This window comes from Protomyctophum parallelum, assembly GCF_964188405.1.
Source record: "Protomyctophum parallelum genome assembly, chromosome: 12".
Taxonomy (NCBI): Eukaryota; Metazoa; Chordata; class Actinopteri; order Myctophiformes; family Myctophidae; genus Protomyctophum; species Protomyctophum parallelum.
Window position 1 is genome coordinate 27,036,434 of NC_139712.1, and position 144,179 is coordinate 27,180,612.

The window sequence follows — 144,179 nt, forward strand, 5'->3', positions numbered from 1 at the left end:
GCTGTGGGTTTGACATACTATACTGATGAAGACAGCATGTTAGCATAACGATGAAGACATTGATGAAGAATTTTCGATGCGGCGAGTTGGTAAACTGGCGAGTTCTCCGGTATCCTCACAACTCAGTCACATTTTCATCATGTTGTGAGCTTGTAGGTCGGCTACTTTTGCTATGCTTTTATGCACATTAATGTATGCAAAAAATAATTATGGGAGACTTATTGAATATTGACATTTGGTCCATAGCATAGATGTCATTAGTGGCTTATTTTGATCATGTATGTTGTTGTCACTCTTTTCAATTGTATAGGCTCCATAGTACGTATTATGTGGCCTTATATATTGACATCTCATAGACCCCATCATTATTCGTTGCTGGTGGCTTTTTTGAGGGGTGCTAGGCCCTTCTATGTCCAGATTTTAGTGTGTGTGCGCACAAACTTTGTCCTACACAAACCCAATTCCCATTGACAATGAATGGACAATTTTAAGTCATAGTGTAAACAAACATTGTGTAACACAAACATTGATATGTTGTACTAGGAGGCTTTCAACTCTCAACTGTCAATAAGAGGTCTGCGATGATGATATACGATAAGAGCGCACCCCACTTCACATGGTTGTGTTTTTTTTTTTTCACCTATAGCGTAGATTTTTGTCGTAACACAAACATTAAATGCCATTGACAATGAATGCAGAATTTACGATAATAAGAGCGCCTCTCACTTCACACGGGTGTGATTTTTCTGATTATTACTAATATTTTAAGCTACAGGAAAATCTGACCACCCAGACTCCACCACCCAGACTCCCCATTACATGTGGCCCGTCTGTGACCGGTAGGTCACCTTAACTACAGTGTGGGAGCCTCTCACACCTCTTTCCTCTCACGTTGTTTGACTTAACCCGACTGCAAACAATGGAGGTGACACCACGCTTCCGCCCTAGCTGACCCGCAGGACACTGGTCCATATCAGACACTGATAACCATTGTCCCCATCAAAGAGCTTCAGTCAGACCTGCTGGGAATTTTTTGTTTTTCTCGTGTAAGGTGGACCTGGCTTTAGTGGATTGCCTGTGTTTGTGTGTGAGGGAGGAGATATTAGAGGAGATATTAAGAGTCATTACTGGCTATAGATCACTTAGCCATCATTGCACTCTGTATGCTAAAGTCAACTGGCCGTCCCTAGTGACTGCCCGTCGGCTGCCTCACTAGTACACCTTGATCTATGAATCAGTTATTGGTAAGCTCCCTTTTTTCCTTGGTTTAGGGCTGCAACTATTAATTATGTTCTCATAGTGATTAAGTTATTCATTACTATTTTTGATCAAACAAAATTAATATAATTGAATTGGGGGGTTGCTTTCATAGCATTTCAATTTGCTCTTTGTTTTTGTGTCTTCTGTCTGATTTTGTGGTTCTACAATGATCATTTGAACCCTCTGTGTTTCCCTAGATGACCTTTCAGTTCAGCCTGTGGGACAAGTTCAAAGAGCTGGACAATCTTTCTAGCAGCACCTTCAGTAACCTGGTCCATCTGGTTACTCACGTCCTACAGAGCAAGGCCCTGTCCATCTCCATCCTCAAAGTGCGTGGCAGGACATCTATGCTTAATATGAGGATTGAGGACGGTTGCAGTCTGGCAGTGGTGTCCATTTCGATGTCATGAATTGCACTGAACGAGTTGGTGATGTTTCTCTCTGTGTTTGTCTGTGCAGGCAATTGAGTTTGGAGAACTAGATAAGCCCAAGGTGCGTTTCTTGCGTCAAGTGTTAAGCAAGCTACTAAAAGAGAATGAGCCTGAGGAACTGGTCATCATATTTGGAAAGTGAGTGTCATCATATTCTGTGTACATATTGAGCCATACTTCAAATCAATCAATCAATCAATGATATCTATTTAAATTGAAAAATGATTCCTGTTGACCATGGCTATGACGCCATCCTATATGTCTAAACCAGGAGTCCCTTTGCGACGCATTGTGAGCTTGAGTGGCTATTTTCAAATTTCTGAAGTGGTTTTGTAATAATAATCAAAATCTGCAAAGTAACTAGTTACTTTAAATAATTAGTGGAGTAAAAATACAATAAATATTGTACTTTTACTTGAGATTAGTAGTTAATCAAATTAATGAAATTTGAAAAATTAAGTGAATGTACTCTGTTACTTTCCACCACTGCAAACCACTGTGTGAAAGTCTGAATCAATGTCCCCCGTTGTTGTCCATCCTCCAGGATTTCGGGCATTCCCAAGCTCGGAATGCTGCGAGAGGGCTTGAAGCTTTTCATCAGCCACTTCCTGCTGAAGAATGCCCAGACCCAGGGACCAGCTGAGCAAGCAGCTCTGCTGTCGGAGCGCGCCCAGGTCGCCACCCGAGCCATGGAGGCGAGAGAGGCCAAGCTCAAACTGTAAAACACGCGCGTGTAGCCGTGTACACGCACACACACACATAGCAGATATATTGACCCATGAAGACCTGGGGTTGATTCTACAAATGCCTGCTAAATCAGTTTTCTATAAAACATATGTTGCTATATCAGTGGTGCTCAATACTTTTTCATGTCAAGGTCGCGGACCCCCCATTTCAAATTTCAATTCATTTTCACGATTTAAAGAACATAGCAGATCTATAAGCTCATAGTGTGGTGCCAAGGCTGATATGAGCTTGTATATTTTCTATTATTGAATCGACAAAGTATAAAAGTGTTAAAATGATTTTGAAACACATGCTTTCCCAGTTTTAACATATACACCAGCACCGCAATACAGTATACGATATGTATATCTTTTTCCCCAGAAAAGGGCTTACATTTGCAAAGAAAGACATTCAAATTAGTATTTGGATATACTTAACAATCTTTTTCATGTGGTGTGGTCCTATATAAATTCATCATGGATTTAGTAACAAAACATGCCTTCAACAATGTACCCCTTTCACTTCAATTTGTAATATTTTCCTTTTGGTGGGGGTTAAACAACAGTGCACATTGCTCCCACACACATTATTGTTGCAACAATTTATCATAATTGACAGAGTGATAAGCTATATCATAGATGTTTTTTTCAATAATCTATTATGTTGTGTGTATATTTGTACATAACCTGGTCATCAAATGGTTTGTTTTGACATTTATGCTATATGCAGATTCTTGAGTGTAAAAAATAATAAACAGCCTACGAGTGAGCAGTGTTCCGCTCAACACAATTCATCACTGATTAATGTTTGTACTGTAAATTTGGTTAATTTCCATCATTTGATCATCAACAGAGTTTATATAACACAGTGAGGTTATATCTTCTGTGAGTTTGATGTAAACAAGGCAACTGAAACTGGTGTACATACATGCTCATTAATGAAACACTGTTTACACATCCCCCATGACCCAGGCCAGGGCTTTGATTCCAGGCTGTCCTTGTTGACTAGTTGACACAGTTGCCGCCTGCATGGTTAGCATAGCAGAGTCATTCTGTTACATTTGATGAGGCTACTATTAATTAGCTCCATTTGCAATTTTGCATGTCCTGCATCAATCTAAGGGGGAGTGCGGTCAGAGGGTAAGAATCGGCCAGTGAGGGGAAATGTCCCTGCCTAATCATTAAAACGCTACAGTAGCCTCCTGAAGGGAGTGGGTTGAAGTACATGTTACCAAGTAACTTATTTCAGAACCTGAATCCTGAGGATTCATAATTCAAGTGTATCCACCAAATACAAGGAACTCAACAATTTCCAAAGACATAAAATAAGGCTTAATATTTGTTTAAAATGTAAATGTTTTCAAATGTCTCCTATAATGTCCTATAATTGAAAAGCAGGGTTAGCTGTAGTAAGCATTTGATGTTTTCACTGCGGTTATAATACACTAATCTGAGTTCCCAGACATTCTCACATAAAAACAGGAGGGATTCACTAACGAAAAGAGAATGGAGAACTTTGTCACTAAGAAGTCTATACACTGGCTTTTGTTTATATAGTATGTGAGACATGCAGGTGACATCAATGTTACCTGCATGTCTGGTTGGGCTTGACCCTCGGGTGAACTTTGAGTGTAAGCTAAAACAAACAGCAAGATAAGGACTACTAGGGTCACTGAGTGAGCAGCCTAATTATTGTTTCTAATGACATATAGCCTATAGGTTAATCAGTCTGTGTTGATTACTGTGGGAAATTAGATAGCCTAAGTGATTGAGCCACATATGTCTTAGCATTTAAGTTTTTGTTTTGTTTTGTTTAGTTTTTCACTTTTTGGGAGTGGACTGCTGAATTAAAATAGCCTACCCGTATATGATATATAGCCTATACTTGGGTATAGAGCAGACGTAGAATACGCACATCGACAGGCTGGACTAAATAAACTTCAGTAGGTATTGGATGGAGCCCGCACACCACAGGTATAAGAAAGACGTTCTTTATTGAAATACTGAAGTTTGTACTTTTATACTAAGGGAGTGCCCCCATTAACCAATCAAAACACCACATTTTGGTGCCCCTACCATCACTGCAGGTGTGACACGTCAACCCTGAGTGAGTAGGTGGGGACCCAGACATATTGATGTAAATATAGTCTGTTCAGAAATGTTAGTGCACTAACATTTCAAATAACAAACTTTTGTGTATGTTCACGTGACCTGATGAAGATCAAATAGATCGAAACGTTGTCAGTATTTCAATAAAGAACGTCTTTCTTATACCTGTGGTGTGCGGGCTCCATCCAAATAAATACATGGGTATAACCATGACCTTTGTTTTCAAATCTGCTTATGAGTCCTGCATTAGACACAGTGGATCACTTAAATGTGTGTGTGTGTGTGTGTGTGTGTGTGTGTGTGTGTGTGTGTGTGTGTGTGTGTGTGTGTGTGTGTGTGTGTGCGTGCGTGTGCATAATAGATGAATGACTTGTAGAAAAATGCAAGACGATGAAAGGAAACTAAACTTAGGTGGTGGTGCTCTGGCTCTGCCTTATGCACGATTGACACTTGTATTAGAAACAAGGATTTTCCATAGAAATAAAACAACTTACAGTAAACCGTAAACGTTTAAATAACTCAGTATGGCAACTGATTTTAATCCCGAAAAGGTGCTTGTACTAGCAGACAAGTGGTTGATTAACGGCCCATTATTTCAATGGTGTATTATTAGCAGCCCATTGCTACACTGGTGTGAAATGTTTCTCTCGTCTGAGTGACTGCCGACTTGTGTTTGCTCTCGCTGCACGTTTGCACAGATCCCAACGACAGCGCTATTAACAGTAATTCCCATGACCCGAGCTGTCAAAGTCAGGAGAAAAACAGCACGTCGCGGTGAACTGGAAAAGCTATTTTCTATTTCCTGTTACAAGTTCGAGGTGGACCTCGCAATCGAGCGAGAAATGTCAATAAGAAATGTGATAGCGTTGTAATATAAAACAATTTTATTTCACATTGTCTGCACCAATAGAGACGCTAAACAATAATTTAGCATGCAAATCGGTATAACCATTTATAAATACAATATAGAAAAATAAACATAACATTTTTTCCTGCATATGACACAAATACTAAATATATAACACCACGAAAGAGTCCAACATCATAATACGACAAAATGCAGCAGAGGTCTATTTATAGTGGATATTATGGTCATATAGGCTATTAGGCTATACTTAAAATATTTTTGACGATGACAAATATCACAGTGGAGTAGAGTAGTAGGGTTGCAGTGTCCTAGCCAGGTTACAGCAGCATAAATTGCACATAAACCATGCAAGGTCACAGATACTGCCAAAATAATGCTCGATAAATGTCCGTTTATGTAAAACTTCAACCTCTCGGCATTAGGCCTATTGCTCGTTTATGAGGATGATGATACAATAGAAGAGTGGGCTCCAAGGGAAAAGTGGGCACCTCGATGTAAAATTGGCTATTTTGTGCAAAAAAAGATAGACCGTAGCCTGTATACATTTACGCCTCAACTATGTTCAAAATGACTCGTTTTGTGGCAATTGTATAAATATTAAATGTCAAATGCTCAATCATGTTCTATGTTAGGCTGTACGCTGTATAACATTAGGCTACTTTGAGACAATTTTCCAAATATTTTAGGCTATTTTGGACCAAATAGGCCATTTTACATCGGGGTGCCCAACTGCCCATACACTCTTCATAAAAGTGCCCACTCTTCCTTCCTGTACCGGGGCGGGATCAGACAGCATCCATCCAGCTGACCTATATATTTTTTTAATCCTTTTTTTATTTTATTATTATTATTATTACAAAACAAAACAAAAAAAAATCCAGGTAGGTGATTAGAGGTTGGGTTACATGCAGCTGCAACGTGGGTGACAATCCCCACACAGTCACCTTTTCATGGAGAATGTCCCTTTTCCTTTGACTTCCCCCTCGGTGCAAGCACAGGTCTCAAGGTTGTGGGCTTATATTGCTGCTCGTGTGGTGATTTCTCTCGTCGTCCGACGAGCAGTCTGACGAGTTGTACAGGAAGCTGTCGCCCTCGTCGTCGTCACTGTCCCTGAAGTCTCTTATTCTGCCGTTTTTTGAGTCCGTCTTGCTGCTGTGATAATCCGCCGATGAGTCGAGTCCATCAGATGATTTGTCCTTGTCCTTGTTGCTCTTTTTATTCTCGGCCTCCTGGGCGGCCTGCTCTTTAGCCTTCTTGCTTCGCTTCCACTTCATGCGTCTGTTCTGGAACCAGATTTTAACCTGAGAAGAACAAGTTGGTGATAGGGATTTATTCATTTATTAAAAGTATAGCTATATAGCTACAAGGACGAATGAACGCTCGAACGGGTGACAGGTCACACGCACACCAGGTGGCCAAAAGGTTATGCGTAACCTGCCGTGCGTAAAGGTCATTTTGTAAGATTGCCTGGCGAATAATGAATACAGTGTCGGCTCCAGCCGTAGCACCACTATAGGCTGTTGTTTTTAACAATAATAATAATGATAATAGTAAAACAAATAATAATAATGCAAAAATGGATGAAGCCTGTTCAAACCTATATTACCTGGGTTTCTGTCAGCATTAGAGACGTAGCCACCTCAAAGCGCTTTGGTCGAGACAGATACTTGTTCAGCTTGAACTGATGCTCCAGTTCCAGCAGCTGTTGGCTTGTGAAGGCTGTTCGGGGTCTTCTGCACTTCCCCAGTAGGTTGGACTGGGCCTGAGCTGAAAAAATAAATAAATAAACATAAATTCCTAATTCGCAAATTGTTTGCGATGTGAGTGACAATAACATATAGTATTCGACTTGTGTTTACATTTTTCGAATCAGAAAGCTAATTTTTGAGTTAGCCTATTACAAAGCATGCCCTCTGCTGCTAACGTTTATGTGAAATGCTTTAGAGAATTAGCCTGCCTATAGCTGTGCACACACTGACACACATGTCCAGAGTGCTATTTGCCACTTCGTTTGGAACAAATCTGTTAAAACGAACAGAAACAAGACAGGCAGTATCTGGGTGAGCAAATAGTGTGTCGACTGTGGGTTTCACACTCCTCTGTCATTTTCCCACTGTCCATTATCTGTCCATTTGAGTTCCTTTCAGAAAGAGGAAAAAATAATCGCCCAAAGCCTTTTCATTATAGGCTACTATAGAGCACATCACAATTATGGACTGGAGTTAACCTATATATTGTCAGCACCTCTAAATAAAAAATATAATAATAATATAATGACTAACATAAACAGTCTTAATAATAATATCAGTAGCCTATCTGTAGATCAAGCAAAGCAAAGATAACTCACAGCTAAAATCGGACATTTTGGGTAGCATCATTCCAGCTGTTGAGACCCGCAGCCAGTGGTCCAGTTGGAAGGTGCTCGCCGTGAGCTTGAGGGAGTCGCTGGGATGGTGGTGGTGATGATGGGAGCCATGTGGGTAGGAATAGGACAGGGCCGGGTGTTGTCCCAGGGCCGCCGCGGAGTACGTGTACATCGGGTGGCCGTAGAGAGCCTGCGGGGGGATCCCCACCGTGCTCTGCGGATGTAATCCAACCATGCTGTGCGGATGGCTAGTCAAGAAACCCGGTTTGGGAATCAGACCGCAGGAGGAAATCCTCGGCGGAGACGGCGTCTCGGTGCGTAAAGAGTCGGCGCTGGTGTTCAGCTCCGAGGCTGTGACACTTCCGGACGACGAGATCGAGGAGGAGGACAGAGAAGTCACCAGGGCCAGCGGGGACGTCTGCACCTTGGGCGTATCGACTGCTAGCAGCGCGTCGATGCGAAAGTTTTTTGATTTCTCCATTTGGCCGAGTGTGTCCCTTCTTTGCAGCGTCGTTATCGTGTCTCTAAACGAAGAGGGGAATGTTGCCTTTCCACCTCTCAAAAGTTATGGTCTCGGCAGAAGTGTGAGCGGAGAACTCAACGTGACACTTAATCCTTATTCGATGAAGGCGATTGGTGCTCCGTGTGACAGGGGGCTGTACCATTCGGACGTGTTTGGGACTTTACTGCCGTTGCGCTCCGACCCATCTGGCCAGGATTGTGAGGGCAGGTTTAAGCAATAATGTTGTTCAACTTTAGAGAATGAAAATCTGAAAACAATTATTGCCTACTTTGCTCGAGTGAATATTGGAAAGTGAATAAGGAACCGAATAAGTGAAAATGGGCAGCAGCTAACAAATGCAAATCGTTAATGTATAGGCCACACACACACACACACACACACACACACACACACACACACACACACACACACACACACACACACACACACACACATCCCATATATATATATATATATATATATATATATATATATATATATATATATATATATTATATAGGCCTATACATTACATTCATAAATAAAAAGAGATCTGAATTCAAGTTAACAAAGAATGCGCCTTTTGTTAAAGGTTTTGATTATTGATTGAATGAATACTGTAGTGTATTAACAGTTTGCAAATAGTACAGAGGTACAATTGTACAATGATTGTTAAAAGGATAACACCAAAATCCCAAAGGGCTTGTTTCCATTGTGGTCCTGTGTATTCACAGTACCACAATTCACAGGAAGGCACGTGCGAAACCATTACGAAATGGCGTTATTATCTGCTAATTTAATTTACTAGAGTAAAATTACTTGACAAATATTCTATTTAAAAATAACTATATATCTGCGTACCGGTATGTTGTTGAGAGAAAAAGTCGCTGAAGGCCACATAAATGAATGAACAATATGACCTCAGTTCTCAGCATCCAAGGCCAACAGGGAAATTTCACTAAAAGCACCTTCTGTCAGTCATCTCCAAATCAAGTGGCGAGTAGTAACTGCAACTCTGTTATCAACAAATCAACTCCAAACGAGGTCTTTTCAGCTTCGAGACATGTTGGTGTTGATGCATAGCCCATATTTGAAAAATATCGCGGATAAATTATATTGAGTTATAGCTATATTCTTGGCTATAGCCTAACAAATTTCTCCTATTGAAATGCTTTGGCAATGTAAACGTATGTTTTCTCATGCCAATAAAGCTCCTTTGAATTGAATTGAAATGAAACGTTAACATTTTAAATTGTATTGCGAACTTAACTTATTAAAATATCTTTAATTCAATGAAATGCAAGTATGCAACAGCCCGTGAGGCGAGTAGGCCTATGCGCTCAATATAACATTTCTGCACTTACAAGCCACTTTAGAATTCATTGCCAAGCAAAAGAGGACAACTAACCACGACAAATTTTCTGTAATTGAAAGCGCTGAGTGTGATGAAGAAAAAGATGTAGCCTAATAGAGCGGTGACTCGGGGGGTGGCTTTGGTCTAATAAGCCACTTAAAGTTAATGGAAGAGGGGGGTCAAAATGAGAATTATTGACACCCTGTTGCCCTTAACCTGTCTACCAATAAAGCTGATTAGTTTTTTGTCAATTCATCAGCAAACCGCGCTCACATGGGAGCGGACGGACAGTTTATTTGCTCGGGGGAAATCAACAAGTCACCACGTATAGTTTGAAGTAAAGGATCACCGTTTAATTGGAAACCTTGATGATCAAGACCGATTACGGAATGATAACCATGAAGAGATTGATGTGAGCAAAACATGGGAGGCTCTCCCTCGCAGAACTAGGCTATATCCCCTCGCTCGCGCGCGCACGCGCGCACGCACGCACGCACGCACGCACACACACACACACACACACACACACACACACACACACACACACACACACACACACACACACACACACACACACACACACACATACATTTACAAAAACACATACAGAAGCTATGATAAAAATTATTATGCACATGCAGGGGAACATAAATAGTTCACCTTTGAACATAGCCATAAGCTATAACTCAAACGATTCCCGAAAGGCGCGCATATTGCCTCATCAAATAAAATGTATCATGCTTTTTGCATGATCAAAAACCTCCCGCTGGGCCTAAAATGTGCTAGGTTTTGAATCGTGCATGGTGCATCCCACACGCCCGAACGGAGCTTTGTCCCTTTCGACTGGTTTAATTTCATTAAGGGCCGCATGAATATTTCTATTAGAGCCCCATGAAATATGGAGCCATTTAGTATTGGCCTGCACCAATCACCCAGATTTATTGCTCCTTTTCATCACATCTAGGGGAGAGAAAATTAATACGGCCCCGTAGATGGAAACGGACCCTAAAACCTCGGTCTTTCCTGAAAGCTGTTAATTTGCTCCGTAATTACTTTCACAATTAACTAAAATACAAATCAAAGTGACAAATCGGGATAGTTTATATATTAATTACCCCCGGTAAATGTGTTCATTATGAAAAGGCAATTTAAAGGGACCCGCACTGTCTCTTTTATTGCAATAAATACATTCGATTATACTGGCACAAACGCCCGCTGCTGTGAAATGTATAGGCCTATAGGCTACTGCTTTTAAAAACATTTGTGGCTCATGATCATTTCATGCGTTTAATCTGTTTAAAGACTTATCGCCGAGGCCGCCTAATTTCTGGAAGAAAAATAAGTTGAGCATTGCACTTCAATGTGTGCAATGTGCATCAATATTGCTGCATGGTTGTCGTAGCCTGGTGGGCTAGCTCTTCACTTTAGTAGGCTATAGGCTAATGTAATAGCCTATATTGGTCCAATCAGTCACTTATTGATGAAACTATTTTGCAGTAGGCTTATAAACTCTATACTGTAAAGCCTTTATTTGTTCATGCAAATCAAAGAGTCGCCTTGTGGAATCAGAGGAGACGACTGCAGCGGCTAATATTATTGGTTATTGATTTGATATAAGCAATGCTTTGCGTTTTTCAACAAAATAATACGGTTTTAAATTAAACAGCAATCTTCTTTGTCATCATTTATGTTGAAATGTGGACTCATTATATATTTTTATTTATTTATACCCTGCAATTTGGGTCGGCTATATAGTTTTTATTTTATTTATTTATATTCAGAGCTTTTTACATGCTTATTTCAAACATTTTACACCACGTCCACTTCATGCTATGTATAATTTATCAATAAATCATATCTTAGCCTGTATAAGCTACGTTGTTGACTTTGACTTTCATTATCTGAAATTAACTCCCCGAGTCGTATAGGTTTTTATACCAGAGCCAGAAGTGCTCGGTTTGCAATGCCACTCAAGTCTAATTATATATATGTCAAACAAATAGTTGCCTGCAGTTATGCTGACCTTACTTGTCAAATTTAAAAATAACAAGACATAGGCCTATACTAATTTCCACTTTGACATCATTTTTAAACTGGTATAGTTAAACTCCTTAATTGCGTCAACACCGCAAGTTAATTGAATAACTTCAAGTTGCATAAAGTAGGCCTACACAGAAATGTCACAGCATTTGAGCATGCAAGTATTAGGAAATGTATACGCCAGACATGTGTCCACTGGTACAAATTGGCCAATATAGCAATCCCAATATATATTTAGAATGAATGTGAGGTACAAAAGAGTATAAGAAAAAAGCCTACTGCGAGTTGTTGCAGCTCATTTGATACAAGCAGCATTATGGCTAAAGCTGGGCTCCTCTTAGCTAATTGCACAAAATATACTGGTTACTTTCATCTGTAATAAATCTTAAAATACAATAGTGGTCACATATGTAAATGCCTCGTGCATTTGGTTTACATTTGTACAAGCATATGGTATAGGTCTTATAGCGAGGAGGCCATTTAATCTAATTGCAATTGTGTCCAGTTTTGGGGAGAGACTATGCATTTGTTTTAATTATCACACACATCTCTGATCATTTGCACTGGTTGGGTTAACACAGGCTGCAGAGAGCTTCCAGTGAGGCGATAATGTAATGTACTATATTGTATGGGCTACTGCTAGGCTACATGATGAAAAAAATAAAAAATAAAATAATACAAAATCTAAATAATTTGAACATGTTCTGTCATACACTATTGTAAAGTGCACCCATATTTATGTAACCAGTAATTTATTAATTAATTATTATCATTATTATTGTTGTTGTGGTGGACTGGTGGTGGTGCACATTGGTGGTTATTGTTTCATAAAGGTAAGGTACAACATATGATGATGATGATGACGCACGCACGCACGCACGCACGCACGCACACACACACACACACACACACACACACACACACACACACACACACACACACACACACACACACACACACACACACACACACACACACACACACACACACACACACACACACACACAATTGTTACATGTAGGTAGGCTATTTTTTCCTAGCAACCGTGCTTTCCTTCCTTCATTCATTCATACTCAAGTTGTCCAGTAAGTATACATGCAGCAGTACACACGCACAACCACTGAACCACAGAGCACAACCACGGACACAGACAGAGAACGGCGAGGGAGGGAGCCACAATTTATTGACATTACGTTGGTCCAATCAGCTTCCTTGCCTTACAGGAAGCGGATATAGGTAATAGCTGTTCTCTGTTGTGTGTTGTTGATGATAGATTTTGTAGAGAGAGAAGAGGAAAAAGAAGACAGACAATTCTGTGCAATTGTCGCTAGTAGAGTTTTCGTTCTTCCCTCCTTATTCAGTATTCAAAGGTAAAAAGACAAAACAATTTAATAGAACATTTACACGTTCATCTCAATTGTGTGTCTCGAAGCAGGAGAAATGTCAAAGAGGGCATTCATTGCGGGCAGGAGGAAAATGAATCCCCCCGTGATGATAAGTTAGCATGGCTCAATCAACGCTAGCTGCTGCTAGGCAGCTAATATGCTAATGTCAACAAAATCATGTTCCGTATACACGACTGACATACAGGACAACAAAGCACCGGTCAGTCCTCCGGAGGCTGGAGGCTTGAGCCCGGTGCTCACACCGATGAGATGTACATGGGTGGCGGCGTTTACAAGCTGACAGCTGCTGAGTCATTATTAGCAAACATACACATAGCGAGCTAGCTGTTGTTGTTAGCCAAGCTAACTTGGTTTCATAACGTCCAGTTTATAGTTTGCTTCTTGGCTTTGCCATTTCCAAGCTTCGCACTTATAGTGGTTAAAACAGCCACACGGAGAAGCGATGATGGACAGTGACATGCTATTAACGCTCTTGTTTACTTGTTCGTTTGTAATGTGACTATGACTAGAGACAGAAACAACCAGGAGACTCATTCTCAAATGTGTTTTCTTTGTTGTTTTTAAATTCAGATAGCAGCGACAACTTCTGACTAAAGTTGTCAGTCAATGGAAATATTGTAACAATGTTCAGCTTTGAAGGAGATTTCAAAACGAGACCCAAGGTATCACTTGGAGGAGCAAGTAGAAAGGTAACATGCTTGTTTGATTTGATGAGAAAGGTGAACTTTCAAGATGGCAATAATCAATTATACATAATATGTAAACATATAGTCTCTGGTTAGTGTTGACTTATTATGTGTTAATTCATAGTGTCTGAGTGTGTTGGACTAGCTTGTCATTGCCAAGATTTCATGTTTTCCAGGAGGAAAAAGCATCTTTGTTGCACCGCACTCAAGAAGAACGAAGAAAAAGAGAGGTATTAAGTCAACAGTGTACAGTGTAGTCAATGTGTTAGCACATGTGCAAAACTAGTTCATTGATTCATTAGTGGCTCAATTGTTGATTATTATTATTAAGTAATGTTGTCCAATGTCTATACTCATTTAATGGATTTTAAGGATGAAGAATACAGTTCATGCAATGTGTAATATGTGTGTAAAATATGCTCTAGTCCATATATGTCAAACTCAAGGCCCGGGGGCCAAATCAGGCCCGTGAATGAATTATCTTTGGCCCGCGGGATGATATTTAATTAGTATTAGAACTGGCCTTCTGGTATATTGCCATAACAACCATAATACTACAAGTCCTGCTTTGTGAGGATCATAGAACAGGAAACTGAGCTTAATAATAATGCATTTTCAGTTTTAAATGCATTTACTTTTTTGCTATTTGCCTGGGACGTCCGTGTGTTGAAACACAAAATAAATAAATTGGTAGAAGTCAAGGGCCAGACTGGGCCCTTGACTTCTACCAATTTATTTATTTTGGCCCACCGTGTATTTGAGTTTGACATCCCTGCTCTAGTCTATCGAGCACCAAAGAACTACCTGGGGGTGGTTCATGTTTCCCCCCATTCTGAATTCCCATAGACGTGTTTAATATCGCTTCATATAAGAACAAAGAGGGGTGAAAAAAGAGCCAGGCGGTTTGTATGGATATGAAGAATCAACTGACGGCGAGAAAACAAAACGCTGCCGAACTAATACAATTTTCGCCAGACACATACTGTATCAAATATGAGTGACTATCGTAAACGATACAGAGCCACCTGCCTGACAATATCGCCAGGACATTTATTTATTCTTATTTGAGACAATTATAAGGTGACCTAATATGTTATTTTCCATAGAGAAATACTTCCGTTACCCAGGGAGTAAGCGAGTAACGCCAGGACTTCTCTATTCTATATGCATACAGGCATGATGTCCAAAATCAGGCCCAGTACAGAATGTTAAATTATTTAGTTCTGCAAGTGTTCTTTAACAAGTATCATTCTGTTACGGTCAGGATGAAAGGAGAAGACTGAAGAATGCCATTATCATCCAGTCCTATATACGTGGCTATCAGGATCGCATGCGGCAAGTAAGTCTGCAGCCATTTGCAACTTCTCAAAGGCCTTGTTTCAGTTTCACGATCACATCATGTCCTCATCACTTTCCATTCACTTTATTATTGATCCATCACCACCCATCTTCTCCAAACACACCCATACAGATCAGTTACATATTCTCCTAACACCTCACTGAAAACAAAACAATCTAAAAGCATTCTCTCTCTCTCTCTCTCTCTCTCTCTCTCTCTCTCTCTCTCTCTCTCTCTCTGTTTGACCTCTGGCATTTTATTTTCCAGTATGCCATTCAGAGGACCAAGTTTGATGAGTGTGTGAGCCAGACACAGTCAAGGGGGCCGGTGGACAGTGGAAGTCTAACTCTCCTATCAAGACAACTAATTTTTTTCTACAGACAGTGTGTGGATGCACATCGATTGGTGAGTAAATGATGTGCTCTTCAATTAAATCTATCTCAACAGATTTAACCACTTCAGCCATTTAAAAATAAATCCATTCACTTTGTTGTTGGGTTTTTTCAGAAGCATTCAAGGTACATAAACATAGACATTGTATAAGTCATAAATTACACAAAAGAAATGGCATTCACCCCTTTACATTTTGATCATAAAAGGGTGTACATATAAAAATATCTGGACCATTTTCACCTAAAATGACATACCCAAAAGATGGACGGTAGTTGAAAGGGGTTAAGAACAGACGTTGCCTGATGCTTATGTTTTGTCCCATTGGCTTTTCCGTTGTAGATATGGATGTGTCAGAACCTGGTGAAACACAACAGTCAGTTTGTGCAGCTGTTGGCGGGTCCAGAGAGCCAGACTTGTGTGTTTCAGATCAAGAGGATCCTGGGCTTTTGCTGCAGGTACAGTACTAGGGCATCGATACTGGCTCCTGTTGGGAGTCAGAACAGTTGAATAAACAAAAATATTTGTAGTAGCCAGAGTTACATCATGCGCTGGTTCCACTCTCATACTCCCCAGACTTCTGCAGAAATCTGATGACGACAGTTTGAATGTTGCCGTTCCCATGAGGATGCTGGAGATCTTTTCTTCAGAGAGAACTTATCTTCCGATTCTTCTAGACGCTAACTCTTTAGTATCATTAATCGAGCAGATTTTGCACTCTATGGTCCAGAAAGGTACGTTATTTTATTTCATTTTTATATGTTATACTTTTATTCAGGTGCTAGTACAAGACTCTCTCTCTCTCTCTGTCTCACTCTCTCTCCCTCAGGATACTACAGATCGCTGTACATTCTAGTGAACCACAGGCTGCCTGCCAGTCTGGAGTACACTGATGCTCCCTCTGTCCCTATGGCAAGCACACTGTTGGATCACATACTCAAACCCCTGCACTTTACGTACTCCTCCTGCACAACAGGCGCAAGGTATGGAACTCACACAAAAATATAGGTGTTTTATCCGAATGGGTGCGGTTTAGCACACGTCTGAAGTTGAACAACAAGGCAGCACTGATAGCGAGGCCTTGAGGTTCAAGAGGTTCACCCAAGTGAGTCGCTAGGCGAGCGATTGCCTGTGCCGAGCAGCCGATGGCCTCGCGCATAGATGGGCGCTGTTGCTTACTGATGGGGTCACTGTGGGAATCAGTTAAAATTACATGTATTGGATTATTTTTTTCCAAAGGGGGAAAAAAATAGGTTTTGCATTTAGTACATATATATTTTTTGTTCAGAAACATTTGCATTCAACTATTAGCTTAATGTAGCTAAACCACTAAGACGCCTGAGGGTGAGGTCGCATGCACTGGCCATTTATGGAGCGTGTCTTGAGTGTACAGAGTTTGATGAGGTCAGATCAACATACAGTATGTGAGAACAGGTCGTCTAGAGTCTAAATGGACAGGTATCAGTCAAAAGGGAGACATCGAAGAGGAAGGATGGATGGCGGAGGAATCAACATATGGAATGTTAGAACCATATACTAATATTGATGACTTCATGGATGATGTCACGACTCACGAGACCTGGGCACCATAAATGGGGGCTTTCCCCATGTATGGGGATTTTGAGTGATACACTGACTGACTGACTGACGAGAAATGCACAATTCCATAGTTAACTCTGATCTTCTGTCGCAACAAGACCACCCAATGTTGAGCCGTCAGGAATGTTCATCAGCCAGAAATCACTGTGGTGCAGCCAGGAAGTCCCCGCCATGAGCACCAGCAGTAGCATCACACTCCCCCTCTGAACATGTGGCATGTGATCTCATTTTGTTAAAAGTAGAGTTAAGGTCCTCCTTGCAGAGTATACTACTGCGTTTTTTCGGTAATAGGGGAGAAACGACGCTGGAAAGTTAAAAAAAAAAACTGCAGTCTAAGGACTTTAAGCAGTGACTCCAGAACAGAGCCAGATTTTTTGATGATAAGCTCTAAAATCTCTACCTTATGTGGCAGAATAAAGTTGGCACAAAAACTAAAAATGTTTTCACTTTGTTCAGTTTTTGTCACAGTTTTTGGTAGGACACATAATACGTATTATATTATTGTTTTGACAATTTTATCATTGATTTTCTGTGCTTTAGAATTTAATACGTACCCATTATGTGATAATCGGTTGTTAACCAATATTTGTGTGCAATTTGTTTGGTGGCCTGGTCATATGAACTGGTCAGTGGTCAAGGATGAGGATTCTTATTAATCATCAGAAGCTCTAATGATTAGTAGGGCATGAGGACACATTTCTTTCCATAATACACAAACTTATCAACACTTACCAAGTTATTGCCTGGGGATTGTGACAGGAGGAGAACATTAAGAAGACGGGAGAAGAATGTCTTTGTCTGTGGTGTATACTGTTAAAATCATCCACTAAACCCATCACGCCAACCAAGGCAGTAATTACTTCACAGACCAATTTACAACATGCAATAAAATGCCCTTAGACTCGCTTACTCGCCAGAGTGCAGAATATCAACTGTTTGCCCTCAATTTGAGACAGTCTTAATGACAAACGACAAGAGGAGTCCTTTTCTTCTTTGAAGAAAAGCAGGGTGGCAGTGAGAGAAACTTGTGTACACACAGACTGTAACAGCTAATTATCTGACCGGGCCCACCAGATGTGTGACTGAGCCATACAAAGCAGCTCTGTTTGACGAGAAAATATTGGAACACTCGCAAAGCTGAAAGGACAGGACAACACTGGAGGAACAAGCCCACTCTGTTAAAACATTTTGTTCTTTGTTATGAACTGATTTGAGTTTTTCACATTCCATAACGGCGTGTTTTAGACAATGCCTCGGCATTACTTTGGCCCTGTCTCCTGTGTGTTTTCCCTGACCTGTGATATAGTTAAGGTGGCCAGTCAGGCCAGACATTGTGACATTGCATATCTCCTTACAAAGCTTCTTTGAGCTTCTTTGAACGCTTAACGGTGCATAGTATCCAAATTTAGTTAAACAGTCTTTCTGGAAATTAGTTCCACTGCCGTGTGGTTTGACAGAGATGTCTCTTTATCAGCTATAGTTTCAGATCAAAGTCTTTGGTTTTAAAACGAAAATGAAAAGTACCTGGATTTCATATGTAAAATATGTGTTGCTTGTTTCAATGTTAACATTAAATCTTTGGTGGCAGCCAGCAAGATTGGATATTTGATAGTTGATACGTATGGTGTTATGAATGCAACAGAATGGATGGTGTTTATGATAGTAGGGGGATACGTAAAGTATTTCTTCTACCCATTTAACCCATTCAAAAGAGGTACCTGAGGCTGATTCTAATCATGTCTTCTAAATCCTAAGAGTTTTCCGAAAAACATATGTTTCTATGTTGGTGGTTCTCAAACATTTTCATGTCCCCCAAATGTATATGTATTTGCCTGCGGACCCCCCCCCCCCCATCTCAAAATATTTATTTCCAGAGACCCACAGGAGCAAGGATTTGAGTTAAAAAAAAAAAAAAAACGAAATGTAATAGTATAAAATAATACTATCTCAACTCTAAAATGACACGCATGCTTCTTGCTTCCTTTCTTTCAGGCAGTTTGTGTTTGCGGCCTTCACTGAGGAGTTCATCTCAGCCCCTTTCACAGAGCAGATCTTTCACTTCTTTATACCCGCACTGTCCGACGTGAGTCTCTTGTTCCCTTTCGAGGCCTTCCTGGATTCCCTGCAGACCACCGTGGTGTCCTCCTCGGCAGCACAGAGCCAGGCCCCCTGGCTGTTTTACTTTGTCCTCTCAGCGGGAGAGAACTGCCTAGGTATGTGGCTCACTGGCCTAAATGACACGTTGTGTGCTCTTATGTACAGACAACCTGTGTATGTTGTCTGTATGTGCCTTGATGTACTCTGTGTGGTGTGTGGCGGTTGTGTGTGTGTGCATGTGGGGCTGTGGCTTACGTCCTCCTGGTCTGGGCTCCTCAGGTGAGTCGGTAGGATACAACAGCAGTGACAACACAGAAATGTGTGTGGGGAGGAATTAATTGGCATAACAACTAAATTGGGGAGAAATAAATAAAATAAATGTGTGTGCGTGCATGGTGAAATGAATGAAAGGCATGTGTGTGCATGTGCCACGCCCTGTGTGCGTGCGTGTGTGTGAGCGTGCACGCCAGGGTTAGGCAGCATTGTTTACCAGAGGGCTACACTAACTTTGATAAAGTGAGCGACTGCACACATTGGCCTATTGAATTGAACTTGGAACACATTGCAGTGCTGAATTATATTAAAATGGCATGAATCTGAACAGATTGCTTTACAATAATCTATTTGTCAGGCCAGAAGGCCTGGCTCCTTGATTCATAACACAAGAATTTTATGTTACTAAATGTTGACCTTTTCTTTTACAGTAGTATGTCATTCTGGTGTACTCTGAGGTTACAATGAAAAGATTACGTACATAAAATAATCCACCTTAATTCAGTATCAACATTTGCCACTTGTTTGATATGCTCAACCTGATAGGTCTATGGTGAAATACATAAATATTTGTTATAAATATGGATTCAAAGCAGACTATTTAACCATTACAAATGTTACTATTTTAGTGAATATCTTGGAATGCCGCTTTGTGCTCAAATTATACATATTATGAAATTGGAATTGAGTTTTAGAAAATATGCACGTGACATCAAACCCGGAAGTTGTGCAGGAAAAATAATACTTTCTGGCTTTGACAGCTTTGACAGCCCATACATCCAAACAGAAAAGTCCTATCTGATTGCATTAAACAATGTTAAACTCACTTTGCCTCTCACTTTGCCACTCGATTTGCCATTCACTTTATGCATGCGCATACCCTCTGTGTGTGGTGTACAGTATATGTTGGTAACCGGAATGCTCGTCTCAAAACACCCTCACCCTAATGTTTTTCTGTCGACCGGCCGCTCGGTGGGGCGGTTCTTGTATTCTTGTATTTGAGGATAAGGTTTGAAATTAGTTTAGGGTTATTACTAGGCACCGAGGTTAAGGTTTGGAATGAGGTTAGGTTTAGGCATAGTTTACTGAGCTTACGTTTAGGAATACCAAGTAGAGACCGTTCCCAGAATTTCACCTCGGGCGACTGTGTTTTGAACCGTGCGTTCTGGTATTCTATATGTTTATATACACTGTGTGGGGCTTTATGAGGTGCAAATATGACTCAGTTGCAGTATAAACTCCAGCAGAGACAGATTTATAGAGAGGCACCAGATGATTCAGTATCTAAAGGATATAACTATGTCTGCCAGTCAAATGCTGGTATTTTTGTTATTATCTTCTCCCAACAGCCACTGCGGCTGGTAACTGTATTTATTTTGAACGTAACGGGACGTATTGTACATTAACACTCATTCAGTGCCACATGACGCCTTTGGACACCTATCCCGTGACGCCCTCGTTGCTATGGGCGCCTTTGGACGCCTTTCCAGTTTCCACTAGCGACCTAGTGGAAATGTTTTCATCATTGGCTGCCTATCTAAGCCAATCAGTGTTGGTTGGCTAAACGTCATAGAGCGGCTAGACTCAATCCGTGCTATAATAAAATGCATTAAAATGCTGGCCTCCGGCCAGGTGGCACAGGAGTAAAGTACCTGCCCACCACCGTGGAGACTGGGGTTTTGATTCCTCCATGGGGCCTATAGCTTGGCAAGGCACTATAACAAACTCATTTTGGCCGTGATTCCGGGGAAGGTAATTAGACCTAAATTATTTTATGCCACGGGGGAAATTCAGTTTTCAGCTTCATCCAGCTGAGTGCTCCTCAAGTGGGGGACGGGACGGGTGCAGGACCGGGGTCATAAAAGTTCTTGCTCAGAGACACCGTGACACATTGTGGGGCTGAGAATTGAACCTGGGACCTTCTGCTTCCCAGGGTGAGTTCAGTCCCTGCAGTAGCCACTCTTATAGTTCAGCATGGAGTGGAGCTATGAGGAATAGTGTGTTCCTCTGCTCGTTTTACATACTCCTAGTGAAACTCCTCACTGTCAGGTGAAAAGAAGTGGCGACCCAGACCAAACGGCAAGGCTTGACAGTGACAGGGATTATATACAGTACATGAGGAGGTATTGGCTTTATTAAGGCATAATGAAGAACTATGACGAAAAATAAAGTTCACTGTGTTGGATTACTTAAACTATCTCGAGCAAGGTTAAAGTCTCTGCAAGTTGATTTTCTTACCGTACCGTGAATGGAATGCAGTGGCTTCGTTGAAAACACATTATGCTGTAGAAAATGTGTGAATAATGTCTTTTCACATGAAAGATATCAATGTTTGTTGCGGTGAAAGATGCCCTATTTTACCAGCCACTGTGGCCTGGAGCCAAAAGAGGTGGTTTCCTGCCCCGAGTCTGAGTGATGGTCCATCTACTCACATTGAATGACATCTTCCTTCTCTCCTTCTAACATAATTAAGTCCCTATTTAAACCTCTTAGTCCCTATCATTCATTTGAAGTAACAAAATCTCAAAACCTAGATTTAGAACCAAGTAACCAACCGAATTTCTTCAGATTCACAGTTCTCATTATTCAGAAATGCCCTGAACACTTGAACACTGAACACTGTTCAACTTTCAGGTTTGGGGGTTAGAATCGAGTTCAGAGTGGAGGGTGGTGGTGGGGGGGTGGGTTGAAATAATCGTGCTATTAATTTGAAGTCATATCTACCCCGGCCCTAACGTGAACTACATAATGTGAGTCAAAGCTGTGCTTTTTGTCAGGTTCGCTATCAGAGGAGGGTCTCCTGTTGTACTTGCGGGCCCTGCAAACCCTGCTGCCCCTGCTGCCAGTGTCAGACAGCAGCAACAGACTTGAGGTCATGAGTGACTCAGAGGATGAAGATGATGGCGGCATCCATCCTCTGCCCATGCAGGTAGAGACACAACAACACACATTCTTACACGCACGCATGCAGGAACACACACACACGCACCGCAGACCCCTATCTAAAGAAAAAGTGCCAGGGACTTCCGCACAACATTTGTGTTGTTAATGTTTTAGGCAACAAAGTCTTATGCACACCTGTATGCTCTGAGACGGGTGCGTAGGCAGGGCTCAATGTATTCAGGAAAATGCACATAAAGTGCACAAAGACCCGCACACCGTCTGCACTTGCAAAACTAACTTTATTGGCAACGTTTCGGTCAAAGACCTTCTTCAGGCATCTGCTCATAATAGGTAGCCACCTGTTTTGAAATTGTTCAAGGTTTTTTTTTTTGAGAACCACTGATCTAGCAACATAGGTTTTTCAGAAAACTGAAAAATGAAGACGAGTTTTTGAGCTCTCTCTCGCCTCCGATCCCCGCCAGGACGACAGGATCTCTCTCCAGCTCATCACCGAGGAGTGTGTCCACAAGCTGGACACCAAGGAGCAGACCAACGCCCTGCTCAACCTGGTGTGGAGGGACTCGGCCAGCGAGGAGGTCTTCACCAAGATGGCCTCCATCTGTCACACGCTCATGGTGCAGCATCGTCTCATGGTGCCCAAAGTCAGGTCAGTCCAACACTAAATAAATATGTATTTGCCCCGCGGACCCTCATCTGAAAAGACTTTGTGCCAGTGACACATAAAATGATTTGTGTTAAAATGTTTAATTATTTTTTACCAATTTCTCTATAATTCTTTGAAAATAGCTTGTAGACAAATTTTGCTGTGGACTCCCATTTTGAGAAGCTCTGGTTTAATAAATGCATCAACTTGGATTCAGCTCTGAAATGCTTTTCTATGGAATGGGTTTGTTAGAAAGCGTGTGTGTGTGTGTGTGTGTGTGTGTGTGTGTGTGTGTGTGTGTGTGCGCGTGTGTGTACAACATGCATGTGTTACTGTTCTGACCAGTGAATGCATGTCTGCGAATGAAGTCTTTTGTGTACCAGGTGATTATTAATACGTCACCAGGATGGATGTTTGACACTCGACAGGGTCTGTGCCACACGCGTGGGTCAGCTGCTCAGTTCAACGTTGTTGGTGGCACAACTCTTGTAAAGGTGGCATAATTTGTTTAGTTTTTTAACGAAATGCTACCATGTACTAAATGTCCTTTGTCAAAGCGTAGGGCTAAATCCTCATAATTATGCCTTTTGTCTTTTGGAGCCAGAAAAAGAAAACGATTATGTTTTTTTTGCATTGCATTGCGGAAACATCCGCAGCACAAAAACAGCGGTCAACTGAACATTACTCTTATATGTCACACGGATGCTTGAGGGATCAGCTCCTGCGTTAGAGAGTGAGGATGTTAATTACAGGCCCATCGTGATTGAGAGGGAAACTGTGGCTTTATGTGTTTTCTGTGCTGTAAGCAGCAGTGTAAATAACAGTGAAGGGAGGCAGGCGGTTATCTGTGGTCCTCACCCGCTGACATTTTACAACCGGCAGAGGAAGCAGGGATGTCAGGGAATCTGTCAGTCTTGGGATGAGGGCAATTTACCCCCCTTCTCTCTCTCTCTGGCTGATTACATTAGGACCAGGATGTCAGAATTGGGGGTGGTGGGGCTGTTCTGACTGACAGAGGGTGATCTAAGCTGAGAGCTTCATGGAAGATCACCTCCCCTGGTTAATGATTACTGGAGCCAAACCAGGAAGCTAACCGTTGATGTGCGAGTATATCAGCACGCTTCTTTGTGTGTGTGTGTGTGTGTGTGTGTGTGTGTGTGTGTGTGTGTGTGTGTGTGTGTGTGTGTGTGTGTGTGTGTGTGTGTGTGTGTGTGTGTGTGTGTGTGTGTGTGTGTGTGTGTGTGTGTGTGTGTGTGTGTGTGTGTGTGTGTGTGTGTGTGTGTGTGTGTGTGTGTGTGTGTGAGAGAGACAGGTTGACGGCCACGTCGGGAGTAAACATGTGCCTTTGCTGGACACTTTTTGAGGATGCACAATATTGGAATTTTGGTCGATATTGCAGTACAAGCTTCCAATTCCAATAGAGTTTACCTTACACAGTAACAGTAACATAACAGTAAGTTATTCTCGGTGCAGATGCAGACTTCTAAAAAACAGAGGGCTTTTACCTGATTTATTGGGCCTATTGATGCACAAATGAATGCAACACACAATGTAAAATATAGTACTTTGACGTAACCATTTTTCAAACTTGTTGATCCTATGGGAACTCATTGATTAAATCGGCAGATAATGTCGTCCTGTTAAAAATAGACAAATCCCTGTCCATACGACCAAACTTTCTCTGTACACATGTAGGACTGTCACAATTACAAATTGAAGTTGAAGATTAAATGTCACACTAATAATTGAGATTAACAATTTAATTGTGTTTTTGGCATTGAACATATAAATAAAGAAATCACACCTGTGTGAAGTGAGGGGCGCTCTTATCACCATATATCATCTCATTCTGGCCAATCACAATTTGCATCCTCACCTTCGTCATCAATGTTTGTGTTACGCAATGTTTGTTTACACAAACACTCAAAATTGTCCATTCATTGTCAATGGGATTTTAATGTTTATGTAGGACAAAGTTTGTGCACACACACCAAAAGCTGGACATAGGAGGGGCTAAACATACTTTTCTTTTTACTTTTTATCATAATAAAAAATTGCACGGGAAAATAACTGAAATACACATAAATGTATTAATGTTTGTTATAACAAAAAGGTACAAATAACAGAAATAGCTGATCTACAAGCTTGCAACGCGTCACATAATGGTGCTTTGTAAGCTTGTGGATCAGCTATTTCATATTCTCATTTTTGATGAACATTTTTCAACGTGGAAACAATTTAGATGATTATGAGAAATGAATGACGATTATGTAATATTTGTGACAGACCTACAAATGCAGAAACGCATTGAACACGGGAGTGAATTCCCGATCAGAGGCGTTAAGGAATGCTCATCAGTTAAATTTGGCACAAGCTGTTATTATAACCTTTTGTTTCACTGACACAACTGTTCTTAAACAGCGCTAAACAAACAATCGGATAGATATCCACCATCATTGTAGTATCCAGGCGCAAGCAACAATGGCTATTTACAAATTGAGCTGTGCCATCATCGTTTATCATACACTCTTTACAACAGATATTTTGGAAAATCCCCTCATTTTTATCTGTTTACAAAAACCACAGTTTTAGCATCCGAAAATACTGTGTTCGTGTAGCTGAGAACGTACAGAAAATGTCACGGTACGTGTAGCCCAGGCCTTCCTCACAAAAGGCTTTTTCCACTTTACTTTCAACAACTACAAACATGGCTAAATCGATACATTATTTTGACATAATTTCAATACCGATATTGCATTTTTAAGGTCAATATTGCTTTGAAGAAGATTTATAAGATTTACAAGCTCACAATGCTTTGCATCCCGTCATGCCAAAATTATGGAGGGACAACAGGTAGAAAGTGGTTAGAAATCAGGACACAATTGGCAGATACAGATACAAAAAAGTCCAATAATGGCCGAGATATCGGCTGACCTTTAGAGAAAACGATTCAGATGTTGCTACAGTGTTCCTTACAAATTCCTTCCACAGAGTTTAGAGATTCCTCCTCTTCCTCTGCATTTTCATCCCCTTCATTTTTTTTACGGCTTCCTCCGTCCCGCCGCTTTTACCATAAATCCTGCCCTTCGTCCTCCATCATTATCGGATATCTGTACAAAATAATTAGCTCACTGAGAAAGATTAATCACTGCAGGAGTGGACGGGATAGCTTTACAAGAGGCTAAGGGGAGCAAATTGCATCCCAGGCTTGATTTACTGCTTTTAAAAAAGAGAGAGAGGAAAGCAGACCATTTGGTCAGCTGGTCCTCAACCCGGCCAAGCCGGTAGTACCCTTTTTTATAAATATGTGCAGAAACTGAAAGCTGACCCCGACCTCTCGGATACTTAAAGGCAAAAAGATGCCCAGTGATTCAAGCCTGGTGGTGGTGTTTGAATATTCTGATTTAATGGAAGTGCCATGTTGCACCTAGCCTGCGTGTTTGTCTTTTTAGTCGGGTACAGTGTAATCTACATTTGATTGTTCTGTGTTGGGTGTTTGGTGTAATCTCACTTTGATTGTTTAGCCTTGGCTAACGTAGCACTCTGCCGCTAACGGGCATCTGTCTGATGAAAGTGAACCCCAGATGAGCTTTGAACGGTTGACAAGTTACTTTTGGAGTTGACATGAGATAATGGCGCTAAATTATGTGAACACACAGGAGTCTTTTTATAGATTGAAGGGGGAAATGTTACCCTCGCTCAGCATTCTTAAATATATATATTTCTAATGGTGGAAACTGGAAAATGTCACCCAAACACCAGTGGCTTATTTTCTGCCGAAATGCAAATTATTTTCATTACTTTCAAAATGCAATGATCCGGGTGAGATTCATCAAGCTGCCCAACATGTGTGCACGCATGCAAATGCACACACGCGCGCGCGCGCACACACGCACAAAACACAACCCCCATTTGATGCCCCCTACTTTGTTTATTAGCGGTTCATTCCGTGATTGAAATGGAGGTTTGGGTTTTCTAGCAGGTTGTAAATCAGCGTGTCAGCCGGCATTTAGTGCTTTGTTTCCCATTTCAATCAAACACCCGCATCACTGTTAAGAACCCGGAGCACTACGCCTGACTCCTCGCTGCTCTCCTGAGCCTTGTAGTAACTTGACAGACGACGGGGGCTCGCCTCCAACCATTTCTCAAGCCTTATTAAAGGGCGGCTGTCACTCTCCCTCATTTCCATACTCCATTCCGAAATGATTTTGCGTGCTGCTCGACAGTAAGGGATTGGACCCTGGCCCTGACATTGACATGAGTGTAGTTCTGCATGAGGTCTTTTTTTCTCCACTATTTTCCTGTCCCTCCCCTCGATTTTGTCTCCTTCGCTCCCATCCCCCCCCCCCCCCCCCCCCCCCCCTGCCCGTTTTGACCTTTCCTCCTATCTACCGTGTGTCGTGAATGGGAGATGTGCCCATTAAAGACAGGCATGCTTATAGGTGCCAGAGCACTTGTGCTCGACTCCCAGACAGAGACCCCATTATATGCAAGGGGGCACTTTATTTAGCTTGTCAGCTTACTTACCACATTATTGTCACCTGTTGTTAACCCTCGGTGTGAAAAGGCACTACAATCCCCAGTCGGAGCATAATAGACACACACAACACACTTGAACAAAGATCAGCTTCACACCTGGGTGCTGTGGCCTGTTGAGTACCAGGCCAGTACTGGGAGGTATGTGGAGTACACCCCCCTCCCTTCTGTTATCATGTAATTCAGTGTGAGTGTGGAAGCATGCTGATGCTCCGGGGTCACGTCGAGGGCCACCCCCCTCCCACTTGTCCTCCCCCCATACTCCATTGTCTCCCTCTGTGACCATTAAGTTAAATGGGGCTCCAGCAGGAAGCCAGAATGGCTGTTTATGACCCGGGCCCGATACCCTTGCTAACAACTAGTTTACTAATGGAAGGTGCCTTGCCTAAATAAAGCTTAATGGCTCATTTAATCCATTTTCAGAGCTCGCTAGGTATATGGGGGGAGAGAATAGGTCCAAGAAAATTCCTTGGGGGAAATACTGGTTAACAGCGGTATTTACCTTTCCCCTGTTTTTTTATGTGTGTCTTCTGGTTAATTGGGCAAAGTTAACAATCCAAGCTTCGAGACGGAAAGATGGAAAGCCACTCTACACTTTACACACTGACTGTGTCGGCTACCCATCGATCTGAGGCCCATTCTGAATGCCTTCTTAATCAGTCCTTCTCACACTTCTCAAATGTGTTCAAAAATAGCAGATATACAAGCTGGCTGAGCTTGTACATCTGCTATTTTTGAATAGCCGACGCAAAAATCTAAACGGCCGTGGATGCTTTCCCAGTTTTAATGGGTTAATATCTCCATATTTCCTCTTTTCTCCTTTTTGTTGAAGAGGTCGATATGAGGAAAAATAAGTAAACAATAAAAACATCAGATGTGAGACGAATCAATCTCTGTCTTCTCCTTCACTCCCTACAGACTTCTGTACAGTTTAGCCTTCAATGCACGTTTCCTGAGGCATCTGTGGCACTTGATAACATCAATGACGACCAAAATGATCACTGGGTGAGTCCATTCAACGTTGTCAAAATGTTGGCTAACGGGCGTGCATGTGTTTACCTGTGGTTGTGTGCATGCAAGTGTAAATGGTATATTATCAGTCCCATATTTCACGGGACATTTTTGCGTGTTTTTTGCGACCAAAATTGACTACTAAAATGTGCACTGCAATCGAGATATTTTTGTCAAATTTTATCAGGAATGATTGAAAATGGCAAGAACCTACTGAACAGGAGAAATTAAAATTAAAATGGCCTTATAGCCCCCAAAAATATAGATAATCCGCAAATCCCCATGGTGTACCTCCTTGGCAGACAGACCATGCCGGGTGCACTGACTGACAACGGATACAACTGATATTGCGTAGCCGGGTTGAGCGTGCATTCCCAATGTGCTTCATTCCCGACTTGCACTTTACAGACCTGCATGGTCCTCTAATAGTATAGTTTTGAAACATTTTGCAAATGTGTGCATGTCAGTAACATGCCCACGATACCAGGTTGAAAGTGCTTAATACCTGTGATGGCAGAATCCCAGAGGGACTGGTGTGTGTGTATGTATGTATATATATACCGTATATATATATATATATATATATATATATATAAATGCATCATGGGTGGTGTTTTGGTGCTTCAACTCTGAACCCATTCCTTCCTACAACTGGTTCTGCAGCTCCATGGTGCCTCTGCTGCAGGTGATCTCCAGAGGTTCTCCCATGACCCTGGACGACTCCAACCGCATCATCCCCATCTTCTATCTCTTCAGCTCTCTCTTCAGCCACTCGCTCATCTCCGTGCACGACAGCGAGTTCTTTGGACACGAACTGGAAGGTATATATACTGTATTCCGCCCTATTTAAAAAAAATCACACCCGTGTGAACTGAGTGGTGCAACCCCCCCCCCCCCCCCCTCATTAGCAGGCAACAGTGCAGCACTCTCTCTCTCTCTGTTTCTGGCACAACAACAGCGCCCCTACTGGTGCTAATAGTCATACTTGTGCTCACAGTCACATAGGTGGGTGGGTTAACGTCACATAGGCGGACACGGACATTGCTGTTCCTTGGAGTGGTTGCACCACTCAAAAATAAAAATCTAAACTGTCAGAACAATTCGAAGACTGCTGATTTGTAAGCTCACAATGCATTGAGACTTGTAGTGTGAGCTGCTATTGTTTTTTTATGTTGGCCTTTAATAATAATTATGCCCCAACAAGTAGTAATACCACTCTTACTGAAATTTGCATTTCTGTAAATATCCTTCATTGTTGAGTTTTAAACATTGGATGCGAGGGTATACTTCAGTTTAAATTTTTAACATAGTTAACATTGCTCTATATTTTAGATAGTTTTTAGTAATATACAACATAAACATTACAGAGACTGTAGTTGTCACTGTACAATACTTTAAAACAGTTGTCATGTTGCACACATGCCTAAAATTGCTGTTATTTGCGCCGCCCAGCTTGTCACACTCCAGGCTGCATGAACAGTGCTCAGGCGCTGTTTTCTGCCCCCTCAATGTCCCAAAGTTCTCTGTTGTACTTCAATGGCTAGTTGGCTACAACGGTAGCTTTGCGGTAGTCAAAACTTAAGCGAGTGACAGCGAGACAAGATTAACACAACATGTCGACCGTATGAATGCAGAGACCTACTTGGCATTATTAAATCGGAGGGAGAACGTTTACAGCCGCCGCCGCTTCCTCCTCCAGTCCTCCTCCAATCCGTCTCCCCACACTGGCACGGCTTACGGCTATCAAGTTAGCCATGTGCTATCGATGTTTGAGGGTTTTCTCGTCAGCGAAAAGTCAACATCCGGAACACAGTGACATGCATGCTGATCTTCCTTAATAATAATAAAAAAGGCTTAGCCCATGCGTCCAGTGGCTTTATAGGTATAGGCTGCTCAGATCTGGACTTATTGTCTCCACCAGCCGAAGGCATGGGGAGAGTATGTTTTGCACTCCGTCCGTGTGTCCGTGTGTCCGTGTGTCCGTGTGTCCGTGTGTCCGTCCGTGACCAGCTAATCTCAGCCACCGTTAACCCGGTCGATGCCAAATTTTGCACACACACTCCCTGGATGCCAACCATGAACCTCTGCCCCAAACTTTCCAGAACGGCCTGTTATAGCGCCACCAGGAGGCCGCTTTGTGCAAAACAAGTTTTTGCACAGTACACCTACAGATTTTGTCCAAACATCACGCAAATTGGTACACAGTCTCTCTAGAGCCATTCAACCAAACCGCTCTTTCAGATTTCTCAGACTCCATCCTGATTGGTTAAGATTGGCTTCCAAAGTTCACAGGAGTGCTCAGTTTCAAACAAAATGCTGCAAATCATGAACACATCGCGAGATTTCCGTGAAATTGTGCACCCACATTCCCACTAGGCCGAGGACGAAATGCCACATGAACAATTTCAACTCAGCCTCAAGGTGGCGCTATAACTGGCCCAAAAGTGTTTTTACCTCTAACTGCACGGATCTGTGGATAACTTTCTATGCCAACTCCCTAGAGGCCAAGGAAAAACCTTTGCCTGGAATTCTTCACATCTGCTCATCCTGGTGGAGACCTGTGCCCAGTAGGGCACTTTTTCTAGTTTATGTTTTGCTTTTGGACTAGAAGATGCAGATGCATGCAGATGCGATGCGTTGTTTATTGATGATTAAGCCTACAACAATTAATTTATATTGTTAAATGTTGCTTTTTAGTTTTAGTTTTAAAAAGGAGCATAAATAAATGTATACCATTCGTCTACCAACTTTAATTATGTAGCCTATACATGCATATTACAGCCTATTAAAAAAATAAAGAAAAAAACATCCCTAATTCAGTATACATTTATAAATACATCTCATTATCAATATCCTGTATGTCTGGGTGGGATGCAAACACGCCAGTTTGTCTACTGGTTATACTCTCTATACTAAAATCCAAACATTCCAAAGTGTTAATGTGTTATGTTAAAGTTACTGAAGAATTGTCAGTAAAATAGAGAACCGGGCTAATGACGACCCCACCCTCGTCTAACTTTGCAGGCCAGAGCCAGTCGTCCATGATGCCCTTTACTCTGGTGGAGCTGGTTACACTTTCCCGCTGCCTGAGAGACGCCTGTCTGGGCATTATCAAGCTGGCCTACCCGGAGACCAAGACAGAGCACCGTGAGGAGTACATGGCCGCCTTCCGCAGCGTGGGCGTCAAGACCAACGCAGAGGTCCAGAAGCGCATTCTAGCTGAGCAAAAACGCTGGGTCCAGCTCTTCAAGGTGAGAACAGTAACTGGAAGGCTCTCCCCAAAGTACGCTCACCCCCATTGTTCTTGAATTTTTGTATTTGTTTAACTGAGGATAAGGCTAGGAATCGGTTTAAGTTTACGAAGGTTTATTTATGTAACTGGGCACGCTTCGTTGTTTTCCTATTGATATACTTTATACTATAAAGTATAGTATGTCATACATTATTATAATATAAAATATCAACAACAGGGACTCCTTAGGGGTGTCTCAAATAAAAATGTAAGGTCTGAAAACACATGTGAACATGAATCTAACCTATTATTAGCAAAGTTAAAGTGTAAACAAACAAAACATTACATTTACACAATACTGATGATCATAGTGCTGTCAAACAAATCCCTGCTTGCCTTCATTTCTCTCTCAGCTAGGAGGGGCATCGGCCTGTAAAAACGTGAAGACCCCTGCTTTAGAGCAGTGGTTTTCAACCCTTTTCATATGAAGGACCATTATTTATTCGGCATTTGAGCCACGGACCACCATTTGATGACATTTAGCCTCTCAGACCCAAAACTAAAGAATATTTTGTTGTCGTTGGATAAGATTGTGTCCACAATTACATGCCCTATTGATGTGGTGATCAAAATAACAATTCTTCTCTTCTACAATCTCTAATTGTGTCGACTTCTTGTACATTAAGTAATGCAGATGTTTAACAATAATGTAACTCTTGAGCGTACGGGTCCATTTGGTTTCATTTTACGCTCTCAAGAGTTAAAGATCTATTAGGGTCCATGCATTAGGTTAGTAACTCTCCATAATTTAGCTGGGGACCACCTGGAACCACCTCAAGGACCACTGGTGGTCCCCGGACCACTGGTTGAAAACCACTGCTTTAGAGCATTAGCCATAATATGTGACTAATAGTTGGCTTAATTGTGATAAAGCCTGCCTGTGCACTGGAGCTAACCACCCCTGTGTGTTTGCGTTTACCAGAGGGAACTCAAGCATGTGTGTACATGAGCAGGCAATGGATGAAGGACAGAGCAGCCGCTGAGGACATCCATTGCTTATTTACCAAGAGGAAATGAGGCTGGTGGCAAGTTGGCAACATTAGCGTTGTTCCTCGTTAGCCCCCTCTCTCGTTCCGCGCCTCCCTCTTGCTTTTCCTCTCCTCTCGCCGCCTTCCCCCTCCGTCCTCCATCACGGAAGCGGCAATTACACAACTTTGTTCCTTTGCTCTTCGGCCGTGGATTTGAAAGCTCACCGGGAGCAGCTGGCAGGAAAGGTGGCAAATCTCGTGCAGAACGCGTCAGGAATTTTCATAAAAGATCCGCTCGGAGGCCTCCTGTCAGCTAAAACGACCCATTAAAGAAGTGGGGAGCAGGAGAAATGCATTTTCCAAATTGAACGGTGGGATTTACAGTCGGTCTAACGCCACTGACCCCTAACACGCTAATGTTTGGTTCGTGTCATCAGGCGTCCCTCCCCATCTTTTATCACCTCCATTGTCGAGCTATCTATTTAATTGAAAGAAGTTAATTGAATGAAAATGATCAACTAAGCTTGTATTAATATTGCTAATGGAACTTTCTTCTTGGCCATGTTTGGAGAGCGATGTCACACAGGAGTTTGGGAAAGGCCCATTACGGCTTGCACTTAACCCGATGGGCTAATTAAGGAATGCTTATTCATTCCCCGAGTCAGGGGGTAGGCTCGCTCCAAACCCATCGTCACACGTCTTTTACAGCATTTTGCACTCGCCATTATTGCCGACTCCGGTCGACTCCCCGCGCTTTCCAGAGATTGATTGTCATCTTATGAAAATGACGCGCTTTAGAGAAGGAACGTTTCGATTTGAAACAATCTTGCTTGGTTATTATATGGAAATGGAATCGCAGTAACTGTTATTGTAGGGGAAATGACTCCTCCTTATTGAATGACGCGCGGCTGGGTGACTGGGAGCGACGAGTCAGAGCCACAACAGCACATTTTATTACTCTGAATCATCAAAACTGCTCTGTTTCAGATGGCAGAAGCAGACCCACTAATGATTTTTTCTTTACAACATTAACGTGAGTGGAGTGTTTGACTTCCTAATTGGCCTAGAGATTTGTAGTCTACAAAGTGGTCAGTCCTCTGAAATTCCATTCTTAAAAAAAGAAAGAAAAAAAATAATACACAGAGCACAGGCTGGATGACGTTGTCTAGGAAGTATGTGGAACACAATTGAAGTGAAACAAGGTTAAGAGTTGATTCGCTGTACAAATGTACACAGGCCAAAAAAAGTGAAAACGTTCTATTTCCAATTAATCCAAAATGTCGCAACTCGCTTGGTCTTCAACCAGCCAAAATTCTCACATGTATCCCCCTTCTCCGCTCCCTTCGATCGTACAAAACTCTGATGCTGGTATTCAAAGCAACCAAAGGTATGGCACCTCCATATCTTGCAAGTCTGACCCTACAAACCCGCTCAGATTAGTTTATGTATGATTCATGATGACTATTTCTATGTATATGATGTATTACCATGTTTTTTTTGTCTTGCTTACTGTAAATCGCTCTGGATTACGAGTGTCTGCTAAATGTCTAAAATGTTATCAAAATGAAATGCATCGCTTTAGAATGACGCTCGCGCCACTCGCCAACAGAGCCACAGCGGTCCCTGTGGTGCTGTGAAGGGGAAGCGATGGTGCTGCTGAATCCTTGCCTCTGTGTCTCAGGGCTGATGTCAGCAGAGCTCGACCAGTAATTAACAGGCGTAGACGTTGAGGGACGGCGCAGGTCGTTTTTCTTTTATACTGCCCATAAATGGCGCACTAATGGCTGAACTCTCAAATTGCTTTTTTTCCCCCCTTGTTTCTCTTTCTTTCTTTTTTTTAAGAGAAAGCACATCGTTGAACGATTTACACATGAAAAGCCTCCGTTTAGCTGTGTAGTTCCTATTCTCCATTCTGATGATGGGCATGCCAAGGTGCTGTCTGGCCATGTTGTATTGTACTTCTGCATGTGTTGCTCCTAATAAGAGTAGTTTTGTTTAATAATTGTATGATCTACTCCTCAGGTTATCACCAACCTGGTGAAGATGATAAAGGCTCGTGACATAAGACGGCCCTTCTGTCCTAGAGGTCATTGGCTCTCTGCTGAAGTCAACATCCGTGCAGATAAGGTATCATCTTGTGAAAATAGACAACCCCCCCCCCACACACACAAGCACGGACACTCCATTCACTAGTGTGTAGAATTTGGCTGAAGGTCTCTTGTTTCTCCAGGTCACCCAGCTGTATGTCCCCTCTGCTAGACATGTGTGGAGAACAAGGAGGATGGGTCGCATCGGGCCACTTCAGTCTACACTCGACGGTAGAGTTTAAATAATCCATATATTAAGAAAATGCTGTAAAGACAAATGCATACAGTAGCCACTTAAGTTATAAATCATAAAAAAGTGTACATTGAAATGTTAGTACTTGGCGGCAATCTGATGACTTGATTGCATTACTATAGGCTTGGTGATTTTTCATATGAAACTGATAACGTGATAGAAACTCAGTTTTTTACCATAACCGTCAACCATAGTGTTTTATCTGTAAAGGTATAACAAGATTGTAATGAAAGTAGTTTCAGCAGTTTTTTAAATTTTTTAATCTTGACTAATCGCTGAAATTGAAGGTCTACTTATAGAACTATTATTTTGTTGTTACTTCATAACCATAACATTTTTAAGCGATGAGTCGCTTTTCACTGTTGTAGTTTTCCCACCTAAAACTGGAGGCACTGGTTTATGATATTAGTTGAACTTGATACAGAAACTAGACAAACTTGGTCCAGTAAATAGTAGTTTCAGCTGTTCTTCATACTTCACTCAATTTAAAAACTTTGTTGTTCAATGTTGAGTCAGGGTTTGTGAACATGAACAACCATGAAGGTAGAAACCAAGACTCAGTGAAGTAGTCACACCAATGTTTGATGATTCTCGGGCTTTATGGACTCATAGAATGCTTGTCTCAATGCTCAAACTTCACCTTCAAATTATTTAAGTTGTGGAATTCTGTTGATCTGGGCGTTAATAAACATTACAGATTAGGAGACGGCCAAAACATTCCTCACTTATGACTAACTCTGAGAGTTATACATGTTAGGTAACACCAACTGAAATTACCTTGTTGAGGTGGGGACTGCAATATTTTGGGGTGGAAACCGAGTAGCATTCATTCACCCTTCATCAAAGCCGTAATAAAAGACACAGCGATTAATGGGCATTGAATACTCATCATGTCTCATTAAATGCATCAAATGTATACATTTTTGTTACAAAAACCAGTGCCACGCCATTCTTTGCCTTGGCCAGTTAGAGGCGGTTTGTGTCAGGAGGACACAGACATTGCAGCAGGCAGCCGTTTTCCTGGCTCACTGTGAGCTTGCGGGGCTGCTGTGAAGTGCGGTGTGAAAACAAGCAGATAACAATGTGTGTATGATCTGTCTAATGCCACTCACAGGCTCTATGGGATAAATTCAATTAGTGTGAAAGTACCTGATGAACTCAGCCACATCTGGTCCTTGTGTTTGTCTGGCCTTTTCTCATTTCCTTAAATGGACAGGCCCGTGGCTGATGAATGAGAAATGTATTGACCACTCCGGGGGCCATATTTCTCCTCAAAGATGGAAACCTGATGGGGAAATGCAGATCAGGTTGACTAATTGAGCAGAATAATTGAGCCGCAGTGGAAGGAAAGTGAGCTGGTGAATGGCTTTTTTAGCTGCTGTGGCAGTTTTCCATAGGCTAAACGGTCGAAACCCCAAGTTTAATGCAAAACAAACGTCTGCTTAATGGATCCAGCCAGGCAGGTGGATGGGCAGCTCACAGTTGAGTTAATTAAAAGTGTGTATTAGTGTAGGATGGTGAAGGGAGGATTGAGCCTTCTTTAATGGCCTGCCTGTAAGCGGGCGGCAGCAAGGTGAACAGGGTCTTAACTAAGTAGTATTGTGCGTGGCCTATACAATCGTCAAGAAGAGTGGGTAACAATTCTGTAATGACGGATGAGCAAGATTTTGCATCCGTTAGGCATCAGTGAAGACATTTTATTTTGTGTTTAACTCTATAGTAAAAACCTGCGTTGCATTGTCTGTACTTGATGCGTTCTTTTTTTATTCACACCAAATCTCTTCGACAAAAATAACAGATCTGGCCCAGGCCGTAGCGTAACGGTCTGGGCACCGGACTGGTGATCCAGTCGCGGTGTGCCGCGGGTTCGACTCCCGGACCCGACACGGCCTTTACCGCATGTCATCCCCCCATCTCTCTCCCGTTTCCTGTCAGCCTACTTTCTATCCCTTAAAAAATCAATAAAGGCGTAAGCCGCAAAAAAATATCTTAAAAAAAATAAATAACAGATCTACAAGCTCACAACACGTTGCGACACATTGTCCCCAGAATAGAGATGCTAGTGTTGTTGAAGTGGTTAAGAAACAGTTTTTTGAAGCACACATTTTAAATCAAATTTAAATTGTAAGACCGGTTCTGTGTAGAATATTACATTCACAGTTCAAGTGTGAAATGCTGGGCCTGGAGCAAAGTGTCCAGGGCTCCAGCGTGCGACCTATTAGGTCGCATATGCGACCTATTAGGTCGCATATGCGCCTTAATTTCTTAATGTGCGAGTTAAATTTGAACGAGGTCGCACCGGTGCTACTTATTGCTTTCACTCCCAGCCTCAACCATGAAGCACCGGCATTAGTGCGATAATAAAATATTACTTTATTCTCGCTCATTCCGCGCCTCCTCTCTCTCTTTCTCGCTCCCTCTCTCTCTCTCTGCCTGTCTGTCTGTCTGCACCGGTCTGCACACGACACGTGTGAGTTCAACAGCGGCGGCGTGCTCACTGATCAACCCCGAAAAAAACGAAACTTATTTCAGCATCTGCTGTACATAAGTTTCCCTGGAGCGCACACTTTTTTTTACTACTGGGATGATGACGCATGCTGTGCATTGCTGTCGCTGAATCCACGGAGACAGCAGACACAACATATGCGCCTCGTCCCCGACCCCAAACACTGTAAACTTGTTGTTGAAAAATAGCTTCCAATAGCTTGTTATTTTGCGTCGAGTAGCGCTGTGTGCAGGCCATAGACTGTATGCAGGCCAGGCTACATACATTCTCGCCTCGAACAAAATACATCTCCCACGTGAAACCTGGTATATTCTTCGTCGTACGACGTGGTGTTGCATGCTGAAAATAGCAGATTTACAAGCTCACAACGCGTCGCGTCCACCACACGTTGTGGGCTTGTAGATCAGCACATGGAAATATGGAGGCTGAGACGTTTAGAAACTTTCCCCTTCACAATAAAAGCACATCAGCTTTCACATGTTCATTCCATATAAAGAAAAGACAGGAGGAAAGTGGGCAAGGATTATGAATTCGGTGGCATTTCACATTGCAAAAGGGTGCAGGAAGAGTGGGCAGTGGGCGCCTCAGTGTTAAATATCCTTATTGGCCATTAGGTTGAACATGCCCATGCAGAAGGTAAGGGGTGTGTCTCAAGTCATTTCTGTTTCATATACAGTAGCCAAATGATAACGATATGGAAAAATGCACTATAGGTTAGGTAGGTCATTATAATAATTTCCTATAGAATGTGTGAGTGAGAAATGTTATGTGCTTCATTTAAGGCATTTATGCTTCAGCCAAGAAAACCTTTGCTAGCCTTGGTGATAAGGTCATGTATTAATACAGTGCTGCGGCGCTATACAAAAGAAAGACAGAGAACAGTTTGAACAAAGTCTTCATTCTACAATGACAGAAGAAGTGTCCTGCCTAACAATTATGACTGGAGAGAAATGACATGTTCAAAAGCATCTAAAATATGTGTTTTGTTTGTTTGTAGTTGGAATGGAGCCCCCGCAGCTCTCTGTGTCTGAGGAGAGACACCTGGCCATCCTGACAGAGCTCCCCTTTGTGGTTCCATTCGAGGAGCGAGTCAAGGTACCACACCCATGCTCATACACCCATACACACAATAGACCCATACACCCATACACAACAATAGAGCTGCTGAAACGATCCATTATTTTCTTACCAATCATTCTGTCAAATACTGTCTCAATGAATAGAATCAATTATCGCAGCAGAGCAGTGTTGTGCACAAAATGTGAAAATACCAGATGTCCAAGCTCACTTAGACAAAATTTAATTTCTTTAATGACAGGTCACAGTGACAGTTCAACATGTGGCACATCAGCTCGTGCTCATTGCTAGGGCTGATAATGGTGTATCACCCTGTCAGTCCTTTTATCAGTCCCCTCACCCAGGGCAAGTAATGACTCAATGTGTAACATTGAATACACAATTCCATCAGAAAAATATCCATATGCAGAACCTCCTCTTAAATATTGAATTAATTTAGACAATTTGTATCAGAAGATCTGCCCAGGTACTTCAAACTAATTCATGATCGTTTTTTTTTCTTTTTCTTATTGGTCTGTTTGTTTTAGCTCAAATTTGATAACGATAACTTGGAATAACTTTCCGTGGTAGTTTTACTATTGACCCATCCTCGGGGCTTCACACTTCTCCCGTAGATCTTCCAGAGATTGATCTACGCAGACAAACAGGATGTGCAGGGGGACGGCCCGTTCCTAGACTGCATCAACGTTACCATCCGACGGAACTACATCTACGAAGACGCCTATGACAAGCTCTCTCCAGAAAACGGTACCAGCACCAGTGGTGGAAAGTAATTAAGTGCATTTACTCAAGTACTGTACTACTCAAGTACACATTTGAGGGATTTTTACTTGAGTATTTTAAAATGTCAGTACATTTGGCAAATGTTATACTTTGAACTTTTTACAATTATTTTAAAACTTTAGTTACTTTGTACATGTGTATTATTACATGCATTAACCAATCCATCCCTATATACGTTGGCTATTTTCAAAAGACTTTTATACATTTGAACCTGTGGCACCACACGTCTGAGATCTGTGCTCATCTCCATGGCATCACGGAAAGGGAAACTGCAAAAGCTGGGTTGTAAACGCAGAAGTAAGTCGGTGACGTATCACAGCCACAAAGCACAGGCATGAACAGTGCTTCCGCATTATGTAACGGTCTATGACTTGGCCATCCGAACCGCGGACAAAGCTGTGCACGCACAAACTATGCTCTTCTCATTTGTATGTATAGATGAGTATTTTAGCTTTTGGTATTTTAAGTACAGTTTTATGCCAATACTTTTACTCAAGTACATTTTGCATAGAGGACTTTTTATTTTCTTGTAGGAGTATTTCTACATTGTGGTATTGATGCTTTTACTTAACAGTAAGAGGTGCTGGTCAGTAACCACTGACCAGCACCTCTTAAAAGTAAAACAAAAAGCTATAGTACTGTCATTTCATTCCTGTGCTCGCTTCTCAATAATTTTTCAATGGACGTGAGCTAGAATTGTTGTTGTTGTTTTACCATGATGGAACCATGGGAGCCATGGTTATATCCTCCGAGAGCAGAGTAAGCGTGGCCACAGTGGATTTTAACACGGCTGTTGAAAGTCTCTTTGCGTCCTATAAAATCACCATGCCGGGGTTCAAGGCTCCGGATAACATTAAAGTTGAAGGTGAGCGCACTCGTCATTCAGACTATTGAATTTCGGTAAAGCATAATTGTGATTCTGATTATTCTAATGGATCACATAAAAGCAGGGAATCAATTATTTTAAGTCACCTCTTTTTGTGTTTGAATTTGAAAGGGCACTTTTGTGGGGGCAGCATGATTAAAAAGAGTAGCAAGAGGGCTTGAAGACGTGATCTATATCATTTATGTGTCTATAAGTTATAGCTGCCGTGATTTACCGCCACACATTAATTACGCTGAAACGTGACCTTTTTATATGCTTTGATTTGAATATTCTGTGGATTGAGGGGAATGCTTTCTTACAAGATGTATCTGCTCAAAATGGACATGACAGGTCGCTGTCCTTTTTATTTATCTTAAGATCTTTCACTTTCTGTAAGCAAAATCATCTTAAACGATTTGCTACATTGAATCTCACACGGAAGACACTCCTGAGGAAGTATGATGTATTAGTCTGCTTCTGTATAGGTAAGTACCTGTGTAGGTAAAGCATTGAGGCAGTAACAAGAGGTATCAAATGTTGTTAAAATGGCTTACAACCTATGAAAACATTGTCGTATAGTTGATGGCCAGATAGGAGAATACACATAACTAGAAAGGGGCGTATGCCATATATCTCGGCCAGGCAGGGTTGCCAAGCCAGGGCTGCGTAGGTTGTGGGGAGTTGCATCATGATCCACGGAATAAAAGGAAAGAACGCTTTGATTGTACAACCTATGGGCCAAGAGTCATAGGCCAAAACGTAACGCAACCTTGTATAGCTCCAGGGTGTTTTTGTTGGCCTATTGGTAGTGCACTAAATGTTTGACACTGATTGGGTCCAGTGTTTTGTTTTGATTAGCTTCAGACTCACCCACAAACACGCAGTTTTCAGGCCGCGATCCCCCCAAAATAATCATATTTGGACTTGGATTGGGGACCCCCCACCCTGGCAAGCACTTGGAATGTAGGAGTTGAGGCATTCAATTTTGTATGACTCTGTTCCGTATATAAATATTGTGAAATTAGCCGATCTATAAGATCACAACACCTCACATTGTGAGCTTGTAGATCTGCTATTTTCAGAATGTTTGCCTCTTTTCTTATATCATTTGACAATGTTTATTTTGATTTGTTGATTACTTTTGATGCAGTAATGGTCTTTTTTCGAGGTATTAAAAAGCTCTTACAAGTCTTAACATTGTCACTTCACAGGCCTTCTGGCCTGGTGGAGATGATAATTACAGATACTACACCATCATTGGGCTCTGTGGATAGCTGTTATTCAGGAGGCCTCAGTAATAGCCAGGAACTAGTCACATTTAAATGATTGAGGACTCGATGGAAAACTACAGAATTAAGAAGGTTAATGCCGGGCATAATTTCGCCTCAGCACAAACTTTGCCAGGATGTTTTATCGGCTCATCAAAAAATACTGTAAATTGCAGTGGAGAATTCGGCAGCGTTTTTTTAGAACCTGAGATCATGCTGCTCACAGTGATTCTCAAGCAGTCAGACTCAACTTTATAATTTTAACAGTATTTCTTGACAGAATGGAGGATGACCACGAGTCCTGTCTTGTTCACACAAAGCTACATTATCATTTGCCCATTTGTAGGACATTCTGCTAGCCTGGATTCCGGCCTGATTCGCTAGCGTTCCACGGATCAGAAAATGTCACTGCGCTAATCGGTCTGGACATAGGCTGCTTGACTCGCATTTCATAACGTCAACTGCTACGTAGCCACGTTGTTGCTGATACGTCATAAGCCAGCCAGTGTTGTTTTTGGCGGCAAATTTTGATTTGAGTTTTAGTCGTAGTCTCTTGAATTGTTTTCATTTAGTTTCAGTCACGTTTTAGTCACCTGGAATGTCTTAGTTTTAGTCGACTAAATGTCATAAGATTTTAGTCTACTAAATCTACATCTACTAAAATGTATTTTGTTGGGCCTTGATGCCATCGTAATTTTTTTACATTTGCTGAAAATTGCCGATCTTTGTTGACAAAATTGTCAGTACATTTAGTCATAGTTTTAGTCATCGTAGCTTAGTTTTCATGTAGTTTCCGTTTAGTTTTCATCAGTGAAAGAAGGTAGTCGACGAACATTTTTTGTCTTAGTCAACACTGTAGCCAGCGCCACTCTGTCCATGCTTCTCACTGTGGAAAAAAATAGCGCTGTTCGAGACTTGAGAGTAAAAACCTACAGTAAAAAGTTAACGATTCATAAGTAGTACACTGTCAGATTCAGTAGTACAAAAGAATTACGGCTGTGTGGGGTGAGTTTAGTGAATGATAAGGGGACGTTGCAGGACAACATCAGTAGCTGTGTGGGGTGAGTTTAGTGTATGATAAGGGGACGTTGCAGGACAACAGCAGTAGCTGTGTGGGGTGAGTTTAGTGTATGATAAGGGGACGTTGCAGGACAACATCAGTAGCTGTGTGGGGTGAGTTTAGTGAATGATAAGGGGACATTGCAGGACAACATCAGTAGCTGTGTGGGGTGAGTTTAGTGAATGATAAGGGGACGTTGCAGGACAACATCAGTAGCTGCGCATTGATATGTCAAACTGGTGTTTTTCCTCAAACCGCACCACAGACCAATCAGAGGCCACGGTTCCATTTCAACCTTCATATGTCCCGCCTACCTGTGGAGAATAGGAGACTGTCCAGACTGAGTAGCGCAGTGACATTTTCAGATCCGCGGATCAGGCTGGAACCCAGGCTAACATTCTGCAGTCAATACATGTCATTGTCTATTCATAACTTTGGACATATATTGTTCCTTTCGGCGATTTATCAGACGGTAGCTGGCTCCTAAGTAGGAGACTTTGAACCTGGCGTCTGAGATCCTCAATCTCGGCTTGATAGGCGAGTTCCCTATCAGTGAGCAGCACCTTGGTGTCATCGATGTGGCCTATCACGCTGTCTAGAATTGAGGTGTTATCAGGTGAGGAGGCACAATCTCCTTCATCGTGGAGTTCAATTTTGACCTTGCCCAGGGGAGGGGTGAAACCTGGGCGGGGCAAGCCATCTTTGCCCCCACCCGGAGACGAAGTGCCGCCGGTTGGGGATAATTCTTCTTTGGGTGAGCCTGAAGTCATGATCAACCGCTGCGACCAAATCGGATTATACTGTAAGGGTTGTGAATGTTCTGCGGTCACAAGAGCGGAAGTGCTGACTCCAAGCAGAGTATAGTCTTGACTAAAGGCTTGCCGAGTAGATTAGATCTCGGGTTTAAAGATGGACAAGTTAAAGATAAGCTTAATTTTAAGGCTTAGGTTTATATTCTTATACGGACTTGACTGTAGTTTAAAATCCGACAGAGAATGGTTCTGGCAAGATGCCGTATAAATTGAGGAGGTGACGTAACGACTAGGTAGTCGTGACGTCAACCCTGACAGCATTCTCATGTGGCTCCTGAGATCCAAATACGTGTGAACAGGGACTAATATTTGACACGTATTCATTGTGCTTTTACATCCTCTCTCCAGAGACAGACCTGAAGAAGAGGATTCGAGTGCACCTGCTGAACGCTCACGGTCTGGACGAGGCGGGGATAGACGGCGGTGGAATCTTCCGGGAGTTCCTCAATGAGCTGCTCAAGTCGGGCTTCAATCCCAACCAGGGCTTCTTCAAGACCACCAACGACAGCCTGCTATACCCCAACCCCGCCGCAGAGACGCTGATTGGTGACTCCTATACAAGGCACTACTACTTCCTGGGCAGGATCCTAGGAAAGGTAACCAGCTGTAATAATTAGGGATGCACCGAAAGAGAAATTCTTGGCCGAAACCGAATATAGGAAACAGTTGGCCGAATACCGAATATCTGAATATGATTAATATTATATTTTTTTTCCCCTACCATTGCTGTCATGGCCGTACCTTAAAGCTACCTGATTTATGGCAAAATAAATGGTTATGGCAAAACTTAACTTAAATAATTCACTATTATGGGTCCATAAAACATTTATTCAGCTCTTTTGAATGCATTAATTGCATACACTATTCTGTGATATATTTTCTGCCTATTCGGGCCGAAACCGAATACGCCGAAAATGCATTTTTTGCCATTTTCTGCCGAATATTTTCTGCGGCCGAATATTCGGTGCATCACTAGTAATAATACATACCGGTATATACTGTATGTCTACCAGATGCTTTCACAATTTTTGGGTCTGAAATTCCCAAAACGTTCCCTATGCTGGGTATGCATAATAAGCAAACATTTTGTGAAAATAGGTGTGCATTCAGCAATAAATGGCACATTTACAAGCTCACAAAGCGTAGGTTGGTTATATAAAGAGATTTGGTGTAGAGCAGGGGTCTGCAAACTTTTTGAAATGAAGAGCCATGTTTTTATTTTATAGTCAACTGTACCATATCAACTCAACATCAAGTTGAATTATGACTCCACATCATCAGATTTTGATTGTCCATAAATATAACCTTTTCCCCCCCTTTTGATTATTGTCTTTCACATCAGGACATTGTAATGATCATTAGACATTAGAGCAATAACCCACCCAATCTCCCAGTCTCTGTATGATAATTGAATGTAGAATTATGTGCAGGATGTAACTTGCAGACAGATTAATAATTTAATTGACATTTAAAAAAACCCAAAAAAAACATTATTTAAACCAAAAATCCTCTCTCTCAAACCACGCCACAGTGCCGGACAGCGATTACCCTCCTCCCCTGTGCCATTGTTCGGCCCCTGCGCCTTCGGTTGCCTACCCCTGGTGTAGAGGGAATGAAGGAGGGGACAAACGTAGTACAGACCCCTGGGGACCTCAGTCAATGAAGTATATTGGGTCTTAAGTGGTTAAGAAAGTCACTGTGGCCATCAAACTCAGGCTTTCTGTGTGTCACGACTCACGGGGCAGCAAAGAGAGTGTATAAAAAGAAACGATAGGCTTGGCCAGAGGCTGCATTGATTTATTGGTCAATAGATGAATTTGGATCAGTCTGTCGCTGCAGTGAATATGCATGGCTGCACTGTGCATTACAGTCAATGTTGAGGCTGCCCTCTGGCAGTGTCCATGGAAATTGAGCAGTTGGCTGTCCTTTAGAAATAGCAAGAAGCCTTTGGTGATTGTTCAAGAAACTGACAATGTTTATGAAGATTGCAGTCCGTTGTGGTTTCCCCAAACAGGCAAGTACTGCAGTGCAAAGGCAAAGAAGCTTGAACCTGTGCCTCGGACAAGGAACAGCACTTGTTAATTAGCCCATTGCGTAATCTGTTGATGGCATTGTTTTTCTGTCACCTCCCTTCCTTGATGGCACTATTTATTAGAGCCTAATGTTTTTAAATCTTCCTTAATGCATGTGCTGGTGATTGTTTATCGGGATGCCTTTCCCCAGTGGGGGGGGGGGGGGGTCATCTCAGCCAGAGGAAGAATTACCTCATGACAAGTGGTCGCCTCTCAATTAGGCCTTCCATTAGCCGATGATTCTTGCCTCTTGTTTGTGTAGTGATTGCATTTGGCCGGCGTTAAATCAGCTAGCCCGCGCAGACAGGACATAAATAAGCGGTCAAAGCATGTGGTAATAGCGTTTTGATCTGTTTTACAGTCCGGAGCATCTAAGTCTCTCTCACTCTCCCCTGAGATGGTCCGGTCTACTTATCAGAGCACCATAACTCCTCCCTCTTCTGTATGTTCCACCAACGGTGAGAAATGACCAGTCAGTGGCCAACAAGAGCCCACCCCACCCTCCCACTCCCTCAACTATGCTCTCTGCGGCTAATGGTTCAGGCAATTAGGTGGGGGAAAATTAATTTGACTTTCAATTAACCCTACCTTAAGTTCCCTTTTCTCCATAAATATGGCCGTTTGAGTGGCCATTTGAGAGGTGTATTGATATTTGTTTAGTGCCGTTATGGCCTGGATAAAAGGCAACCGTTTATATAGATTGGGATTGCATCACTGACGAAGCGGCGCGTGCGGCGAGCGCTTGGCGACTCGGGGGACGCCGGGGGGAGATTAATATTGTTAATTAATGTCCGAGGCGTGCCATTGTTACGGGGGTGATGTATTACAGGCAGGGAGTGGCTTGTCTGGGGGGTACTCACTGAAATGGGATTGAAATCAGAATAGAGGCTGGACATCATCCCTCTTCCCCGCTTGTCCGCCCAGCTGACATACAGCTAGATTTAGTCCACAAAACAGTGGGACCATCCCACGTGAAAACATAATATATAGTTTGTGATGCACTTGCTCATGAGTTATATGTGGACATTTTCTTAACATATTTTAACCAACAGCTCCAGAATGTCCCCTCAACCCTTCATGTAATATGTCATTTAGCGGACAGTTTAGTTCTATTTATGCCTCGTGCCTGTGCCATTTGTACAAAGCCTCCAACCCCATCAGCCTCAACCTTTCCATTCAGGTGAACATAGTTTAGGGTCCCTCCCCTCCTAACCATTGTGTCTGTTACTCAGTGATCTTGCGTGACCGAGAGTTCTCTTTAGACATGTTTGGGGTTAGAGCCCCTGATTGATAGTGATGCGTTTGAAATTCATTATAATTTTATTGATTCTTAATGTTGTAAATTAAGGAATTTATTTGGCAGCTAACAGAATGCACCTGCAATGTTGCTGGCGTTGATTCCACCTGATGGTGTCGCGATCTGCTTTAATTGCGTTGCCACTGCACTCACTTATATTAAAAAGGGCCTGGGCCACGATAATTAATTATTTCCAGCCCAAGTCATTTTGGCACAATTTCTGGCAGTAAACACTCATAAATAAAGTTAGTGGCATTGAAAAAATAAAAAGAATAAGGCTACAGGTTTTTTCCATATACTTATTGCTGCCTCTTCCCGGCACTGGTGTTATTGATAGGTTTCAAGGGGGCCATGCTGCACATATGGTCCTGGAAATGGACTGGCCACGGGAGAAATGCTAAGTGGATTATTTTGCATAAAAAATAGACAGTGTTTGAAGTTGCCGCAATTAACCTGTGTTTAGAAAATAGCCGTGATTTATGCCTTCGTGTGTGTTTAAGATGCATGCATTATGGAAATCCACTAGATTTATAATCCATTTAGCTGATGCGGTCAGGGTTTTTAGCGCTATCATTTATAAGGACCTGTATATTTTAATGCCTTCTACAGGCTCCTTTTCGGTCTATTCCAGTACATTAGCTTTAGGTTTTATGAGTCACCTGCCGGCTATGGTTCTTAATGGCATTTAAGGTCAAGGTGAGAATTGGCATTTATAAAGTTAGAGGCGGGTGAATTTGAGGCCTGTGTGTTTTAGATAGATTGGCCCCTGTGTTTTCCTCTTACTTACGTTGATGTGACCAGATTTACTATCTTATCACTTTGATTCTTTGACATAAGATTAGCGCTATCTTTAATCTGGTGTAATGCATGTTGTAATCAAGACTTTGAACATGTGCTCAGCAATATTATAAAGCAGCATTTAGTAATCTACTAATCTACGTAATCTAATCATAATGACTGCATTTCATTTCACGCTGCTGGAGCCTTGGAATAAACAAATCCGTGCGCACAGTATTCTTTTCAGTTCTACTTCAAATTTGAGGAAATCATCAATATATATATTTTTTTAGTCTGATTTAACCCATTAAAGTAGCTATAGACTTAACAGACGACGTCTATAAGTGTATCATGTCACGTCATTGCATTTTACCTTTTATATTAACGTTTTAACAGCAAGTGGATAAGTAAGTCCCAGCATGGATCATCACACAGACTGTATGACATACTGTATGTACAAGCATCTCTCCTTTCAGTGGCATCACGCCATCTGCTGGGCCATTTGTGCCATATCTATGATTTGTCATGTATACAACTTCCTGGTCTCAACTGCGCATGTTTCTTTCCTTCCATGGAGCAACATGGAGTCCACCGTACGGTCTTCACTTCCCGTCCTCTTTAAATAGTCCTTGCTTGTAACCAGGAAATCACGTGATCGCTAAAATACAGCTCCAATCGACTCCCGTGTTAGAGCGGAAGTACCATTATAACTCAATGGCTCGAGCGAGCGGAAGAGCAACCCGGACCTCAAATTTGAGGTCCGGGATGACACATGTTACGCACATGACGTCACTGAACGTCCGTCCACCTCCATGAATGTGCTGCAATTCCACTTTTCGCCATGCAGTAGGTAGTGGCAGCTTCAACGTTGGATAGCCTTACTGGGGTCTTGGTTTATCTCCGCTCTGTATCGTTCCTCTTCTTGGTCCGCCGTTATGGGATTTTCTGTGGATTATAAAAAATTAACGGCACAGCGGTTTGACACGCCCAATGCCCAGTGAACGGCACTATAATTATCAACGATCGGGGGATCGATTGTTGCCATAAATATTACTACTCACCTACTTAAAAGGTGAGGACAAAAAGTTATATGCATTTAACCGCGGAGCCCCATCTCAAAATATGTTCTTCCAGGACCCCCAGAAGCAAAGATTTGAGTTAAAAATTATTTGAGTTAAAAAATGATCTTTTTAATCTTAAAAAAAAGAGCAGATCTACTTGCTCATAGCGTCACTTCATGCCACGCCATGAGCTTTAGTACCTTCTAACTGTAAGCATCATCGTACAACCATCCCCATGTGTCCCCGTGCTGCAGGCGCTGTATGAGAACATGCTGGTGGAGCTGCCGTTCGCCAGTTTCTTCCTGTCCAAGCTGCTGGGCACCAGCGCCGACGTGGACATCCACCACCTGGCCTCGTTGGACCCCGAGATGTACCGCAACCTGCTCTTCCTCAAGAGCTACGAGGACGACGTGGAGGAGCTGGGCCTTAACTTCACCGTGGTCAACAACGAGCTGGGAGAGGCCCAGGTAGGCCATTATTACATCAAGGCTAATCGCCATTATTCGCAGTTATTTTTGCATAATTGTTTACATCTGTAAACAATTATTAGTTATTACATCTGTCAGTGATTTCTTTGTATAATTAGATTATTTGTCATACTGTATCTGCACTGTGCAACTTCGAGGCCTAAAAGCTAAACAGAAATGTCATTTTTATTCATTATGTTCCAGTGTTCAATGTCCAAAACACAATTCAATCGGTCAATTATTTGTGTGACAATTACTCGTCACTTAAAATGTCATAATCGTGACATAACCTCCCTAGGCCAAGGTACCTGGGAGGGGGTGGGGGGCGGGGGTGAACGGTAGCAGGGAGCCGGTTCAATCATTCACCCGTGTGCTGCCTGCCCTCTTCCATCTCTGGCTGAGTTTATATCCTGGCCAGTCTTCTGATTCAGCCAGTCCCCCTCTTTGGTTCTTATGTGTTTGCCGTTAATAATTCATTTCCTTCGCGATGTACCAGTGTTTCAGCACTAAGAGAGAGATAAAGCACGTTGCGGCTGCTGCCCTCGGGTCTGCCGCGCTGCAAGTAACACAGCAGCACTGTTGACCATTCCATCTGCCCGGCCTTGCGGCAGTGATCTCGGAAAACACGCCTGAAAGCCGCGGCTAGCTGCTCTTAAGCACGTCTGCACCAAAGCTCAAGGCTGCATAGACAGGATGCCACCCCCACACCGAGTCACCGGGGGCCTGGACCAGCACTCTACCCGCTGCCCCTGTTTGCTCAGGGCCTTGCTCCTCTTATTAGCTCTTCTTCAAACAAGGCCTGGAATGGCTTGGTCACAATGTGGGCCCCTCTGGTTGCCAATAGGGCATCGCAAACACGATAGGGAAAACAATTTGTGAAAGATTAGGCACACACCCGGGAGCAGTCTGCCCTGCATTTGCCCTCAGGAGATAGCCAAAGCAAGCAAGATAACAAGAGTAATTCTCTTACATTAGCACATAATAATCAAAAATCAGGGGGAAAGAAATGGCAAATGATTGCATGTCAGTCGAGCTCCAAACAGCAAGTGGTATTATTATGCAGTGAAAATAATTCAATCCTTGTAATCTCTCATGAAGTTAAATCTTTTGACTGCTTGTTTTATTGTTATTGGTAGGTGCTTTATGGAGTTCAGTTCAGACAATAGATTAAAAGTATTTGGCCTTTTGGCACATTTGACCATTAGTGCTAAAACGCTCTTAAGGTTGATGAAATAGGCTGGTCAGTGGACTTTGTTGTCCCGGGCCAAATGAAAATGGACCAGATGTTCATAGTCTGTGTTTTATTCAGACCCAGGCGGTTGCCTGCCACTCAAAGAGTGTACTGTTTGAGCATATTTTAAATACTTGATCTTTTGTCTTGGCCCTCTGGTATTCCGGGCAGACCTAAGCAAACATAACAAAGTATATTAATCACAAATGTACTCAGTCCGACAATGAAGGTGGGCTGCGTTTTTGAAATATCATTGGACAATTCTCTATAGGCCACCATTCTCAATTTAGAGATATGGCTCTCAGTTGTTGATACTGGAAGTTATTGATACAGTATACTGTAATTGTGATCTACACTGTGGTTTACACTGTATTTTGCAATATTTTGTGGGGGAAAAAGGTATTTTTGCACACCTACTGGCCTGGGACAGGTGCTTAAGAGCAGGCAGCCAATGCCTGAGACAGGAAAAACGGGAGATCCCGCACACTGTTGCCTCCCACAATTTTCAAATGCTTCCATCATAAAGTCTGGTGTTATGATGTTAAATATTACTAGTCTATATTATGTTTTGTATTTGATTGGGTTTTAGACTATAGTGTTCGGGGATTTTGGAATAGTTGTCTGGCTACGTGACTACTAGTGGCACCATGATAGTAATAAATAAACTGTTTTTCACCAGGTGGTTGAGTTAAAACCAGGAGGGAAAGACATTCCGGTGTCCACAGCTAACCGGATATCCTATATCCATCTGGTGGCCGACTACAGGCTGAACAAGCAGATCAGGCCTCATTGTCTAGCCTTCAGACAGGGTCTGGCTAACGTGGTCAACCTGGAGTGGCTACGCATGTTTGACCAGCAGGAGATACAGGTAATTATATTGTCAGTGCCTCCACTATTGTGTCTGTATACACAATTGTGTGTCAATGTGGACTATGTCCCGACCCTAACATACAGTATGAAAGCTGAAAGCAGAGTGTATTTAACTCGGAGAGAGTGTACACTGCCAGAGTCACAAATGATGATTTTTGCTGTGCACTCATTCATCACAGGTGCTAATATCTGGAGCTCTCGTGCCTATTTCCCTCGAGGACCTGAAGAAATTCACAAACTACTCAGGTAGGGGTCGATATTGAGAACGTTGGTATTGTTGCAGCAGCTGTTGCGACATTGTCTAAATATTCATTGTTGGTAGATTTTTTTCTGTGAAGTTGACGCCACAGAGACACGGTTTTCATTCATGTATTATTATTTTGTGTTTTTAGCATGTCCACGTGCATGCATGGAAGTTGTTACTTGCCCTGAAGAAAGTAACTCAGGAATATGAATATTAACTTTTGGAGTTGATGGTCGGGAAGGTCAATGTTACATAACTAAATTAAATTTCCCGATAATGTCCAACTCCTAATTTCCGATACAGATATCATTATTTTTAAATGTACTACTAAATCGTTCACGTGTAGAAAATTTCGTGTGTGATCAAAAGGTCAGAGGTCAAAAGTCAGAACACGAAAGTTGTTCAGCATGAGGAGACTCATATGTGTATTGAAGTTTTCGGTCAAAAGGTTCATGAGCTACAGTATGCCTGTTCAAAGTTAGCATTTTCAATTGAGTGCTATAGTGCCACCCTTTGGACAATGGTCGTGGGCTTCGCGTATATTGCCAAGTTTTGCGGAAACCGGCTGCATGGTTGAGCCAGAACTGCTATTTTTGGCGGACGGAGAAGAAGAAATAAACAGACAAATACAATAAGGGACCAATGTCCCTTCCGGCTTGGCCCCTTAATAATTCAGCAGTGGCTTTTGTGTGAGCATAGATTGACACAATCTTTGCAGTCATTCAAGCCTGAACCATTCCTATGTCATTCCAGGGGGCTACTCGGCCACTCACCCTGTCATCCAGATCTTCTGGGAGGTGGTGGATTCCTTCACGGACGACGAGAAGCGCATGCTGCTCAAGTTTGTCACCAGCTGCTCCAGACCTCCGCTGCTAGGCTTCAAGGTGAGGGTTGAGCAGAAGTTCAGGTCCACAAAGCGTCCCCACTCCCCACCCCTCCCCACTCCGTCTAGTTTTTTGCAGACTCCATATTAGCGCTAGCCAACACTTATCGGTGAGTTTACAGAGGCAACTAGACAAAGCTGGAGAGGGGCGTGTTCTCCCTTAATGGGCATGTAATGAAAATGCCTGGCTCTGATAGCAGCTGTCAAATGATCATTTTCAAATTAGCTGCTGATAAGACATGAGGCAGTCTGGCCAGGCGAACCCTTATCGCCGCCTCCTCCCCCTTGATGTTGTGTAGTTCATAACCTTCTCCGGTGGAAGAAAGTGCATTCTGTAGCTATGTATGTACAGTATGTGTGGGCTTGGTCCTAATCCCCGGCTGGACAAATATTGCCGTTTCAGAACTCAGACGCTTGTTGAACTTTTGAACTTTTGCCTCCTGTTTGACATGGCGGAAGGGGAGTCATTTTTGCTATTGGATTCGTACAGAAGGAAAGTATTCATAACATCACTTCATCAGCAGTGACGACTCATCATCATCATTACTCGCCTGTTATTTCTGAAAATTATAATCCTAATAGGAAGCAATTTTACTGACTTGATTTGTGGGACACTTAAGTAATTTGACGTTGGAGAAAAAGGGAGAAAGTGTTGCCGAGGACCATTAGGGGTTTTATGTGCCTTACTTAGTATAACCAGAAGCTGTAATTGTCATATGATTGGTATTACTACTCTTTATTGCTGTCATTAGTTAAGAAAACCTAATTGCTGATCTGCAATAGAGGAAAACCCACCTTAAAATCCTCCATAGTGGCTACTCTGGAGGTTTGAGAGTTGCCTCCCCCCTCCATTTAATGAATTTGACTTTGGGAGGTGGTGTGGATGCTGCCCCCCCCCCCCCCCCCCCCCCCCCCCACACCACCCCCAGAACCACACACTCGCTGCCTCCTCCCTGAGAGGGAGAGGGCAGTAATTTGTGTCGGGAGCGCCCCCCTGACCTGGCCATCCGCTTGCGCCAGCGAAGCCTTAATTAGCTGTCGTGAAAACGGCCCAGGATTCATTAGAGCAGAAATAGTTCTGTCAGACGAACCCATTTAAAAAAGATGATGGAAACCTTATTTTCTTCCCCCCAGAATGATCGCTCTGGTAATGACACTTTCTCAATAAGCAATGATAGTTTAATACGGTAATTGTCAAAAAAATTGGGTCATTATATCAAAGCATCACAAGAGCCATTTCATCGGGCTGGCATGCCTGCTGACCCCCCATGCACTCACTCACGAATGAAAGCACGCACGCACGTACGTACTGTACATACACATGCACGCAAACTTAAATAGGGTGAAATCAGGGTAGAGGGGTAGATTATTTGGCCTGGTTGTGATGGAAACGGTCCGTGTCGCATTGGACACATGAGGTCTTGTCGTAGAGAGGCTCCATTTAGGAATAAAATGGCATATGGACAACATAAAATGACCATTCCGTCAGTATCTCTTCCAGAGGTCAAACTGTGGGGCGCCATCCCCCCTCTGTGCCTTCCAAAGTGGTGAACTGATTTCCTAAATGTATACTTCACACCGTATTAGTGCAACACTAAATGTCTCTCTTTTTTCATTTATCCCTCTTATGCAATTCAACATTTATTGCTAAATCGGAATTGCGTTTTCTTTTCTTTTTTTCTTTTCCCCGCAGTCGGCCCTGATTAATTTGACTCCATAATTATGTTAAGTCTCTCTCTCTAGCTGTGTGTTTGAAGTCTTGTGGAGTGCCTGTCTTTAACATTCGTGTGTGTGTGTGTGTGTGTGTGTGTGTGTGTGTGTGTGTGTGTGTGTGTGGTTGTGTGTGGGTGTGTGTGTGCGCGTGCGCGCGTGTGTGCTTTGTGTGCGTGCGTGTGCACACACGCAGGAACTGTACCCTGCCTTCTGCATCCACAACGGCGGGAGCGACCTGGAGCGATTGCCCACCGCTAGCACCTGCATGAACCTGCTCAAGCTCCCCGAGTTCTGTGATGACCACCTGATGAGGAACAAGCTGCTCTATGCCATCGAGTCCTCCGCCGGCTTTGAGCTCAGCTGAGTAGGACAGGGAGGGCTCTCTGCCTCCGCATCCGTGGACTCAATGCCACAGAGTGGCTCGGAGTTGAGACTTGAGAGTTGAAGGAGTAAGAGAGGCAAGGAAAGGAACGATGCACTGACCTGGCCTGATTTCACTGTGTGCGCACGTGCGAAAACGAGCGGTGATGAAGGGAATCACCCCACCGACTGAAGAACCGCCAGAAGTATAAAAATACTTTTTCTTTTTTTTTAATTGTTATGGCTCTTAAAGAATTTAATTGTGTATTTCCACTGACAAAACCCACGACAAACTGAGAGTTGTTACTGTTTTAAAGGCTGAGCAACTAAATAAATAATCAACACAAATGTACACCAAGTCACTCACTTGTGTGTCATCCAATAAGAATAGCCACAACAGTCTTTTCACCAAAGAGTGAAGAGTGAAGGGTGTCATATAAGAAACAGGCAATATTTAAATATATTATGAACAGAAATGTAAGCTGAGACTGCAAGACTCTAAAGCCACCTTGTGGTTCTTCCAGGGCTGTGGAGGCAGAGATGCTTTTATGTACTGTAGATAAGCCAACATGTACTTTCAGGTAGAGGTCATCAAAACTCATGGGTTTTTGTGATTTCTCAAAGTATTATTACCAGTAATAATTGTTGCGTCTGACATCACATACCGTAAGTGTGTAAATTATATTGGGTGGCTACGTGCGTGAATACTCAAAAGGCAAACGGCAATTATTGTTGGACTAGAGCGGGAAGGTGCTGTTTGACTATTATGATAATAATTCAGTTTGTGAATATGTATATGTTTACAGGTACCCTTGTATGATTCATTTATTCAATATTTGTACTTCTATCCTTTGTGTGATGAAGGCCTCATATTTTTCACACATGCTCGCTAAAGTGAACAATCTTTCCCTCTAGACAGTTCTCCGCAGTTTGCTCTAATGAGCAAGAACAGCGTGAAGTTTGTTGAAACATCTACCAACAGGGTGAAAAGACTGTATGGATATGAATAAACTCCCTTTCTTTTGCATTTTCCCCTCTTGAAGTTTTTTTTTTTTTTTTTTGGTTGCTTGTAATTTACAATAATGACCTAGACATAAAACAGTGCTTTGTGGGAAAATCTCCTCCTGAGTTTTATGGCCTCTGACATATAATTAAAGAAACATCCAGTTATGAAACACTGAGCAGAACTATTCTGGCCTTGAGATGCATTATCGGGCCGGGCACAAATTAAGATTGTGTGCGTTTCTCATAAATCTGCCTGCCCTCTGATGCAGTACTGGCGCTGGAGGTATTCATCCGTCTTTGGACCGGTTCCATCCCTCCATCCATTCCTCCCTCATGGCCAGCCAGTGCCCCCTCTCTCGTTTCCGAGCTCCTGCCCGTCGCGTCCAGCGGGCCAAGAGAACTCAAAGTGGTAATTGGGTCTTAAAAACCGGACTTGTCGTTGAAATGAGGGATTCATCTCAATTACTAAGAGATTTATTTAAGCCTATTACCTTGTGATGGATTATAACTGACAAAGTTAATGCAGGCCGTTATGAATCATTTCCTTTGCACGGTATACTTTGTGCTTGCTCATAGGCCTTTTAAGGGCTAATTGAAGCTTTTAGTTTTATTTATCTTGCTGGAGAGCAAAACGAAAGGAAAAAAATCTTAGATTCGGTTTAAGGGTTGGGGGCTATTCTTAAAAAAAAGTAAGAAAATAAATGACAAAAGTGCCTTTGACATTAAATCCCTGGTATGCAAACTGAACTAAACTAAACTTGACTGGGCTTGATATTGACTGGGCTTTAAGTTAGTCATGCTCTTATCTCTTCTACAAAATAAACAAACAATCAAAGTAAATGGGTCTGCCATTCAAGGTTGGAAGGAGTAGACTCACTAGAGAGACAATTCACTTGCTACATTGTGAATTGTAGTCTATTAGTCACCAATGCCCTCTGGTGGTCGATTGATGGTACCTCGTGGGGAAATGTTTGTGGATTGAATACTTTATTACAGTCAGCAATGTAAACAGAACAATTTACAGACACGTACAGGCTAAAAGGATAACACAAAAAAAGTCCTGGGGACTTGTTTCCATTGTGCTCTTGTGTATTAAATTAATCAACATAGCATACAAATAACACAATGTCAACAAGATGAGAAAGGGAAAACTGTCGGCACTGAATGTCACCACCTTTCTATGAGAAAAAATAGTTTACCTCGCCTTGTGGTCTCCTGATAGATGGAGGGATAGATTTTCAGATCAGTTTTGAAAGAAGCCAATGAATGATCCACATTTTTTTCAGGGAAGGTCAAGGTGTCGGGGCATTTCACAATTTGTGGCAGAGCAGTATAGAAGGAGAATTTTCACATGTTCTAAAGATGGGTGGTACCAGATCGTTGTTGCTCCCTCTAGTCTAGATATTGTCGCTGTGGGTGTTACTCACTTTGGAGAAGTACTTAGTCAGGGGTATGAGGGAGGGTATTGAGGACACTGCCCCTTTGACTATCTAAAAGATGGTGTTAAAGCATTTTTTGAATTGCTTAAACCCTGTCTTCTACCCTGAGACATTCCAGACTAGCAAAATGTGTTTAGGTGGGTCATGGGCTTTAGGCCGAGAAGTAAAGTACTCGAATCGGTTGGTTTGTCTGAAGCTTCATTTTGAGTGACATTGAATGAGGGCTCCAGCAGGAGTCTTGAGGGCACTTTTGTTGACAAAAGAGCAAATTATGCCCAAAAATCTTGTTCTTTGATTTACTGTGGATCATTTTGATACAAAAGAAATCACCTGTCAGTTTGTTGTCAAGAACCAAGGTGTGATGACACTGAATGACAAAAATAGGCTACTGTACACACACACACAGGCTATATGATCATTTCTGGACAGTTTTTCGTTTATCTTTGATTACCTATAGGAATCGGCTATATAGTCATTTCTGTGTTGCTTGATGGTCCTTTAGAATCCTTTATTAAAGTTCATACTGTGTCTGTGATTGCCTTTTCCATGGGCCTTGCTCAATGACTGTAATTGGATATTGACCGCCATGATGTCCTATATAATTAATGGACATCTATCATTTTCATTGGGACCTCATCCCTGGCACGTGCTCTAGGCTGCATTAACTGCAAGAACGTCCTTCCAATTCAATTCAAAATCGATGCAAGGCTCAGCTAGACTGTAATGTCAGGGTCATTTCTGTTCAATGCTGTTGCAGACGGTTTACAGTTACTCGTTTGGTTATTTTTTGTTCAAGGCACTGCTTTGACTGACTTGCTGTTCCAACACACTATGTTTTGGCTGTTCCACAGAATCCACACAGTAATTTTCAGATTGAATGTGACCTCTAAAATGTATTGCAATGAGTAACTGCACTAAAGCCAGTCAAATGTTTGTATAGCCATAGGCATGGGGGTAATTGAACACCTGCCCAGTGCCCACTTGCCTCTGATGCCCAAAAACTGAACATTTGACAAATTATAATAATTTCACTATCATACTTATTCATTATATTAATTAAAATTGTCTGGCTAAGCCTGGCTGCATGCCGCCCATCAGTCCGTTTTAGTTTGACTTTTCACCTGATGTCATGATGTCAAGTGCCCACCCACCACCTATCTTGCAGCTACTGTAAAGCTACATTGCAAACAACTCCAGCAAGGCACTCGGAAAGCATGGTAGCCTAAATCCCCCATCAATATATTGTTCCTTTTACACTTCACATTTTGTGCAGCACTGCAGATTAGCTACAAAACTGACATGTGATGTGCTCATTGCGTCCAGAGCTTTGTCTTAAATTGTGGTAGAGATGCAGGGGCAGATGAGATAGGGCCCAGGGGGTAGTGAGTGACATGGACCAAGTAAGTTATTGTGGAACATTTCTGGTGTGAAATGGCACAATAGTGCAGCGTCATAGATCAGTATATTGGACCAATTGTTCATTTTATGATAAAAGCGCCAGATTTGGCAGAAGTGTTGATAGATATGTTGGGAACAATACTGGATATTGGGCCATCCCAAATTCTCATCCTGGTGGGCGTGGCAGCCATTTTTCAAAATGCCAGCCAGCGGTTGGTCAAATCTTCCTAAATGACGCTCAAGCAGCTACATGTACAATATTTGCTCTAGGAGGCTGAAATGTTGCATGAAGGTCAAGTGCTTTCATACCAGTTGGCTAAAATAGGGGGGGGAGGGTCAAATGCAATGGGAGTGGCCTATCATAAAATGGTGCATTACCGTCGGTCTGAGCACCCTCGCGCAAGGGGTCTGGAGGACACGAACCGCTCACCACGGCCCCACGTGGGGCCCAAAGGCCACTCTCAAACGCCCAGGGCCGGACACACATCCGGTCCCCCTGTGGTTTTGCCCTGTCGGCTTCGGCCGGGAGATTGTGGCCCACACTCGCTTATTTATCTTATACTCGCGTTATTAGATATTTTGGTCTGCTGTTTGTGTGTGAAACAGTAAGTAAAAAAATCACACCTGTGTGAACTGAGCAGTGCAGGCTGTGTGTGTGTGACCCAAATGCGACCACAATTATCTGACTGCTCGGTGTGAATGGCTTGGCTGCTCAACAGTGTGTGACCCGAATCCAACCCCAATCATCTGCAGCGGTCGTACTCTAAACATATAACAAATATTTATCACAAAAGATTGTTTTGTGATGATTAGGCCCCTCCCACTGCCACATCCCTTTTTTGGAAGATAACGAGTTACTCAGCTGTTCTTTGGGTCATGACCAACCTTTCCAAAAAAGAAAATGCTGTGCAAATTTGTATGTCTACTTGGAAGTTATGCACCTTTTTATTTTAGGCCACTCCCATTGCATTTGCCCCACCCCTTTAAGCCAATTGGTATGAAAGCAGTAAGCACTTGACCTTCATGCAACATTTCAGCCTCCTACAGCAAATATTGTAGCAGCTATAGAGGGTCGTTTAGGAAGATTTGAGCAACCGCTGTACGCCCACCAGGATGAGAATTTGGGATGGCCCAATATCCAGATTTTGGCGCTTTCATCATAAATTGAACGATAGGTTAGGCCGGGCCTAAGTGAGGCGGCCTCACTATGAGAGACTGGACCACCAACAAATCTAATGAATTAATTATGTTCTCAATTGCTTACAGCAGGTGGCGTCAGGCACCAAGTTATCCACACAACTCTCAAAGTAGCCTACACAAAACTATATGAATTAAAAACATTTTGTAATCTAAACTTGCATTTTAGGATAAACAGCAATTTAACATCTCTACATTTTCTTTGTCATTAATAATAAAAACACTTTTGTTAACTTGAGTTTTATTTTGAAATCACAGAATCACAGACCAGAAGTTAACTGTGTACGCTCGTCCGACTTGACGCTACAGAAGGACAACGCACCAGAGACAACACAGCTGAACAGCCCCAGCAGTTTTCCTACTTCTTTGGGCACGTGCGGAGAAAATATCAACAAGAAACAGAGGGGTACAAATATCCCAGAGGTCACACGGGACATTTCATCCTCTGAAAAGGTGGGTGACCTTCAATGAAGACCGGAATAATACAGGTATCGTTTTACAATGTAAAGGTGTCATTTCACCCCCGGACCGTTGAGGACGTCCAAGCGTCGCATAGCCCACGGTGTCCACATCATCAACCTCTGGTCTCAGTGGTGATGGTCTGTCGTCATGGCCACGCATGGTAGCATCTTTCTTGGACACTGCTGCTGGCGCGTCAATGACGATATATAACATATAGCCTATATCATGAATAAGAAAATCAATAAGTTATCGTTAAATCAGTTATCGTTTTGTCTAGGCGACGTTTGCTACAAGGCTGCATTGTTCCAGTTAGCCTACACGTTAAACTTTAGTAGTAGCCTACAACTAGATACTTTGACTTCAACACTGTATCACATTGACCCAAATAAATCATGTTGACCAGATGACATATTCACCTTTTTAGCTGCCAGCGTCTAAGAAAGGCATAGGCCTATGGTCTTGCAAAATAGACGGCAAAAGGCTGGGTAGTTTTTGTTGTCTTTACTGTATGTACAGAACGTACGCTGCCTACACAGCAAACAATAACAGAATGTTCCAGAAAATTATCTACTAGGCTACGTACTACTAATTTTCTGGAACATTCTGTAACAGACTAGCTAATGTGCCCTGCAGGCGGCATACTTTATTATACCACCCCACCTGCAGGTGGTATTTGCCATTATCTGTTTATCTCTCCTAATTACAGTTGAAATATAACTTGCTTCATGATGACGGTGACGCACAGATCTCGGTTTGTACAGCAGCAGAAGTAGAAGAGTTTATTACTTTGAGGGCTGTCGTTTGGTAACGAGAAGGAGACAACATTTTTCATCCTTCTGAATGAAAATGTGATTCACTTTAAAAAAAAAACTTTTAATTTGGTCATTTTATCGTCTACTCAGGCAGTTTATCGAACACCCCAGACAGTTTTTAGGTTATTTAGATATTTTAAATTAATTTTAGCTGCCCCGGCCGCCCCCTTCCTATACAAACACATTGTAACTTCAAACTCCATTTTGACCATGATAGATTAATCAAAAACACCCGTCTTTTTTTTGATGACTGATATTGTCCTAATACATGAGGGGGCCGTGGTTTCTCATTTACTGAACCGCCCCAAAACAACCCCAAAACGGCCTCTGCCCGGAATCCTGACAGGGCCCCTGCCCAGGGTCTCCATAAGCTGGCCTGTTCTGACATCACAATTCATATATGCTCCATATATGGGAATAAAAGGGACACAGACAGATGGGTGGAACGGGTACTCTGCATTTCCGGTTGTCCAGAACCAGCACAAAAGCCACTGCCCGGGATCTGGACCTGATCACCCTATATCTCCATATATGGATCTGGCCTGTTCTGACATGGGCACCGCTCTAGTGGATATACATGTAAGTAAACAGTGATTCTCTGGCAAATACACTACATTGTATTTGAACCAGTCTATGATTTGAACGCATGTAGACAAACCGGTACCTTGACATGAACACAGAGAATACACACATTTATCAATAGACCAAGTGTAGAGAATAGAGATATTGAATAGGAAAGTAATTAAACCTCTCCTTTTCTATTTTCTTCTTAAAATTGTTAAATAAAACACACAAGTACTTAGTATTGATACAATCAATTATTTGCATTGCAAAACGATTCAATACCGATTATTTGCATTGCAAAACGATACGGTACGATACAAAGTCAATGTTGCTGTTTACTATTTTTCGATGCAGTTATACTATATTTAGTATATCGTTAAGCTGCTACTAAATACTGAATCAAGCAACTTAAAAACTGTCTGGGGTATTCACATAAGCCTGAGTAGATCAGGCCAAAGTCTTTTTGAAAGTTAAATATCCCTTTAAAGTTAGTAATGCCATTGCCAATGACTAGTTGAAATTCTTGCTTTGTAAACTAATAGGCTATAAGACATGTGTTACCAAGAAGATAACAAGGAAACATCTTAGATAAGCAAGCACATGTTGTATTATTTATCTCTGTCTTGTTATAAAACTTATGTCCGGCTCGTTATGTTTACCAATGAGGGCAGTTATTATCATAAAAAAAAAGAAAATTACATTTTGTTCTTGGTTTCGGTATACAGTGATAGGAACCAGATTGCAAACGTCACTGTAGTGTAGAACATAGTAACTTATTGTCTAGTGACTTGTGGCGATCTTATGCACTACAATAATTAAGACCTGTGGTGTTCAAGATAGACCCAAAGACAGAAAACACACACACACTCACACACACACACACACACACACACACACACACACACACACACACACACACACACACACACCACAGAGAGAGAGAGAGAGACAGAGAGAGAGAACCCCCCTGTTAGTAAATAGAGCATGAATGTGCCATGAGAATGGCATAGTTTACATTCTGTACTCCACAAACCCACTGGGTCAGATGTCTGGTGTTCGTGTAGGCCTGCTGCCACTGTGTATGCAAGGTGGCACAGTTTAGGTTAAACAATGATCAGTTGTTTTTGTTTGCTTGTTGTTTTTATTTATTAGGTGACAAACCACATTCCTTCGGTTTGCATATAAGATGTCTTCGCAGGTCCCATGGAAAACAAGTTTTGTTTTCAAGGCCAAGTGCATGCTTAATTTTAGTGTGTGTTCTGCTGTCAGACTGAGACATCTGCGTGTTTTATCTTATCTTTTAGCTTTTATCTTCGGTGTCAGGTGTTGGGTATGTACCTGGAGGCAGTTGGGGGACATGCTTTGGTCGATGGCAGCTTGTATAGGGGTTGGCATGTCCTTGGGCACTGGCAGACTCACCCAGTCAGACCTGAGAGCACTTCCTTAAACACAGGGATGGTGAACTATTTATAGTTATCCTTAGGTCACACTTACTTTACTAAATAATAATCATCTTATGTTATTATAATTATTCTATAATCTTTTATTTTGTGATCTTGGACAGTGCCTGGAATGTATTCTAAATTTAAGAAAAGCTGTCGCAAAAACAAATGTATATTAAAAATGTCTAAGCACTTCCTTAGCACAGAGCAAGACTGCTGCTCGCTTTGGGGCCCATCTCACAACGCCACGGCACATGGACAGCCTCAATGTCCAATGCTTGCAGACATGAACCATTAAGCTTCACGCGTCACAAGTGAAATGCATGTTGGGAGGGACACAGATTAATGTATGGGTCATGGTTTTCCATGCAACACTCCCCTTGCCATACCCACCACACCGGCACCTCCCCTTTTGGAATTACACAGGGTCTCGCAGCAGAGCCACACAGGGAACATTTCTGGGGGGGTGCGTGGCAGACGGGCAGCTCGCAGCAGAACGCCTGCACGCGCCGTTGTCCTGTCTCAAGGAATTTCGGAACAACACGGTCGCCTACCACTTCTCTCCTGCTTCTTTCTACCACCACCGCAATCTACAAAGCCATGCCAATGTTATTTGCAACTTTAAACTGCTCGCACATCACTCAATATTACTTTTAACTACGCGGGTGACACACTCCTCTCCTCCACCCATCCCATTCAGCCCAGGACGGGGGAATTAGCACCCATAACGTTACGTACGTTTGCGCCATCTATCTAACTATCTTATATAAAAACATTAATTTTGTGCCCACGTTCAACCCAACTTCATGTGACCAGCCTTAGGGCCGATTCATACTCCTATTTTAGAGCCGAATAAAAGTCGGTTCGGCTCTGTAGAGCCTACAACGTGACGTCATTTGAGGTTCGGGGGGGGCGGGTACCGTCCTAAAGTCGGCTCTACGGCGCTACTGAAAATTTCTGACGAGGCAAAATCATTTCGTCACTACAGCGCCAAAACAGCTGTAAAATAGGAGTATGAATCGGCCCTTAGCCTGTGACATCACATCAGTCATCTATTATAGTAGTAGTCAATACCAGTAAGACGCCTGAGGGCGAGAAGGTGCACGCATCCGCCTGGGTGACAGCAGACTATGGGCGAGCACTGGCACTTTGGAATGGGGGGTTAGATCAACATATCCGCCTGGGTGACAGCAGACTGCTGGGAGAGCGCTGGCACTTTTGCATGGGGGGGGGGGGGGGGGTCAGATCAACATATGGAATTAATTCTGTATTGGCCATATATGGAGCGTGTCTTGAGTGTACAGGGTTTGATGAGGTCAGATCAACATATGGAATGTCAGAACAGGTCAGGTCCATATGGAGAACTAAGGGTGGCAGCAGGGGCAGTATCTCGAGTGTACTTGGTTTGATGAGGACTCAGGTAGGGCAGGGCCTTAATTGTCTGGCCTGTTGAGAACTCTAGTTTTCACCGGGGCAGGCCCCTCTAGACTAGACGGGGCAGGCCCATCTAGAGTTTGAATGGTCAGGTATCAGTCAAAAGGGAGACATTGATTGATGGGGAAGGATGAACATATGGAATGTCATAACATACTGCAGAGCTGCCAACCTGCACACATTTTGTGTACCAACCACGCAATTATAGGCGTATAGACACCTAGAATTGCGTGGTTGGTACACAAAATGTGTGCAGGTTGGCAGCTCTGCATACTGTATAACTCCAAATTCTGATTGGTCACAGCCCCATTGACTTCCATTATAAAGGAAAGTTAGATATTTCAAAATGTAACGCATTTGCCATTCAGAGTTACAGAGTGGCTGAGTAAACGCAATGTTTGGCAAAGCAGCACTGACTGGCAGGAATTATATTATTGCACGTAATGCAGGACTTGTTACTTACATAATGGTATTTTTCACAGCATGATCAACTAGTACCAGAAGGCATGCTCCATAATTCTTACACTGTCTGATGCACTGTGGCTCTCTGCCTGCTTCTGTGTCTGGTGTGTGTGCACAGCTGCACATGTGCATGCGTCAGGTGGTGCCTGTGTGGGGTATATTGTCATTTTGTCATATTACTGAATAACTGAAGGAGTGTCTGTTCTGGGAGTGTGCAGTGCACATGCGCACGTATCTTCCACGCTGTATTTCCCCTGCCCTGTGTCTCTGTGTTGTGGGGCGCGGCCCCACAACCATACACTTGCATGTAAATAAACTATTCCAAAACCTGGTGTTTCTCATTCCGCATCACTCAGTGTTGTGTGTATGAGGCTCACAAGGTGCGCCAGAACACAATGCTAGGTGAGCGAATACCCGCCATGAGCTGCCCATGGCGCACTGATGAGCGATCCCTCTGCGCTTCTCAACTCATCACAGCAATGATTTGAGTATAATTTGGGTTTCATCCGATACCGGTGCATAACTGGTCCTTTTTTAATTGTGCCGGTGCCCAAATGGTGCCTGAACCAATACGTTGATGCTAAGAAAAGGCATAAAACAATAATATACTTTTGGGGACACTTAATAAAGTAGCCCTCGGTGCTGGAGCGAGTCGAGGACTTCAAGTACATCGGGGCCTGGACTGCCTTAACTGAACAGGATCTGAAGGTTCGGAGAACACTTTCCTGGAAACCCTTGCACGGGATGAGGAGAGTGGAAGACATGGATATGGTAGAAGACCTTAAGAGGCGGCTGTTCATAGCTACTGTGGAGTCAGTACTACTGTATGGACCCTTACAATACAACAGGAAAAAGCCCTGGATGGAGTCTACACAAGAATGCTACGAATGGCACTAGGTGTCACATGGATGGACCACATCAGAAATGTGGACCTCTATGGGGACCTACAACGGGTCACGGACAAAGTCAGAGAGAGAAGGATGAGGCTAGGCACCCAGAACTTGAGGCAAGTAAATTGACCCTATGGGAGCCAACCCAGGAGGGGAAAGAAGCGTACTACCTATGTAGACGTGCTGCGGCGCGACAACTTGGCTGACAACACTGCAGAACTCAAGAACCTGATGTTGGATAGAAAATTGTGGAGGGCAGTGATCCAGGAATCCCGAGTTGGTTTTGGCTAGACCTCACTCTCACAGCAACTAACTAACTAGCTCATCTAGATAATTATCTCACCATGGTGAATTCATGTATTCCCATGGGCTGTTTGGCTGCAGTGAAAGCCTTGTGACATGCTTGTGCATGCTACTGAATCCTAAGGCTGACATGTAAAATGCCTGAATGGCTAAAACATATCCAGGGCACAGATATGTCCTATTCAGATATTCTGGCAATTGAGTGATAAAGTTGGATTTGCATTGTTCACTTGGACTTTTAAATTTTGACTTTTGGGTTACATTTCTGTAAGGTCTGTGGTACTTAACGCAGGCTTAACCTATTAAACCCGGCCATTTCATTGTCATTTTATACATTAGAGTCTTGCGTTGGCTATTCAAAAATAGCAGGTATACAAGCCCACAGCCTGGTCTGTCCTCTCACTGGGTGAGTGGGCACTAGGCGGCGAGTGTCAGAAGGTCAGTAATATTAGTTGAGCATGGGGATGAACCGATATGATGATGAGTCAAGGGCTTAGTGAAGGTTGTACAGAACCACAGGGAAATTAGTGGGGAGTCTGGGGACTGGGAGAGATGTAACTCTTCAGAGCTGTGTGATTGCATGTAGGGGAGAGGAAGTGAAGGAAAGACAATTTAAGGGAGATTACCGGTAAAGGTGCAGGGAAGGAGGAAAATGAAGAAGGTGAGAAGAGGCAGGACCATTGGAGGGAAATTGTATGGTGGTCAATGGTCAGGAGAGTTTGACCCTGGACCGGTGGACCCTGACCGAGATGCCAAGCAGGGCTGCCAAGCCTGCCAGGGTTTTATTGCCTGCACCAACTAGTGCGGAGCAGGAAATGTTGGCTGGTGCAACCTTGATCCACACACGTCACACACGCACGCACGCACACACACACGCACAGACACACACACACACCCTCGTAACATAAACACACCCTAGCTCTGGTCCATAGCTCTAATGCGTTGCATTAGAGCTATGTTACTCTCAACTTCCGCCGCTCGCATGAATGCAGACCAGCCTCTACTCTTTGGCGTAAATAAAAAGAAAGTTTTTGCTACTCACCAAAACAAAGGCGAGTTGTGTCATTAGAAAGCCTACTTTCCTTAGTGGACGCACTCTGAGCTCCCCACCACACGTATAAACTGTACTTTTTGGCCTAAAGGGGATTTTGTTTCCACCGGAAAAAAAACATTTTTAGTTACTCCGCTGCGCCCAGAGATATTGCCCAGAGAACTGCCTCATAGAGAATATTTTTCCTCCAGTGAAAAAAAATCCCTTTCTGGCCAAAAAGTACCGTTTATACGTGTGGTGGGGGGGCTCAGAGTGCGTCCACTAAGGAAAGTAGGCTTTCTAATGACACAACCCGCCTTTGTTTTGGTGAGTAGCAAAAACGTTCTTTTTATTTACGCCAAAGAGGAGAGGCTGGTCTGATTTCGATTTGAGATTTAAAACGGAAAGTCCCATAGCCTTACTGCGCAGGGCAGAATCGTAGAAGCAGTAGAAGGCTATGGACCAGAGCTAAACACACCCTAGTCAGAAAGGGCACAGGATATAAATAGCAAACCAACAGGACACAACTGGACTCCCAGTGGTACTACTGCTAAGTGGTTTGTTTATCCTAGTGAAATTGGTAAGATGTGATTTGTCTCTGTATTCTGTGATTTGTATCTGTCCACGATATTTTGTATTATCTCTTCTGTCTCTGTGTGACAAATGGCATAGCTGTGGTGCGGTGTTATTCTGTGAGAGGAATAACCAACCAGGTCTATGAAAACAAGCAAAATAAGTGATTATAGGCCAAATGAGCACTTTAAACCTACCGGTATATACATTGGCTATTTAAAAATAGCCGACCTTGTAGATCTGCTATTTTGAGACAAATCTTAGATGGGGTCCCTGCTTCAAAATATGTTCAGATGGGGGTCCACGGCCAAATACATGTTTAAACAACATTAGAAAGCAAGCCGAAATAAGCAACTACACTTGACAAACCATGACCACGCCCAAAAAACCACAATCAAGCACTTTACAGAAAAACAAGGCCAACAACACTTATAATAAGCAGACATGGCAACACTGGCATAGCTGTGGAGTTTCAATACTATATCGTAAAGTAAAAGTGTAGAGTGGAATCGTTTGCTTTCTATTTAATTTGACTAACTTTGGAGTGTTAGCTGGTGTTAGCAGTGCCAAGTTGTGTATATGACAGTGGAGTTCTTTGTTTAAATCGTTTCTAAGGCCACAGTAAACAGACACCACTGTGCCTAGATTTAAGAATAATCTGTAAACTGGTTTATCTTTTGACTACAGAGGGTGCTCTCTCTCTCTCTCTCTCTCTCTCTCTCTCTCTCTCAATTTCTAATTTTTGACACACTAACCTTTCAAAAACGTTGTGGTTGAAAACTGAACAGGTATAGCTGTCAGATGGAAATTGAAAGCTGATTGCTTCAGAGAGTCACACTGCTACTGCAGTTGCATGCATTCCTGAGTAAAATCCATTCTTTTTTAATTTTTTAATTTTTCTATTCAGCCAATGACAGTGATTTCAAGTGATGAATCTTATGCCAGTTACCTGGAAAATGATGACACAGCCAACAAGCATAAGCAGCAAGTATTAGGGCTACTTGTTCAAAACAAAGTGTGGCATACAGAATGGGTGCTTTTCTTCTTTTGTTGTTGATTGTAACTTCTTTCTCATTTGGTGTTCTTGGGTTCCTGGTATTGCCCATCCAGCTCATGAGGGTTCACAAATGTTCCACCCAGGACATGGACCCATATGATCAGGAGGATACAGGATAGGACCTACTGGGCACCTCGATTGGCTATTTTGACATTAAACATTTTATAATGAAAGATGGTGAGTGTGTGTGTGCGTGAGTGCGCACACACACACACACACACACACACACACACACACACACACACACACACACACACACACACACACACACACTCACACCCTGCACCGCTCAGTTCAGACGGGTCTGATTTTGTATTATTAGGATCTGCTTACAAGCTTACAAAGTGTATAACAACAGCAGAGTTGGGTATTGAACACAAATAATGTAGTCTGAAGAGACAGTATATGCCGTTTATATTTATGTCTACTTAAGAAAGACCTTAAGACATCAAGATTTTATTTTACTATGCAACTACATAGCCTGGTATTTCCACCATCCATGCAGTGGCCTGCTGTTGTACTTTGTGAGGTATTTGGCTGAGTTGAATGTTGTGTAGAAGGACAACAAAAGACATGCGTTCGCAAAGGTTGGTAGGTCACAATAGCTACAGTATGTTATTGATGCTGCTGAGTAGCTGGAGTCTATTTGGAACCCACATTTCTTTGAGTTTCTGGCTCTTTCCTGTTATTCCGCCCTATCATGTGAAGGGGAAGAACCTCCTCGCTCAATGTACATCTATCTCTCTCGCTCAACGTTTGACGACATTTTAAATCCAGTTGTCAAGACCTTTACAATGTTGGCTGGCAGATTGCCTGACTAGAGAGATCCTAATCAGCTAATTACTCTCCTTGATCCATAAAGAAAGGGAATGGTGAGTATAAGTGGGAAGTTCCTTCACGTCTGTTCTTTTAACCAATTTCTACCCGTAGAGTTGAAGTTCTGCTCTTATTCACTCCTGCATTTTTCTTTATATAAGATAAAAAGCTCAACGTACATTACAAAACACCACTGCTATAGAGTGCAAACAATCCAAGTGATGGATTGTGTGCCACATTCCTTTTTTCGGTGGAGATTATTATCATCATTAATGTATCCTTGAATTGTATTTCACTGTAGGGAATGGAGTGGTGCGAGGCAAAGTCTGGCATTCTTTCAATCAGTACTCACGATCGCATTATCAGTTTTAGTACATGCTCACACAGGAATCGTTTGTACTTTTAAATGAAGCTGCTTCAGAGTGTTAGCCTGTCAATGTCGGTGAAATTCAAATATAAAGTAAAATGTCGAGGCTACACGAATAAAAAGCGAGCCAGGCTATGGGTTTGGTACTGTGGCATTGCTTTCAGAGGAGTGATACTCAACTCGTGTTAATGCTTTTCCATCAGACATGTTCTGTCATGTTTTCAACTAAGCCCAGATTCATAACCGAAGCGTCACCAGGTCATGTCTTAAAAACACAGCAGCTTCACAAGACTGACTCCACGTCACGATCTGCACTTTAAAAACGGCAAAGATAAATCACATTTTCACCTCCATAGCCTCAGGGGTTGAGCTCTGAATCCCCCAATCACTGTTATGTAATTTCACTGGGCTAATGTTAGATTAGCTGACCCCCCCCCCCTCCTCTATAAACAGGCTCTATATTCAGTGCAGTGGATTAGATTGTTATGTATTGCTGCGTTGCCCCCTCCCCTTTCTAAATGCCCCCCCCCCCCCCCCCCCCCCCTCGGGAGGGGAGGCGTATCTGTCTTACCACTCATGCATGGCTGGCCTCAGCAGCCCCACACAGACACGGTTTGGTGTTGAAGCCTCATCTCTCTGCCTGTACTAGTATGCCTCAATAACAGGACTTAACAATTGTCTCTTCACAGTGGACCTCTGCACAGGAACGCATACACACGCAGAGCCATGGGGGACTACTACCACATTCTAGGGGTCCAGAAAGGTGCATCGCAAGACGACATAAAAAAAGCGTGAGTATTATTTTTTTACCCTTGCTGTTTCTTTTAGAAATGTGTTGTGGAGCGGTAGAGAAGGATGCAATAGGTTAATTATAGCCTCCTCTAGCTGTGCAAACGGAACAGGAGAGACCACAAGAAGAGTGAGGCGTGCTGCAATGCAGAAAGTTTCCACTCTTCTTCCTGTAACCTTGCTTGCTGTCACGCACCGTTGCCATACAACGCTTTACTGTCACGTACAGTAAAGTGCTGTGTCACTCGCTAATTGTAACGCCTTTTCAATTTATAGTCACTTATTGTCTCCACCAGGCCGAAGGCATGGGGAGAGAGTATGTTTTGCACTCCATGTGTCCGTCCGTCCGTCCGTTACCAGGTAATCTCTGGCACCGTCAAGCCGGTTGGTGCCAAACTGTGCACACACCCACTCCCTGGATGCCAATGACGAACCTCAGTCCCAAATTTTCCACAACGGCCTGTTATAGCGCCACCATGAGGCCGACTTTGGCAAAACACATTTCTGTGATTACTTGTACACATTTTTATCCATACATCATGGATCAATCTCCAGTCATGTGATCAACACGGATCTGCACCATTTCCCATGATCCATCCTGATTAACTAAGATTGCCTGCCAAAGCTCGCCTGATTGGTCCGTTTTGAACAAAATCACAACTCACAGTGTGCAATTTCCGTGGATTTATACACGTACATTTCCACTAGGCCGAGGACGACATGCCACTTATTTTTTTCCAAATCAGCCTCACGGTGGCACTATAACTAAACAGGCCAATTCCTGTTTTACCTATAACTGCATCGATCTGTGTACAACTTTGTATGCGCACTCCCCAGAGGCCATGGCCATTTTCTCTACATTTTCCACATCTCCCCATTATAGCGCCACCATGAGGCCGATTTCTGCAAAACACATTTGTTTAGATTAGATATATTACAGCATCATTCTGAATCCATTCCAAGCATTAGTGGCCGAACATCCTATGGCCGAATTTAGACCAAGGAGTGTTTTTCATGTAAAACTAATGGTTGGAATGGATTCAGAATCATGAAAACCCCCTAGTTTGTCACATGCTACTTAAAGCATAATGAAATTTGGAAAATGTTGCCTTTATAGGTTGTCTATGGTGTGGTATACAAAAATGGCCATAACTGTTTCCGGCAGAGCAGGCCTCTCATTCTGTGGACCTTAATGACCAAATGAATAGAGAAAACACAAATAAGAAGAAATGGCACCCTTTTCACATTGGTTTAATCTGTCTTTTAGCCAACAGTGATGTTGTGCGACAAATGATGAGTTATGCTTTGTTCACCTCACAACATCCCCTTGGAACAGGCCTGCTTCAGTCACCAACCCCTGTTTCTCCCAGACATGTTGTTCCTGCACGTGTGCGGAGTGTCATGTGGCCTCTGTTTTGTTTTCAGAGGTTGTCTGTTTAGATATTGAGCAGAGAAGAAGCACAGCCCTGTTTCAAATGACATTAGTGTTGTTGGCCGGCCCACAGGTTAAGGAATGTAAAGTATGCTGAGTTGGGGCCACGGTGACGCACCACCTGTAATGTTCTCCTTTTCACTTCAAATTACACAGATGCCTTCCCGGTCTTTAATGAGTTAAGTATCATCATGAAAGTTGGTGATAAAGTAAATTTGTCCCATATCCAACGGGCCATGATGTGCAAATGTATTACTGACACCTTATCCGATGTTAACATATTCACTGCCAGATTTTAATTCATTCATTCTGCCAAAACCACCAGTGTTTTTCAGTCAAGACCCTTATTTTGAAGGCCCACCGGGACCTGAGACATGAACCGGATGTAAAAAGAAAACCCACTGTGTGTTTTGACGGTCATCTTTTCTTTCCCCCGGAAAATACATTTTGTAACCGTGATCATCGTGGAGGCAGATGGCAGGCGAAATTCTCACTTTGGGTTGTATCTGTTGCTTAACAACCTACAACCATTCATATGTTGACGAAGAGCGCGATCATGAACCACTGAAAAGACCACGTGACGAAGATCACCATCATCGGCGGTGAAGCGTTGGATTAGACCTGACGGAGATCTCCGCCAACAGCAGGAAATGTATTCCAAAAACAACAGCTGTTCCACACTGCCACACATCCTTTAAGGATGCCCACCTTTACAAGCCCCAGCCAGCCATAGCAGTTATCTGGCTGGCTAAGCCAAGTCTATTCTGACTGGTGTTTATAAATATTGAATCTATTTAGATCATGACTCAGACTATTTCCAAGGAAACTGATAGTTGGCTAAAGTAGACGAGGTGTGAAGGACACTCATGCAGTGAGACCGAATTAGTCATACAGCCGATAGATTGTGCTCATCTCAAAAATGGCGTCCTTTCTGCCAGCTTTCCAGACTAGAGAACATGGACTAATTCATATTCAACATTGGCAGCACGCCACAATGTTATTGCTTTGTAAAGAATTCATTTCTGGTTTCAAAGTCACTTATTTTACTGATACTGACTCTCGATACTGTATTGACCCCAGTCTCGACTTTTCACTCAATGGGGACCATTGATTTGGGGCCTCTCTAGATCGGCCAACAATGTCATAGGTTCCAACAAAAGTGATCCGACCACAAAGACTGTTCAATACCCCGTAGTCCCATCCGTATTATGAGGGTATCCACTGCCATGGCTGCTGCTGCTCGCCTTGTGCTTTAGCAGCAATGTGCTGATGCAGCGCACACTGCAGGGCTGCTGGACCACAGTCCACCTCGACTTTAGGTCTGTCTTTGTTATTTCTGCTCTGTGTGTGTGTGTGTGTGTGTGTGTGTGTGTGTGTGTGTGTGTGTGTGTGTGTGTGTGTGTGTGTGTGTGTGTGTGTGTGTGTGTGTGTGTGTGTGTGTGTGTGCGTGTGTGCGCTCGTGCATATGTATGAAAGACCCTACATGTGCCTCAATGTCTTCCTCTGGGCTGTGTCTGCTTCTCTGCTATAATGTAAAAGCCTGCCTTTACACACACTAGCAATTGCCTGAACCCATTAATAAGACCCGATTCTACCTGATTCTACAAATGCCTTCTAAAATATATATATCGGTAGTTCTCACACGTTCAAGATATTTCAAAAATGATAAAAATGTGCAGATGTGAGCTTGTTTATCTGCTATTCTTGAATAGCCGATCTAAAATGACACAGATGTTATCTTGGTTTTAATGGGTTAAACGTGAAAAAAATCATCAAACTATTTGAGCTGTGTGTTTGTTTGTTTGTTTGTTTGTTTTTCCTTAAATATCACAACAGGGACTTGGATACTTATAATTGTTAAATCAGGTGAATTTGATTTGAGAAGCGCCACGGTTAAATCGGCTGACTTGTTCCATTTGAGAAGCACTGCAGATTGAAACGGTTGTCATGACATGCTCTATTTTTCAAGGTTGGCACGCCATGACATGAAGATGGTTGCTTCACTTCCCCCTTCTTATCATAGATTTCCTTTTTATCAAAGTTGGCATGTTTCAGCTAAAAACTGATGTTTTTATGCTTCTTTCACAAGTGAACCCTATGTTTGCTGCTTTGTGTTTTTACATTAACGTTATTTGTAGGTGTGTGTGTGTTATTGGCATCACAGGTACAGAAAACTAGCTTTGAAATGGCATCCAGATAAGAACCCCGACAACAAGGAGGATGCCGAAAGGAAGTTCAAAGAACTGTCGGAAGCATATGAGGTGCTGTCAGATGGTAAGTGTGTGTGTGTGTGTGTGTGTGTGTGTGTGTGCGTGTGCATGTGCATGTGCGTGTGCGTGTGCGTGTGCGTGTGTGTGTGTGCATGTGCGTGCGCACTGTGCATGTGGGTGTATTGCACTGTATGCATTGTGGATTCTGCTGTTTGAATGGTATTACATGTGTGTTTATTGTCCCCTTTTTAAAACTGGAAAGAAATATTAAAAAGAAAAAAAAGTTTACAAGGAACTTAAGGAAGGTTGTCCATTACAGCACATGTGCTTGTTGGTTCAGTGGGGGATTAGCACACCGGTCCCTGTGAGGTGCCAGCCAACGGATTAAACACTAAATAATGAAAGAGTATAGCCGGCCGTTTGTTTGTTTATTTGTCAGTTTACAAGGAAGGTTCAGGTTGCCCATTACAACACATGTGCTTGGTTCAGTGGTGGATTATAGACAGTAACAAAGCACGTTTACTATACACACAAGTACAGCTGTACACACATTGTACTTTCGGCTCTACTACATTTCTAGGAAGGGAAAGGTGCATTATGGATTAAACACCTACCGTATGTCAAATATAGTGGAATATAGCAGATCTACAAGCTCATATTGGGTTGTGATGCAACGCGTTGTGAGTGGAGCCGTCGGAGCTTGTTTGTTACAGTCGTACATGTACACGTGACGTAACACTCGCCCAGTGACATGGAAATGGGGCATTTAAATGCCAGTCTCTTCAAAGCAAGCATACAATGTAACTGTGGGCTTGTGTGGGAGCTTGTTTTGCTACACAGCGTTTGTTCAAAATCAGGGGTCTACCTGTCTTCCCAGCTCTTTATACAAAAAATGTCTCAAATAGGCCTCAAATACAAACTTAAAACTGTGTTTCACAACAATACATTGTCTCTGTTGTTCTGAGAAGAGAAGACCTTGAACGATGAACGAGCTCTTGTTTGAAAAGGATGGGGCCTGCACAGAATGATTACACTTCTGCATTTCTGTATGATCCTGTAACATTTGACACACAGTGTCGGAAAAAGTACTCACATTTATTTCTACTTAAGTAAAAGTATCAATACTGCAATATAGAAATACTGCAATATAAAATAGCAATCCACAAGCTCACATTGCTTTGCATCGTGACGGATTGTGAGATGAATTGAAGTGGTTAATGTTTTGTAATAATAATCAAAATCTACAAAGTAACTAACTAGTAACTAAAGTTTTCAAATAAATGTAGTGGAGTAAAAGTAGAATATTTGGATCTGAGATGTAGTGGAGTTATATTATACCTATACCACACACATCTTTATTTATTAACTTGTATTTGAATTTTGTATCCCGACCTGAAAATGCATTTTCTGTTTACTAAAGAGCTGGAGAGACAGCGAGAACCTTGTTACTGAACAAACAGTCTATAACAATGATTGCTATCAGAATAATAGAGATAATTGACACTCATTTAGTCATTTTAACAAAATAATATCACTTACCTCTATCGATTTGGCCTGTGATGAAATGCGACTGTGCTCAGAGACACTGTGTCCTTTGAGCGTTTCAGCAGGTTTCTCACAACATGAACACATGTAACCAAAGTAGACCTGAGGTCGATTGTACAAAATCGGCTTCAGGTCGCTGCATGTTTCTATAGCGGTGCTCAAAACCTTTTCATGTGAAGGACCCCCAAAATTACAGTGTATCGTATTTGGCCGCGGATCTCCACATCTCAAAATACTTTCTGCCAGAGGCCTTCAGAAGCAAAGATTTTAGTTAGAAATTGTCAATTTAAAAGTATATATTCAAATATATGCGCACATTTTCACAATTTTTCAAAATAAGTTACCATAGTGTGGTGCAAAGTGACGTGCTATGAGTTTGTAATATACATATCCCGCTTGTATAACCTATATCCCCAGCTGGCTTCCCTCCCCCGAACATGGGCCAATTGTGCCCCTGTAGACACTCGACATTTGAAATGTTGATTTAGTGCTCGGTGATACAGCGTATGAGCATTTTCAGTATTTGTTTATTGCAGTTTTTATTGCAACCATTGCAACAATTTGGAATTGCTCCCTTGAAGTAACTGAACTGAATCATATGCTAAAATTATACTACTCAACCATTACTTAGGCTTAGCAGGTTTAACAACAAAATAGCCTTCTGGGTGATAGGATATTAGGATCTAAATGGCTGCTACAGTATCAGAGCTACCAACCTGCACACATTTTGTGTACCAACCACGCACTTCTAGGCGTATAGACACCTATAATTGCGTGGTTGGTACACAAAATGTGTGCAGGTTGGTAGCTCTGCAGTATGTCCCTCCTGCTTGTGGTCACTTGTAAACACGGCTCTCTGCAAGGTGTATTTACTGATAACAACCTGCAAAAAGCTACACAGTGCACCTTTAAAATATGCTGTAAGTGATATTAGTCTGGTTTAAAAAAAAAAAAAAAAAAAAAAAAAATGTTAAAGCTCTTTAGTAAACAGAAAATAATTGTTTGGTGGGTTGCGCATTTCATCTAATCAGGAGAGACAAGAGGCACGGTGGCACAGTCGGTAGTGCTGTCACCTCACAGCTAGAAGGTCCTGGGTTCGATTCCCACTCGATTGGTGACGCTGTGGGCGCTGGGGGCGTGTTCTCTCCTCCGTGTCATCAGTGCCCATAACCGAGGCGGGGTTGGCGAAAGGGCCTTTCTGCGTGGAGTTTGCATGTTCTCTCCGTGTCCCCTAGGGTAGGTACCCTCACAAAAAACATGCAGTAATCCTGGTCTCTAAACTATCTCCCCCTGGCCAGCTGGGGCGCCTGATGGCGGGGAAAGGAACTGGTCGGAATAACCAATAATGTTCCACACACTACGTCCGGCCAGGGAAACCCCCTGTCAGGTGAAAAAATAAGCAGCTTGGACTCCTCCTGCATTGAAGGAAGTATGAGGTCGTCCTCATGCGTTCTCTCTCCTGATTAAATCAAATTGCTATCCCTGAAATTAATATTTTGTTTACTAACAAGCTGGAAAGACAGTCATGGAGACCCCTGCTAACACTCTTAACAATTTAAAATAGTCTAAAATCTGCAGTGTTGTGGACACAATCAACTGGATGAAGGCATGCATTCAAGAAAAAGAAAAAGCCTTCTTGGCATCAGTGAGCTTCACTGATGCCAAGCCTGATATATACAAGCTCACAACGCATCACATTCGTTGTGAGCTTGTAGATCTGCTATTTACTGAGCATGACACGGTTTTGGAATAATGAATTAATTAATGTGCAGTGAGTGTGTTTAAGTATTAAACTTAAAAAGAACATATATATACGTTTAATTATGCAATGAACAAGCAAAGAAGTAAATATAAAATACACAAACTGAACTTCATTTAATTCAACCACTTAATCCACATAATAATATATATTTTATTTTACAAAACTAAAAGCTGATGTGTTGCGACGCGTGCTTGTAGAATGTAGATTGACAAGTCTTTAACATTTATTTCGGAAACCTATGATTGCCAATACCGATGACGTCCAACAAGTAAAATAATAACGGGCAGTGTATCTGCTCTATCTCTTGTCCCCTTAATTCAACCTAAAGCAATGCTCTCTCTCTCTCTCTCTCTCTCTCTCTCTCTCTCTCTCTTTTCCCCAGAAAACAAGAGGGGTACTTATGACCGATATGGTAAAGAAGGCCTCTCAGGACAAGGAGGAGGAGGAGGAGGAGGAGGAGGTAAGAGAATAACTTACATAACAACCAGGAATATTATGATATAACAGTGTACACTACAGGCAAGATCCCTGTGGTCAGTGCACACACACATACCGTACAAAGCCCTAACAATATTACCGCCATAACACACACCTACCTGGGACCGTAATAGTATATGAAGAAGAAGGGCACACATACTGCTCTCCCGTCTTTTTATGTAACCCAACAATCAGAACAACGTTTCAGCCATATAGGGCTTCATTAGGTACATGGGCGAAACTTTGTTGGTTTAATATAAATAAGGGAGGGCAGTATATCGTGTGCAAACATTCACTTGGTTGTTTATGGGTCCAGCACCGTGCTCAAATAACTGTGGTGATGTGCACATCCTACCCCTTTTCACGTAATATATATAAATTATATATATATGTATATGTATATGTATGTATATATATATATATATGTTAACTATAAAAGGGAGAGTATTTGCTGCCCTGAAACTATTACTGGAGATACCAACAGCTCACTGTAGGTTTTTTAACATAATTCAATAATACAACTCATGCGTGCAAAACCTTTGACACACAATCGCATTATTTCATCATCTTTTTATTTCCCCAGACGGAAATAGTTTAGCATATTGAAGACCCTGAGTTTGCTTTTCTTCTTCTTCTCCTCAACAGGAGGCCACTATCACAATGGTGACCACTTCAGCAACTTTACATTCCGTAATCCAGAGGACGTTTTTAGGGAATTCTTCGGTGGCAGAGATCCGTTTGCAGATTTCTTTGGTAAGTTCCTCACCCACCAGAAAGTTGAAATGAGGAAAGAATTTCAACTTTTTGCTTATTGCTATATTTTATAGCAATAGAAAAGGGGACCAGACATGCAGAATTATAGAGTCCGAGGAGAGCACATCCACTGCTGGTATTAACAATTCATCACAGTTATCTTCAGCTCACTGCATATTTTATGCTGGACTGTTTTCTGGTTATGAAGAATATAGACAGGATTTGCCCTATGCAGTAAATAATTGTAGAGAGAGACAGAGAGACAGACAGACTGAGACAGATAGACAAAGTACTACAGACAGACAGGGAGAGAGAGAGAGAGAGAGAGAGAGACAGAAATGCACATTGTATAGAGTCCCCCTGCTGTTTTCTCAATCAAATCTTCATGCCGACCCAACAGCGCCAATTCCTAATTATTTTTCCTATTAGATAGTGCATGATTTAGCACCCCGAAGAGCCACTCTCCCTCTGTTAGCCCCTGTGGAGAGAGGTCTAAACCCCAGAAAGCCTTTTAGAAAGCCCTGCGCTAATCCTCACCCTCCGCCACATGGTGCATCGGCAGTGCACCGCACGACGTCCCCTCTCCCACCGTCTGAACATTGACCGGCTCGGCTGGACGTCCCGTCTGAACTTGATTGTTTATTGCTGTACCATTACGGTGGATTTACTGTAGGGCTTAATCTGGAGCGTTTTGTTTATTGTGACACTTGATTTGTTTCAAGAGTGAGAGCCGTGTAGAAGGTCACTGGCGGGAACAAAAAACATCTGTCTGGTGAAACCTAATTCGATTAGGGAGGTGACTACAGGATAGAGCTATTGTGTTTCTGGTTGCTGTATTTAAACAGGTGCCCGGTCATGTAGAGATGTAAAGAGAACATTGTCTTGTTGCAGCATGGCACCTAATGGTTGTTGTAATGAGTGAGTAGTAACATAACTAACTACTGTATTATGTATTGTACTGCACAGGAGTTACAACAACTACATTTACATCATATTTTATGTTTCAGCTACTTAGCTGATGCATGACCAGAAGATCTGAGGAAGAACATCAATTGGTGTGCAGATTGTTTCTTCTTTTATGACTTTATCTTTATCCAGCACCCAGCCTCCCTTATCACTTCCCAAGTTCAGCACTATTCTAAGAAATCCGACGACAAGATCAAGGTCAATCCCAGGTTGCCCTGACATTAATTGTCATCTGATCCTCATGTGATCGACAGATATAGAAAATAAAAACAGAACTAATAACAAAGGACATTTGCCTTGCTCTATAAATATATACTTTTTGTCTCAGTACCGTTTTTCCTACAGTCTGCATCACCACAAGCAGAACTTTTTTTTATAAAGAACAAAGAAAGAAAAAAAAAGAAGGAAAAATAAACAAAAACAACATTATGCAACAAAGTACTACTTAGTCTTAAAGGGATACATGTAGTTCACAATTTTTGAACTTAAGTTGTATGAAATACTTGCCATTAATATAGTGGTTGCAAGTGTATTAATTGATGGTCCCGTGGTGGTAGTTCTTCTCTGGTTCTGGTGAATATTAAGTAGTTCCGGTCATTTTGTGGAGGGCACTAGTCTGGGGCCATGCATTAAAAGTAAATTAATCCACAAAACTACTAATGTCAGACTCATTTGTATTGTTGACCTATTTCTAAAATATTAGCTCAACTTTCGTTCAACTTTGACCCCTCTATCACATGGAAGTATTATTTGGGCGTAGTGATATGGACACAAAAAAACATAGTTCCATCCATCCATCTTCAACCGCTTATCCGTAGTCGGGTCGCAGGGGCAACAGCTTCACCAGAGTGTTCCAGACTTCCCTTTCCAGAGCAACATTAGTGACTTCCTCCTGGGGGATCCCAAGACGTTCCAAGGCCAGTGAGTCGATGTGTTTCCTCCAATTGGTCTGCCCCGGGGTCTCCTCCCAGTGGGACGTGCCTCGAGGACCTCCCTTGGGAGATGCCCGAGAGGCATCCTAACCAGATGCCAGAACCACCTAAGCTGGTGCGGTACAGCGACTGTAATACCGCCTATTTTTTGGGCATAGTGATATGGACACAAAAAACATAGTTCTGTGTGATAATAGGTCAACAATACAAATGACGCTAGTTTTGTTGATTCATTTACTTTTAATGCGTGGTCCCCTGTGCCCCCCACAAAATGACTGGAACTACTTAATATTTCACCAAAACCAGAGAAGAACTTCCACCACGGGACTTGGGCAATCAATTAATACATTTGCAACCACTATATAAATGGCAAGTATTTCATACAGCTTAAGTTAAAAAATTCAGAAATATCCCTTTAATGTTTCAGAGAATGTGTTGTTCTGTCATGAGCACTTCTATCAGGTGTAGTATTTTACTAGGTACAGTAAATTGCCTGCGACAATTATTCTTTGGCTGCAATGGCTGAGGGAACAAATCTCCTGCTAAAACGAACCTTTTCCCCCTTTTTCTGTATCTTCACCCAGATGATGAGGTCGAAATAGAAATACAGGGGATGATCAGTGACATTTGTGACAAGTGCCAAGCATATGATGACCGTATCGTTCATATCAGAAAGTGTGGGTTTGGGAAGTCCGATATTGTTGGAATCAATACGGGTAACACTGAAACGTTTTGTTTCTGTTAATGTAGTCATGAACTACTAGGAGTTGACTCGTCTGGTCCAGTTGTGTGGAAATGGCCTGCACGGGTTCAGCATATTGCTGATTGGAAGGCATGTGCAGTTCACCCTGCCTGTGCAGCTCTAAATATGGAGTCCAGACACAGACAGAGAGTACGGATACGAGCGCCTACATCACTCAACTGGAATGCTTTCAAAAATAGCTTCCGTATTAAAACAAGAGCAGTTGTAATAACGCCAAGCGTGTGTGTGTCCGCATGTGTTGGAGCACATGTCGAACATGGCGTAACGTTGGGTTGTGTGGGTGTGTGTACGTACAGTAAACGCGTCTGTATGTCAGCTTGCCCGTGTGTGCGTGCATGTGCTTGTGTGTGCGTGGGTGTGTGTGAGACAGAGAAGCTTGTTGGAAAAAGTTGGGAGACAAGAATATCATTAATTAAGCGTGGTACTTGTAAAGTGGACATTCTATTAACCGCGTGTGGATCCAGTCAGTGATAACCTTAGCTGGTCAGCAGACTGGTTAAATTGCCCCCATGTTTTCTGACATGCAATACTGTTGCAATTGATAACCTAGGCAACCTAGCGCATACTGAACAAAGTGGTGGACCACAGCTGTTGCTGTTTGTTCGGGAAGTATTCACAAACAGTAACAGAGATTTTGAGCCAGAGCATAAGGTTGCCAGGAAGAGAGAGACGTTAGTAGTACTGAAGAGGAATAAAGAGCAGGGTCTCTTTAAAAAAAATCACCCCCCCCCCCTATCTCTCTCCCTCTCTCTCTCATTAGCAGGCAACAGTGCAGCACTATCTCTCTCTCTCTGTTTCTGGCACAACAGCGCCACCTTTGCCCTACTGGTACTCATAGTCACATAGGTTAACACGGGACACATAGGTTAACACAGACATTGCTGTTCCTTGGAGTGGTTGCACCACTCAAAAAAGGGCCATCACAGATCAGCCAACCAAATTCCCTAATAGAGAAAGTGAATTTGGCTTATTTAATTATACTGCATCATCAAATTACATCGTCGCTTCTTCTGTCCTCGGCATGTTAGTCAGCTGTTAAAGCGAGTTAAAGAGGAATTCCTCAATATATCAGTTGGCGAAGCGTTAACAACTCAAGCCTCTAGCCCTTTACTGACCATTTAATGGACTTCATCTATAGTGCAGTGGTTCTCAAAGACCCCGGGCCCCGTGGGCTTTCTCTTTGAGACCCCCAGGGGTATTTGAGGGGGTTCCAGGGAGAGAGCCTCTATACTAGCTAGGTCCCCAGCGAAATGATACACAATCAAAATCAATTCATGAGGCTGATTGTAAATCAGTAAATCAGCCTTCTAAGTCAGTAGTTTTCACACTTTCAAGATTTTTCTAAAATGTTCACAAATAGCAGATGTACAAGCGTGACATGCATTAACGGGCTGTGAGCTTTTATCTGCATATTTTTCTATTTTCAAAGAACTCTTGATTTGAGAAAATTTGAATATTTGGCACCAATGATTTTCAGATGGGGGTCCATGGCCCAAATACATATGAATGTGGGGGTCCTTCCTTGACATGAATGAGTTTAAGAACCACTGTTCTAGTGAATTGCAGTGGGTACCAGCTCGCTATGTGGATCCCAAATCAGCTGAAAGACTGCAGCTGAGAAAAATATACAGAATTGCTTTACAGTGGGTGTGCTAGATCCGGTTTCCCTCGAAGGAAAGAAGACATGGTTCTGTTTTGCTGTTTTCTCTCCTCGCTTTCTGAACGTCCCCCGGGGAAAACTCATCTCTGATAAGAGAAGACGGACAAAAAGGGCATTCACTTTACCAAAGGAATGGCATTCACTGAAAGGAGTACAAGCAAGATTTTGTTCTGATGTCTGTTGTATTGACATGAGAGTGTAGCTGTAAGCTAGAATGACTTCACTTCAGTCAATGAACGCTAATGGGTTAGTGCAGTGCTCAAGGTCTAGTTGTATTATAAGCTTGCCTCCCTTAAGAGCCAGCACAGCTACAAGTTTATGAGAGGTTTCTTTAGTTCCTTTTTGCAGGCAGACTTTGCCAGTTGTACCAGCCGTATCCTGCTGGAATGACCCAGATTGGCAAAGCGAAATTAGCATTACGTCCACTGGGCATTAGGCCAGGGTAAGGTATTTTGACAGTAAATTATCAAGATTGTTCCACAAATTATGGCAGTGGATAATAGTATTGGAGTGTGTGTGTGTGTGTGTGTGTGTGTGTGTGTGTGTGTGTGTGTGTGTGTGTGTGTGTGTGTGTGTGTGTGTGTGTGTGTGTGTGTGTGTGTGTGTGTGTGTGTGTGTGTGTGTGTGTGTGTGTGTGTGTGTGTGTGTGTGTGTGTGTGTGTGTGTACATTTTATTTGTAAAAAAGAAGAAATCTGTTGGATTTCTGAGGCCCTTTTCACCACTGCAATTCTGATTAATTCTTATTTTTTCTGCTTTTCAATATGAAATGAACTGTATGTTAAATGACTCAAATGCCATAAATGCTGTGAAAGCAAAAAAGACGTTAGATGGATCTTAATATCTCTCCTTACAAAGTACTGTAAATTAATATGAAGTAAAATGTTAAATGGAACATTGATATGCATTATAGTTATGAAATGAAGCCGTTCATATATTTTTCCTTCAAAGGCCAGTGTCATTAGAATTAATTCCCCACGCAGACCCTGAAAAGACTTCTCTGTCTTTTTGTCTTTCTAGTTCCACAATGCCTATCTCTCTGCAATAGTTCCAAACCATGTGGTCGATTATGTCACGATTGCAGCAGGTGTTTCATTCATTCATTTGGGTTATTCATCGTTTTAACTGTACAGTGAGTACATCAAGTCATTATGACCATTATGTTAGAATTCTAACGATCATGGCTATGACTCCTCATGAATAGAGTTCGGAAAGAGTTGTTGAGCCAGTGCGGGACTGCACAGCACAGATATCCTCACATAAGCAGTCATGCAGATTTTAATGGCAGACGAATGAGAAGGACCTACGCAGCATAGGGAAGGGAGAGTACAGGAGCATTTTACCCTGGGCCACAAAGGAGCAGACAATCAATTTCCTTTGGAAAATGATTGCATTATGCCCTAGAAGTTGACTGTTTATTCATCTACCCTTTCACAGCCGATGACCCATTTGAAGACTTCTTTGGAGGGGGGCGCAGTCGCCAGCGGGGCATGAGCCGAAGCAGGACCGGGGGGCCATTCTACCACGGTTTCGGAGGCTTCCCAGGGTTTGGCGGAGGTATCTCAGGGTTTGATTCAGGAGGTGTGTACTTACCGGATCAGTAACAGTACAGTTATGGGACACAGGATCCAGAAAATGGTCAATAATGTTCCAGTGTGCGATTACACTTTGCAGTTTTGTATGGACGAGCAGGGTTGTGTTCTTGAAATAGAAATGCACTTGTCATTGCTTCAGGCTTTACCCCATTCGGACCGATGGGCGGAGGTTTCGCATCCTTCTCGTCCACGTCTATCGGGGGCGGCGGACTGAGCGCAGGTGGAGGGGGAATGGGTAACTTCAGATCCGTGTCGTCCTCTACCAAGTTCATCAACGGCAGGAAAATCACCACTAAACGGTACTAAAGAATGTTCTGCAGCTGCGATGAAGCGACTGCGAGATGAGACATTGTGGGACGTGCAACAATAACATATCTCCTTTTTCTGTCTCTCTTTTCTTTGACAGGATTGTGGAAAATGGCCAGGAGCGTGTGGAAGTGGAGGAAGACGGCCAGCTAAAGTCTCTAACTGTTAATGGTAAGGAGCAGGTCCTAAGACTGCAGTAACAATCTTCGGCACAGCACTTATGCCCTGTGCAGTTCTCTCACACACACCGGGAATACCAAGAAAATAAAGAAATGAGCAAACCAAACCAGCTGAGTGGCACCCTGTTGGTCACCGGTGGTTGGTCTCTCGCTCCTGTCTCTCCGCGCTTCCCTGGCGACATTCTCATTCCGAAGAACAGCGTTCTTCTCACTCTAGGTAGCTACAGTTGGGGGCTAGTTGTATTTATTCCAGTTTACTTTTTGGTTTGGGACCATCTCACTAGGACCACAGGGGATTTTGTTTGTTCGTTTATTACTTGTACCTTTATCTCTGCCATATGCACTTCAAGGAATACTCCACTATTGTACAACCTCATCATCGCCATGTCTTAATCGGCATCAGTATAGACTCAGTACATGGCTACAGTAAGTCTGTTAATGCTCATGGAAGCAACACATTGATTGTCCCCTCTGCCACTACTAGGAGCAATGAGCTTGACAACTGCTTTGCAGTGCATTCTGGGTGTTGTAGGATCTGATGGCAAAGAGCCATGTTGGGACCGACTAATAGCATTTTCTTATATGTAAATAGTTGGCATACTGCTGTTCATGTCACAAATTGACATAAACATCCACACATTTGACAGTGGAGCATTCCTGACAGTGGTCAGTGTGTTATTTTGGGGGCTGTTTTTATTACTATTATCATTATTATTTGACCAATTTTAACGAGTGAATGATGTAAGCTTAAATGCTTTGCCCAAAGAACTGCACCGTGCTAACCTGTTAGCTATGTTCATGTTCTTGCCTGTTAGTGAATAACATAGATTAGTAATACATTGATTATATTAATGTGCATTTTATCACCTTTTCTATTTTGTTTATATATATTTTTGTTTTGATTGACAACAGTGTGGTTTATTAATATCTGCATGGTGATGACAGAAGGCTGCCTATGGTTGTTTTCATTCTTTTTCTTTTACTGTAACTCATCAACACAATGAACCGAATTCCACAGGCCACAATATGTTCATACCGGACATACAGGGGATTTTATGTACTTTGTAAAATAATAATTATATATTGTGTTTATACAGTATATATATACACAGTATATGATTCAGAAATGAATTGGACAATAAACTTGAGTTTGATCCTGTGGAAGGGCTCGTTGCTGTCACGTGGTGTTTGTCTAATTTGGCTTGAGTGATGTTCACATCTCACACTTCCTGGTTCTCTGAGTTCTGTGCTTAACCTGTTCACACTTTACACTGCTAAACCTCTGCTTCACAGTCACACAACCACAAAAAGGAAACCACGGAGGCTGCTTCTCTATCACAACAACTGACCACCCATCACATCGTTCACTGTGTGCATTGTTTTCTAATCTAATACTAACATCTCAATTACAGTTGAGGTCATTTGTATCGGTGAGTTTTTTCATAGTAAGAGCCTGACCTGGTTGTGTGTGTTCACTTTCATAGCATGTAGCTTGAAAGCTATGAAAGTAGCTGGATGGATAGAGAGGATGGGAAACCAACCGTCCCAGGTGGTTCGATTCCAGGCTTCAGCAATGTGTCGAAAGTGTCCCTGAGCAAGACAATGAACCCCTGAAGTGCTCCCTGAGGTGCTGCCCCTGTAGTGCCTGCTGCTTCTGTATTTAATACCATGATAAACACCACAAAGGACTATATTATAATTTCTATACTCAGTTACTATTGATGGGATTTACACATAAACTGTACATGTTACAGTACAAGTGAGAAACCAGTACAAGTGAGAAACAGAACAGGGGCGCCTGTTTTTCCCGTGTGGGAGTCCGTGGCCGGGTCGGGGCGAAACACGGCATCGGGGGCTGGGATAGTGTTTGGCCAGTTTGGCACTTGGTGGCCATTTTATACCGGCCTCGTCTCTTCCCGTTCGTCACAGTATTATTGGACAACCAGTCGGTAAAAGGTGCACTCGTTTCCAGCGATAGGCTGACTTGAGCCACAAGAGGCACCGCAGAGCGATAATTGCTGACACCTCTCTCTCTCTCTCTCTCTCTCTCTCTCTGTGTGTGTTCTGGGGAACATTATCTTTGGCACATCTCTTCTGTGGAATGTGCTCAAGGCTATTTTATTTACACAAGCCTCCCTGTGTTTCTTTTTTTTATGAGAGACGTCAGGAATGGGAAAGCTGTTACATGAGAGAGGATTATATAAAAAAGGATAAGACGGATGTTCTACACTATGTATATGAGCCATGATGCACTGGGAGACAAACTGTTGCCTGAATTCAAGTTCAGGTTTCCAGACCAATCAGACACTAGATGCTCTTTAGATCAGTGTTGATTTTGTAGACGAAAAATGTCGATCGACTACCTTTTTTTTACTGACAAAAACAATTAAGCTATACAGACTAAAACTAAGTGATATGCATATGATATACTGACAATTTCATCAACAAATAAAAGTAGCCTAGACAAAAATGTTGTGGAGGGACTAGTGGACAAGAGATCCAGTAGAACTGCTCTGAAAATGTCATATCTACAAGCTCACAACGATGTGGTGTTGTAGATCGGCTATTTTCAGCATGCAACCTGAACCAAGCTTAAAATCGGGCATTACGACGCCATCAAGGCCAAAATACATTTTAGTAGACAAATCAACTGTAGATTAATTTTGGTCGACTAAAATCATAATTCAGATAACTAAAATATATCACAGTGACACTGCTTTAGATCAGTGGTTCTCAAACCAGGGGATCTGGGGACTTCCAGGGGTCTGGGGACTTTTCAGTTGGGGGTTCACGGCCAAAATGTGGGGGTCCTTGACTTGAAAAGGTATGAGAACCACTGCTTTAGAGATAGGCCTACCTCTCAATACACTCATATACTGTGTACATAGAAAAACACAAGTGTGATATGTCTTGTTTTATTTTACTGAACTGATCATTAAAGATCTCAATCATTAAATTATAATATTATGCTTTAAGCTCCAGTTTTTCCTGCAGGACCAAGTTAAGTGACGTTTCTGTCCAATTCTTCTTTTATATAAGCCTTTACACGACTAAGTTGATTCTGCTGTGTATGTTACAACCAGTGAGTAAAAGTAAATGCCACAATGTGAAAATACTATGCTTACAAGTCCTGCATTGAAAAGCTTACTTAAGTCAAAGTACAAAAGCACTAACATGCTATAGCAAATATACATAAATAATATACAAATAAATGTAAATAAATATATACACACACACACACACACACACACACACACACACACACACACACATATATATATATATATATATATATATATATATATATATATATATATAGTAGCACATGTAAAACTACTCATTGTGCAATTCAGAATAATTGTTATATTATAATTGAATAACTGTATATGGATCTTTAACCAAAGCGTATTTTGCACTTATTAGGCTATTTGAAAATAGCTGGTCTGTGAGCTTGTAGATAAAGCTGTCAAATAAATGTAGTGGAGTAAAAAGTATAGCCTCTGACATGTACAGTAGAAGTAAAGCATCAAGAAACAGACTTAACTCAAAGTATTTCAAGTACCTTTAATACTTAAAATCCAATACTCAGATTTAATATTTAACTCAATACAAAGTACTTTGTATTGTTTTTGTTGTTGAAATAAGTCTTAAATCTCTATATTCTGAATTTCGATAGTAGGCTATTGCTAGTGTTTGTTCAGTAACTGGACTAAAGTCTCCCTGTCTTTCCAGCTTTACAAACTCACACAGGCTACAGATTAATCAACTGAAATTGGATGATGCAAATAAATTAAACAGATTTTTTTTCCTTTTTTTAACTGGAACACTAACATTTAAGCTAATAAATGGGTACTCTCTCCTCAGTCTCCTGACATTTTGCAACCCACTGGCAAATGTATTTTCTGCTAAATTAAAAAGCTGGATCGGACTCCCTTTACTGAACAAACACCCACTCCTAGCAATGATTACTATCACAATATTGCTTTAACCTTAATAAGCCTCTTAAAGCTACTCAAAAATCAACGCGTGTGAGTGTGCGCGTGTGTGTGTGCGTGCAGATCAGAGAGAGAGCATGGCCATTTCTGATGTCAGCATTGATGATGTTAGTGATGCAGTGGTGCTCTCTGCTGGCTGAGGACAGGTATTGACATTTTTTCTAAAACGGGTAGTCCCAATACTTAATTCTGATTGGCTGGTTACCGTCACGTGACCGGTGTAAATTTCACCGATAACCCACTCCTTCAATCACTTTGTATCAAACTGCAGCCTTGTAGCTGAACTGGGGAAGGGGAGCGCTTGATTGCTTTACAAACACATGCCGTGCGGGCGTCTAAGCACCGCCCGGCTCATATGACTGTGAATGTGTGGCTCCAGGCAGCCCCGTAAATACATCAAGCGCTATTCTCCCGTCACATAGGCTACTTGCGGAGCAAAACAAGGAAGTGTTTTGGCTCTGGGTTGCTCGCTCTGGTGGCACAAAGCGTAGATACTTTTGTGAATTTAATAGTTTTAAATTAATATTGCTATATGTTTGTAACCGTTTTAGAAAAGCAATAAGCCACTAGAGGCCCCAGCTTACCGGGTATTTTACACTGGCTGGGAGGTAGAAGACGCTCTGCGTCGGGTCTGCCTACCTCCCAGGCAGTGTAAAATACCCGGTAACCTGAGACCTCTTGTGGCTTATTGCTTAAAGGTATATTCAGTGATTTCACTCAAAAAACCTTAGGTTTAGTTTTTGGCTGTGGGACCCAGCCTTTCGTCCAATCAGGATAGAGAGTCAAAAACGAAACCTAAGGTTTTTTGACCCCCAGGGGTTAAATGGGGACAGGGAGGAACTCCTTATATGGTCAGCACACTCTATAGTAGGGAGGATTATCACAACAAAACAAAAAAAGAAGTGATATTTGAATTAAGTGAAATCACTGAATATACCTTTAAGTAACAAACGAATAACTCCATGACCATGACGTTCAATTCAAGCTACTAGCGCCGAAGTCCTTACGTCACTGTCAGTAGAGGGCGCCACGACAGGTTCGAAACCCCCCTATGGCCATGGGGAATAAAAAAATAAAATACACGAACCTGTGGACTGGCGCCCTCTACTGAAAGTGATGTCAGACTTCGGTGATCTATAGGCTATATATTTTGTAGATACATTAAGAGTGAATGAAAGACAAATTCTACTTTGATTTGTTCAATTTAGTTGTCAAATAATCTCTTGGAGAAAATATTTAAAAAACAGTTTTTTATAGTTATGCAAGACAGGCACAATTGTCCACTAGATGACACTGTTTCTGTAGAAAAGACAACACACTCCAGGAGAGAGCACACATTTGTTTGCATCAGTCTTGGATGACCAGTCTTTTGCATTGAATGTCATCCGATTATACTCGTCATATTCAAATTCAGTATAGCCTTCTATATTCATTATTAAAGGGCAATCTCTCAATGAAATAACCCTACCCTCTGTGTTACAGTTTCACTTTAATACCACCACTTTAATTGTGCATAGTCCCATTCTTGCAGCCTATGCCAACACAGAGATAAATTAGCCAATATCTGCCACTGCCTGCCAGGTTTTCTCTGGCCTCATACATAGTACTAGAGTCATCTTTTTATCACCCCTTGTTTTCTCCCATTTTTATATACAAGGTTAATGTTTGTTTTTAGTTCAATGTAAAAACGCCATTGACAATGAAGGGAAAATGTACGTCATCTTGTCCGGGACAAGATGACGTACATTTTCCCTTCATAGGGACAAGACTTGTCCCTAACACAAACATTAAATGCCATTAACAATAAAGAGAATGTAATGTTTGTTTTGAGTTGACACCGTTTGTTTTTTATCATTACATCACCTAATCATAGCAACAGGAGTTAGACTTTAATATATTAGCGCCCCTCACTTCACACGGGTGTGATTTTTTGCCATTATGCCAATTATTGAGGGGCGCCAGCCCCTCCTATACACAGGTTTAATCTTTGTCTTTAGTTCAAAGTTTGTTTAGTAAACGCATTGACAATAATGGGAACATTTACGTCAATGTGTCGTTTAAGTCATATTGTCTCTTTTTTTTGTTAATGGCGTTTCATGTTTGTGTTGGCAGCGTTTGTTTTACATCACCATTACATCACCTAATCAACATGAGTTAGACTTTAATATATTAACGCCCCTCACTTCACACGGGTGTGATTTTAATTACTCCCATCCCTTTCCACACCTGTTGTACCCCACCAGGCCACCAAGCTCACCTGCCCATTTGTTCCTGGGCAGCAGTGCCTCTGGCCGGGTGCTCTGATGGCAGTGTTAGGACTTTTAGAGTTGGGAAAAGACTCTGCTCGGGAATGGAAGAAGGGGTTCAGATTATGGGTAGGCCTAGTTTTTAGCGTGGCTTGGCCAGCAACATAGCGGGGATTCACTGAAGATTCCTCTATGCGGGGAGGAATCTTTAGTGAATCCCCGCTATGAGGCTAGGTAGTTTTAGGGAAAGCTTAAATAGCATGTTCATCAGTAGGTTGGACACAAATGACAAGCACTCTCAACACAATAGCTGTAAATGAAAGCTGGATGTTCCATGAGCTGTTCTGCTTTTCAAATTAGGTCCTTGATCCAGGAAATAAAAGGCCTCCTTTATATGAGCATTAAAAGATCTCATTATCACCGTTGCTCTTTCATATTGTTTTGTTGGGAATTAATTAAATGATAATGGATTATGCGGCTCTTTGGGGAGAATAATCTTATCACCCAGGTAACCAGCCAATAATAGACACAAATATTGATCTGGTGGAGCGGGGATGCTTAGAAACAAAACACACAACCTTGAATTCATGGATGTTAATAGCTATTTCCCTGGTTGTAGAACTGATAGGATCACCAGGCGTTTTGCAGAAGAGTAATACGTGTCTGGATTAGTTGCTTTTTTCTTTTTTTTCAAGCTCTATAGAAACAGGATAGAAAGCTGAGCATTGAAAGCATGCCACCATTTTGTCCTATTTTTGTTGGTCCCCTGGGTCTTGCCCTTTTACTACAAATTTGTCACTGTGATGTTCTAGGAGATGGATGTCACTTACTGATTGGCGTTTTAGAAATAAAGTGCCTGTTTTACACGCTCTGATAAAGCAATACTATGAGGGCCTATAGGCCAGGATAAATGCCTAGTCTAGTGGATAAGAACACATTGATTCAAATTAAACATACAATGCCTCATTTATCTTGGTTTGTAGATGTTTTCACCACAGTGAGGTAAAACATGGATGTATTCACCCTGGTGCAAGTCTGGTATAGCTTATGCAGTATGCACTTTCCAACCATTTGTGGTAAAGAGATGAGGTCAAAATGAATGACCCATATGGTTTATAAGACGGCCGTTCAAATACAGCTGTAGTCTGGTGATTTCTTTGCCTCGAACACGAACACATGCAGGATTTCCAGATTGCCTGTTATCATTCAAACCCTATACATCCACTCTTGGAAGATTAGCAAGACCCTTAAGTTTACCACCTTCCTATTCCCTCCAAGCACACCCTTACATTACAGCATTTCAATATTTATTAGTTGTTTGTATGAAGAATACCGGATATTTCACATGACCATTGCTGTGGAGGTGCTTGGTCCAAACAAGTTCGTAAAGACTACGTCAAACAAACTTGCTGATATGCCTCTAATGACTTGTAATTTGTTAAAGGCCAGCTAGGCTATTAGGCATGTTGGGGGGGGGGGGGGGGGGGGGATCAAAGCTGTGCAGATCTCTCCTCTAAATTGGACCAGGTTCTCCACGGCGAGCATCTGGCCTCCTTTCTTCTCCTCTCTCATTGCCTTAATTACAGAACACAATGGCGATGAGATCTGCCTGTAATCTCACAACATAATAAGTCTCCCCCCGCCATACCGTGCCTGCCACTAATTCAATATAAATGTAAATTACCTAGAGAAAAGAATAACGAAATCTCATTTTATTTACATGACTAATCACAATAAAGTCAGGCACATGATGAAATATGAATGATGGTCGGCGTATGAAAGAAGGACGGATCGGAGCCCGGGCCTCCTTCTTATATCCGCTGTTTGAATTTCTCTGCGTTTCATGTAATCTTTGTTGTTACGTGCAGGTTCCATCAATGTAGCTCCTCATTGTACTGTGTTGTAAGAGACATACGTCTTTTAGAATCTGCCTCTTTGTGCTCACAATGTCAAGGACGCCACAGCTTTTCATTATTTTTCAAGTTGAGCATGCATGTGTGCATGTGAGTGCGTGTCTGCGTGAGTGTACACGCACCCACACACATGCATGTGTGCCGTTCACACTGGTTGATACATACCAAACACAAGCCCTTATCCTAACTGTAATCCTAACCTATAATCCTTCTCTAAAGTTCATGAGACTGAAGTAAACACTGATGTATAAAGTGAGGGGTGCTCTTATCACCATACATCACATCCTGTGTCCAGCCAATCAAAACATCACAAAAGTCATGCCGGCCAATCACTTTTGGTGTCTTCACTTTTCTGCCCTCACTTTTATCTTCAATATATACTTTGCTCAGCCAATCAAACCATTGTGATGGTGTGATCAGCCAATCATCAGCCAATGTTTGTGGTAAATGGTGCATTTATATAGCGCCTTTATCCAAGGCACTTTACATAGATTGTGCATTACATTCACATTCATACACTGATGGCGGCGGAAACCATGCAAGGCCAAAACCAAACAGCACATCAGGAGCAATTAGGGGTTCAGAGTCTTGCTCAAGGACACTAACTCTGGGGGAGCCCGGGTTCTAACTGGCAACCTTGCGGTTACCATCCGGCCACTCTACCCCTGAGCCACCACCGCCGCCCCAGGTTCAAACTTGGAAATCTGGGCATAGGAGGGGCTGGAGCCCCTCAACAAGAGTGTCCTCACTCCTCAGTCTGGTTTGATGTCCACAATTTGTTCAAAACATTTGGCCTGTCATCCCATCCCTCCCAATATTTCTTTGCCCCCTTCCTCTCCCACAGAAGTGGCAGATGACGGCCCCCGGGAGGAGGAGGTACATCGACGCAGACAGAACACGCTTCCCGGTCTGCCGTCCCACCAGCGCTGCCTGAGGAACGTCGCCCAGAACCCCTACGACGATGAGGAGGACAACGGAGAGGAGCATGGTGTACAGAGCCTAGGACTAACAAGAGGTTAGTGCCCGTCACTGACCCCATTAGGTCACACCCACACGGCCACCAAGGTTATATACTTAACCCTAACTAACCAAATAACAAGTAAGACGCGCAAACGCGGGAAGCGAACGCAGCTCGTGTGTGTGTGGTTGTGTGTGTGTGTGTGTGTGTGTGTGTGTGTGTGTGTGTGTGTGTGTGTGTGTGCTACAGCTGCGCCCTGTGTGTGTGTAGAGATACCGATACCACCCCCCCCCCCCCCCCCCCCCGGTACCACTTGGAAAAGATCTATAGGACAGTGGTTCTCAGAGTGGGGTCTATAGGGACTCTCTGGGTTCCTTGAGGGGGTTCCGAGTTACAGGTCTGTAACTCTGAGAGCATATACTGTAGGTTCCATTTGTACACTCGGTTATCGGGGTTCTTGAAATTGAAAAGTTTGAGAACCACTGATCTAGGAATAAATACAAATGTAGTGCTGCTACAAGTTAGTCAAATAATGGAAATAGTAGGAGTATAAAACAGTAGTGCTACTGTACATCGTCTGATGCTTTCAGAAATAATTGACAGCTTTTCTGGTACTCAGTGTTGCGCCCATTTGACCACTTGGTTACTTGGTCAAATGGGTGCGGGCCGCGAACCGGAAATAGAGGAGTCTAGAAATTAGGGTTGCCAGGATTGATATTGTGATTAATGAACGCAGAGGACAAGGTAAAATCTCCATTTACTCCTGGGAGCTGCCAGCGGCTAATTGGCCGCCTTCATGTCGGACAGCCAACACACCAAATGAAGATGACCGTGCGGAGCCGGAGTGACTGGCAGACATGAACGTAGAGGCGTTCATTAGAGAGCTGTGCTGCCACAACGACCTGGGGAGGGTGTCAAAGGTCAACTTCTGTTTTCCACCAGAGGGTCAGGAGGTCGTACGCAATAGCTGGCCAATTAAATACAAGACTCAGAGTTTTGTATTGGGCCTTTATTTGTTAGTAGAGGAGCTTTCATTTTGGTCTCCATGCTATTTCCTGATGGTCATGGTATCCAAACAATGTTTGGCTTCCGGTTCTGATTACACATAGGGTAATGAAATACATACTGTATATGCTATGCACTTGTCCTTGATGAGTCACTTGTCCTAAGGACACAATGTTGTTTTTCTCTCTCTAGGATACATGGACACCAAGAGGAAGAAACTGTGGCTAAATAAGGAGGCAGAATCTAAAAAGAAAAGAGCCCCGCCACCACGGTTGTTGCCTCGATTTGGTGCGATTGGGACTTGGTTTTAGACACACACATACACACACACACGCACGCACACACACATGCAAACACGCACACACGCATGCAAACGTGCACGCACGCACGCACGTGTGCATGCACAACCACACACACACACGTGTGCGCGTGCACACACACAAACACGCTCATTGACAGGAGTGCTGTCAATCATGTGGCATTAGTGCTCAGTTACAGTGCAACTGCTGTGCCGTCTCTCCCCATCAGCTCCACAGAGCAGAGCTAAACTCCCATCAACTCCCTCTTTTACACCCCACCCACCCCCTTTTCTCCATCTCTCTTTATAAGCATCAAGTCTCACCAGCCAAATTAATCTACAGAGATCACACTTTGTTAGTTATGTTTTGTGTTTCAAAGAGACATATTTAATAGATAAGCTTTGACAAATTCTGTTGTTTATGTGGGTTGGAAGTTGACCCGCTAAGGACACTGAATGCATGTTGACTCTAACGAAAATGTTGGTTATCATTATTAGTCTTGTGTTTCTGGACTCTTCCGCTTTTTTTTCTTTTAGAGCGAATGCTTTGAAAAATGTTGTAGTTTTAAATTCTAAGGAAAAAAGAGTGTTACAGTGGCAGCATTGAATGTGAGGGATAGTGCAAATGTGTTAACCCCTTGAGCCCTGTTTTCTGTGTGTTATAGCCAATCTACAAGCTCACCATGTGTCGCATTGCATCGCGACACATTGTGAGCTTGTAGAACAGTCATTTTCATTGTTTTGTTTTTTATTGCCTATAATGACAAGCCCAAAATATAGTCATGCCAGGTTGAATGTGGTTTATATTGTAATGAATGCGATCACACTGAGGATAAATAAAGGTCAAGTTGTTCAGCGGTCTTGTCTCTTGACAACGGACACAAAGAGGGAGAGGAATAGCCAAACAGTAGAAGGCTCAATTTTCTATTTGAAGATCCATTATGTTTGACATAATACGACAAGGTCGTATGACAGTATGCAGTATTACATTAGGCAGGAACCCCTTTTGGTGTTAGCATTACGTTATGCTTTAGCTATTTATAAATAGCAGATCTACAAGCTCATAGCACGCCACCGAGTGGCGCGCTACGAGCTTGTAGGTCTGCTATTTTTGAAAAATCGAGAGAAAACTGTCCTTTTCAAAGAGACATTTTTAGAATCTGATCTCAGGTCAGAACGGCTTAAGGGGAACAAAAGTATGAGAAGTGGGAAGAAGGCTTGAAACTTTATTATAGAAAAAGACCTATAATGTTCTCGTGCACTCTGCTATGCTAAGGGGAAATCAACTTCTGTAGCATTTTCAGAGTTGTTTTTTTTCTTTTCCCCGGTCTGATCATTCATAAACCCTGGGGATGGTCTGCAGAAGGTACCGCTCTTTAGAAATCTACTATTAGTGGCATCTGAAGCAATCCGTGGTTCCGTGATATGGACGGAAGCTCGCATGTGCTGATTGTGCAAATCTTTGAATATCTCTGCTGTCTGGAAGAAACTCCAAAATGTAAATTGTTCAGGAAATGAAAAGAAAAACAACAAAAAACATCCAGCTCAAGTGGAGTTAGTTGGTTTGGCAGATAGTTTGAGGAGCTAATGGAGTTATTGGAGGTTTTTGCCGAAGCACTTTTTATAACTTTCCATTGGTTTAATATTCTTTTAACCAACACACAGATGTAAAGGGTGTTCAATATTGCATTGATTTATGAAAAAAGAGGGGGGAAAAGTTCCCATACCATGCAGTGGTCAGGGTGCCCTCTTTGGTGCCTGTGTAGAAGGCCAGTATAGGACCCGGGAACGCTTGCATAAAGTGACTTTCTCAGTGATGTGAATGTGATGTGAAATGAATGGCATCAGTCACTTTCAGAACATATTTATCAGTCTTCGATCTGCTGCTCATCACAGAGTGAAAAATAATGATTTGTTCACAAGCCCACTCTTCCTTTTTTTCTCAGTAGCTGTCTGTTGAATGGGTAGGATCAGCATAATGTCAGTTCCCGTTTTCTTTTGTTTGACGGTTGTTTTTTAACCATCAATTTGCTCATTCTTTAAGCTGCATTCATTCATGCCTATAGGACTGTCGGTGAGATAAATACTAATTTTTGTACGATCATCTACCAATAAAGCCTTAAATTAAATAGATTATTTGTGTTGGCATCTTTTATTTATTGTGTAAATCAAGCACAATTGAGAAAGAAGCGCGCCGTGTTTCGGTGCGAGTTGACACTGTGGCCGGCCGGGTGGGGCTTAATTACACTCCTTCCCTCGGAAACGGTCCGGAAATGGCTCCCCTCACCCCCCTTCTTCTTCTCCTCATATATTCAGTTAATTTAATTAGTTGTCATTGGAGGTGCACAAATTAAGTCTGCATAATCTGTCATATACAGTATATCGCACATAATATGATGCAAGGTACAATTTCATTTATTTATAATAATTGTATCTCAAAGCAAATTCCATTATTGGCTGCAATTATTATTATATGGACACATTATCTAACATTTGAATCCAGATAAAACGGCAAGGTAATATCATTACTGTCGCCCTATAAACAATGTCAAATCATCATCACCATCATCATCATCATGGATGAATTACGATGATTACGATAGTCTGGTCACATCAGCGCTGTGAAATACATGTACGTGTTTCTTTATACATTACCAGCAGCTACACTACTATGTCGTCTCTGTCGGTTGGAAAGCTCATTATGTCTGCTACTTTTCAGTAACGGAATTCAAATTCAAAAATAGCAAAAGTAGCAGAGATCGACTCAGCTCAAAACGTGTCTCTTCGCACCATGATTTTGTAGTAGTATGGCGCTGATTCACGAAATTCACAAAAGATTTATCAAACCCGATTTCCTTTTTACGATTTACCATTTACCATTTATATTATTATTATATATTTTCTCTACACACACTCTACTCGCACTCTACTCTACTCGCACTGTACTCGCACTCTACTCTACTCGCACTCTACTCTACTCGCACTGTACTCGCACTCTACTCTACTCGCACTCTACTCTACTCGCACTGTACTCGCGCTGTACTCTACTCGCACTGTACTTGCACTCTACTCGCACTATACTCTACTCGCACTGTACTCACACTCTACTCTACTCGCACTATACTTTACTCGCACTGTACTCGCACTCTACTCTACTCTACTCGCACTCTACTCTACTCTACTCGCACTGTACTCGCACTCTACTCGCACTCTACTCTACTCGCACTGTACTCACACTCTACTCTACTCGCACTATACTTTACTCGCACTGTACTCGCACTCTACTCTACTCTACTCGCACTCTACTCTACTCTACTCGCACTCTACTCGCACTGTACTCGCGCTCTACTCTACTCGCACTGTACTCGCACTCTACTCTACTCGCACTATACTCTACTCGCACTGTACTTGCACTCTACTCTACTTGCACTGTACTTGCACTCTACTCTACTCGCACTGTACTTGCACTCTACTCTACTTGCACTGTACTTGCACTCTACTCGCACTATACTTTACTCGCACTCTACTCTACTCTACTCGCACTGTACTCGCACTCTACTCTACTCGCACTCTACTCTACTCGCACTGTACTCGCGCTCGACTCTACTCGCACTGTACTTGCACTCTACTCGCACTATACTCTACTCGCACTGTACTCACTGTATAAACTGTTGTTTAAATTGTGCTCACTTTAGTGAACACTAATTTAAAGCTCTTTACAACACGGTAGCAACTTAAACTGCAATATGTCTAGGACCATATTATGTCCAGGACCATATTATGTCTTAAATTGCCCGGACATGACCCGACTGTGCGCTGACCCAGCGCACGGCACCACACTGTTCGCACGGCGGCGAGATAACTTCGCACGGCGGCGAGTCCAAACTGCACGAACGGTCGGTTCTTTTAACCAGACGCGATTCAACTGAGTACAGCCTGATTTAAACTGGTATTAATTTGAGCGCATGCTTTTTATAGGGTTTTTATTAGTTCATTCTTAAACATAAAACACATATATCAACATTCACACGTTTGTTCAAACTTCCCCACGCAGACTGATACTAGTGGATTTGTGCTTAGCATGCCCTTAAAGTCTAATACCTAACCCTGCTCTCATTTGGAGAAGTGTAGTGTACGTGTATGTATGTATGTATGTATGTATGTATGTATGTATGTATGTATGTATGTATGTATGTATGTATGTATGTATGTATGTATGTATGTATGTATGTATGTATGTACATGTATATTGTATACTACTGTACTGTAGGTTACCTCCATTATTTCAACAACTCTCCTGCAGCATAGACTGTACCTTAATTGAACGGAACCATGGGTCAGAACAGGATTTGACTGTCACATTGCATGGCAGAGAGCAGCGAGAGCGGCAGTGCTTTCTGTTTATTTTGAATTAAGCCTGCAGTGTCCCCTCTGTATTATTCATGCTGTGGACCACGTGCGCATGACCCAGCAAGTAATTTGGTCCTCATTCCCATGCAGGGTAGGCATCCGTCCCAAAGGGTTTAATTAAATAGTGTTGAGGCAGTGGTCCATCTCCCACCATTGCCTTTCATTTAAAGCCTCCCCACCCATCCATCCTTATACCCAGTGTCATTACACAACACTTCTGACTAGGAAGAAAAACACAGCGAAATCCTCCAATTGACTTCCACTCTGAGGGTGCCTGTCTATCTCTTAACCACTCAAACCCCACAGTGGGTCTATATACTTTAACGTGCGGCGAATAGTGAAAAGAGCGGATCTGCATGCTCACAACGCCTCACGATGCAACGCAATTAACACGTTGTGAGCTTGTAGGCTACATTGGCTCTCTGTCTATAGGGCTTAAGTGGTTAACAGTGTGATGTGTTGTGAGCTTGTAAATCTACAAATGACTACAAGAACACTTGCCCCAAAACACGCTCGCCCCGGGTCAAATCTGGCAAACTCTGGAACCAGGAATTCCTAAACAGAAAAACTATGCCAAAACCTAATGCCACTCTCCATAGGACGCAGCTTTACCACTGTCTGTTCACGGAGACCCGCGTGGTCGCTTGAGTGTTGATGAGATGTTTCAAAGATGCATAAAGTTGCAGTAGGAAACCGCGGAAACGTGTGCGAAGTGGCGTTAATCGGCGTTGCCGTTAAGTATTTTAAATCTTTTTTTTTAAGTTTTGGCTTCTTTAAAATTCTCTCTTCCTTGATGATGTCCAGCCTCCCACATCGCGACTGGCTTGCTGCACGTCCTTAGTTACTGCCTCTGATTGGCCGACCTCGTAAATGCTGGATGTTTTTAATGCTGTTGTGTCGTGGTTCTATTTAACAACTCCTTTTATGGCCCGATTGGACGTGAGGAAGAGAGAATTTCAGAGAAGCCAAATACTCAACGGCAACGCCGATTAACGTCGCTTCGCACAAGTTTCCGCGGTCTCCTACTGCAACTTTATGCATATTTGAAACATCTAATCAACACTCAAGCGACCCCGTGGGTCTCCATGAACAGACAGTGGTAAAGCTGCGTCCTATGGAGAGTGGATTAACTAGGAAGGGACCCTAGGGTACCGCCGTCCAAAATACAAGAAAGGTAACCGAGGGTTCCGAAAGGGGCTAGCCTAAATCTAACCTCAGTAAAACTAGACCTCAACCTAACGTTATTCCTAAACTTAACCTTAGTAAAACTATGCCTAACCATAAACTTATTCCTAATCTTAACCACAGTAAAACAAATACAAGGAAAAACAAACAAAAACAAAACAGTTCCGGTTACCCCTATAAAACCTGCCTGACTTCATTAATGGAAAGAAAGACTGAGCCAATGAAAAAATATCTAACCTTTTATATAATATAATTAAGGGTTAAGTGAAATAGGAATCCAATAGGCACAGGGTATTATGCTATGTTTTTTTCCCCAGCAACTGATTGAGGTACAAAGTGTGTGGTATATCAAAGTAACAAAGCAGGATGGATGTATTATAAATACAAAGTATTGTTATCAAAATGCTTCATGCTTGTTTTATTCTTATCTAGCAAAAACAGAGAGATGGCCAATTGTTCAGACAGATGGACCTCTTCATTGTTATCATTAAATAAAGGACTTGAAGTCCTTCAGCCATTCAAATTGTAGGTCAAAGCCGAAGCAAAACGTATAGTGCCGCTGAAATTAATGAATATGAATTGCGTTTCATTAATTGAATTTCCATTGGATTAACCCAACATGAAATTGAAATAGCAAATGAAATGCAGAAGTTTTCCCACAAACACCTAATGGAAGCTTTGCTCATAAATCCCCCACGCTCCCTCCTTACTCCTGTTGCACTGTTCAGGTCATTGAATAATTATCACAAGGTTGTTTTTGTGTCCTCACACAAAACTTTGCAGAGAGTAAAACAAATACAACAAAGTAAAACTGTGGTTGTCTATAAACAAGTGATTCTCAAACGTTTTAATTTCAAGGACCCCCATGACTTGACACCGTAAATCACTCTATATTGATTGATAAGCTAAAAGCAATTGGGTTTTGAAAATCTAAAGTTTGCGATAGATATGGCCAAGTCACGTTTGTCTGTATAGGCCTATACGGACATATTGATGACTCCTGCAGCCACCTGTTTGTTATAGCTCATTTTAGAATGGCTGTTGCACAGGGAGGATTTATGCAGAGCTCATTTGGAGAATGGACTCTGCAGATTAGACCAGTGATGGAAGAAGTATACTCACATTTGAGAGATTTTCTTCCCCATCCATCTTGCCAAATAGCTTGTTACTGGCACTGTTGAATCGTCGTATTGCACCACAATATGTCTAATTTCTTCAGTGAGTGATTGCTGTATGCTTGCTTGCTTACTTTGTTTGTTTGTTTGTTTGTTGGCTTTTTTGTTTCAGAATCTTAGCCAAAACTGGCACGCGCCTTATCCACTTGGCAATCAGCGCCCCCGATATGTATAGCTATTTTGAACTGGGGATATTTGACAACCTTTGTCTATTGCGAATGGGCCTTGCAACTAAACATGCGGTTACCATTAAAAATAGAAACATTGGAAAAATAGGCCTGTTTTGTAAGCCCCTACACCTAAACAGCACCAAGCATGCAACCAGATTAATACGATATTCTTCCATAATGCAATTGTGAGGTAAGCAGTTTTCAGTCCTCCACAGATGACTGGTGCCATGCTGCTGGCAGAGTGGAGCAGCAGTGTAACAAATGTGTTGTAATGGAAGATTTGTCCATCTGAGACTGCATCTCCACATTGACACCCACACAAACTGACTGACTGACAGGTTTTGCAGGTTTTCATAGTAATCTGCGACCTATGGTCGCGATTAGTGACGCTTTAAACTTTATATCAGACAACATGACGATTCAACATTTAGGAAACAATCCTGCAATACAGAAATGATTTAATTTGGTAGCCTGCCCTTAAAAAATATGAAATGACTTACAGGCCTCTATTTAATCGCTTTTAACCAGATGTTTCTAAGTTTGTCATTAAAGGCGAAAAGTGAAATAAAAAAAGAGAAAAGAAACATGTTTTATTTCAAACAAGCGAAGCCTGTGATGCAGCACATTGTGAGCTTGCACATTGACTGTTTTTGCAATCCATCACATAACAAAATATAGGGCTTACTACTGTACAAACATGTCATCCGCATGCATGAGTGTGGTGGGCACCTATGACAACCAACCATGACCAAATGCATCAGGAAATTCATCATCATCTTCTCTCTCTCTCTCTCTCTCTCTCTCTCTCTCTCTCTCTCTCTCTCTCTCTCTCTCTCTCTCTCTCTCTCTCTCATTGGCTACATTTTGATCAGGCATCAAAAGCTTTCTGATAGGCTACGGCGGTGGCAGAGAGTTGTTGGCTGTTGCCGGGATACTGTTGCTAGGATGGAGGCTCAGCAGGAAACATGTAATGAATCATGGATGGTTGATTTCCCTCTAAGCACCCTGATCTGTGATGCAGATGAGCCAAAGCAACCTCCCCCCCTCACCACCACCACCACCTCTACACTCAACTCAACCCCCCCCCCCCCCCCCCCCCCCCCCCCCACACACACACACACACACACACACACAACACCACCTCTGTATCACCATTTAAAAGGAAAAATTAAAAAAAATGAATTTGTTGGGGCTGCCATTTTGCATGGTCCTGTGGTTGCTACGGCAGCGTCCTGACGTTGATTCTCATGTAAAGGGGCAGTGTCAAAGGTCATTATCAGTTATATTTTGGAGGGAGAGACACACTGAGGGGGACTGGCTGTGACCTCGCCCGACCTAGGATGATTATTCTTAGTCATGTGACATGCGAAGCTATAGCCATTAGCCACCGTCACCTCCCGAAATAGGCAGAAAAGGCGTACGTGTTCCCTTACTCTCATGCTTATTTTATGCTCTCTAATACAGCGGTGTCGAGCACCGAATGATAGCCGATCTACAATCCCAAAGTGTTGCGGATGCAACTCGTTGTGTGGCTTGCATATTGGCTGTTTTTGGCACGCGACACCGTCGTGTGATGAAATATTACTATCCGCACCTCAGAGAGGTAGAAGACCAAAACATAGGAGAGAGGTTCAACATACAATTCACCTCCTGACCCCTTCTGCCCTTTCATTCCTTAATCGCAAAACAAAGGAAGGGAGAAAATAACTAGTATGTGTGGTTAATGCCACGACAAGACATATATTATGGGATATATAACGCAATTCCATTTGGTGCCGGCGTGCCGCTAACAAAATGCATTTAACAATGGAGACTTGCTCGTTATTGTTCCACCTGGCACGCCGGCGTGTTTGTGCTTTTAAAGCTTGTGTAAAAAGGCCTCATTAGAATTCACAAAAGGTCATCTATCGTAGCATCAAACGTGCAGTTTAGACTTAACAACCGCTGTGGGCATTTTTAATATCATGTTATTAGATTACATGGAGCATACATGCTCTGTGTTTAGCAGAGGAGGACACGGGAAGGATACGTCAACACCACAATTGAACCATGTTCGGCACAGGTTTATTATTATTATCTTTTTCTCTCGTGAAGAGTGCAGCTGTTTCATATCATCGGAAACCTCATATGAAACCTCGTGTCCAAAACTGTTTCAGGATTCAAATTAGATCTACAAGCTCGAAAGTTTTGAACTTGAGGATTTGCTTCTTTTGATGCATTTGTGTGATGCTGTAGTATGATCAAATTTATGAAAAAAAAGAAAAGAAAAAAAAACACACAAAAAGTTTGAATATGGAGATAAGAGGTTTCTGCCAAGACAGCGACGATATGAAGTGGTACACAGTTAAACTGTTCATACGGAACACTTCCCTTATAGACACTCAACATTAACCATTGAGCGTACGACAGTGTAAAAGTGGCAATTACCACAAACCGATGACAGACAATATGGGGCCTGCCGCCATTATACAGTAGGTTGTCCAGCTACACAGATGAGAGGATAGTGTTTGCCTAGACGTCATATAAATATCAGACTCTCTGTTTTATTGGGTCATTCACGCAGCCTTCCTACTTATATTTGTCTCCACCAGGCCGAAGGCATGGGGAGAGAGTATGTTTTGCACTCCGTCTGTCCGTGTGTCCGTGTGTCCGTGTGTCCGTCCGTCTGTGAACAGCTAATCTCTGGCACCGTTAACCCGGTCGATCCAAATTCCCTGGATGCCAACGATGAATCTCTGCCCCAAAATTTCCAGAACGGCCTGTTATAGCGCCACCAGGAGGCCGCTTTGTGCAAAACAAGTTTTTGGACAGTACACCTACAGATTTTGTCCAAACATCACACAAATTGGTTTGCTCAGTTTCAAACTAAATGCTGCAAATCATGAACACATCGTGTGATTTCCGTGAAATTGTGCACGCATATTCCCACTAGGCCGAGGAAGAAATGCCACATGAACATTTTCAACTCAGCCTCATGGTGGTGCTATAACTGGCCGAAAAGTGTTTTTACCTCTAACTGCACGGATCTGTGGATAACTTTGTATGCCAACTCCCTAGAGGCCAAGGAAAAACCTTTGCCTGGAATTTTTCATATCTGCTCTTTATAGCACCACCAGGAGGCCGACATATGTAAAGCACATTTTCTAATATTACTCCTTCAGATTTGATCCAAATTTCACGCAAATCGGTACACATGCTCTCCATAGTCATATGATCAAGACGGGTTTGTTTGATTTCTCATAATCCAAATTGGCTATGATTGGCTTCTAAACTTTTCAGGAGTAGCCCACTTTGTACCCGTTTTGTACAAATCGCCACAACTACTCAACGCAGCGTCCGATTGTGGTGAAACTGTGCATGCATATTCCCACTAGGCTTTGGAAGAAATGGCACTTGACAGTTTTCAAATCAGCCTCATGGTGGCGCTACAACAGGCCAAGCTGCGTCACACACACACACACACACACACACACACACACTGACACACACACACACACACACACACACACACACACACACACACACACACACACACACACACACACACACACACACACACACACACACACACACACACACACACACACACACACACACTCAAACTGTCCCCTTTGGTCATTATGGTTATGTGAAATGTAAGGAATATCACCCAAACCTTTACATACAGGACCAACTAACCACTAACCACAGTTCATTGCATATATTATCCATCATTGTCTCCGGATTCAGTTATCATACCATTTACCCTCTTCCTCCCACTTGTCACTATAAAACAAATCCTTTTTAGAATCCAGTTGTACGCCCTATGCTAATGTCCTCTGACACGTTTGTTAGCGGCCTCTTGATAATTAATAATTATGCAAAGGAGGGTGCTTTCTCAGACGATCGAAAATAAAGCAATCTTACTATGCAAATGGCCAAGGTCCCCGCAGAGTGTGGGCGATTAGATGTGTGTTGATAAACTCACTTATGATGAGTGACAGTGAGCGGTATTGGGGTCACAGTGGTCAGCATCGCCGCAGACACTGATGAAAACACTGACGTGAAATGCCAGGAAGGGGTCCCCAGATGCATGATGGGACAGGGATGAAACAGTGTAAAATGTCAGCATAGTTGCAGTGTGCCCATTAATAACCAGAGAGACGAGGAACTGCGGGGATGGGGGTGGTAATGAGATATTTGCTTTTTGTATGAAGGCTCATGCTCAACCAGCATTCGTCCCTCTTTGAAAAACTCATCATTCCTGCCCTCCACTCCTAAACAGAACATCCCATAACCTTTCTCATCAAACCTCATAAACCAATAGCCTATTTATAGCTGTGGCCTAATTTAACCACTTTATTTTACAAAAGTATACTTTTCATTTTAAGTGAGAGAAACTTTTATATTAGCATCAAATAACAAAGCCAAGCATGCAGATGAAAGTTACACAATGATGCTTTAAATGGTGGACAATTTTTTTTTTTTTTTATAAGATATTTTTTTTGCGGCTTACGCCTTTTTATTGATTTTTTAAGGGACAGACAGTAGGCTGACAGGAAACAGGAGAGAGATGGGGGGATGACATGCGGTAAAGGCCGTGTCGGGTTCGGGAGTCGAACCCGCGGCACACCGCGACTGGATCACCAGTCCGGTGCCCAGACCGTTACACTACGGCCTGGGCAATGGTGGACTATTTTAACTTTACTAACTGTATGTTGTCAACGTACAAAGGAACATTTCAAGAGTGCTACTGCTAAGGGACACATGTTGAGTATAAGTGAGTCATGGTGTACGTGGGACTGACAAGTCCCAGTCCTATAGTTCATTGATGGAGTACTGTGTGAAATTGTGAAGGCTAAACTAATAAAGAACAACTCAAAAACACTAAAAGACAAATCATGCTTTTTAACGACATATACTATATAGTATGTCAAAAGTTACATAATGCAGCCTGCCTTTAAATGCTGGAGTATTACAACTTTACTAACTGAAGACTAAAATAAAATAACACTTGGTAAATGGTGCATTTATATAGCGCCTTTATCCAAGGCGCTTTACAGAGATTGTGCATTACATTCACCCATTCATATACACCGATGGCAGCGGAAACCATGCAAGGCACCAACTAGCACATCGGGAGCAATTAGGGGTTCAGTGTCTTGCTCAAGGACACTTCGACAGTAACTCTGGGGGAGCCCGGGTTTGAACTGGCAACCTTACGGTTGCCATCCAGGCACTCTACCCCTGAGCCATAGCCGTCATCACTAATGTGATGAGGTCAGCACATTTGGGCAAGTGGCTATGGCCGGTATTAGCCCAAGGAGTGTTTTTATGCAAAACTAATGCTTGGAATGGACTCAACATCATGAAAACACCCTAGTTTGACATGTCACATGCTACTTAAAGCAAAAGGAAAATTTGAAAATATTTGCCTTATATTGGATGTCTATGGTGGCCATACTGTACAGGTCATTTTCAACACTTTCCCCTCAGACAATTCCAGGCAACCTTTTTTCTGTTATTCAGGATATATTGAAGATACACAATCAGCTGAGTTTGGTTTTTTTGCAATTAGTTTGAGGTCAAATTACATTATTACTGGACTATAAAGCGTTGAGTGGGTTTTGAACCCACGATCGCCAGATCATGGAGACCGCATCGCATCCTAACTCAGTGAGCTACTTTCTTCTTGCCACAATACAGTCTTCCTTTGCATTTGAGTTGGAGTTTTGAAGTTGAAAAAGAAAAGAAAAGGATATTTGTCTATGGCTTGTTGTGCTGTTCTTAATCTATAGGCTAGATGTTTGAATGTTTATGAACATAATAGAAACAAAACTTTAGTCAGCTTGTAGAATAGATACATTTCAAACAAAGTCCACGGTTTCGGACAGCATACTATGGTATGTCATATTTTCATGAATTTGGGACAATATGTCAGAGCCAGGACTTGAACCTGCAACCTCCTGATTCCCAGGCAAGCTCTGTACCCAGTGAGCCACTGCGCATGCTGTCCTCAAAAGGCTAAATAGATAATGACAGAAGAGCCAGAGACTTGTTTCCATTGTGGTTCATAAACATTCCAACGTCTAGAGATAAACAACAGCAAAAGAAACAATAGACAAATCTCCTGTTATTTTATTTTTGTATCAATGTTGTTACTCAAAGGGAACAGCAGACTGCATTGTGGCAGGTAGCAAGTAGATCAGTGACATAGCACACTGTCTGCATGATCTGGAGGTTGTGGGTTCAAACCCCACTCAAATCTTTACTTGCCAAAATCTGCCATTGATCCCCATTCTGAATTTCTCAAATCTAAAAGCACTATATTTCTAAAACTATGAAACATTTCAAAGATTCCTTTTCAGGCAAACATGTCCACCGTAAGATGAACCTAAGTAGGCTAGAATGGGGTTGGTAGGTATAAGTATGTAGGACTAGTAGCATGCCAAAGTTTGTGCTATTGCCATATAGAATGCATTGGGCGTTTAAGTTAAATAACTCAGAAACTACAAAACATTTCAAAGTAAAACGTTCCAGCATGTGTCTCCACAGTAAGCTGAATAATAAAAAGTGTGAATGGAGTTTCTAGGTGAAAGTGATTTTTTGACGTGCCAAAATCTGCCATTGAGCCCCATGTTAAAAGTCCCAAATTTGAAAGCACTATATTTCTAAAACTATGACACCTTTCAAAGATTCCTTTTCAGGCAAACATGTCCACCGTAAGATGAACCTAAGTAGGCTAGAATGGGGTTGCTAGGTGTAAGTATGTAGGACTAGTAGCAAGCCAAATTTTGTGCTATTGCCATAGAGAATGCATTGGGCGTTTAAGTTAAATAACTCATAAACTACAAAACATAAAAATAAAAAAAGTTCCAGAATGCGTCTCCACAGTAAGCTGAATAATAAAAAGTGTGAATGGAGTTTCTAGGTGAAAGTGACTTTTGACGTGCCTATAGAGCTGCCATTGAGCCCCATGTTAAATGTCTCAAATTTGAAAGCACTATATTTCTAAAACTATGAAACATTTCAAAGATTCCTTTTCAGGCAAACATGTCCACCGTAAGATGAACCTAAGTAGGCTAGAATGGGGTTGCTAGGTGTAAGTATGTAGGACTAGTAGCAAGCCAAATTTTGTGCTATTGCCATAGAGAATGCATTGGGCGTTTAAGTTAAATAACTCATAAACTACAAAACATAAAAATAAAAAAAAGTTCCAGCATGTGTCTCCACAGTAAGCTGAATAATAAAAAGTGTGAATGGAGTTTCTAGGTGAAAGTGACTTTTGATGTGCCTATAGAGCTGCCATTGAGCCCCATGTTAAATGTCTCAAATTTGAAAGCACTATATTTCTAAAACTATGAAACATTTCAAAGATTCCTTTTCAGGCAAACATGTCCACCGTAAGATGAACCTAAGTAGGCTAGAATGGGGTTGCTAGGTGTAAGTATGTAGGACTAGTAGCATGCCAAATTTTGTGCTATTGCCATAGAGAATGCATTGGGCGTTTAAGTTAAATAACTCATAAACTACAAAACATAAAAATAAAAAAAAAGTTCCAGCATGTGTCTCCACAGTAAGCTGAATAATAAAAAGTGTGAATGGAGTTTCTAGGTGAAAGTGACTTTTGACGTGCCTATAGAGCTGCCATTGAGCCCCATGTTAAATGTCTCAAATTTGAAAGCACTATATTTCTAAAACTATGAAACATTTCAAAGATTCCTTTTCAGGCAAACATGTCCACCGTAAGATGAACCTAAGTAGGCTAGAATGGGGTTGCTAGGTGTAAGTATGTAGGACTAGTAGCATTCCAAATTTTGTGCTATTGCCATAGAGAATGCATTGGGCGTTTAAGTTAAATAACTCATAAACTACAAAACATAAAAATAAAAAAAAGTTCCAGCATGTGTCTCCACAGTAAGCTGAATAATAAAAAGTGTGAATGGAGTTTCTAGGTGAAAGTGACTTTTGACGTGCCTATAGAGCTGCCATTGAGCCCCATGTTAAATGTCTCAAATTTGAAAGCACTATATTTCTAAAACTATGAAACATTTCAAAGATTCCTTTTCAGGCAAACATGTCCACCGTAAGATGAACCTAAGTAGGCTAGAATGGGGTTGCTAGGTGTAAGTATGTAGGACTAGTAGCATGCCAAAGTTTGTGCTATTGCCATAGAGAATGCATTGTGTTGCGGAGGATGAGAGGAATGCTCTCATCCTCCGCAACACCCATTCTCATACACCACTATACACGCGAGGATATGGGCTATAGCCCATATCGTACGGCATACTATACTGTAGCACGCCGTTTTTCATCATTTTTGAGGATTTGGAAAAAGTTAAAAAATGAAAAAAACGATGGGTTATAGCCCATTGTTTTTTTTTATTTTTGAAAAAAATAATATCCTCGTTTTTCATCATTTTGGACCATGGGCTATAGCCCATATTGTACGGCATACTATAGCACGCCGTTTTTCATCATTTTTGAGGATTTGAAAAAAATGAAAAAATGAAAAAAAACGATGGGTTATAGCCCATCGTTTTTTGAATTTTGAATTTTTTTTTAATCCTCGTTTTTCATCATTTTGGACCATGGGCTATAGCCCATATCGTACGGCATACTATAGCACGCCGTTTTTCATCATTTTTGAGGATTTAAAAAAAATGAAAAAATGAAAAAAACGATGGGTTATAGCCCATTGTTTTTTTTTATTTTTGAAAAAAATAATATCCTCGTTTTTCATCATTTTGGACCATGGGCTATAGCCCATATCGTACGGCATACTATAGCACGCCGTTTTTCATCATTTTTGAGGATTTGAAAAAAATGAAAAAATGAAAAAAACGATGGGTTATAGCCCATCGTTTTTTGAATTTTGATTATTTTTTTTTATCCTCGTTTTTCATCATTTTGGACCATGGGCTATAGCCCATATCGTACGGCATACTATAGCACGCCGTTTTTCATCATTTTTGAGGATTTGAAAAAAAAGATAAAATGAAAAAAACGATGGGTTATAGCCCATCGTTTTTTGAATTTTTGAATTTTGTTTTAATCCTCGTTTTTCATCATTTTGGACCATGGGCTATAGCCCATATCGTACGGCATACTATAGCACGCCGTTTTTCATCATTTTTGGGGATTTGAAAAAAAAATAAACGATGGGTTATAGCCCATCGTTTTTTTTTTTTTTTTTTTATCCTCGTTTTTTATCATAATGGACCATGGGCTATAGCCCATATCGTACGGCATACTATAGCACGCCGTTTTTCATCATTTTTGAGGTTTTGAAAAAATAATAATAATAAAAAAACGATGGGTTATAGCCCATCGTTTTTTTTATTTATTTTTTAACCTCGTTTTTCATCATTTTGGACCATATCGTACGGCATACTATAGCACGCCGTTTTTCATCATTTTTGCCATTGAGCCCCATTGTAAATTTGAAATCACTATATTTCTAAAACTATGAAACATTTCAAAGATTCCTTTTCAGGCAAACATGTCCACCGTAAGATGAACCTAAGTAGGCTAGAATGGGGTTGCTAGGTGTAAGTATGTAGGACTAGTAGCATTCCAAATTTTGTGCTATTGCCATATAGAATGCATTGGGCGTTTAAGTTAAATAACTCATAATCTACAAAACATAAAAATAAAAAAAGTTCCAGAATGCGTCTCCACAGTAAGCTGAATAATAAAAAGTGTGAATGGAGTTTCTAGGTGAAAGTGACTTTTGACGTGCCTATAGAGCTGCCATTGAGCCCCATGTTAAATGTCTCAAATTTGAAAGCACTATATTTCTAAAACTATGAAACATTTCAAAGATTCCTTTTCAGGCAAACATGTCCACCGTAAGATGAACCTAAGTAGGCTAGAATGGGGTTGCTAGGTGTAAGTATGTAGGACTAGTAGCAAGCCAAATTTTGTGCTATTGCCATAGAGAATGCATTGGGCGTTTAAGTTAAATAACTCATAAACTACAAAACATAAAAATAAAAAAAAGTTCCAGCATGTGTCTCCACAGTAAGCTGAATAATAAAAAGTGTGAATGGAGTTTCTAGGTGAAAGTGACTTTTGATTTGCCTATAGAGCTGCCATTGAGCCCCATGTTAAATGTCTCAAATTTGAAAGCACTATATTTCTAAAACTATGAAACATTTCAAAGAGTCCTTTTCAGGCAAACATGTCCACCGTAAGATGAACCTAAGTAGGCTAGAATGGGGTTGCTAGGTGTAAGTATGTAGGACTAGTAGCATGCCAAATTTTGTGCTATTGCCATAGAGAATGCATTGGGCGTTTAAGTTAAATAACTCATAAACTACAAAACATAAAAATAAAAAAAAGTTCCAGCATGTGTCTCCACAGTAAGCTGAATAATAAAAAGTGTGAATGGAGTTTCTAGGTGAAAGTGACTTTTGACGTGCCTATAGAGCTGCCATTGAGCCCCATGTTAAATGTCTCAAATTTGAAAGCACTATATTTCTAAAACTATGAAACATTTCAAAGATTCCTTTTCAGGCAAACATGTCCACCGTAAGATGAACCTAAGTAGGCTAGAATGGGGTTGCTAGGTGTAAGTATGTAGGACTAGTAGCATTCCAAATTTTGTGCTATTGCCATAGAGAATGCATTGGGCGTTTAAGTTAAATAACTCATAAACTACAAAACATAAAAATAAAAAAAAGTTCCAGCATGTGTCTCCACAGTAAGCTGAATAATAAAAAGTGTGAATGGAGTTTCTAGGTGAAAGTGACTTTTGACGTGCCTATAGAGCTGCCATTGAGCCCCATGTTAAATGTCTCAAATTTGAAAGCACTATATTTCTAAAACTATGAAACATTTCAAAGATTCCTTTTCAGGCAAACATGTCCACCGTAAGATGAACCTAAGTAGGCTAGAATGGGGTTGCTAGGTGTAAGTATGTAGGACTAGTAGCATGCCAAATTTTGTGCTATTGCCATAGAGAATGCATTGGGCGTTTAAGTTAAATAACTCATAAACTACAAAACATAAAAATAAAAAAAAGTTCCAGCATGTGTCTCCACAGTAAGCTGAATAATAAAAAGTGTGAATGGAGTTTCTAGGTGAAAGTGACTTTTGACGTGCCTATAGAGCTGCCATTGAGCCCCATGTTAAATGTCTCAAATTTGAAAGCACTATATTTCTAAAACTATGAAACATTTCAAAGATTCCTTTTCAGGCAAACATGTCCACCGTAAGATGAACCTAAGTAGGCTAGAATGGGGTTGCTAGGTGTAAGTATGTAGGACTAGTAGCATGCCAAATTTTGTGCTATTGCCATAGAGAATGCATTGGGCGTTTAAGTTAAATAACTCATAAACTACAAAACATAAAAATAAAAAAAAGTTCCAGCATGTGTCTCCACAGTAAGCTGAATAATAAAAAGTGTGAATGGAGTTTCTAGGTGAAAGTGACTTTTGACGTGCCTATAGAGCTGCCATTGAGCCCCATGTTAAATGTCTCAAATTTGAAAGCACTATATTTCTAAAACTATGAAACATTTCAAAGATTCCTTTTCAGGCAAACATGTCCACCGTAAGATGAACCTAAGTAGGCTAGAATGGGGTTGCTAGGTGTAAGTATGTAGGACTAGTAGCATTCCAAATTTTGTGCTATTGCCATATAGAATGCATTGGGCGTTTAAGTTAAATAACTCATAATCTACAAAACATAAAAATAAAAAAAGTTCCAGAATGCGTCTCCACAGTAAGCTGAATAATAAAAAGTGTGAATGGAGTTTCTAGGTGAAAGTGACTTTTGACGTGCCTATAGAGCTGCCATTGAGCCCCATGTTAAATGTCTCAAATTTGAAAGCACTATATTTCTAAAACTATGAAACATTTCAAAGATTCCTTTTCAGGCAAACATGTCCACCGTAAGATGAACCTAAGTAGGCTAGAATGGGGTTGCTAGGTGTAAGTATGTAGGACTAGTAGCAAGCCAAATTTTGTGCTATTGCCATAGAGAATGCATTGGGCGTTTAAGTTAAATAACTCATAAACTACAAAACATAAAAATAAAAAAAAGTTCCAGCATGTGTCTCCACAGTAAGCTGAATAATAAAAAGTGTGAATGGAGTTTCTAGGTGAAAGTGACTTTTGATTTGCCTATAGAGCTGCCATTGAGCCCCATGTTAAATGTCTCAAATTTGAAAGCACTATATTTCTAAAACTATGAAACATTTCAAAGAGTCCTTTTCAGGCAAACATGTCCACCGTAAGATGAACCTAAGTAGGCTAGAATGGGGTTGCTAGGTGTAAGTATGTAGGACTAGTAGCATGCCAAATTTTGTGCTATTGCCATAGAGAATGCATTGGGCGTTTAAGTTAAATAACTCATAAACTACAAAACATAAAAATAAAAAAAAGTTCCAGCATGTGTCTCCACAGTAAGCTGAATAATAAAAAGTGTGAATGGAGTTTCTAGGTGAAAGTGACTTTTGACGTGCCTATAGAGCTGCCATTGAGCCCCATGTTAAATGTCTCAAATTTGAAAGCACTATATTTCTAAAACTATGAAACATTTCAAAGATTCCTTTTCAGGCAAACATGTCCACCGTAAGATGAACCTAAGTAGGCTAGAATGGGGTTGCTAGGTGTAAGTATGTAGGACTAGTAGCATTCCAAATTTTGTGCTATTGCCATAGAGAATGCATTGGGCGTTTAAGTTAAATAACTCATAAACTACAAAACATAAAAATAAAAAAAAGTTCCAGCATGTGTCTCCACAGTAAGCTGAATAATAAAAAGTGTGAATGGAGTTTCTAGGTGAAAGTGACTTTTGACGTGCCTATAGAGCTGCCATTGAGCCCCATGTTAAATGTCTCAAATTTGAAAGCACTATATTTCTAAAACTATGAAACATTTCAAAGATTCCTTTTCAGGCAAACATGTCCACCGTAAGATGAACCTAAGTAGGCTAGAATGGGGTTGCTAGGTGTAAGTATGTAGGACTAGTAGCATGCCAAATTTTGTGCTATTGCCATAGAGAATGCATTGGGCGTTTAAGTTAAATAACTCATAAACTACAAAACATAAAAATAAAAAAAAGTTCCAGCATGTGTCTCCACAGTAAGCTGAATAATAAAAAGTGTGAATGGAGTTTCTAGGTGAAAGTGACTTTTGACGTGCCTATAGAGCTGCCATTGAGCCCCATGTTAAATGTCTCAAATTTGAAAGCACTATATTTCTAAAACTATGAAACATTTCAAAGATTCCTTTTCAGGCAAACATGTCCACCGTAAGATGAACCTAAGTAGGCTAGAATGGGGTTGCTAGGTGTAAGTATGTAGGACTAGTAGCATGCCAAATTTTGTGCTATTGCCATAGAGAATGCATTGGGCGTTTAAGTTAAATAACTCATAAACTACAAAACATAAAAATAAAAAAAAGTTCCAGCATGTGTCTCCACAGTAAGCTGAATAATAAAAAGTTTGAATGGAGTTTCTAGGTGAAAGTGACTTTTGACGTGCCTATAGAGCTGCCATTGAGCCCCATGTTAAATGTCTCAAATTTGAAAGCACTATATTTCTAAAACTATGAAACATTTCAAAGATTCCTTTTCAGGCAAACATGTCCACCGTAAGATGAACCTAAGTAGGCTAGAATGGGGTTGCTAGGTGTAAGTATGTAGGACTAGTAGCATGCCAAATTCTGTGCTATTGCCATAGAGAATGCATTGGGCGTTTAAGTTAAATAACTCATAAACTACAAAACATAAAAATAAAAAAAAGTTCCAGCATGTGTCTCCACAGTAAGCTGAATAATAAAAAGTGTGAATGGAGTTTCTAGGTGAAAGTGACTTTTGACGTGCCTATAGAGCTGCCATTGAGCCCCATGTTAAATGTCTCAAATTTGAAAGCACTATATTTCTAAAACTATGAAACATTTCAAAGATTCCTTTTCAGGCAAACATGTCCACCGTAAGATGAACCTAAGTAGGCTAGAATGGGGTTGCTAGGTGTAAGTATGTAGGACTAGTAGCATGCCAAATTTTGTGCTATTGCCATAGAGAATGCATTGGGCGTTTAAGTTAAATAACTCATAAACTACAAAACATAAAAATAAAAAAAAGTTCCAGCATGTGTCTCCACAGTAAGCTGAATAATAAAAAGTTTGAATGGAGTTTCTAGGTGAAAGTGACTTTTGACGTGCCTATAGAGCTGCCATTGAGCCCCATGTTAAATGTCTCAAATTTGAAAGCACTATGGGCCTGATTCTTCAACGTGTTTCCGCTGATATATTGCCGTGACGCTGGCGGAAAGGCATTTACGTGGATTTCCCACATTAATTTGGAATTCATGGAAATGGCCGTGAACTTGACGCTTACTTTGGTTCGTCGGAAACTCCGCTAAATCCTCCGCCACCTCTTTAGGTGGCGGAGAAATTTGCGGAAGCATACACTTGCATATAGATTTATTCAGAAGGCTTTAGTCTTCATGCTGAATCAATAAATAGTCCCCAAATCTCAGATAAAATATGTAGGCATGTGCCCCCAACATATTGGTCGATCAGCACATAAAAAAACGATATATATATATATATATATATAAAAGCCGAGTGCACTTGTATGCCTAATGCATGCATTCTAGAGGCAAGTTAGCCTATAGAGTCCCATAAGGAAACTGCCCCTGCAAGCCCCGACACCTTTTTTATTTATTTATTAGGATATTTCTATAGCATGCCATGCGCGATTGCGCTGCTCACTGGACAGCCTTCTCTAGGCTACTCGCAGTGCAACGCGTTGTGAGCTTGTAGATCGGCTCTCGCGGACTGCATGTTAAAAAACAAACTCACAATTATAATAAGAACATAGGCCTACACTTATCTGCATTTTGCACTGTACGAATCTAACGTTGTTTCGGTGTGTGTGTGTGTGTGTGTGTGTGTGTGTGTGTGTGGGGGGGGGGGGGGGGGGGGGGGGGGCAGACAGCAGCGTGCTGCCGATCCGATTCACATTGGAAAATGAATAGGGCTAATTAGCCCTATATAAAAAATAGAAGACCACATTTATAGCCTAATGAATGCAGCGTGTTTGAAAGTCGGCCAGTCATATCAGTTTTAAACCAGCTCACCTCCACTCGTGAACATGACGGACAGACAGACAGAATTTATAATAATGTATATTGATATTGATCACATGGATGCCACACACAGAATAGTTTAACTCACTGGATAAACTCACTGGATTATAATTTCTTCAGACAAGAGGATCCCAGGCCTACGAGGTAGGCCTATAATATATTTACTTATGAATGTATGGGGCTATGGGCTACTGTTCTTTATCGCGCAACAGTGTCGAGGGCCCATGCAGCCCCCCTCCCTCTCTCGTCTCTCTCTCTCTCTCGCTCTCTCTGAAAAGACGACTTTTGCATTGACATATCAGATATTTTAAATATCGGATATGTTTTACCTCTGCATAGAGAGCACCCGCCTTGGTCCCGAACTTAATTAAATAAATTATAATTATATTGCTTCAGCGGAGCACGCACCGTTGCAAGCTTCGATAGCAGTGACCGCGGCTGTGATCTCAGACAAACTGCTGTCTGCTGAGTCATGCTTGAAGCCTTTTATGGTATGAAATTGGGCGTGGATCAATGCAGATGAGGTTGTCGGGTGCTTTTCCGATCACTTTGCACCCGCTGCATTCAGTATGACATACACCTGCGATACACCTGCGCACCTGTGGTACACACCACTCTCTGAATAACACGTCATCTCAACGTAGCTTGATCGGACGGATAAATACGATATCTGTTTCCGCCACCGTTACACTCTGGCGCATTTCGTTTTTGAAGAATCAGGACCTATATTTCTAAAACTATGAAACATTTCAAAGATTCCTTTTCAGGCAAACATGTCCACCGTAAGATGAACCGAAGTAGGCTAGAATGGGGTTGCTAGGTGTAAGTATGTAGGACTAGTAGCATGCCAAATTTTGTGCTATTGCCATAGAGAATGCATTGGGCGTTTAAGTTAAATAACTCATAAACTACAAAACATAAAAATAAAAAAAAGTTCCAGCATGTGTCTCCACAGTAAGCTGAATAATAAAAAGTGTGAATGGAGTTTCTAGGTGAAAGTGACTTTTGACGTGCCTATAGAGCTGCCATTGAGCCCCATGTTAAATGTCTCAAATTTGAAAGCACTATATTTCTAAAACTATGAAACATTTCAAAGATTCCTTTTCAGGCAAACATGTCCACCGTAAGATGAACCTAAGTAGGCTAGAATGGGGTTGCTAGGTGCACTTACCCTACCCCCTTAGATAGCATTTATGTTGCCTTAGATAGCATTTGATACAGACTTATAGCATGTTATGTAGACAGCACTATAATTGTATTGTATTTAGTCATAGCACGCCATAGTACATAATGTATAGCATAGTAGTAAATATGTATAGTTTATATGTATATATAGTATTATATGTATAGTGTATGTATAGTTTCATTATATGTATGTATAGTTTCATTATATAGATATTCCACTGTTACTTTCTTAGCTTACGCATGTTTCATGATAAATGCTTTTATGTGATGTATTCCCATGCTTTTGTTCTTGCTTAAATGTAAGTCGCTCTGGATTAAGAGCGTCTGCTAAATGCCTAAATTGTAAATTGTAATTGTAAGTATGTAGGACTAGTAGCATGCCAAAGTTTGTGCTATTGCCATAGAGAATGCATTGTGTTGCGGAGGATGAGAGGAATGCTCTCATCCTCCGCAACACCCATTCTCATACACCGCTATACACCGCGAGGATATGGGCTGTAGCACGCCGTTTTTCATCATTTTTGAGGATTTGGAAAAAATTAAAAAATTAAAAAAACGATGGGTTATAGCCCATTGTTTTTTTTTATTTTTGAAAAAAATAATATCCTCGTTTTTCATCATTTTGGACCATGGGCTATAGCCCATATCGTACGGCATACTATAGCACGCCGTTTTTCATCATTTTTGAGGATTTGAAAAAAAATTAAAAATTAAAAAAAACGATGGGTTATAGCCCATCGTTTTTTGAATTTTTGAATTTTTTTTTAATCCTCGTTTTTCATCATTTTGGACCATGGGCTATAGCCCATATCGTACGGCCTACTATAGCACGCCGTTTTTCATCATTTTTGAGGATTTGAAAAAATAATAATAATAAAAAGACGATGGGTGGCCCAGGCCGTAGCGTAACGGTCTGGGCACCGGACTGGTAATCCAGTCGCAGTGTGCCGCGGGTTCGACTCCCGGACCCGACACGGCCTTTACTGCATGTCATCCCCCCATCTCTCTCCCGTTTCCTGTCAGCCTACTGTCTGTCCCTTCAAAAAATCAATAAAAGGCGTAAGCCGCAAAAAAATATCTTAAAAAAAAAAAAAAAAAAAAAAAAGACGATGGGTTATAGCCCATCGTTTTTTTATTTATTTTTTAACCTCGTTTTTCATCATTTTGGACCATATCGTACGGCATACTATAGCACGCCGTTTTTCATCATTTTTGCCATTGAGCCCCATTGTAAATTTGAAATCACTATATTTCTAAAACTATGAAACATTTCAAAGATTCCTTTTCAGGCAAACATGTCCACCGTAAGATGAACCTAAGTAGGCTAGAATGGGGTTGCTAGGTGTAAGTATGTAGGACTAGTAGCATTCCAAATTTTGTGCTATTGCCATAGAGAATGCATTGGGCGTTTAAGTTAAATAACTCATAAACTACAAAACATAAAAATAAAAAAAAGTTCCAGCATGTGTCTCCACAGTAAGCTGAATAATAAAAAGTGTGAATGGAGTTTCTAGGTGAAAGTGACTTTTGACGTGCCTATAGAGCTGCCATTGAGCCCCATGTTAAATGTCTCAAATTTGAAAGCACTATATTTCTAAAACTATGAAACATTTCAAAGATTCCTTTTCAGGCAAACATGTCCACCGTAAGATGAACCTAAGTAGGCTAGAATGGGGTTGCTAGGTGTAAGTATGTAGGACTAGTAGCATGTCATATTTTGTGCTATTGCCATAGAGAATGCATTGGGCGTTTAAGTTAAATAACTCATAAACTTCAAAACATAAAAATAAAAAAAAGTTCCAGCATGTGTCTCCACAGTAAGCTGAATAATAAAAAGTGTGAATGGAGTTTCTAGGTGAAAGTGACTTTTGACGTGCCTATAGAGCTGCCATTGAGCCCCATGTTAAATGTCTCAAATTTGAAAGCACTATATTTCTAAAACTATGAAACATTTCAAAGATTCCTTTTCAGGCAAACATGTCCACCGTAAGATGAACCTAAGTAGGCTAGAATGGGGTTGCTAGGTGTAAGTATGTAGGACTAGTAGCATGCCAAAGTTTGTGCTATTGCCATAGAGAATGCATTGTGTTGCGGAGGATGAGAGGAATGCTCTCATCCTCCGCAACACCCATTCTCATACACCACTATACACGCGAGGATATGGGCTATAGCCCATATCGTACGGCATACTATACTGTAGCACGCCGTTTTTCATCATTTTTGAGGATTTGGAAAAAGTTAAAAAATGAAAAAAACGATGGGTTATAGCCCATTGTTTTTTTTTATTTTTGAAAAAAATAATATCCTCGTTTTTCATCATTTTGGACCATGGGCTATAGCCCATATCGTACGGCATACTATAGCACGCCGTTTTTCATCATTTTTGAGGATTTGAAAAAAATGAAAAAATGAAAAAAAACGATGGGTTATAGCCCATCGTTTTTTGAATTTTGATTTTTTTTTTAATCCTCGTTTTTCATCATTTTGGACCATGGGCTATAGCCCATATCGTACGGCATACTATAGCACGCCGGTTTTCATCATTTTTGAGGATTTGAAAAAAATGAAAAAAAAAAAAAAAAACGATGGGTTATAGCCCATCGTTTTTTTTTTTTTTTTTTTTTTTTATCCTCGTTTTTCATCATAATGGACCATGGGCTATAGCCCATATCGTACGGCATACTATAGCACGCAGTTTTTCATCATTTTTGAGGTTTTGAAAAAATAATAATAATAAAAAAACGATGGGTTATAGCCCATCGTTTTTTTATTTATTTTTTAACCTAGTTTTTCATCATTTTGGACCATATCGTACGGCATACTATACGCCGTTTTTCATCATTTTTGCCATTGAGCCCCATTGTAAATTTGAAATCACTATATTTCTAAAACTATGAAACATTTCAAAGATTCCTTTTCAGGCAAACATGTCCACCGTAAGATGAACCTAAGTAGGCTAGAATGGGGTTGCTAGGTGTAAGTATGTAGGACTAGTAGCATTCCAAATTTTGTGCTATTGCCATAGAGAATGCATTGGGCGTTTAAGTTAAATAACTCATAAACTACAAAACATAAAAAAAAAAAAAGTTCCAGCATGTGTCTCCACAGTAAGCTGAATAATAAAAAGTGTGAATGGAGTTTCTAGGTGAAAGTGACTTTTGACGTGCCTATAGAGCTGCCATTGAGCCCCATGTTAAATGTCTCAAATTTGAAAGCACTATATTTCTAAAACTATGAAACATTTCAAAGATTCCTTTTCAGGCAAACATGTCCACCGTAAGATGAACCTAAGTAGGCTAGAATGGGGTTGCTAGGTGTAAGTATGTAGGACTAGTAGCATGTCATATTTTGTGCTATTGCCATAGAGAATGCATTGGGCGTTTAAGTTAAATAACTCATAAACTACAAAACATAAAAATAAAAAAAAGTTCCAGCATGTGTCTCCACAGTAAGCTGAATAATAAAAAGTGTGAATGGAGTTTCTAGGTGAAAGTGACTTTTGACGTGCCTATAGAGCTGCCATTGAGCCCCATGTTAAATGTCTCAAATTTGAAAGCACTATATTTCTAAAACTATGAAACATTTCAAAGATTCCTTTTCAGGCAAACATGTCCACCGTAAGATGAACCTAAGTAGGCTAGAATGGGGTTGCTAGGTGTAAGTATGTAGGACTAGTAGCATGCCAAAGTTTGTGCTATTGCCATAGAGAATGCATTGTGTTGCGGAGGATGAGAGGAATGCTCTCATCCTCCGCAACACCCATTCTCATACACCACTATACACGCGAGGATATGGGCTATAGCCCATATCGTACGGCATACTATACTGTAGCACGCCGTTTTTCATCATTTTTGAGGATTTGGAAAAAGTTAAAAAATGAAAAAAACGATGGGTTATAGCCCATTGTTTTTTTTAATTTTTGAAAAAAATAATATCCTCGTTTTTCATCATTTTGGACCATGGGCTATAGCCCATATCGTACGGCATACTATAGCACGCCGTTTTTCATCATTTTTGAGGATTTGGAAAAAGTTAAAAAATGAAAAAAACGATGGGTTATAGCCCATTGTTTTTTTTACTTTTTGAAAAAAATAATATCCTCGTTTTTCATCATTTTTGAGGATTTGAAGAAAAAATTAAAAATTAAAAAACGATGGGTTATAGCCCATCGTTTTTTGAATTTTTGAATTTTTTTTTAATCCTCGTTTTTCATCATATTGGACCATGGGCTATAGCCCATATCGTACGGCATACTATAGCACGCCGTTTTTCATCATTTCTGAGGTTTTGAAAAAATAATAATAATAAAAAAACGATGGGTTATAGCCCATCGTTTTTTTATTTATTTCTTAACCTCGTTTTTCATCATTTTGGACCATATCGTACGGCATACTATAGCACGCCGTTTTTCATCATTTTTGCCATTGAGCCCCATTGTAAATTTGAAATCACTATATTTCTAAAACTATGAAACATTTCAAAGATTCCTTTTCAGGCAAACATGTCCACCGTAAGATGAACCTAAGTAGGCTAGAATGGGGTTGCTAGGTGTAAGTATGTAGGACTAGTAGCATTCCAAATTTTGTGCTATTGCCATAGAGAATGCATTGGGCGTTTAAGTTAAATAACTCATAAACTACAAAACATAAAAATAAAAAAAAGTTATCGTACGGCATACTATACTGTAGCACGCCGTTTTTCATCATTTTTGAGGATTTGGAAAAAGTTAAAAAATAAAAAAAACGATGGGTTATAGCCCATTGTTTTTTTTTATTTTTGAAAAGAATAATATCCTCGTTTTTCATCATTTTTGAGGATTTGAAAAAAAAGAAAAAAAAACGATGGGTTATAGCCCATCGTTTTTTGAATTTTGATTTTTTTTTTTATCCTCGTTTTTCATCATTTTGGACCAGGGGCTATAGCCCATATCGTACGGCATACTATAGCATGCCGTTTTTCATCATTTTTGAGGATTTGAAAAAATGAAAAAATGAAAAAAACGATGGGTTATAGCCCATTGTTTTTTTTAATTTAAAAAAAAAATAATATCCTCGTTTTTCATCATTTTGGACCATGGGCTATAGCCCATATCGTACGGCATACTATAGCACGCCGTTTTTCATCATTTTTGAGGATTTGAAAAAAATGAAAAAATGAAAAAAACGATGGGTTATAGCCCATTGTTTTTTTTAATTTTTGAAAAATATAATATCCTCGTTTTTCATCATTTTGGACCATGGGCTATAGCCCATATCGTACGGCATACTATAGCACACCGTTTTTCATCAATTTTTGAGGATTTGAAAAAAATGAAAAAAACAATGGGTTATAGCCCATCGTTTTTTGATTTCTTTTTTCTTTTTTTTTATCCTCGTTTTTCATCATTTTGGACCATGGGCTATAGCCCATATCGTACGGCATACTATAGCACGCCGTTTTTCATCATTTTTGAGGATTTGAAAAAAATGATAAAATGAAAAAAACGATGGGTTATAGCCCATCGTTTTTTGAATTTTTGAATTTTGTTTTAATCCTCGTTTTTCATCATTTTGGACCATGGGCTATAGCCCATATCGTACGGCATACTATAGCACGCCGTTTTTCATCATTTTTGAGGATTTGAAAAAAATGAAAAAATGAAAAAAAACGATGGGTTATAGCCCATCGTTTTTTGAATTTTGATTTTTTTTTTAATCCTCGTTGTTCATCATTTTGGACCATGGGCTATAGCCCATATCGTACGGCATACTATAGCACGCCGTTTTTCATCATTTTTGAGGATTTGAAAAAAATGAAAAAATGAAAAAAACGATGGGTTATAGCCCATTGTTTTTTTTTATTTTGAAAAAAATAATATCCTCGTTTTTCATCATTTTGGACCATGGGCTATAGCCCATATCGTACGGCCTACTATAGCACGCCGTTTTTCATCATTTTTGAGGATTTGAAAAAAAAAAAAAAATGAAAAAAAAACGATGGGTTATAGCCCATCGTTTTTTTTATTTTAATTTTATTTTTTAATCCTCGTTTTTCTATAGCACGCCGTTTTTCATCATTTTTGAGGATTTGAAAAAAATGAAAAAATGAAAAAAACGATGGGTTATAGCCCATTGTTTTTTTTAATTTTTGAAAAAAATAATATCCTCGTTTTTCATCATTTTGGACCATGGGCTATAGCCCATATCGTACGGCATACTATAGCACGCCGTTTTTCATCATTTTTGAGGATTTGAAAAAAATGAAAAAATGAAAAAAAACGATGGGTTATAGCCCATCGTTTTTTGAATTTAGATATATTTTTTTTATCCTCGTTTTTCATCATTTTGGACCATGGGCTATAGCCCATATCGTACGGCATACTATAGCACGCCGTTTTTCATCATTTTTGAGGATTTGAAAAAAAAAAAAAAAAATGAAAAAAACGATGGGTTATAGCCCATCGTTTTTTGAATTTTATTTTAATCCTCGTTTTTCATCATTTTGGACCATGGGCTATAGCCCATATCGTACGGCATACTATAGTACGCCGTTTTTCATCATTTTTGAGGTTTTGAAAAAAAAAACAAAAAAAAAAAACGATGGGTTATAGCCCATCGTTTTTTTATTTATTTTTTAACCTCGTTTTTCATCATTTTGGACCATATCGTACGGCATACTATAGCACGCCGTTTTTCATCATTTTTGCCATTGAGCCCCATTGTAAATTTGAAATCACTATATTTCTAAAACTATGAAACATTTCAAAGATTCCTTTTCAGGCAAACATGTCCACCGTAAGATGAACCTAAGTAGGCTAGAATGGGGTTGCTAGGTGTAAGTATGTAGGACTAGTAGCATTCCAAATTTTGTGCTATTGCCATAGAGAATGCATTGGGCGTTTAAGTTAAATAACTCATAAACTACAAAACATAAAAATAAAAAAAAGTTCCAGCATGTGTCTCCACAGTAAGCTGAATAATAAAAAGTGTGAATGGAGTTTCTAGGTGAAAGTGACTTTTGACGTGCCTATAGAGCTGCCATTGAGCCCCATGTTAAATGTCTCAAATTTGAAAGCACTATATTTCTAAAACTATGAAACATTTCAAAGATTCCTTTTCAGGCAAACATGTCCACCGTAAGATGAACCTAAGTAGGCTAGAATGGGGTTGCTAGGTGTAAGTATGTAGGACTAGTAGCATGTCATATTTTGTGCTATTGCCATAGAGAATGCATTGGGCGTTTAAGTTAAATAACTCATAAACTACAAAACATAAAAATAAAAAAAAGTTCCAGCATGTGTCTCCACAGTAAGCTGAATAATAAAAAGTGTGAATGGAGTTTCTAGGTGAAAGTGACTTTTGACGTGCCTATAGAGCTGCCATTGAGCCCCATGTTAAATGTCTCAAATTTGAAAGCACTATATTTCTAAAACTATGAAACATTTCAAAGATTCCTTTTCAGGCAAACATGTCCACCGTAAGATGAACCTAAGTAGGCTAGAATGGGGTTGCTAGGTGTAAGTATGTAGGACTAGTAGCATTCCAAATTTTGTGCTATTGCCATAGAGAATGCATTGGGCGTTTAAGTTAAATAACTCATAAACTACAAAACATAAAAATAAAAAAAAGTTCCAGCATGTGTCTCCACAGTAAGCTGAATAATAAAAAGTGTGAATGGAGTTTCTAGGTGAAAGTGACTTTTGACGTGCCTATAGAGCTGCCATTGAGCCCCATGTTAAATGTCTCAAATTTGAAAGCACTATATTTCTAAAACTATGAAACATTTCAAAGATTCCTTTTCAGGCAAACATGTCCACCGTAAGATGAACCTAAGTAGGCTAGAATGGGGTTGCTAGGTGTAAGTATGTAGGACTAGTAGCATGCCAAAGTTTGTGCTATTGCCATAGAGAATGCATTGTGTTGCGGAGGATGAGAGGAATGCTCTCATCCTCCGCAACACCCATTCTCATACACCACTATACACGCGAGGATATGGGCTATAGCCCATATCGTACGGCATACTATACTGTAGCACGCCGTTTTTCATCATTTTTGAGGATTTGGAAAAAGTTAAAAAATGAAAAAAACGATGGGTTATAGCCCATTGTTTTTTTTAATTTTTGAAAAAAATAATATCCTCGTTTTTCATCATTTTGGACCATGGGCTATAGCCCATATCGTACGGCATACTATAGCACGCCGTTTTTCATCATTTTTGAGGATTTGGAAAAAGTTAAAAAATGAAAAAAACGATGGGTTATAGCCCATTGTTTTTTTTACTTTTTGAAAAAAATAATATCCTCGTTTTTCATCATTTTTGAGGATTTGAAGAAAAAATTAAAAATTAAAAAACGATGGGTTATAGCCCATCGTTTTTTGAATTTTTGATTTTTTTTTAATCCTCGTTTTTCATCATATTGGACCATGGGCTATAGCCCATATCGTACGGCATACTATAGCACGCCGTTTTTCATCATTTCTGAGGTTTTGAAAAAATAATAATAATAAAAAAACGATGGGTTATAGCCCATCGTTTTTTTATTTATTTCTTAACCTCGTTTTTCATCATTTTGGACCATATCGTACGGCATACTATAGCACGCCGTTTTTCATCATTTTTGCCATTGAGCCCCATTGTAAATTTGAAATCACTATATTTCTAAAACTATGAAACATTTCAAAGATTCCTTTTCAGGCAAACATGTCCACCGTAAGATGAACCTAAGTAGGCTAGAATGGGGTTGCTAGGTGTAAGTATGTAGGACTAGTAGCATTCCAAATTTTGTGCTATTGCCATAGAGAATGCATTGGGCGTTTAAGTTAAATAACTCATAAACTACAAAACATAAAAATAAAAAAAAGTTCCAGCATGTGTCTCCACAGTAAGCTGAATAATAAAAAGTGTGAATGGAGTTTCTAGGTGAAAGTGACTTTTGACGTGCCTATAGAGCTGCCATTGAGCCCCATGTTAAATGTCTCAAATTTGAAAGCACTATATTTCTAAAACTATGAAACATTTCAAAGATTCCTTTTCAGGCAAACATGTCCACCGTAAGATGAACCTAAGTAGGCTATAATGGGGTTGCTAGGTGTAAGTATGTAGGACTAGTAGCATGCCAAAGTTTGTGCTATTGCCATAGAGAATGCATTGTGTTGCGGAGGATGAGAGGAATGCTCTCATCCTCCGCAACACCCATTCTCATACACCACTACACGCGAGGATATGGGCTATAGCCCATATCGTACGGCATACTATAGCACGCCGTTTTTCATCATTTTTGAGGTTTTGAAAAAAAAAAAAAAAAAAAAAAACGATGGGTTATAGCCCATCGTTTTTTTATTTATTTTTTAACCTCGTTTTTCATCATTTTGGACCATATCGTACGGCATACTATAGCACGCCGTTTTTCATCATTTTTGCCATTGAGCCCCATTGTAAATTTGAAATCACTATATTTCTAAAACTATGAAACATTTCAAAGATTCCTTTTCAGGCAAACATGTCCACCGTAAGATGAACCTAAGTAGGCTAGAATGGGGTTGCTAGGTGTAAGTATGTAGGACTAGTAGCATTCCAAATTTTGTGCTATTGCCATAGAGAATGCATTGGGCGTTTAAGTTAAATAACTCATAAACTACAAAACATAAAAATAAAAAAAAGTTCCAGCATGTGTCTCCACAGTAAGCTGAATAATAAAAAGTGTGAATGGAGTTTCTAGGTGAAAGTGACTTTTGACGTGCCTATAGAGCTGCCATTGAGCCCCATGTTAAATGTCTCAAATTTGAAAGCACTATATTTCTAAAACTATGAAACATTTCAAAGATTCCTTTTCAGGCAAACATGTCCACCGTAAGATGAACCTAAGTAGGCTAGAATGGGGTTGCTAGGTGTAAGTATGTAGGACAAGTAGCATGTCATATTTTGTGCTATTGCCATAGAGAATGCATTGGGCGTTTAAGTTAAATAACTCATAAACTACAAAACATAAAAATAAAAAAAAGTTCCAGCATGTGTCTCCACAGTAAGCTGAATAATAAAAAGTGTGAATGGAGTTTCTAGGTGAAAGTGACTTTTGACGTGCCTATAGAGCTGCCATTGAGCCCCATGTTAAATGTCTCAAATTTGAAAGCACTATATTTCTAAAACTATGAAACATTTCAAAGATTCCTTTTCAGGCAAACATGTCCACCGTAAGATGAACCTAAGTAGGCTATAATGGGGTTGCTAGGTGTAAGTATGTAGGACTAGTAGCATGCCAAAGTTTGTGCTATTGCCATAGAGAATGCATTGTGTTGCGGAGGATGAGAGGAATGCTCTCATCCTCCGCAACACCCATTCTCATACACCACTACACGCGAGGATATGGGCTATAGCCCATATCGTACGGCATACTATACTGTAGCACGCCGTTTTTCATCATTTTTGAGGATTTGGAAAAAGTTAAAAAATAAAAAAAACGATGGGTTATAGCCCATTGTTTTTTTTAATTTTTGAAAAGAATAATATCCTCGTTTTTCATCATTTTTGAGGATTTGAAAAAAAAGAAAAAAAAACGATGGGTTATAGCCCATCGTTTTTTGAATTTTGATTTTTTTTTTTAATCCTCGTTTTTCATCATTTTGGACCAGGGGCTATAGCCCATATCGTACGGCATACTATAGCATGCCGTTTTTCATCATTTTTGAGGATTTGAAAAAATGAAAAAATGAAAAAAACGATGGGTTATAGCCCATTGTTTTTTTTAATTTAAAAAAATAATAATATCCTCGTTTTTCATCATTTTGGACCATGGGCTATAGCCCATATCGTACGGCATACTATAGCACGCCGTTTTTCATCATTTTTGAGGATTTGAAAAAAATGAAAAAATGAAAAAAACGATGGGTTATAGCCCATTGTTTTTTTTAATTTTTGAAAAATATAATATCCTCGTTTTTCATCATTTTGGACCATGGGCTATAGCCCATATCGTACGGCATACTATAGCACACCGTTTTTCATCAATTTTTGAGGATTTGAAAAAAATGAAAAAAACAATGGGTTATAGCCCATCGTTTTTTGATTTCTTTTTTCTTTTTTTTTATCCTCGTTTTTCATCATTTTGGACCATGGGCTATAGCCCATATCGTACGGCATACTATAGCACGCCGTTTTTCATCATTTTTGAGGATTTGAAAAAAATGATAAAATGAAAAAAACGATGGGTTATAGCCCATCGTTTTTTGAATTTTTGAATTTTGTTTTAATCCTCGTTTTTCATCATTTTGGACCATGGGCTATAGCCCATATCGTACGGCATACTATAGCACGCCGTTTTTCATCATTTTTGAGGTTTTGAAAAAATAATAATAATAAAAAAATGATGGGTTATAGCCCATCGTTTTTTTATTTATTTTTTAACCTCGTTTTTCATCATTTTGGACCATATCGTACGGCATACTATAGCACGCCGTTTTTCATCATTTTTGAGGTTTTGAAAAAATAATAATAATAAAAAAACGATGGGTTATAGCCCATCGTTTTTTTATTTATTTTTTAACCTCGTTTTTCATCATTTTGGACCATATCGTACGGCATACTATAGCACGCCGTTTTTCATCATTTTTGCCATTGAGCCCCATTGTAAATTTGAAATCACTATATTTCTAAAACTATGAAACATTTCAAAGATTCCTTTTCAGGCAAACATGTCCACCGTAAGATGAACCTAAGTAGGCTAGAATGGGGTTGCTAGGTGTAAGTATGTAGGACTAGTAGCATTCCAAATGTTGTGCTATTGCCATAGAGAATGCATTGGGCTTTTAAGTTAAATAACTCATAAACTACAAAACATAAAAATAAAAAAAAGTTCCAGCATGTGTCTCCACAGTAAGCTGAATAATAAAAAGTGTGAATGGAGTTTCTAGGTGAAAGTGACTTTTGACGTGCCTATAGAGCTGCCATTGAGCCCCATGTTAAATGTCTCAAATTTGAAAGCACTATATTTCTAAAACTATGAAACATTTCAAAGATTCCTTTTCAGGCAAACATGTCCACCGTAAGATGAACCTAAGTAGGCTAGAATGGGGTTGCTAGGTGTAAGTATGTAGGACTAGTAGCATGCCAAAGTTTGTGCTATTGCCATAGAGAATGCATTGTGTTGCGGAGGATGAGAGGAATGCTCTCATCCTCCGCAACACCCATTCTCATACACCACTATACACGCGAGGATATGGGCTATAGCCCATATCGTACGGCATACTATACTGTAGCACGCCGTTTTTCATCATTTTTGAGGATTTGGAAAAAGTTAAAAAATGAAAAAAACGATGGGTTATAGCCCATTGTTTTTTTTTATTTTTGAAAAAAATAATATCCTCGTTTTTCATCATTTTGGACCATGGGCTATAGCCCATATTGTACGGCATACTATAGCACGCCGTTTTTCATCATTTTTGAGGATTTGAAAAAAATGAAAAAATGAAAAAAAACGATGGGTTATAGCCCATCGTTTTTTGAATTTTGAATTTTTTTTTAATCCTCGTTTTTCATCATTTTGGACCATGGGCTATAGCCCATATCGTACGGCATACTATAGCACGCCGTTTTTCATCATTTTTGAGGATTTAAAAAAAATGAAAAAATGAAAAAAACGATGGGTTATAGCCCATTGTTTTTTTTTATTTTTGAAAAAAATAATATCCTCGTTTTTCATCATTTTGGACCATGGGCTATAGCCCATATCGTACGGCATACTATAGCACGCCGTTTTTCATCATTTTTGAGGATTTGAAAAAAATGAAAAAATGAAAAAAACGATGGGTTATAGCCCATCGTTTTTTGAATTTTGATTATTTTTTTTTATCCTCGTTTTTCATCATTTTGGACCATGGGCTATAGCCCATATCGTACGGCATACTATAGCACGCCGTTTTTCATCATTTTTGAGGTTTTGAAAAAATTATAATAATAAAAAAACGATGGGTTATAGCCCATCGTTTATTTATTTATTTTTTAACCTCGTTTTTCATCATTTTGGACCATATCGTACGGCATACTATAGCACGCCGTTTTTCATCATTTTTGCCATTGAGCCCCATTGTAAATTTGAAATCACTATATTTCTAAAACTATGAAACATTTCAAAGATTCCTTTTCAGGCAAACATGTCCACCGTAAGATGAACCTAAGTAGGCTAGAATGGGGTTGCTAGGTGTAAGTATGTAGGACTAGTAGCATTCCAAATTTTGTGCTATTGCCATAGAGAATGCATTGGGCGTTTAAGTTAAATAACTCATAAACTACAAAACATAAAAATAAAAAAAAGTTCCAGCATGTGTCTCCACAGTAAGCTGAATAATAAAAAGTGTGAATGGAGTTTCTAGGTGAAAGTGACTTTTGACGTGCCTATAGAGCTGCCATTGAGCCCCATGTTAAATGTCTCAAATTTGAAAGCACTATATTTCTAAAACTATGAAACATTTCAAAGATTCCTTTTCAGGCAAACATGTCCACCGTAAGATGAACCTAAGTAGGCTAGAATGGGGTTGCTAGGTGTAAGTATGTAGGACTAGTAGCATGCCAAAGTTTGTGCTATTGCCATAGAGAATGCATTGTGTTGCGGAGGATGAGAGGAATGCTCTCATCCTCCGCAACACCCATTCTCATACACCACTATACACGCGAGGATATGGGCTATAGCCCATATCGTACGGCATACTATACTGTAGCACGCCGTTTTTCATCATTTTTGAGGATTTGGAAAAAGTTAAAAAATGAAAAAAACGATGGGTTATAGCCCATTGTTTTTTTTAATTTTTGAAAAAAATAATATCCTCGTTTTTCATCATTTTGGACCATGGGCTATAGCCCATATCGTACGGCATACTATAGCACGCCGTTTTTCATCATTTTTGAGGATTTGGAAAAAGTTAAAAAATGAAAAAAACGATGGGTTATAGCCCATTGTTTTTTTTACTTTTTGAAAAAAATAATATCCTCGTTTTTCATCATTTTTGAGGATTTGAAGAAAAAATTAAAAATTAAAAAACGATGGGTTATAGCCCATCGTTTTTTGAATTTTTGATTTTTTTTTTAATCCTCGTTTTTCATCATATTGGACCATGGGCTATAGCCCATATCGTACGGCACACTATAGCACGCCGTTTTTCATCATTTCTGAGGTTTTGAAAAAATAATAATAATAAAAAAACGATGGGTTATAGCCCATCGTTTTTTTATTTATTTCTTAACCTCGTTTTTCATCATTTTGGACCATATCGTACGGCATACTATAGCACGCCGTTTTTCATCATTTTTGCCATTGAGCCCCATTGTAAATTTGAAATCACTATATTTCTAAAACTATGAAACATTTCAAAGATTCCTTTTCAGGCAAACATGTCCACCGTAAGATGAACCTAAGTAGGCTAGAATGGGGTTGCTAGGTGTAAGTATGTAGGACTAGTAGCATTCCAAATTTTGTGCTATTGCCATAGAGAATGCATTGGGCGTTTAAGTTAAATAACTCATAAACTACAAAACATAAAAATAAAAAAAAGTTCCAGCATGTGTCTCCACAGTAAGCTGAATAATAAAAAGTGTGAATGGAGTTTCTAGGTGAAAGTGACTTTTGACGTGCCTATAGAGCTGCCATTGAGCCCCATGTTAAATGTCTCAAATTTGAAAGCACTATATTTCTAAAACTATGAAACATTTCAAAGATTCCTTTTCAGGCAAACATGTCCACCGTAAGATGAACCTAAGTAGGCTAGAATGGGGTTGCTAGGTGTAAGTATGTAGGACAAGTAGCATGTCATATTTTGTGCTATTGCCATAGAGAATGCATTGGGCGTTTAAGTTAAATAACTCATAAACTACAAAACATAAAAATAAAAAAAAGTTCCAGCATGTGTCTCCACAGTAAGCTGAATAATAAAAAGTGTGAATGGAGTTTCTAGGTGAAAGTGACTTTTGACGTGCCTATAGAGCTGCCATTGAGCCCCATGTTAAATGTCTCAAATTTGAAAGCACTATATTTCTAAAACTATGAAACATTTCAAAGATTCCTTTTCAGGCAAACATGTCCACCGTAAGATGAACCTAAGTAGGCTATAATGGGGTTGCTAGGTGTAAGTATGTAGGACTAGTAGCATGCCAAAGTTTGTGCTATTGCCATAGAGAATGCATTGTGTTGCGGAGGATGAGAGGAATGCTCTCATCCTCCGCAACACCCATTCTCATACACCACTACACGCGAGGATATGGGCTATAGCCCATATCGTACGGCATACTATACTGTAGCACGCCGTTTTTCATCATTTTTGAGGATTTGGAAAAAGTTAAAAAATAAAAAAAACGATGGGTTATAGCCCATTGTTTTTTTTAATTTTTGAAAAGAATAATATCCTCGTTTTTCATCATTTTTGAGGATTTGAAAAAAATGAAAAAAAAAACGATGGGTTATAGCCCATCGTTTTTTGAATTTTGATTTTTTTTTTTTAATCCTCGTTTTTCATCATTTTGGACCAGGGGCTATAGCCCATATCGTACGGCATACTATAGCATGCCGTTTTTCATCATTTTTGAGGATTTGAAAAAATGAAAAAATGAAAAAAACGATGGGTTATAGCCCATTGTTTTTTTTAATTTAAAAAAAAAATAATATCCTCGTTTTTCATCATTTTGGACCATGGGCTATAGCCCATATCGTACGGCATACTATAGCACGCCGTTTTTCATCATTTTTGAGGATTTGAAAAAAATGAAAAAATGAAAAAAACGATGGGTTATAGCCCATTGTTTTTTTTAATTTTTGAAAAATATAATATCCTCGTTTTTCATCATTTTGGACCATGGGCTATAGCCCATATCGTACGGCATACTATAGCACACCGTTTTTCATCAATTTTTGAGGATTTGAAAAAAATGAAAAAAACAATGGGTTATAGCCCATCGTTTTTTGATTTCTTTTTTCTTTTTTTTTATCCTCGTTTTTCATCATTTTGGACCATGGGCTATAGCCCATATCGTACGGCATACTATAGCACGCCGTTTTTCATCATTTTTGAGGATTTGAAAAAAATGATAAAATGAAAAAAACGATGGGTTATAGCCCATCGTTTTTTGAATTTTTGAATTTTGTTTTAATCCTCGTTTTTCATCATTTTGGACCATGGGCTATAGCCCATATCGTACGGCATACTATAGCACGCCGTTTTTCATCATTTTTGAGGATTTGAAAAAAAAAAAAAACGATGGGTTATAGCCCATCGTTTTGTGAAAAGAAAATTTATATCCTCGTTTTTCATCATTTTGGACCATGGGCTATAGTCTATATCGTACGGCATACTATAGCACGCCGTTTTTCATCATTTTTGAGGATTTGAAGAAAAAATTAAAAATTAAAAAACGATGGGTTATAGCCCATCGTTTTTTGAATTTTTGATTTTTTTTTTTAATCCTCGTTTTTCATCATATTGGACCATGGGCTATAGCCCATATCGTACGGCATACTATAGCACGCCGTTTTTCATCATTTTTGAGGTTTTGAAAAAATAATAATAATAAAAAAACGATGGGTTATAGCCCATCGTTTTTTTATTTATTTTTTAACCTCGTTTTTCATCATTTTGGACCATATCGTACGGCATACTATAGCACGCCGTTTTTCATCATTTTTGCCATTGAGCCCCATTGTAAATTTGAAATCACTATATTTCTAAAACTATGAAACATTTCAAAGATTCCTTTTCAGGCAAACATGTCCACCGTAAGATGAACCTAAGTAGGCTAGAATGGGGTTGCTAGGTGTAAGTATGTAGGACTAGTAGCATTCCAAATGTTGTGCTATTGCCATAGAGAATGCATTGGGCGTTTAAGTTAAATAACTCATAAACTACAAAACATAAAAATAAAAAAAAGTTCCAGCATGTGTCTCCACAGTAAGCTGAATAATAAAAAGTGTGAATGGAGTTTCTAGGTGAAAGTGACTTTTGACGTGCCTATAGAGCTGCCATTGAGCCCCATGTTAAATGTCTCAAATTTGAAAGCACTATATTTCTAAAACTATGAAACATTTCAAAGATTCCTTTTCAGGCAAACATGTCCACCGTAAGATGAACCTAAGTAGGCTAGAATGGGGTTGCTAGGTGTAAGTATGTAGGACTAGTAGCATGCCAAAGTTTGTGCTATTGCCATAGAGAATGCATTGTGTTGCGGAGGATGAGAGGAATGCTCTCATCCTCCGCAACACCCATTCTCATACACCACTATACACGCGAGGATATGGGCTATAGCCCATATCGTACGGCATACTATACTGTAGCACGCCGTTTTTCATCATTTTTGAGGATTTGGAAAAAGTTAAAAAATGAAAAAAACGATGGGTTATAGCCCATTGTTTTTTTTAATTTTTGAAAAAAATAATATCCTCGTTTTTCATCATTTTGGACCATGGGCTATAGCCCATATCGTACGGCATACTATAGCACGCCGTTTTTCATCATTTTTGAGGATTTGGAAAAAGTTAAAAAATGAAAAAAACGATGGGTTATAGCCCATTGTTTTTTTTACTTTTTGAAAAAAATAATATCCTCGTTTTTCATCATTTTTGAGGATTTGAAGAAAAAATTAAAAATTAAAAAACGATGGGTTATAGCCCATCGTTTTTTGAATTTTTGATTTTTTTTTTAATCCTCGTTTTTCATCATATTGGACCATGGGCTATAGCCCATATCGTACGGCATACTATAGCACGCCGTTTTTCATCATTTCTGAGGTTTTGAAAAAATAATAATAATAAAAAAACGATGGGTTATAGCCCATCGTTTTTTTATTTATTTCTTAACCTCGTTTTTCATCATTTTGGACCATATCGTACGGCATACTATAGCACGCCGTTTTTCATCATTTTTGCCATTGAGCCCCATTGTAAATTTGAAATCACTATATTTCTAAAACTATGAAACATTTCAAAGATTCCTTTTCAGGCAAACATGTCCACCGTAAGATGAACCTAAGTAGGCTAGAATGGGGTTGCTAGGTGTAAGTATGTAGGACTAGTAGCATTCCAAATTTTGTGCTATTGCCATAGAGAATGCATTGGGCGTTTAAGTTAAATAACTCATAAACTACAAAACATAAAAATAAAAAAAAGTTCCAGCATGTGTCTCCACAGTAAGCTGAATAATAAAAAGAGTGAATGGAGTTTCTAGGTGAAAGTGACTTTTGACGTGCCTATAGAGCTGCCATTGAGCCCCATGTTAAATGTCTCAAATTTGAAAGCACTATATTTCTAAAACTATGAAACATTTCAAAGATTCCTTTTCAGGCAAACATGTCCACCGTAAGATGAACCTAAGTAGGCTAGAATGGGGTTGCTAGGTGTAAGTATGTAGGACAAGTAGCATGTCATATTTTGTGCTATTGCCATAGAGAATGCATTGGGCGTTTAAGTTAAATAACTCATAAACTACAAAACATAAAAATAAAAAAAAGTTCCAGCATGTGTCTCCACAGTAAGCTGAATAATAAAAAGTGTGAATGGAGTTTCTAGGTGAAAGTGACTTTTGACGTGCCTATAGAGCTGCCATTGAGCCCCATGTTAAATGTCTCAAATTTGAAAGCACTATATTTCTAAAACTATGAAACATTTCAAAGATTCCTTTTCAGGCAAACATGTCCACCGTAAGATGAACCTAAGTAGGCTATAATGGGGTTGCTAGGTGTAAGTATGTAGGACTAGTAGCATGCCAAAGTTTGTGCTATTGCCATAGAGAATGCATTGTGTTGCGGAGGATGAGAGGAATGCTCTCATCCTCCGCAACACCCATTCTCATACACCACTACACGCGAGGATATGGGCTATAGCCCATATCGTACGGCATACTATACTGTAGCACGCCGTTTTTCATCATTTTTGAGGATTTGGAAAAAGTTAAAAAATAAAAAAAACGATGGGTTATAGCCCATTGTTTTTTTTAATTTTTGAAAAGAATAATATCCTCGTTTTTCATCATTTTTGAGGATTTGAAAAAAATGAAAAAAAAACGATGGGTTATAGCCCATCGTTTTTTGAATTTTGATTTTTTTTTTTAATCCTCGTTTTTCATCATTTTGGACCAGGGGCTATAGCCCATATCGTACGGCATACTATAGCATGCCGTTTTTCATCATTTTTGAGGATTTGAAAAAATGAAAAAATGAAAAAAACGATGGGTTATAGCCCATTGTTTTTTTTAATTTAAAAAAAATAATAATATCCTCGTTTTTCATCATTTTGGACCATGGGCTATAGCCCATATCGTACGGCATACTATAGCACGCCGTTTTTCATCATTTTTGAGGATTTGAAAAAAATGAAAAAATGAAAAAAACGATGGGTTATAGCCCATTGTTTTTTTTAATTTTTGAAAAATATAATATCCTCGTTTTTCATCATTTTGGACCATGGGCTATAGCCCATATCGTACGGCATACTATAGCACACCGTTTTTCATCAATTTTTGAGGATTTGAAAAAAATGAAAAAAACAATGGGTTATAGCCCATCGTTTTTTGATTTCTTTTTTCTTTTTTTTTATCCTCGTTTTTCATCATTTTGGACCATGGGCTATAGCCCATATCGTACGGCATACTATAGCACGCCGTTTTTCATCATTTTTGAGGATTTAAAAAAAATGATAAAATGAAAAAAACGATGGGTTATAGCCCATCGTTTTTTGAATTTTTGAATTTTGTTTTAATCCTCGTTTTTCATCATTTTGGACCATGGGCTATAGCCCATATCGTACGGCATACTATAGCACGCCGTTTTTCATCATTTTTGAGGATTTGAAAAAAAAAAAAAACGATGGGTTATAGCCCATCGTTTTGTGAAAAGAAAATTTATATCCTCGTTTTTCATCATTTTGGACCATGGGCTATAGTCTATATCGTACGGCATACTATAGCACGCCGTTTTTCATCATTTTTGAGGATTTGAAGAAAAAATTAAAAATTAAAAAACGATGGGTTATAGCCCATCGTTTTTTGAATTTTTGATTTTTTTTTTTAATCCTCGTTTTTCATCATATTGGACCATGGGCTATAGCCCATATCGTACGGCATACTATAGCACGCCGTTTTTCATCATTTTTGAGGTTTTGAAAAAATAATAATAATAAAAAAACGATGGGTTATAGCCCATCGTTTTTTTATTTATTTTTTAACCTCGTTTTTCATCATTTTGGACCATATCGTACGGCATACTATAGCACGCCGTTTTTCATCATTTTTGCCATTGAGCCCCATTGTAAATTTGAAATCACTATATTTCTAAAACTATGAAACATTTCAAAGATTCCTTTTCAGGCAAACATGTCCACCGTAAGATGAACCTAAGTAGGCTAGAATGGGGTTGCTAGGTGTAAGTATGTAGGACTAGTAGCATTCCAAATGTTGTGCTATTGCCATAGAGAATGCATTGGGCTTTTAAGTTAAATAACTCATAAACTACAAAACATAAAAATAAAAAAAAGTTCCAGCATGTGTCTCCACAGTAAGCTGAATAATAAAAAGTGTGAATGGAGTTTCTAGGTGAAAGTGACTTTTGACGTGCCTATAGAGCTGCCATTGAGCCCCATGTTAAATGTCTCAAATTTGAAAGCACTATATTTCTAAAACTATGAAACATTTCAAAGATTCCTTTTCAGGCAAACATGTCCACCGTAAGATGAACCTAAGTAGGATAGAATGGGGTTGCTAGGTGTAAGTATGTAGGACTAGTAGCATGCCAAAGTTTGTGCTATTGCCATAGAGAATGCATTGTGTTGCGGAGGATGAGAGGAATGCTCTCATCCTCCGCAACACCCATTCTCATACACCACTATACACGCGAGGATATGGGCTATAGCCCATATCGTACGGCATACTATACTGTAGCACGCCGTTTTTCATCATTTTTGAGGATTTGGAAAAAGTTAAAAAATGAAAAAAACGATGGGTTATAGCCCATTGTTTTTTTTTATTTTTGAAAAAAATAATATCCTCGTTTTTCATCATTTTGGACCATGGGCTATAGCCCATATTGTACGGCATACTATAGCACGCCGTTTTTCATCATTTTTGAGGATTTGAAAAAAATGAAAAAATGAAAAAAAACGATGGGTTATAGCCCATCGTTTTTTGAATTTTGAATTTTTTTTTAATCCTCGTTTTTCATCATTTTGGACCATGGGCTATAGCCCATATCGTACGGCATACTATAGCACGCCGTTTTTCATCATTTTTGAGGATTTAAAAAAAATGAAAAAATGAAAAAAACGATGGGTTATAGCCCATTGTTTTTTTTTATTTTTGAAAAAAATAATATCCTCGTTTTTCATCATTTTGGACCATGGGCTATAGCCCATATCGTACGGCATACTATAGCACGCCGTTTTTCATCATTTTTGAGGATTTGAAAAAAATGAAAAAATGAAAAAAACGATGGGTTATAGCCCATCGTTTTTTGAATTTTGATTATTTTTTTTTATCCTCGTTTTTCATCATTTTGGACCATGGGCTATAGCCCATATCGTACGGCATACTATAGCACGCCGTTTTTCATCATTTTTGAGGATTTGAAAAAAATGAAAAAATGAAAAAAAAACGATGGGTTATAGCCCATCGTTTTTTGAATTTAGATTTTTTTTTTTTTTTTATCCTCGTTTTTCATCATTTTGGACCATGGGCTATAGCCCATATCGTACGGCATACTATAGCACGCCGTTTTTCATCATTTTTGGGGATTTGAAAAAAAAAAAAACGATGGGTTATAGCCCATCGTTTTTTTTTGTTTTTTTTGTTTTTTTATCCTCGTTTTTCATCATAATGGACCATGGGCTATAGCCCATATCGTACGGCATACTATAGCACGCCGTTTTTCATCATTTTTGAGGTTTTGAAAAAATTATAATAATAAAAAAACGATGGGTTATAGCCCATCGTTTATTTATTTATTTTTTAACCTCGTTTTTCATCATTTTGGACCATATCGTACGGCATACTATAGCACGCCGTTTTTCATCATTTTTGCCATTGAGCCCCATTGTAAATTTGAAATCACTATATTTCTAAAACTATGAAACATTTCAAAGATTCCTTTTCAGGCAAACATGTCCACCGTAAGATGAACCTAAGTAGGCTAGAATGGGGTTGCTAGGTGTAAGTATGTAGGACTAGTAGCATTCCAAATTTTGTGCTATTGCCATAGAGAATGCATTGGGCGTTTAAGTTAAATAACTCATAAACTACAAAACATAAAAATAAAAAAAAGTTCCAGCATGTGTCTCCACAGTAAGCTGAATAATAAAAAGTGTGAATGGAGTTTCTAGGTGAAAGTGACTTTTGACGTGCCTATAGAGCTGCCATTGAGCCCCATGTTAAATGTCTCAAATTTGAAAGCACTATATTTCTAAAACTATGAAACATTTCAAAGATTCCTTTTCAGGCAAACATGTCCACCGTAAGATGAACCTAAGTAGGCTAGAATGGGGTTGCTAGGTGTAAGTATGTAGGACTAGTAGCATGCCAAAGTTTGTGCTATTGCCATAGAGAATGCATTGTGTTGCGGAGGATGAGAGGAATGCTCTCATCCTCCGCAACACCCATTCTCATACACCACTATACACGCGAGGATATGGGCTATAGCCCATATCGTACGGCATACTATACTGTAGCACGCCGTTTTTCATCATTTTTGAGGATTTGGAAAAAGTTAAAAAATGAAAAAAACGATGGGTTATAGCCCATTGTTTTTTTTTTTTTTTGAAAAAAATAATATCCTCGTTTTTCATCATTTTGGACCATGGGCTATAGCCCATATCGTACGGCATACTATAGCAAGCCGTTTTTCATCATTTTTGAGGATTTGAAAAAAATGAAAAAATGAAAAAAAACGATGGGTTATAGCCCATCGTTTTTTGAATTTTTAATCTTTTTTTAATCCTCGTTTTTCATCATTTTGGACCATGGGCTATAGCCCATATCGTACGGCATACTATAGCACGCCGTTTTTCATCATTTTTGAGGATTTAAAAAAAATGAAAAAAATGAAAAAAACGATGGGTTATAGCCCATTGTTTTTTTTTATTTTTGAAAAAAATAATATCCTCGTTTTTCATCATTTTGGACCATGGGCTATAGCCCATATCGTACGGCATACTATAGCACGCCGTTTTTCATCATTTTTGAGGATTTGAAAAAAATGAAAAAATGAAAAAAAAAACGATGGGTTATAGCCCATCGTTTTTTGAATTTAGATTTTTTTTTTTTTATCCTCGTTTTTCATCATTTTGGACCATGGGCTATAGCCCATATCGTACGGCATACTATAGCACGCCGTTTTTCATCATTTTTGAGGATTTGAAAAAAAAGATAAAATGAAAAAAACGATGGGTTATAGCCCATCGTTTTTTGAATTTTTGAATTTTGTTTTAATCCTCGTTTTTCATCATTTTGGACCATGGGCTATAGCCCATATCGTACGGCATACTATAGCACGCCGTTTTTCATCATTTTTGGGGATTTGAAAAAAAAATAAACGATGGGTTATAGCCCATCGTTTTTTTTTTTTTTTTTTTATCCTCGTTTTTTATCATAATGGACCATGGGCTATAGCCCATATCGTACGGCATACTATAGCACGCCGTTTTTCATCATTTTTGAGGTTTTGAAAAAATAATAATAATAAAAAAACGATGGGTTATAGCCCATCGTTTTTTTTTTTTTTTTTTAACCTCGTTTTTCATCATTTTGGACCATATCGTACGGCATACTATAGCACGCCGTTTTTCATCATTTTTGCCATTGAGCCCCATTGTAAATTTGAAATCACTATATTTCTAAAACTATGAAACATTTCAAAGATTCCTTTTCAGGCAAACATGTCCACCGTAAGATGAACCTAAGTAGGCTAGAATGGGGTTGCTAGGTGTAAGTATGTAGGACTAGTAGCATTCCAAATTTTGTGCTATTGCCATATAGAATGCATTGGGCGTTTAAGTTAAATAACTCATAATCTACAAAACATAAAAATAAAAAAAAGTTCCAGCATGTGTCTCCACAGTAAGCTGAATAATACAAATTGTGAATGGAGTTTCTAGGTGAAAGTGACTTTTGACGTGCCTATAGAGCTGCCATTGAGCCCCATGTTAAATGTCTCAAATTTGAAAGCACTATATTTCTAAAACTATGAAACATTTCAAAGATTCCTTTTCAGGCAAACATGTCCACCGTAAGATGAACCTAAGTAGGGTAGAATGGGGTTGCTAGGTGTAAGTATGTAGGACTAGTAGCATGCCAAAGTTTGTGCTATTGCCATAGAGAATGCATTGTGTTGCGGAGGATGAGAGGAATGCTCTCATCCTCCGCAACACCCATTCTCATACACCACTACACGCGAGGATATGGGCTATAGCCCATATCGTACGGCATACTATACTGTAGCACGCCGTTTTTCATCATTTTTGAGCATTTGGAAAAAGTTAAAAAATGAAAAAAACGATGGGTTATAGCCCATTGTTTTTTTTAATTTTTGAAAAAAATAATATCCTCGTTTTTCATCATTTTTGAGGATTTGAAGAAAAAATTAAAAATTAAAAAACGATGGGTTATAGCCCATCGTTTTTTGAATTTTAGATTTTTTTTTTTAATCCTCGTTTTTCATCATATTGGACCATGGGCTATAGCCCATATCGTACGGCATACTATAGCACGCCGTTTTTCATCATTTTTGAGGTTTTGAAAAAATAATAATAATAAAAAAACGATGGGTTATAGCCCATCGTTTTTTTATTTATTTTTTAACCTCGTTTTTCATCATTTTGGACCATATCGTACGGCATACTATAGCACGCCGTTTTTCATCATTTTTGCCATTGAGCCCCATTGTAAATTTGAAATCACTATATTTCTAAAACTATGAAACATTTCAAAGATTCCTTTTCAGGCAAACATGTCCGCCGTAAGATGAACCTAAGTAGGCTAGAATGGGGTTGCTAGGTGTAAGTATGTAGGACTAGTAGCATTCCAAATTTTGTGCTATTGCCATAGAGAATGCATTGGGCGTTTAAGTTAAATAACTCATAAACTACAAAACATAAAAATAAAAAAAAGTTCCAGCATGTGTCTCCACAGTAAGCTGAATAATAAAAAGTGTGAATGGAGTTTCTAGGTGAAAGTGACTTTTGACGTGCCTATAGAGCTGCCATTGAGCCCCATGTTAAATGTCTCAAATTTGAAAGCACTATATTTCTAAAACTATTAAACATTTCAAAGATTCCTTTTCAGGCAAACATGTCCACCGTAAGATGAACCTAAGTAGGCTAGAATGGGGTTGCTAGGTGTAAGTATGTAGGACAAGTAGCATGTCATATTTTGTGCTATTGCCATAGAGAATGCATTGGGCGTTTAAGTTAAATAACTCATAAACTACAAAACATAAAAATAAAAAAAAGTTCCAGCATGTGTCTCCACA

The 144,179-nt window shown here is 40.6% G+C and overlaps 4 protein-coding genes across 4 annotated transcripts in view; 3 read left to right on the top strand and 1 right to left on the bottom strand.

The window, feature by feature from the left end:
- The window catches only part of nom1 (nucleolar protein with MIF4G domain 1), an 11,741-nt gene extending 8,613 nt beyond the window's left edge, over positions 1–3,128 (top strand). The window contains exons 9-11 of the mRNA XM_083777989.1: positions 1,458–1,589; positions 1,720–1,829; positions 2,236–3,128. Coding sequence (XP_083634115.1) covers positions 1,458–1,589; positions 1,720–1,829; positions 2,236–2,413 — 420 coding nt within the window. The 3' untranslated portion in view covers positions 2,414–3,128. The remainder of the gene's footprint in view (positions 1–1,457; positions 1,590–1,719; positions 1,830–2,235) is intronic.
- Positions 3,129–6,394: 3,266 nt separating this feature from the next.
- mnx1 (motor neuron and pancreas homeobox 1) lies at positions 6,395–8,239 on the bottom strand (the record flags this gene model as incomplete). Its single annotated transcript, XM_083777947.1, has 3 exons — positions 6,395–6,694; positions 7,000–7,160; positions 7,741–8,239. 3 exons carry the CDS (start codon positions 8,237–8,239, stop codon positions 6,395–6,397), a joined length of 960 nt encoding a protein of 319 aa, XP_083634073.1.
- A 4,658-nt stretch (positions 8,240–12,897) lies between these two features.
- Positions 12,898–55,516, top strand: ube3c (ubiquitin protein ligase E3C). Its single transcript, XM_083778728.1, has 24 exons — positions 12,898–13,024; positions 13,631–13,749; positions 13,923–13,976; positions 15,011–15,085; positions 15,353–15,490; positions 15,818–15,933; positions 16,052–16,209; positions 16,305–16,458; positions 19,067–19,287; positions 22,222–22,373; positions 22,810–22,994; positions 28,446–28,532; positions 29,202–29,359; positions 31,563–31,789; positions 34,821–34,925; positions 35,029–35,116; positions 38,642–38,739; positions 39,336–39,468; positions 43,858–44,105; positions 48,971–49,183; positions 51,094–51,282; positions 51,464–51,530; positions 52,282–52,412; positions 54,318–55,516. Exons 2-24 carry the CDS (start codon positions 13,684–13,686, stop codon positions 54,486–54,488), a joined length of 3,234 nt encoding a protein of 1,077 aa, XP_083634854.1. The 5' UTR covers positions 12,898–13,024; positions 13,631–13,683; the 3' UTR covers positions 54,489–55,516.
- A 4,319-nt stretch (positions 55,517–59,835) lies between these two features.
- dnajb6b (DnaJ heat shock protein family (Hsp40) member B6b) lies at positions 59,836–97,651 on the top strand. The gene is made up of 10 exons (XM_083777582.1): positions 59,836–59,976; positions 70,425–70,526; positions 74,121–74,230; positions 77,856–77,933; positions 78,596–78,703; positions 84,460–84,603; positions 84,757–84,916; positions 85,024–85,094; positions 94,101–94,271; positions 95,412–97,651. The coding sequence occupies exons 2-10, from the start codon at positions 70,462–70,464 to the stop codon at positions 95,528–95,530; spliced, it is 1,026 nt and encodes a 341-aa protein (XP_083633708.1). The 5' UTR covers positions 59,836–59,976; positions 70,425–70,461; the 3' UTR covers positions 95,531–97,651.
- The last annotated feature ends 46,528 nt before the right edge of the window (positions 97,652–144,179 follow it).

Excerpts from the sequence above, each read along its gene's own strand:
- ube3c (XM_083778728.1), top strand. The coding sequence starts at position 13,684 with ATGTTCAGCTTTGAAGGAGATTTCAAAACGAGACCCAAGGTATCACTT. Across the intron at positions 22,374-22,809 it reads TCCATCCTCTGCCCATGCAG|GACGACAGGATCTCTCTCCA; the intron begins GTAGAGACACAA and ends GATCCCCGCCAG. Across the intron at positions 38,740-39,335 it reads CATTCGAGGAGCGAGTCAAG|ATCTTCCAGAGATTGATCTA; the intron begins GTACCACACCCA and ends CTTCTCCCGTAG.
- dnajb6b (XM_083777582.1), top strand. The coding sequence starts at position 70,462 with ATGGGGGACTACTACCACATTCTAGGGGTCCAGAAAGGTGCATCGCAA. Across the intron at positions 74,231-77,855 it reads ATATGAGGTGCTGTCAGATG|AAAACAAGAGGGGTACTTAT; the intron begins GTAAGTGTGTGT and ends TCTTTTCCCCAG. Across the intron at positions 94,272-95,411 it reads GAGCCTAGGACTAACAAGAG|GATACATGGACACCAAGAGG; the intron begins GTTAGTGCCCGT and ends TTCTCTCTCTAG.